The sequence below is a fragment of the Pelobates fuscus genome, chromosome 1, assembly GCF_036172605.1.
Source record: "Pelobates fuscus isolate aPelFus1 chromosome 1, aPelFus1.pri, whole genome shotgun sequence".
NCBI lineage: Eukaryota > Metazoa > Chordata > Amphibia > Anura > Pelobatidae > Pelobates > Pelobates fuscus.
The window spans coordinates 385,593,938-385,738,116 of NC_086317.1; the positions used below are offsets into that span (position 1 = coordinate 385,593,938).

General features: G+C 40.8%; 2 protein-coding genes across 2 annotated transcripts; both read right to left on the reverse strand.

Annotated features, from left to right (window-relative positions):
* Positions 1–23,988: 23,988 nt before the first annotated feature.
* Positions 23,989–102,706, reverse strand: C1QL4 (complement C1q like 4). The gene is made up of 2 exons (XM_063444734.1): positions 101,662–102,706; positions 23,989–25,952 (listed from the first exon to the last, which is right to left on the reverse strand). The coding sequence occupies exons 1-2, from the start codon at positions 102,208–102,210 to the stop codon at positions 25,773–25,775; spliced, it is 729 nt and encodes a 242-aa protein (XP_063300804.1). The 5' UTR covers positions 102,211–102,706; the 3' UTR covers positions 23,989–25,772.
* On the reverse strand, positions 87,286–87,969 carry LOC134600868 (uncharacterized; the record flags this gene model as incomplete). The annotated part of the gene is made up of 1 exon (XM_063445261.1): positions 87,286–87,969. A coding segment is annotated over one exon (684 nt), but the record flags the coding sequence as incomplete, so codon positions are not given.
* Positions 102,707–144,179: the final 41,473 nt, after the last annotated feature.

The window sequence follows — 144,179 nt, forward strand, 5'->3', positions numbered from 1 at the left end:
GTAGTAAAAACCAAAGAAAAGAAAATGTTACTTGCGCTTTTTCCTTAATCCCTATGTATATTTAGACAAATGGAGGTCATTTAGTTGCTCCAATGGCCATTGGAGGGATGCCCGCCTGCCAACGTCAAGGCAGACCCCCCCTAAGCGGGTCCTAACACTGACCCTTCAGCCTGCTTCCTTGAGCTTCTGGCAAAGATATCTCTAATGAGACAGAAAGGGGTATTTTTTATATACACCCCTTTACTTATTAACCCTTCATAGGGAACACATGGGATGGGTAGCAGCATTGTAACCAGGCTGTGTGATACAAAGTAAATACAAATACAAAAAGAGAAGTCCTGCGCTAAAGCAGCAAGGACTACAACACACATCAGCCCCAATATGTAGTAAAAACCATATTGGGGCTGCTTCCTTGCCAGAAGCTCAAGGAAGCAGGCTGAAGGGTCAGTGTTAGGACCCGCTTAGGGGGGGTCTGCCTTGACGTTGGCAGGCGGGCATCCCTCCAATGGCCATTGGAGCAACTAAATGACCTCCATTTGTCTAAATATACATAGGGATTAAGGAAAAAGCGCAAGTAACATTTTCTTTTCTTTGGTTTTTACTACATATTGGGGCTGATGTGTGTTGTAGTCCTTGCTGCTTTAGCGCAGGACTTCTCTTTTTGTATTTGTATTTACTTTGTATCACACAGCCTGGTTACAATGCTGCTACCCATCCCATGTGTTCCCTATTAAGGGTTAATAAGTAAAGGGGTGTATATAAAAAATACCCCTTTCTGTCTCATTAGAGATATCTTTGCCAGAAGCTCAAGGAAGCAGGCTGAAGGGTCAGTGTTAGGACCCGCTTAGGGGGGGTCTGCCTTGACGTTGGCAGGCGGGCATCCCTCCAATGGCCATTGGAGCAACTAAATGACCTCCATTTGTCTAAATATACATAGGGATTAAGGAAAAAGCGCAAGTAACATTTTCTTTTCTTTGGTTTTTACTACATATTGGGGCTGATGTGTGTTGTAGTCCTTGCTGCTTTAGCGCAGGACTTCTCTTTTTGTATTTGTATTTACTTTGTATCACACAGCCTGGTTACAATGCTGCTACCCATCCCATGTGTTCCCTATTAAGGGTTAATAAGTAAAGGGGTGTATATAAAAAATACCCCTTTCTGTCTCATTAGAGATATCTTTGCCAGAAGCTCAAGGAAGCAGGCTGAAGGGTCAGTGTTAGGACCCGCTTAGGGGGGGTCTGCCTTGACGTTGGCAGGCGGGCATCCCTCCAATGGCCATTGGAGCAACTAAATGACCTCCATTTGTCTAAATATACATAGGGATTAAGGAAAAAGCGCAAGTAACATTTTCTTTTCTTTGGTTTTTACTACATATTGGGGCTGATGTGTGTTGTAGTCCTTGCTGCTTTAGCGCAGGACTTCTCTTTTTGTATTTGTATTTACTTTGTATCACACAGCCTGGTTACAATGCTGCTACCCATCCCATGTGTTCCCTATTAAGGGTTAATAAGTAAAGGGGTGTATATAAAAAATACCCCTTTCTGTCTCATTAGAGATATCTTTGCCAGAAGCTCAAGGAAGCAGGCTGAAGGGTCAGTGTTAGGACCCGCTTAGGGGGGGTCTGCCTTGACGTTGGCAGGCGGGCATCCCTCCAATGGCCATTGGAGCAACTAAATGACCTCCATTTGTCTAAATATACATAGGGATTAAGGAAAAAGCGCAAGTAACATTTTCTTTTCTTTAGTTATCATTTACTACTTAAAGCTACAGTGCTTATAATTGTGGACTTCAGTTATCGTTTATTACTTAAAACTACAGTACCTGTAAATTGGAATTAAAGACAATACCTTTTACTTTTTATAATAAATATTCAACTATACGAAATCTGCAGTTGTGTTCCTTCATAACAAATGTTTAGACGTGACACACCCAGACACACACACAACCCCCAGACACACACACAGCACCCAGACACACACAGCACCAAGATGCACCTAGCACCCCCAGACGCACCCAGCACCCAGACGCACACAGCACCCAGACGCACACAGCACCCAGACGCACACACAGCACCCTCAGACACACACACAGCACCCAGACACACACAGCAGCACCCAGACACACACAGCAGCACCCAGACACACACAGCAGCCCCAGACGCACACAGCAGCCCCAGACGCACACAGCAGCCCCAGACAAACACAGCACCCAGACACACACACAGTACCTAGACACACACACAGCACCCAGACACACACACAGCACCCAGACACACACACAGCAGCCCCAGACGCACACAGCACCCCCAGACGCACACAGCACCCAGACGCACACAGCACCCAGAGGCACACAGCACCCAGAGGCGCACAGCACCCCCAGACACACACACAGCGCACCCAGACACACACACAGCACCCTCAGACACACACACAGCACCCTCAGACACACACACAGCACCCTCAGACACACACAGCACACCCTCAGACACACACAGAGCACCCTCAGACACACAGCACCTTTGCTCACACACAGCACACTCCCACACACACATATATGTATATATATAATAACCCTCAGGGAGTTAACAAAGAAAATTAGAAACCTAGCAGATAAAAACACCCTCAGTCACAGCACCCCTCTTACATACACACACACTGCGCCCCTCACACATACAATACGTCCAAATATATATATATACACTACAGCACCCCTCACACTGCACCACTACACACATTACGCTCCAGATACACGCTAGATCCCTTACCCTATATGCACTCTTAATCCTCTACACACACACACACACACACACACACAATCTCCTATACACACTCTGGGTCCTTTACACACTAGAATTCCTACACACACACACACACTGCATTCCTTGTCAGCAAACACATACAACATTCTCTAAACACACCCTCTCTACACACTACGTCACCTATACACACACACACTACAGCCCGTATACACACACTCGCTACATCCCCTATAACACTATGCCTCCTATACACACACTCTCTACAGCCCCTAGCCACACATATTACACCACAAACACAAATGAAATTGACCTATTTACACAATACCACACCACACTCTAAACACACGCAATCCCTCAAGCAGGCTCCAAACACATGCATCATACACTTTCCTGGCCCTTTTGTCCTCTGGTATCCCACTTGTGGAGACACCAGAGACAATTTAAAAGCAAACACAGCGCAAGCATGTTATTAATTTTGCTTGTGCTGCACAGAACAAATTCAGGGCCTTTTTCTAATGGCAGAGCTCTTCAGCGAGGCTCTTCACATTGAACCAACATGCTCACTTTGAGAGGGGGCGTGCTTGTCATTAGTGATGACAAAACACACCCTCTCTGGCCCCGCCCCCTTCTTAGGGGGCCGCTCTGATTGAAAAATGCCCGGGCCTAATTTTTTTCCCAGTCCGGCCCTGCATGGGGACATTGAGAAACTAGAGAACTCTGGGAGACCTAGGGACACTGAGACTCTTGGGGACATTGGGAGACATGGGGACACTGAATGACTTTGAGACATGAGGGTACACTGGGAGACATGGGGCACTGAGACACTGTGATACATAGGGGACACTGGAGACTTGATAACGACCTGGGTACAGGTCAAAACATTGTGGTGTCCAATAAACCTGCTTAAATCTATCAGTGTGTGAGATTTTTTCTTTTATACTAGGGGACACTGAGACACTTGGGGGCACTGGGAGACATTGGAACACTGGGAGACTGGAGGATTCTGAGAGACTAGGGGACATTGAGGACACTGAGGACACAGACACTAAGGACACTGAGACACTAAGAGACATGGGGATACTGAGATACTAGGAACACTGGCTGGGAGACATGGGGACACTGGGAGTGCCCCATATCTCCCTGTGTCTCCATGTCTCTCAGTGTCCCCTAGTGTCTCATTGTCCCCATATCTACCAGTGTCCCCTAGTGTTTGTATCCCCATGTCTCCCAGTGTCCCTTAGAGTCGGTGTCTCCTTGTGTTCCAATGTCACTAGGACACTAGGGGACATTGAGAGACATTGGGACACTGTGACTCTTGGGGACACTGAGACACTGGGTCAGACATGGGGACACTGAGATACATGGGGACACTGAGAGACTAGGGCACTCTTCGAGACTAGGGACACAGACACTAGGGACACTGAGAGACACCAGGCACACTGGGAGACATGGGGACACTGAGAGACACCAGGAACACTGGGAGACACGAGGACACTGAGACACTAGAGACACTGGCTGGGAGACATGGGGACACTGAGAGACTAGGGGCCACTGGGAGACATGGGACCACTGTGTCTCTATTGTCTCAGGGTCCCTATGTCTCCCAGTGTCCCAATGTTTCACCGTCCTCAAGTCTCTCACCGTCCCCATGTCTCGCAGGCTTGAAACTGCTGTCTGGACTCTCTGTGCTGCTCCCCCGCGGATCAGTGAGTAGAGAGAGGCAGGGAGGGAGATGCTGGAACTTCTTATCCCTGCCTCTCTCCACACAAACAGCGACCCCTACTGGCCAGCGCTGGTATTGCAGAATAATCTCTGTTCATCGTCTTGAAATGAATAAGAGATCCAGAGTAACAAGATCTTTGTATACATGAGGGTTCAGTCATTCGTAAAACTCAGGAGCCAGATTCCTTCATCAAACAAATATTTCGTTGTAGGTCTTTCCAACATAATGTACTCTGTAGTTCATAGGTTAACAAACATATGCCTACAGGAAATATACATGGAGGAACTGCAGAATGTTGCAGTAATTATAGGAATGAAGAATTGACTATGAGGTATAATTATCAATCGCCCAAGATTAAATACGACTTGTTTCATATTGATTCACTCTTGTGGGAGAACCTTTCCAGCATTCACACTGAATGTTGCCATACAACATACTGAATCAAGGCAAGGGCGCAAGAGACCTGTTTATTATGGCCATATGTACAGTAACAAACATTCAATTCATTTTTTAAAAAAAAGTTTCAATCATGAACATAAAAGAAAAACATTTAAGAAATATAAGACATAGGTATTTGCATACTGTGGATATTGAAACCTTATAGATATACTTATATTATACAATAGTTTACTGCTGTAATTATGAACCAGATTTGCAAAGCCAGAGTGAAAAAGTAAGAATTATATATATATATTTTTTTTAATCTAGAGGGGAAAAAAGGGGCAGAAAAGTAAATAAGTATGGGGAGTAGAGCATAGAGATGTGTAGCCTGCATGAAAGAATCTGATTGCTGTCAGGTTTGTTGATGTTTTGAAATCAGACATCAGGCTTGGCAATACAGCTACATGAAGATTAAATCAAAGTATATTTGAATCATAATCATAATGTTGTCTCCAGGAACATCTTGGTTTTGCTCCAGCAGACCTTGTTATTAGTCTAGTCATGTTCCCCAGGTATTAAGATATGCTCCGAGCGATTCGTGATAGAGACTATGAGTTCCTTCATTCCACTGATTTTCTCACCATTGACAGTATCGCAAACATTCCAGCAATGAAGGTTGTCCTCTTCCTAACAAGTCTGTCAGGGCCATTATCCCCTTTGAGGTGCTAATCATATGTTCATGTGGTGGGATTTACTGCTTAGATACTGATGGGACCTAGGATCAGGGCCGGATTAACATAGGTGCTGATGGAGTTGCAGCTTCAGGCCCAGGCCCAGGCCCATGGAATAGGCCCATTGAATAGGACCATTGAAGTTTCCCCGAACATAGATAAGTGCACCAGAGCAGGGAATCACTCAAATCTATTTTCGGGGAAATTTCTCCGGACATAGATAAGAGGGGTTCCCTGCTCTGGTGCATTCATCTATGTTCGGGGAAGTTTCCATGAACATAGACGAACGCACCAGAGCAGGGAATCCCTTAAACGGAATCTCCAGTGCCAGGAAAACAATCTGTTTTCCTGGCACTGCAGGTTCCCTCTCCCTCCCACCCCCCAATCCCCGGTTACTGAAGGGGTGAAAACCCCTTCAGTCACTTACCTGAGTCAGCGACGATGTCCCTTGTCGCTGTCTCCTCCGCCGCGCCACTCCTCCTACTAACTCCGTCGGCCGGTGGGCGAGACTGATCCCGCCCACCAGCCGAGGAGACCTAATGCGCATGCGCGCATGCACATTAGCGCTCCCCATAGGAAAGCATTGAAAAAGATTTTCAATGCTTTCCTATGTGGAAATGAGCGACGCTGGAGGTCCTCACACAGCGTGAGGATGTCCAGCGACGCTCTAGCACAGATAATCTGTGCTATAATCCAGGAAGTGACCTCTAGTGGCTGTCTAGTAGACAGCCACTAGAGGTGGAGTTAACCCTGCAATGTAATTATTGCAGTTTATAGAAAACTGCAATAATTACAGTTGCAGGGTTAGGAGTAGTGGGAGTTGGCACCCAGACCACTCTAATGAGCAGAAGTGGTCTGGGTGCCTGGAGTGTCCCTTTAATTCCTCATTTCAATTCGTTCTACGACCTGGTCGTAAGAAGGGAACCCGGTCGGTAAGTGAGGAGTGTCTGTCACCCATTGAAATGAATATGTGATCCCAAATGTAAGTCCTCTTAGAAAAGCATCCACTCATGTTACAGCACCTGTGAATTATAGTTACATTACATCCTCTGTCTGTACTCCCACCTCTAATGCTCGCCTCCAAGATTTCTCCAGGGCTGCACCTCTTCTGTGGAACTCCCTTCCCTTCTCCGTAAGAATTTCACCCAGTCTCCACTCATTCAAAAAATCATTGAAAACTCACTTCTTCAAGAAAGTATATCAATTAAACTGTTAGCAGGTTTTTATCCCCCACCCCTTTGTGACTCCACTCCTGCAACTTTCAAAAATTACCTACTAAGCCCTCAGTGAATACTTTTCTAACAACCTATTTCGTACCCCTACTTTTACCCTTTGTGTCACTATACCCAACTCCCTCCAGAATGTAAGCTTATTGAGCAGAGCCCTCCACCTCTCTGTTCCTGTATGTCCAGTTGTCTGGTTATAATTACATGTCTGTTAGTCCACCCATTGTACAGCGCTACAGAATCTGATGGTGCTATATAAATAACAATAAATAAATAATAATAATACAGGTTATACCTGCATCTCTCTACTCGATGATCCGCGGGGGAGCAGCTACACAGACCAGACAGCAGCTCCCAGCCTGCAGGGACAGCCTACAGCTGTCTCAGTGTCCCCATGTCTCCCAGCCAGTGTCCTTGGTGTCTCAGTGTCCCCATGTCTTCCAGTGTCTCAGTGTCCCTAGTGTCTCAGTGTCCCTAGTGTCTCAGTGTTCTCATGTCTCCCAGTGTCCCTACTGTCTGTGTGCCCATGTGTCTCAGTGTCCCCATGTCTCCCAGTGTCCCTATGTCTCTCAGTGTCTCCATGTCTCTCAGTGTCCCCTAGAGACATGGGGACACTAGGAGACATGGAGACACAGACACTAGGGGACACTGGGCGAAATGGGGATACTGGGCGACATGGGGACACTGGGAGACATGGGGCACTGAGACACTGTGATACATAGGGACACTGTGACAGTGATACTGAGAGAACTAGAGACACTGGGAGCAATCCATCTATACAGCAGAATCAAACTGTAAGTATTTTTTTTGTGATTTCAAAGAATTTTCTCTTACTCCTTGTGATTTACATCATGTGATGTCACATTGTAACCGTGGCTGGTTCCCTTATTTACCACTATAACGTCTTAAAACATAGAACTTAGCAGGGCTAACCATACAGATATCTTATAGTAAATATAATATAATGTTTAAAAGTTATCAGAGAACCTGTAAAGTTACAATTTTATTTTGCCCTGATTTATCTTACATATATATTATTTTTTAATAATTTTATAAATATTAAATATTTGCATTTGCCCGTAACAACACATACATTGGTTATGCAAATTAGTAAGGCCTGTATTTTTTTTCAAGAAAGGTGGCAACCCTAACTACTCTTCACATACTCTTGATTAAGTATTGAAACTTAAGAGGGATATATGGAAACAAAACTTGTGTGGACTAGTTGAAATGAAATTAGTTAAGGTAATGCTGACTTTTGTCTCTCTAACACTGTGACATGTTCCCTTTCTTCTACACTCACTACATCCACCTTTTCTCTGTCTCAGACTGTATACCAGGAGCAGAGGCAGCTCTAGACTTTTTGAGGCCTTAGGCGAAAATCAAATATGAGGCCCCCCGCCCCTCCCCCCCCGCGCGCTAAAAATAAAAAATAAGCAGCCGATATTAAAATTAACTGTATAAATTGCATATTTTAAGGCAAACATTAATAAACCTCATAATCTCACTATTCACAAACTTATTTTTGTTATTAAATTATTCTACAAAATACCTATACACAAACATTGGGTATAGATAAAAGGTTTGTGGCTGACTACTTAGTTATTCTTGTTGATGTCTCCTAAAACTGAAATAAAGTTGTCAACAGTGTATTAAAAGAACACTACAGTATGTGTATTCCTGACCCTATCGTGTTTAACTATTTAGCCTCCACCCTCCCAATGTAGTAAAAACGTACCTAATTTCTAGAGCTGCACAAGTCCGCCAGCGCCGGATCCGCCCAATTGGCTAACATAATCTAAACTGATGATCTCATTCAATCACACTGCTTTCCCATAAGAAAGCATCGGATTGGCTGAGATCTTCAATTTTGATGTCAGCCAAGGAGTCAATACTATACTATAATACTATACTGTAATTATAACATATTATCATAATATTATTGTTAATATTAACATATTAACAATTAATATATTATTAAAGGGACACTCCAGGCACCCAGACCACTTCTGCTCATTAGAGTGGTCTGGGTGCCATCTCCCACTACTCCTAACCCTGCAAGTGTAATTATTGCAGTTTTTTATAAACTGCAATAATTACCTTGCAGGGTTAACTCCACCTCTAGTGGCTGTCTATTAGACAGCCACTAGAGGTCACTTCCTCCTTCATAGCACATATTATCTGTGCTAGACCGTCGCTGGACGTCCTCACGCTGTGTGAGGACCTCCAGCGTCACTCATTTCCTCATAGGAAAGCATTGAAAATCGTTTTCAATGCTTTCCTATGGGGAGCGCTAATGCGCATTAGGTCTCCTCGGCCGATGGGCGAAATCAGTCTCGCCCACCGGCCGACGGAGACACTAGGAGGAGCGGTGCGGAGGAGGAGACAGCGACGAGAGACATCGTCGCTGCCTCAGGTAAGTGACTGAAGGGGTTTTCACCCCTTCAGTAACTGGGTATTGGGGAGTGGGAGGGAGAGGTTACCTCCAGTGCCAGGAAAAATTATTGTTTTCCTGGCACTGGAGTTTTCCTTTAATGATAATAATTCATATAATTATGATAATATATTATAATTATAGCAAATAATATAATTATTATATTATTAATAATATTTAATATTGTTAAGTAATATTGTCATGATATACCACTATTATTCTGTGGAAAGATGGGGGGAGGGTGGGTTCCCTTTTCTTTATTTTCCTTTGCTCTCCTTCCCTTCCCCTTTAATTTATTTTCCATGTGTTCTCTTTCCCTTCCCCTTTAATTTATTTTCAATCTGCTCTCTTTCCCTTCAATTTATTTTCCATGTGCTCTCCTTCCCCTTTAATTTATTTTCTTCTGCTCTCCTTCCCTTCCCCTTTAATTTATTTTCCATGTGCTCTCTTTCCCTTCCCCTTTAATTTATTTTCCATGTGCTCTCCTTCCCCTTTAATTTATTTTCTTCTGCTCTCCTTCCCTTCCCCTTTAATTTATTTTCCATGTGCTCTCTTTCCCTTCCCCTTTAATTTATTTTCCATGTGCTCTCCTTCCGCTTTAATTTATTTTCTTCTGCTCTCTTTCCCTTCCCCTTTCCTTTATTTTCTTTTGCTCTCCTTCCCTTCCCCTTTAATTTATTTTCCATGGGCTCTCTTTGCCTTCCCCTTTAATTTATTTTCAATGTGCTCTCTTTCCCTTTAATTTATTTTAATTTGCTCTCCTTCCCCTTTAATTTATTTTAATTTGCTCTCCTTTCCTTCCCCTTTCCTTTATTTTCTTTTGCTCTCCTTCCCTTCCCCTTTAATTTATTTTCCATGTGCTCTCTTTCCCTTCCCCTTTAATTTATTTTCCATGGGCTCTCTTTCCCTTCCCCTTTAATTTATTTTCAATGTGCTCTCTTTCCCTTTAATTTATTTTAATTTGCTCTCCTTCCCCTTTAATTTATTTTAATTTGCTCTCCTTTCCTTCCCCTTTCCTTTATTTTCTTTTGCTCTCCTTCCCTTCCCCTTTAATTTATTTTAATTTGCTCTCCTTCCCTTCCCCTTTAATTTATTTTCTTTTGCTCTCCTTCCCTTCCCCTTTAATTTATTTAAATTTGCTCTCCTTCCCTTCCCCTTTACTTTATTTTCTTTTGCTCTCCTTCCCTTCCCCTTTAATTTATTTTAATTTGCTCTCCTTCCCTTCCCCTTTACTTTATTTTCTTTTGCTCTCCTTCCCTTCCCCTTTAATTTAATTTGCTCTCCTTCCCTTCCCCTTTACTTTATTTTCTTTTGCTCTCCTTCCCCTCCCCTTTAATTTAACCCCTTAAGACCGCAGCCAAATGTACAAGTTGTGAACGAAACAAAATGTAAACAAAACCTGGCATTTGCGCTATATGTCTGTCCAACCGTAATTCACCTATTTCATATTAAATGCACCCCCCCCTTATTATATATCATTTTATTCAGGGGAAACATGGGCTTTCATTTAATATCAAATATTTAGCTATGAAATATAATTTAATATGAAAAAAATGGGAGAAAATAAGATTTTGTTTTATTTTTTTAGTTCTACATGACATTGTAACTGTCAATGTCATAATACTGTTTGCTTTTACTGCAATAAAATACACATATTTGTATTCAGCAAAGTCTCACGTGTAAAACAGTACCCCCTATGTACAGGTTTTATGGTGTTTTGGGAAGTTACAGGGTCAAATATAGCGTGTTACATTTGAAATTGAAATTCGCCAGATTGGTTACGTTGCCTTTGAGACTGTATAATAGCCCAGGAAATAAATTTACACCCATAATGGCATACCATTTGCAATAGTAGACGACCCAAGGTATTGCAAATGGGGTATGTTCAGTCTTTTTTAGTAACCATTTGGTCACAAACACTGGCCTTCTGCCTGCTAGTAAGAAGGTAAGGAGCCAAGTGGACATGGGAGTGCTAGGGGACAGTCCTTAGAAAGCATGGAGCGAGCGCATCATTAGACGCATTTATGACAAGCTCAGGATACTGTTGGCCAGCATGCATGATTGGCAGGCAGCCTGACATGCATTCATGCCAGGCTAGCCTTCCAATTCTTTGGGCAGAAATACCTCCTTTTTGGGCATGTTTGTCTCTTTCAGGATTTCTGGTTACATGATCAACGTCAGTGGCCCACACTTTTACACCGCCCATTGACTTCCCGCTTCACTAGACACTGCTGTTAGGAGGTATGGATTTACTTGAAAGATGAAAGCATGAATTAGAGAGAGATTAGCATATTTTAAGAAAATCTGAGTTTTCTTATAGCGGCATCCTATGAGTTTCCCTCCGGCAACATCTCCACCAGATACATAACGCTTGAGGGGTATGAGGTAAGATTCTGTATTTAGACCCCTCATAATTGTTAGCACCAGTCCCAATGGGCTCTTCATCTGGCCCTGCCTAGGATGCCCTACCTTCCAAGGGAGACAGATTTGGTAATCGGATACGAAAGACCATTTAGCATTGACAAAGATAGCTCCTGAAGAGCACTGAACAAAACCTCTAAAGGAGACTAAATAAACTGAATTCCAGTTAGCACCCGCGTGCAGTCTAGTCACACCAAAGTAGGCAAGACATCTTCTAAGGTCTTTATTTCCAATTGAGACCATTATTATTTTGTGCCCAAGTTATTGCATTAAATAATGCTGGCTAACTTAGCTGCCCGATAATATTACAGAAATGATGGTAGGCCTGCATCCCTGGACACTTATTGTAGATTGAGCTGAGCGAATCTGGGCCATGTGTAATTTCAAATATAATGAATGAATTAAACAAATCAATTGGAAGTAAAAAAAAAATGGGGTCTTTGTGATGAAGGTTAATTTTTCATACAAGCAAGTTATTTGCAATGATAAAAATAGTGTTATAGTGAAGTATCAAAATCTGACAAAGAACATGAAAAACAGAGACTATAATTTTGCAAGTACTGCATCTTTATAAGTGTTTTCTTAAAGGAACACTGTATGGAATGTCAGGAATACATTATAGTGTTCCAGTTGTAAAATTGCTATTTAGGGTGCCAATCCTTCTTGCCTCCCATTCTAAAAGTTATTTTACTCACTATATTTCCCAGCCATGCCGGTCTCGACGTGGCTGACTCTGTCTCCTTGGCTGAGATAATCAAATCACGCTATTGTGCTTGTATGGCAAAATGCCACACTGCACCATTCAGCAACTCCTGAATTTCTATAGTAGAGCGTGGAGACGTTGAACATCAGGGCTTCACACTGTACAGCACTAACCCATGAAGCACCTCTAGAGGCCGTCTGAGTGACTGCCACTAGAGGTGTTATTATGCATAATGTAAACACTCCTGAGAGGTGTGCTTGAGAGGTGGGCTCAATCCTCTCATGGCCATTGGAGGTAACTAAAAGACCTCCATTTGTTTTAAAAATACATAGGGATAAAGGATAGAGCGCAAGTAACATGTTTTTCTTTGGTTTTTACTATGTATTGGGGCTGATGTGTACTGTAGTCATTGCAGCCGCCCAGTAGTGATGGGAGTTGAGCGCAGGACTTTTCTTTCTGCATTTGTATCCAATTTTTGTATTACTCAGCCTTGTTACAATGCAGCCGCCCATCCCATGTGTTCCCTATTAAGGGTTAATAATGTATAGGGGTGTATATAAAAAATACCCCTTTCTGTCTCATTAGAGATTTTTGCCAGAGGCTCAAGGAAGCAAGGTGAATGGTTAGAGTTAGGACCCACCTAGGGGGGTCTGCCTTGATGTGGCAGGTGGGCTCAATCCTCTCATGGCCATTGGAGGTAACTAAAAGACCTCCATTTGTTTTAAAAATACATAGGGATAAAGGATAGAGCGCAAGTAACATGTTTTTCTTTGGTTTTTACTATGTATTGGGGCTGATGTGTACTGTAGTCATTGCAGCCGCCCAGTAGTGATGGGAGTTGAGCGCAGGACTTTTCTTTCTGCATTTGTATCCAATTTTTGTATTACTCAGCCTTGTTACAATGCAGCCGCCCATCCCATGTGTTCCCTATTAAGGGTTAATAATGTATAGGGGTGTATATAAAAAATACCCCTTTCTGTCTCATTAGAGATTTTTGCCAGAGGCTCAAGGAAGCAAGGTGAATGGTTAGAGTTAGGACCCACCTAGGGGGGTCTGCCTTGATGTGGCAGGTGGGCTCAATCCTCTCATGGCCATTGGAGGTAACTAAAAGACCTCCATTTGTTTTAAAAATACATAGGGATAAAGGATAGAGCGCAAGTAACATGTTTTTCTTTGGTTTTTACTATGTATTGGGGCTGATGTGTACTGTAGTCATTGCAGCCGCCCAGTAGTGATGGGAGTTGAGCGCAGGACTTTTCTTTCTGCATTTGTATCCAATTTTTGTATTACTCAGCCTTGTTACAATGCAGCCGCCCATCCCATGTGTTCCCTATTAAGGGTTAATAATGTATAGGGGTGTATATAAAAAATACCCCTTTCTGTCTCATTAGAGATTTTTGCCAGAGGCTCAAGGAAGCAAGGTGAATGGTTAGAGTTAGGACCCACCTAGGGGGGTCTGCCTTGATGTGGCAGGTGGGCTCAATCCTCTCATGGCCATTGGAGGTAACTAAAAGACCTCCATTTGTTTTAAAAATACATAGGGATAAAGGATAGAGCGCAAGTAACATGTTTTTCTTTGGTTTTTATAATGTAAACACTGCCTTTTCTCTGAAAAAGCAGTGTTTACGTTAAACAGCCTGCCGGGACAAGCTATAAACACCAGAACAACTACATTAAGCTGCCTATATTGATTACATTAAGGTGACTATAGTGTCCCTTTAATCTTAACAAACCCGATTTTGAGCTAAACATGCCATTAACTATCTCAAGTGACGGCTGATGGGAAACTTAATGCATCTTCTTCCAAAATCGCAAGATTAATATCTAATATCTTTACATCTTCCTTTTGTCCTCTCACTTGTGCCTACGATAGTGATGCCAGCTCCTGGCAGGTGAACTTGATGTTCTAAACATGGAAGAACATGGTGACAACAAGGAGTGGAAGGTTCCTATAAGTAAATCTGCATTTCCCTTACTCCTTGGATGCCACAATATAAGCGGACATGCAAAAACCCTGTATACAGTACAGTTTTAAGAAAGCCTTTGTTTTTCTGTTAGCGTCTTATACACACAGTGCAGTTACTTGCATTATGCATGAGTATGTGAGAATCTGGGAATTGGTGATGTATTTTGTGCATATACACTGAAGACGATAATGCACACAGTGAAGTTTATATAATTGCCATTTATTAATTGTGCCTCCTGTTTCTCCAGAACTCCTGGAGCCCATGCAGTTCTTCAGTACTATATATATAGCTTATGCTAGCTATCCTGTACCCCTAGCAGAAGGAGTTAAACATTGAAAAACCTACAGCAAAGTGAACATCCAGCCCTATTAACATGTCTCTCCTGGGGGAACATCGCAGACAATGTCTTTGTTTAGTGGCAGATACTAGAGAGAGAGAGTTACACTGAGCAGCATCCGCACTAATCCTCAAACGCTCTGATCTCAGTCGCTTCGTCCTGTATTGATCCACTGGGCTTTATGGAGGATGCGGCGTGTGGTGAAAATATTACAGATGATTAAAGAGTGCTGACTTGTAAACAATTCAACCCATTCTCTGCTGGAAAACAATGTCTTGTCTTATTGTGGGCTTCATTCTTATACATAGCAGCAAGTTTCCCAGCTTTCTGAAGGATTATTTGGGATTATCTGTGATTATTTGTACTATGCCACCTTGTCACTACATTCTCAAAATCAATGGCAAATAAGAGGGTCAAACCCCCACCATACCTCTTTTATTTGCGCTGTCCCTTAAAATGCCTTTTTATTTCATGTAGAGGACTTTTACATAGCGCAGTTCTAGAGCAAAATGATTGATGTCCTCATAATGCCCATATTAACCCTTCTCTGATTTAAAAAAAAATAATCAAACAAACAACCCCCACACAAAATTAAATGGTAACTCCAAGCATCATGACCACTACATTGATTTGCAGTGGTCATGGTCTGTATGTGCAGCGTTTCATTTAAACCATTCACATGCAGAGTTTGACCCGTTGCTGCTGGAGATGTAACTCAACCTCTTGCAGCATTATTAGCCAGCAAGTTGTTCATAATGTCAGTTCTGTGCAAACTTGGTGTCTGACACCAGCACTCACAGCATGCCAGACAGCCAATGACAGCACAGTCCCCCAGCCCCTCCCTCAGTGAGGCATCCTCTTTCAGTCTGTCCTCTCTGCCCTCCTACCTCCTCCTCTAGCGAGGGTGAGTGACATCAGGCAAGGATAATTGGCTGCAAGGAGAACTTGGACTCTTTTTTTTTTTGTGGTAGAGGGGTTGACCAAAAAGTTATTCTAACCAAACTAGTGTCTTATAAAAACACTTTTTTTTTTATTGGAGTAACCGTTTAAGGTAGTTTATAATTACAGAGCATAAATGTCATAATTTCTCTTGTGATTTCTGTTCTGATGTATGCGATGGTCGTCAGTTATTAATGAGGTTGGACAATAAATGAATGTGTCTTGAAAGCAGAACAGTATCCTACTGACTAAAGGAAATAGTACGTAGCTCCGCCCACTCAGCCCATAAAATAGATGTGTTAATAGAAAAAAAATATTTTTGTATTACAGCAATACTACAATTCAATTATCACTAAGGGAGCACACTGTGTATTTAATGACATATTCAACAGACTATTGCTCTGCTTCCCCCCTCCCCCCCCCAAAAAAAAAAATAATCACAGTTCCTGGAATGTTCTTATGTTTGATGAAATCAGCCTATCCCAGGAGTATTTATTTTGTTCCCCAGTCATTCTAAACCTGTTTGAGATGAGCCAGGTCATTATATCACAAGATATTCATGCATACGTTTCCGGGACTGAGAGCCATTTCGACCCCTGGGCAAAATTAGGTCCTGTGCAATGTTCCCTATAATTTGTCTTAGTTGGCATGCACAGAAATGTTCTCTTGTGCAAATTGTTACCTGGTCAAAAATGTTGTGCGTAGTATGTTTGTGCAAATGTAGACCTGAAATAATTTCTTGATAATTTCGATTCAGTCTCTCTCTCATGTTTAATAACATTACATTATAGTATTACTACACTACGTGATGCCCAATTTCGTCTATCAGACAGTCCACAGAAAGCAACAGAGGGGAACTGTGCAGACAAGGGTACACAACATTGAAAATGTTCAAGAAACATTTTCCAGCATGTTGCTTATATACCTTGCCACAAAGCTTCAGCCCTACCTTCAACACAGTAAATATCAATTTAATGAATACAAAATGGTGATATATATATTAATGCTTCCTAAACACACAGAAGTGCACTCTCAATGTCACAATCTCACTGATTTGAAACATACACTCTCAATGGCAGACACACAATCTCACACTCACCATACACACACTCACTGACAGACACACACACACACTCTCATTGACGGACACGCACACACTGACAGACACATACACACTCTTACTCACCAACAGACACATCAACTGACAGACACACTGACACACACTCTCAATGACAGACACTTAGTCTCACTGTCTCACTGATTTGAAACACTCGCTGACAGACACACACTGAAAGACACACACAATCACTGACATACACACTCTCACTGACGGACATACTCATTTAACAAAAAGAGGAATTCCTAATCTTAACTTTCTTGAAGCAAAGGCTGTCACCCCAGCCCTGCCACTTGGGATTTAACAACTGTTTTTATAATTTATCTTTACTGTTATATACTGAAGATGTCTAATACAGGTGGTCCTTATTTAGCGACCTACCTGTTTTACGATGGCTCGCACTCACGACCAGACGTAAGTGTGAGCCGTCGTGGGGATTCCCTGCTCTGGTGCGCATGTCTATGTTCGGGGGAAACTTTCCCGAACATAGACGAACGCACAAGAGCAGGAAATCCCTCTAATTTATGTTCGGGGAAATTTCCCCGAGCATAGATTAGAGGGATTCCCTGCTCTGGTGCGTTCGTCTATGTTCAGGGAAGTTTCCTCAAACATAGAAAAGCTCACCAAATCTATGAGCAGGGAATCCCTCAAAACTATGTTCGGGGAAATTTCCCCGAACATAGATTAGAGGGGTTCCCTGCTCTGGTGCGTTCGTCTATGTTTGGGGAAGTTTCCCCAGGTCGTAGGAACGGATCCCGGTCGGTAAGTGAGGAGTGTCTGTAACCCATTGAAATGAATATGTGATCCCAAATGTTAGTCCTCTTAGAAAAGCATCCACTCATGTTGCAGCACCTGTAAATTATAGTTACTGATCTGTGAGACCAGAATCATGTTCTCGGTGAACATGGCAAGAGCAGTCTTAAGTCTGGCTAAACTGTCTTTTTACTATAGGCCCCTTAAGTGACCAGATCATGTGAAATTTGGTGTGGCAATAGCCCCTGGGGGTGCTATCTTGGGATTCCATTAGAGTGAGAATTCTCCCATTGAGTAACCCATGCTTGACCATGGAATGATACAGGCACAAGAAACTGCAGGGCTGGCATTTAGGTCTGTAAAACGAAATGTCACAGCAGGATTTAGGCACCAGGGGATTTAGAGACATGATGCCCTTGTTTGTTTGCTCTGTAAACATTGTTGTGAATATAAACCTTGTGCATCTGCCGTTAAAGTGTTTTGGTTGTAACTGGAAGGAAACAGTACTACAGACTATCAGGGTTATTCGCAAATGTGATCATTCAAAATGAAATCAAAGTGAATTTCAAATTGAAGGCCTAAGTAGTCGAACTGGAAGCATAGCTGAGTTATGCTATATTAGCTTTAAAGGAACACTATAATGTTAGGAATACAAGCATGTATTTCTAACATTATAGTGCTGGATAGATATTTAGGTTACCGTCCCCCCTCTCTGTGGCGTAAAAAGGCTTTAACCTCCCTGGCAGTCTGATTATGTCAGTATTTTTTAATGTTAAAGCGGTACATTGTTTTTACAATGTATTGTGTGTATTTTTTTTACGCCAGGGGCTCGTAGGGACAAGGTAAGTGATATTACAGTGTAATCCCGAGCGTGGCTCGGGATTACCGTTTTTGGTACTGAAAATTAACCCTGAGCCACGCTTGGGATTACCGCCAGGGAGGTTAAACTTACCAGTTTCCCAACCTTGTGCCGGTCTTGCCACTGCTGGCTCAGCTTTGATGATCTCAATCAAATGTTTTCCCATAGGAAATGTGTGTGCATGTGTGGTAAAACTTTGCTATGTGCCAAGTAGCTCATATGCAGACCATGGAAATGCTGAATTCAGGTGTCTCCCACTAGAGGTGTTACTAGCCAGCAATGTATTTGTATAATGTTATCATATGCCCTCTGAGGCGATGTTTTTCTAAACTAGACAGATTTAAATTTGTTAACCTTTCTTCATAGCTAAAACGTTCCATTTCTTTTATTAATTTTGTAGCTCGATTCTGCACTTTTGCTAGTGCCATAATATCCTTCTTTAAACAGGTGTCCAAAACTACACAGCATATTTAAGATGTGATCTTACCATAGATTTATAAAAATAATATTTTCATTATGATAATTAACACCGTTTTTACTGGCCAATACCTTACCTTACAAGTGCTGATTGACATTGCATCCTGCTCGTATTTTGTTATCCCTAATTCTCTACTATTTTGGGGGTGCATTCTTTACCCTTAAGTGAATAACTTTGCATTCATCTACATTCAATTTTATCTGCCATTTGAGTGTTCAGTCCCCCAATCTATCTAAATCCCTCTGCAGTGAAGTGATATACTGCTCACATGGTATTACTTTACAGAGTTTTGTCATTTGCAAATACTGAAACATAACTTTCAATGCAGTACCAGAACAGAACCCTGAGAACCGCTTACAACTTTTGTCCAGCTTGAAAAATAATTTTTATCTAGTATATTTTCTTTTAGTTTGAACAATAACCTATTGTGTGGAACCATATTTTGCCTTGGCAAAATCAAAGTAGATCACATCCACTACAACACCCTAATCTATACTTCATACTTTATTGTAGAATACAATTAAGTTAGTTTCACTATGCTGATTTATGCTATCAATGTTCTGTCCAATGAATTCCTGAATATAATCCCTTAATAACCCTTCAAACACTTTCCCGGATATAGATGTTAAGCACACAAGTCTATAATTTCCAGGCAATGATTTAGAACCCTTTTTGAATAGAGGAGCCGTGTCTGCTATCCTCCAAATCCTCCAGTACAATTTCTGAAAGAAAAGAATCCTGAAAGATTAAAAACAGAGGCGCACTTGTTACTACACTTAGGTCCTTAAGTACTCATGGGTGAATACCATTAGGCATTAACCTTCTTAAGTTTCTGCTGCACCCTCTTTGAGTCATCCATCACAGTTTTTCTGCAGGTGTTTTTTTTTTTGCAGCAATCATTTGCATATCTTTTGCCATAGGTCCCTCCTTAATATATAGTGAGAAAAAAAATAGTCACATATGTTTGACCCACAAATTGATATTTTTATAGGCATGTTGTAGCTAACATTTCTTTTTAGTATGCTTTTTTTTGTTTTATTAAGCTTTATGTTTTGCACTTGGTGGGGCAGTGCTATGTATTTGTTGCTGGCTGTCTACTGACTGCCCCCATTCATTTTAATTTTTTTTAAAGATTCTCTATTTATAGGTTTTCGTTTGTTGCAAGTATAGTGAGATACATTGGTACAGAAATACAGAAGTACAGAAGTAACATGTAACAGACGATTATAATATAGTCTGGACCTACCAGGGTATGGGACATTAATTTCTCAAGTTGTTACATTATCCATCAGTAAACTCTACTCAGGGTCTATGGGGCTTTCTCAACTTCCCTCGAGGAGGGGTGTGTCATCATCCATTAGTTAGGGCATCTTCAGGGGCGTTCAGCCTGACCCTGGCCATGGACAACTGGTGGCTATTGGGATCCTGACTTTTGAGTGAGAGGGTTTGTGTTCGTGCTAGTTTTTAGTTTTGTGTTGGTTGCCACGTTAGGAGGTAGTTGAGGAGGTATACTTGAGAGGTGGCTACTCTGGTTTTATCCCTTATCTCGTGTGGGATTGGATGTAGGTACTTACTGATTTTATTGTAAGTTTATTGGTATACTATGATTACTGTTTAGTTATAGACTGTGTTTCTATTTATTATCCCAGAATTCTTCTTCTTTTTCATTTTTTATTCTTCTAAACATTTTATGAAATCTTTTTTGTTTTTAAACTAAGAAGGATGACATTGTTTTTGAGTTTTTTTTAATTTATATATATATATATATGTCTTAAAGATTAAAGAAAATACTTTAGGTTTATTATTATCAAACCATCTTATTCTATGTATATGTTAAATCAACTCGTCCATATACAAATGGCTTTCTTTTATTTTGTCTGATAATTCATGACTTTCTTAAAGACATTACTATATTTGATTGTCATACTGCTAATTTGACACCTGTTATAACAAGTCTGATATCAGTTTATTTTGATTGAAATTATCTGCAACCTCATATCATCAGGCTAGCACCTTTATTAAATGTCGATCTTCGTCCTTACACAGATCTTTAAAGGGTCTTTACATTGCTGTGTTACTTATGGTGGATGCATAATGGTATCAAATCTGTACTCTCCAAGATGTCAGGACAATTCACAAATACATCTATATGTGACATTGAAAGAGTAGATATGGGTTTACTGGAAGAAACCTTCTATGCTATCTAGGCATGGATTTGTACTGACAAGCTACAAATGATCCATGATCCAGTTTAGAAGCCCTTCTCTGAATAGAAACATAGAATGTGATGGCAGATAAGAACCATTTGGCCCAATTTTCTAAATATTTGCATTAGTCCCTGACCTTATCTTAAGTCTAAGATAGCCTTATGCCTATCACACGCATGCTTAAACTCCCTCACTGGGTTAACCTCTATCACTTCAATTGGGAGGCTATTCCATGTGTCCACTACCCTCTGTGTAAAGTAATACTTCCTGAAATAATTTTTAAACCTTTGCACGTCTAATTTAAGACTATGTCCTCTTGTTGTGGTTGTTTTTCCTCTTTTAAATATAGCCTCCTCCTTTACTGTTTTGATTCCCTTTATGTATTTAAATGTTTCTTTAAATTATGGAAAAAGACCATGGACCTAGGACTTGGTTGAGAAGAAAGGTACTGCTGCATCAATGGTTTCCTCTTTTCTACATGACTGACTGGATGACATCTATGCATTTATTCTTCTCGGTATTCGAATGTGTGTGTACTTTCACAATATTTCTAACCCTGATGCAGAGGCGCAAGGCAGGACAGAACACTCCCACTCAGATAAAGATGTAAAATCAGCTAATTGCAGAGATCTGGTTGAACATCTACCGCATCCTTAAGCAAGTAAGTCCTTGCAGGTTACTTTATTTCCCGTTTCGTCTCCATTTGGTTGATAAATATATTTTTTTAGGTGATCAGCACTTCTCGACACAAGCTGAATTAGAAAAATTCAACATAGTCACAGCTTGGCCTGAATTTAGCAATTTAGTTTTGAATTCACCACAATTCACTGTTAAAAACAAAACATTGTTTCTTTGTTTAAATGATTTGATAATAGTGCCTATTTGTATTGTGGTTAGTTTTGTGCAACACTTGCCTATTGTCACAGCACCAGTGAAGTGCGATCACGTGAGTGCGCCCGATCTGCACGGTCATGCTAACTTTAACTCTAGGTAGAGTCTAACCACCAGGAGGATGCCCTTCTTGTTCTGCTTCCATAGAACTCCCAATCCATATTTCATTCAGATGGCTGACGGCTGCTGCGCTACAGGCTATTTAAACCCATTTTAGATTTTCTGCTATGCCCTGTCATGGTTTAACCCCTTAAGGACACATGACATGTGTGACATGTCATGGTTCCCTTTTATTCCAGAAGTTTGGTCCTTAAGGGGTTAAATATATAAGTTATTAGAGAGTGCCTCTATCTTCTATTTCTTTTGGCTATTCTGATCTCGACTTATTTACTTTTTTTATTTCTGGTATCCTTGACCTATTGGCCTGTCTTTTCATACTTGTCTCATTCTGTATTCCTGACCTTGGCTTGTCTCTGACCATTCAATATTTACGTTAAGTCGGGCCAATCTAAGGCCCAGTAATACGTATAAATCGCTAAAGTTTAATTTAACCTAGGATTGAACTGGCAAAGATTTAGTCATATAAAGTTCTTTGTCAGTCACCTACATAAGTTGCCCAATCTGACATCAGCCATATTTTTCAAACACGTTCTGCATGCTGTTAAGATGTTCAATAGCAGTGCTGCTCGGAAGTTTGTAAAATTCACATGCTGCTAGAGGAAACCACTTATTCTTAATATTCCTATTGGATCATGGCCATAGTTAAATAAATTGTCTTTACCAATTCTACATACTGCCACTTAGAATTATCTGGGTAGCTTCCAGTAGAATGTGAAGCATGGAGCAGTCATGATAAACATAAATAAGGAGGCAAGTATATGGCCCAGAGTGCTGAATTGAATACATTACTTACTTCTATTTGCTGTGACTGGAGGCTTAATATATAGGGGAATGTCCATTGTCTGGTAATTATTCAATGGCACAACAATGACTTGGTATTAGTTAACTGTGTAGCACCAAATACAAGAAATCAGCCACCATGTTCTTTTTACCCATAATTCATTTGCCAGAAGCAAATACCACCTGTAAGTAATGTATATTTGACTTGCAATTAATAGTACATTCAAAGCTATTTGATTACAGTATAAAACATTAGGCTTATGTAATAATTTGCTATTTCTCACTCAGTCACATATCCCCGTGAATTTATTGTAATAGTCAAAATACAATCTAGTAAGACAGTGATGCTCTGTATGAATTTGCTACACTATATATATATATATATATATATATATATAGCCGAACAGAGAAATCTTAGCATAATATAAACATAGAATCCATAAGTTAGCACCAGTCGGTTGTGGTGTACTGGAACTGACCAAGCAGGATGCCTGTAATAAAAGTGGGCCCACCTTAGAGGGTGTTATGAATAGAGGGAGTGGTGGGAGGGTTGACTCGCCAGACCAGCAACGGTAAGGTGGGAGTGGATTGGCAGCCCTTTTAAAGGGGAACCAAGCTCCTCCCACAACTACAGGCCAAGCCTTCAAATATATATATATATAAATTATCTCTGACAGAGTTATTCAGTAAGATGTGAATTTTGTCAGAAATTCAATGTGATTTCAAAATCAATAAAAAAAATTAGGCCAAAATAGTTGAGTTGGGAAAAATTCTCAAGCCAACTATGTTTTTAGTTTGTCTGTTTTGCCCCTATGTTTGAAATTCAATTTGAATTCACTTTGAACCTCGACAAATCACACTTAAGTGAATAACCGTGTAATTGTCATACCATTAGGTCAGTACGAAAGATTAAGACTCCAGCTCAAAGTTGAATGCTATACATCTAACCCTCGACCAGTTCAGTCTGAGCACATCTTAGGACCACATGTTAAATTAAACACAGCAGTGAAAATTCTGTATATTATTTGTAAAAGTTTGAACATTATTTCCATCAGCCTGGTCACAGGTGGATCCAGGGATACCAGGCAGGCTGACCATGATGGAGTTGTAATCCAGAAGCAGATGCAGACGTCACTGTTGTCCAAAGAAATCTGTGTCCTGGGAATAAGATGTCCACTGTATTGTAAAATAAGTTCTAAAAAAAGCTAACTAACGCAATATCCAAACGTCATGGCGGAACTGCATTTCTGATATGTGATCAAGCTTTGATACATGGACATGATATTGTGGTCTGAAATCACGTGTATTTTATTAGTAGTTGTACAAAACACTCCAATAGCTAACATTGCACAACAAAGAGACATGGGACAGAGGGATGTTGGCATCAACCCAGTAGCATGCACAGAGCTGGGGCATAGTGTCCAGGGCTAGAGTCCTTGGTGTTGGTGGTGAATGTGTCCCATCCCTCTTTCCATTGCAGAGGGAATGGGGCAGAAGCAGGCCAGTGGCATTCACATTTACACCAGCTTTAACACTGTGTGTCAGAGCTGTGAGCAAAGCATATGCTATGATACAGAGCACGTTCCTCTGACACAAGGGTGAAATGGTATAAACTCACTAATTTGAATTCCAGTGGTCTCCTTCATGCCAAATGAGTGCCAGGAACTCAGAGTGGTATATATATTGTGTTTCGGTCTTTAGACGTAATGGCGCTATGACGGTGATTCAATAAACTTTGGATTTTAGAGAATAAAAATAAGACTAACAAAACCAATGCTAAATTGGCATTGCTGTGACAAAAACTGAAATTGAAAATTTTTCCCAATCAGCTCTGTCTGTCTATATTTTTGGATTGTAATTATATTATTCATTATTTGGAGTTTAGAGAGTAATCCTGCGTGTATTGAAACTATAGTCATTATTACAGTGATGAGAAGAGCGTCAATGGTTATTTTTAATATTCTTTTTGGGTAGATTTGCATTTAACTTGCTGCATCCCTTTCAGGTATTGATTGGAGATGTAACATGACACAGTTACTTTGGCGCATATAATGCTATAGTGAGATGCCTGGGAGAACATCAGTCTTATTGTAAGATGAAGGACACGTGAGAACTGATGTTTAAATAAATCTTGGAGGATTGTAACTGAAACCTGGATTGAGATGACTTGTGATGTGGAATCCATACAAATAAGTAGGTTGGATACACAAGCCATGTATATAATAACCCTGATCACAGAAATAAGACACAAAGTCTCATCTTTATCACTGGTAAAGCAGTAACATACTGTCTTGAAGAATCATGCATCTCCTCCTGAGTCCCATATTTCATTAAACCTATGGTATATCAGGTGGTGTCCACATTTTAGTATACTGGTTATATATGTCCATGTCATATGCTGTTAGTTCATTTTGAGACAGAGCATACACACAGACACAACCATACACACACACGCACACAATAAATTATTACACATATGCATACAGATGGACGACTTTGGATTTAAAAACTCCTGCTATAGCCCCCAACTTCCTATCATCTGCCAAAACACAACATTATGGAACAGAGGTTTGTCCATGGTCTTCCGAAGGAAACAGCTGATCACCAGCAAACACGAGCAGCTTCTGCAGATCAGAATAAACCAAGGAGACTCCCAGTCTTTCACCCCAGTCCAGGAAAGTTCCCTATTAGTTCAGACATGGAAGAAGACCAAGCTCTTTTAACCTCTTGTTTGCTAGATGGGTCATCATTGTGCACACATATTAGACATCTCTAGCATAGAAGGGGTTATTGAAAAGATGTCCTGCGGGTTTCCAGTGAGGAGAGGGTAAAATTGAGCAACACAATCTGTCTTGCAGGCAAGGGGTAACTGGAGCAATGCTCTGCAAGTGTCTGGCGGGGAAAGAGTGTATGAAGTATTTATTTGCAGCTCATTCGAATCCCACTCTCAGTCTGGGTAGATGATGAAACCAGAGAAGGTGCTGTATTTGTTGGTGTTGCCACCATGTACTTTGCCTCCATCCAGTTTCACGTATACTTCGTCCCCTACATCCAGATGCAAGATTACACTGTTGCTGGCATAGTCATAGTTCTGGTCTGCATCCTGAGCGATCGCACTGGCCCGAACCTGAAGAGGAGAAAACAAACAAATACTGTCTCAGTCACTCATTCATATCATATTGTATTATATATCATAGAAAACCATATCATCTCAGAACTGTTCGTGACTGGTGGAAGAGTTCATTGCAATTGAATGGGATTCTGAGATTAAGTATAAATAGGCAGCAACATATATCGTTACACTAAGAACCAATCAATCCATCTATAGTTCAATCTTGTCCAATCTGAGTTCTAATATATAAGCAGATTGGATATATGGTTTATTGCAGTAGATGGGAGTATGCAAAGGTGGAACTCAAGATGCATTGGCCTATACCTGCCATGATGCTAACACTACTGGAGCTCCATATGTGGTCTATCTGAGGGATGTGAGTAACTTAAAGGGACACTATAGTCACCAGAACAACTACAGCTTATCATATTGCATTGTAATTGGCTTAGAACACCACTTCTGATGATGTCAGCCAAGCAGGAAGATCAGAGGCAGAGCCAGCAGCAGACTGGTGTAAAAGTAAGATTTTGCTATATTTAGGGGTGCAAGGGAGCAGAGGGGTTGGATTGTGTTTGTGTTTGTGTTTTTAACACTATACATGCTTGTGTTCCTGACTCTATAGTATTCCTTTAATGATTGTGGTTTCAGTAGATAATATTCTGGAGTAGCTACACAAGTAGTGGAGGTGTTATGGCTGTACTTGATTATACTACAAAGTCAGCCTAAGTAGGACACAAAAATGCTTGAAAACAATATTTGTTTCAGTATTGAACCAGAGGTCACACAGATCAAAGTTGTGGATTCTAAGTATTGTAATATTCTAATTTTGGAACAAATTGGCCTACACATATGCAAAGGGACACTTTAAGCATCACACAACTTTAGCTTAGAGAAGCTGTTTCGGTGTATAGATCATGCCCCTGCATCATCACCACATAAGTATCTACCATTAGGAGTTAAATGATGTTTGTTTATGCAGCCCTAGACACATCTTCCCTGGTTGTGACTTATACAGCCTCCATAAAAAAAATAATTTTTATTTAAAAAAATAATATTTTTCAATCAGATCTTACAGCTTAGTGTGTTTACTTTAGAAGATATTACCTTAGCTCTGTTAATTGAACTTCAATGACACACATGAGGTTTCTGTTGGCTCTACCAGGCAATAAACTGACCAGGAGGTAATACATTCTAAATGAAACATACTGTGCAATAAGGGAAGCTAAAAATGTTTTTTTAAGGAATTGTGTGGGGAGGCAATGTGACTCACAGCAAGGGGAAGTGTGGCTAAGACTACGTAAACAAAGTGATTTAACTCTTCAATTGCAGAGAATTGAGCAGTGAGACTGCTGGGACATGATCTGTTGAACAAAACCACTTCATTAAGCTAAAAATGTTTCTGTGCTGAGAGTGTCCTTTTGACATTGCACCACACGTTCCTGTGATTTTTCATTGTCACAATCTTATTTGTGCGGCTGTATACTGTGCATTAGCACACCATCGACATAGTAGGGAACTGGACTCTTGCTTAGTGTCCTGTTGTAAAGGCTAAATCTTGATGGATATTTTTTACAGTGAGGGGTGACTAAGTTCTGACTGTTGAAGAGTGGGGCATTTATTCTAGTTTAAAATAAAGAGGGCAGTTTCAAAGTACCACACATTAGGCATGACTATGTCTCTAATATTTTGCTTGATTTGTTCTATTTTAATAAATGTGTAGCATTTTCTATGTTTTAACAAGTTCATTTTATGTGTAGTATTTGCTTTATTTTAGTAACTGGAAGTCTTTTTATTATTAATCTGCCTATGTTTTCTTTCAGGATAGATTGGTTAAATCTATCCTGTATTGTTCAGAAGATAGAGCTATAAAAAAAATGCTGTGACCATTCATGTGAAATGCCACACACAGGATCTCTATTATTTGAGGACAAGGGTGCAGGTTAAGAACAAGCTTGACACTGCCTTGATCATTTTAGACTGGGTTAAGAAAAGGCAGAGAAGGTGCAGGTTTGAATCTGCAAAGGTGACACATTCATTTGCTCAACCATTTGATTGGCAGACATGGGGCAAAAACAAAGCTATCCGTAAAAATGTATGCTTGCTTACTCAGTAAGATATTTAACTGTTTTTCTGTGGATCCCTCTCATTTGTTAAAAAGGTAGAAATGAAGCATAGCATCGTTATGTATTAACCCCTTCAGGACGGAGTCAATAGTGCACGTTCTGATCAAAACAAAACGTAAACAAAAACTAGAATTTGCGCTATATGTCTGTTCACCCGTAGTTCCCCTCTTTCAAATTATATGCACCCACACTTATTATATATCATTTTGTTCAGGAGAAACAGGGCTTTAATTTATCATTAACTATTCATATATGGAACATAATTTATTATGAATACAATTTAAAAAAAATGTGAGAAAATAAGATTTTTTTTTAAATTTGCATTTTCGTCTGACATTTTAACTGTAAATGTCATAATACTGTTAGGTTTTACTGCAAAAAAATGCACATATTTGTAATCAGCGATGTGTCACGAGTACTCCCCATTAACAGATTTTATGTTGTTTTGGAAAGTTACAGGGTCAAATATAGAACATTCCATTTTCAAATTGAAATTTTCCAGATTAGTAATGTTACCTTTGAGACGGTGTGGTAGCCCAGGAATGAGAATTACCCCCATAATGGCATAGCATTTGAAAAAGTAGACAAGCCAAGGTATTGAAAGTGGGGTATGTTTAGTATTTTTTAGTAGCCACTTAGTCACAAACACTGGCCAAAGTATATATATATATATATATATATATATATATATATATATATATATATATATATATATATAAATAAATAACAAAATACAGTCAGAATGAAATTACATATGCATATATAATTTATATTAAATTTTGTTTCAATATTTTATTTATTTATTTTATTATTTTATTTATTTATTATTTTAATTATACGTATTTATATATAATATATATATGTACATCTATTATATATATATATATATATATATAATATATATACGTATCATCATTCTAAGTGTATTTTAATATTAATATATATACTTATATTAATATTAAAATACACTTTGTATGACGTTACATATATATAATATGTATATATATTATGTATATAATATATATACATATTATATATATATATATATATATATATATATAAATATATTTAATTTAATTTTACACATGTCTAATTTTTTTTTTTTTTACTTTCCTACCAGCAGGGGGACTGTCTGATATTTCAGACAGTCCCCCTGCTGGCAGATCCATAGCCAGCTATAGGGGGCCATGTGATCGCTCTTTGAGCCTCATTTGCCGGAGGGGGGCTGCCTGGGCTCTCAGGCAGCCCCCCAGAAGAGGATCGCAGCGGAGGTGAGTACACCTTTCCTCCTGGGGGCTTAAGCCGTTACGACGTACCATGCCGCCGCAACGGCTTTAAAGCCCTTTTAATGCGGGACGGCATGGTACGTCGTAACGGCGTTAAGGAGTTAATCTCCCAAAGGAACATGATGTATATAAATATATATCTAAGCTTTGCATTAAAATCACTACTCTTGTACACTTTCTATTTTAGAGAAACTCACCTATAATTTAAGTATTGCTGGTACTCAACAGATCTTCAACATTTTATCCTAAAATCCAATAAACATAGTTATGGTCACTGTTGTAGCGAATGGAGAACTCAAATATACTTTTATTCCCTTTTGTTCAGCTTTTGACCCTCTCGCTACGTGGCCCCTTGTTTGCACCTTCATAATCATGACCAACCCTGGCTGTTTATTCGTTCAAGTGCTTTCCCCGTGGGGCCGCCGTTCGTATAACTGAATGCACATTTTAAAACAATTGGCGGCTATTTTGTCTACCAAACGAGGGCAGCTGCCCATGCAACTTCTAGAACAGTTAGGAGAACGCCGTTCGGGAGGCATAAACTACCGAACAGGGGGAGCATTCGTAAACTAACAGACAGGAAATGGATTCACCAGTGTTCATGTGAGAACCCCCGAAAGATGAGCGGTCGTTGCCTTGTTTTCTCTGGAACTGTTTTGGGGCATTACCTTGTAGCCGACTGGTCAAAACATCATTTGAATGGCGTTCCCGAACCACCGAAGGGATCTGAGTGATATTTTGGCAAAGTGTGCCCTCAGATCCAAGCTATTCGGTGATATGACTTTTGTGTTGTTCTGAAGTTATTAAAATTAACTTTTGGATGTTTTAAAATATTATAGATTTTTCTGTACCTGAGAGATAATTAAGTTATATTTTTTTCTGACGCAATTATATCTCAGGCACAGAGGATCTTGGGAAGAAAAGCCCTGTAATTGTGACTAAGAAACCCTATGCAAGGGACAATGTATAAAAGCCGTGCCTGGCAGGAATAAAACCAGATGTACTCCCAGAATTGTGTGTTGTCCAGTTGCTGGGGAGTAGGTGGGATATCTACTTGGTGTTTTCTTGTTCCTGATTTTACTCTTGGGTGATCCAGAGGAGAGAAAGTCCCTGCTAGGACTAGGGTTCCGCTACAACTGTGGATTCCTTACTTGAAATATCTACTCTGGATGGTTCTGTTCCTTTGGATAACTTCACTCTCGCATTCTTTTTTCCCAACGATTTCCAACAATATAGACTCTGACAAGCATCTAGATCATACACTGCTGTTATTTTATAGGCGATCTGCTTTTCTAAGCAAGACAATAAACTAATACATAGGATCTGATCTGCAGCAAGACTGGCCATAGCCAGATACGTGAAGGGACCAATATCTAACTCAATTATATATTTAAAATATGGTGCATAAATAGCATAGAAAGCATCACTGTTCACACTCCTATTGAAACCATTTTCTATTTCTACACTCTTTCTTCTTCAATTCCATTTGTATTTTTTCCTCCATCAAGGTTAGTCCATTTAACAATGAATTTAAAATTCTAGAGCCTAAAATTAAAGGGACTTTCTAGTCATCATAATCAGATTCCCGGGCACCTGCAGCCTGGCCCCTTCTGGTAGAATGGCTAAAGTAGAGGGGCAGTTGTGATAGGCTGAGAGCAACCAGCGTATGGTCTCAGTCAATTGCTGTCAACAATTGCTGCTCAAACTAATACAAAAACATCAGTCCAACTTGCAGAGAAAGACTGAACTGTGGGTGGCTGGAGAACCCCCGAGCAGAACTCAAAGCACTGTAACCACTTCAATGTGATGAAGTGGTTGTGGAGCTCAGAGTCTTCCTTTAAATCGAATTTAAAATATTCTCAGATCAACATTTATGTCATACAAATGCAGTTCAAAGTATATGACATAATACTGTGGGGTAATGTGTAAAGTACAATTCTGAGTCAAAGATATGAAAGTGGAGCAGTCACCATGGACCAACACTCTTGCCGATTGTTCCACTTTCAGAACTCTGTCCCATAAACAGTCATACGTAAGTCCTTAGTATTGCAATGTTTATAGATATTTGTGTATATGACTGAAAATTCCAATAAGCATGAATTTTAAATATCACAGCTAATCTATAGGATAAATCATTGATAAAAGTCCTTGGTTAAAGGGGGCATAAAACCAGCCAAAATATGCACAAGTTTCATCCGATCTAGCTTTATAACCACAACATGGTCTAATTGCACATTTTTCAGCAATTCCTCTCCCAGACCAAAGTAAATCTCACACCTACATACCAAGCAATGATTTCACTACAACATTGAAGAGAAGTAGTTCTCCGAACTGCAAATTTCAGAGCTGAGGATGTGCAAACCCACAGCACGTAGTTTTTCTTAAACAATGAACCTGGGTATTTGCTTATTTTGAATGAGGTATATTAAAATATGAGCATTCAGATGTCCAGTGTTTAATAAAAAGCGACTCCAAGAGTTTATTATTAATAATTCATAAGAATTCATACATTCAATAAATATGAAGTTAATTAGCATGAAATTGTTTAAAAGCATACTAAGAAAAATATACCAGGTAAAATAAACGAATCGCTAAATAATAAAACGGACAAACTGACAAAGACCTCAATTGGTGAGCCGGTAAAATCAGTTACAATTTAAACCAAATGATAAATACGAAGGACTGAATTTACAATGAGTTATAGCTCCAGTAAAACTGACCATTAACCCTTTCATAGCAAAGACAAAAAGGGAATTGGGGGACACCCGAAACATGCATTTCTCAGAAATGGTGCTGCCGTAGAGACCGAAATTTATACATAGTACAGATTAAGGAACAGCGCACATGTAAGAATACAGTTTTACATTTTTATAAGGCCATTTAAAATGTATCTATCTCAGTATCTTAATCTGTATTATTAACCATTTCATGGCATAAATAAACAAAGACCATGCTGAATGTGAATTAACTAAGAAAATAACATTAAATATTCACTTTATTATTTCATTATTGTGCTTGTTCCTTATTTAATATCACAGAATAAGACCTATTTTGTCTTGATAATCCTGACAGGAAAATATGATGGGATCGTCATTATTGCATTTTTTCCAGTTTTTTTTTTTTTATTATGCAATTTTCCCCACAATTTCATTATGCTTCCAGATTTCAGTTTTATTTATTAGACTGAAGTATATTTGCAGCACTGCTTTTATTTTTTATAATATCCTATATTTTAGCAGTATTCCCACTCAGCTTATAGCTTAATGAATGTTTAAAAATAAAAAACCTATTGTTTAAATACATATATTTCCAATTATAGTTTTGGGAATTATATCTTATCGGTTACCAGTGCTAGTACAAGCAAAATAGATAGAATTAATGTGGAAAAAAAAAAAAAAAAAGGATTAAACGAGGCGTATTTATTGAATAATATTTCTGACAGCTTTTGTAAACACCAGTGAAAATCAATTTATTTTTTTTCGTTGAAGACTCTAGGGGCCGCTCTGTTTCTTCTCTCTTTTTATGTATTTATTGATTTTATTATCGTATAACAAACACAAAGTTAGAGAAAGCATTTTGTGGGCCAGCAAGGAAACAATGTACCGTGGAGCCAGAATAATTGTAAGCATTTATAGAGGAAAGTGCAGAAGAAACGCCGTCAATAAATAGCATTATCCTAAAAATATCCTAAAAATGGCATTATAATTAAGAGGTGCATCGAGAAAGGACAATATTCCACCAAGATAGCTGTACAAGCATGCAGTTAGCATGATAAGCAATGCACGTCACAAAAGCTAAAATAGCATTCATATATTATCCAATCCAAAATGCTGTGGAAGTTCCTTGAAAAATGATGGTTTATTCTGCACAAAATACGATATATACATACTTTACATGAATTCTGAAGACATTGGTTCAGTTAAATATCATAAAAAACGAACATTAACAAAACACAAAACATAAAAATATCCACACACCATAAAATGAATGATACATAATAAAGATGGGGGAATAGAAAAATAAAAAGGTTAAAGGAAAACTGGACGCATTTCGTGTTTACTACAGATGCTCCCTTAGCAGCATAATACAGGTAGCATGTTGTCCTTTCTCGATATGCATTCATGTTGAGAATATACATTGATATGGTTCTTTCACTATGGACGAATGTGAAGTGAATGTGCATTCTCTTCATGCACTTCCATTAAGAATGAATAACATTATACTAGGACAAATGTTCATTCTACTCATAGACTGCAATGCATATGGTCATCATTCTATGGGGACTAATGTACACAGAAACAAAAGTTAAATAAGAGTAAACAGACAGAAGGCAACACACAATAAATAGGCGACCGTAGGAAGTGAGAAAATCTATATATAGGGCTGCCTGTCAGCACCAGCATTCAGAGGATGTAACTGAGCACACAGGGGTTCACTAAAATTTAAGATAAAATAAATTGTTCAGAATCAGCTTTTTTGCCCTAAATTTTGAAACTCAGTCTTTCCCATGAGAGATCCGACTGCACCACCTCAGCGCCAACAGACTCAAATCCAAAGTTCACACTTATTACTAGAGCTATGTGGAGCTATCCATTGTACTGAAAGAGAATATTTAGTACACACTCCCAAACTCATAACACACGCTCTAAAATACCTATTTCTCATATCTCCATCTCTTGATTCCTGAGCAACTACAACCTCAATAGCTGAATTATCTTCCTCCTTTTCATGGGACTGGAGTTTCCTATCATGCATTTCCACTTATTCTGTCATTACATTTAACCTAGAGGTTACCTGGGCCAGCTATGTAGACAATGTATTCACAAAGACAAACACAAATTGTTTTGAGAAAGTTTAAAAGCATTAATGAGATGAAACATCTCTTAAATGGCTACAAAAGGAATGGAAGCAAAGTTCCTGTCACTGGAGTAAGCATTGACATATTTACACTCCCAACCTGTCTATTATTCTTCCAAAACATTGAAAGACCATTACTACTTTAACAAAAAAAAAAAACAATAACAACAAAAAAAAAACAGAATTTTGTAAGAAAAGCTGTTGCGTTGCTCAAACAAACCACTTGTTCATCTGGAAAACCATAAAGACACCCCCAAACCTATAACACACACTTAACAATATAAGCGTCTCAGATCGGCATGTTCCTTTTGTGGCCATCTTATCACAGTTATTATTATTATGAAATTGATGTGGTTGCACCAGCTGTAATACCATCAATGGTGTGTCTAATCCTCCATGAGCATGACAGTGGGTGAAGATTTAATATAGGAGCAGATATGGATCTGTGCTTCCAGCTTCCCACCATTCCCCATCCCTTGAGCTTTGGGATGGGGGAACATAGTGAAACATAGGTGGGAGCTTCTAAACAGCCCTCTTGTGACCCTCGCAAGTAGGTGGCAGCAGGACCAGATTAACATAGTGACTGATGGCCCATTGATTTAAATATATATATATCATTTTATTTTTCTCTTTTTTCTTTTTCACTCTTCACATACTCTTGCTTTATGCAGAGGGAATTAAATATGGAAACCTATGGAAACCTATGGAGGGACGTGTGGACTGGCTAACAATGACATTAGTTAAGGTAAAGTTGATTTTGCACACTTTGCAAATGCTCTTGCTGCTTGGGTCTCTCTAACACTGTGAAATGTCCACTTTCTTCTACACTCACTTACATCCATCTTTTCTCTGTCCCTGACTGTATACCAGTTGCACCTGCCTGCTAGTAAGAATGTAAGGAGAGGAGTGGACAAGTGAGTGCTAGGGGACAGACCCCAAAAAGTTTAGAGTGAGGTAATCATTAGACACATTTGTAGAAACCTCAGGGTGTTGTACACCCCTAACGCGTCAGTCTGCATGATTTACATCTATACTGACATGCATTCACATCAGGCTGACCTTCCAATTCTTTGGACAGACCCGCACCCTTTCTGGGCATGTCAGCCTCATTGGGCAATGTTGGTTACGTGATTCACATAAGTTGGACACCATTTACCCCCTCCCATAACCCCTACTACAGCCATTTTAAACCTCTACAGCCCTTATACTTTACTACATCTCTCATTTCCCACTACAGTCCCTAACCTACCTCTACAGCCCTAACTTAACTCTACAAACACCTAACCCCTCACTAGAGCGCATAACCCTTCACTTCAGGCCTCAATATCCCCCTACTAGCTATAACATTTTGCGTACTGATTGATAGAATTCTAAGAGCCCTGTATTCTTAACAGCATCTGTAAGTTGTAACATCATCAGATAATATCTTGCACAGAGCTGATTGATTTTTCAATACTTTGTTTGTTTTTTGTTTTTTTTTTACCACACGTGGCTTCAAAATCACACATAGCTTTAACATTGTTGGAATTATTTCAGAATCCCAGTTTAATCTTCCAGTTATTCGCTCAATACTTTGTGCTGTAGTAAGTAGCAAAACATTCTGTAAAAGAATGCAAAGGAAGCCAAGTCTGACACCTTCTAACACACAGAAATCCCATCACAGTTAGCGATGCGGCAGCAGAACGTGAAGCAGCAGAGGTGTAAAAATATTGATTTATCTATACACCTGTACAATCTGCACATCTGTTTAGGTGCACATCATATCGATGATATTATTAATAATTGAAACATGTGACTGTCCCAGTATACACAACACGATATATTCTGTAATAACAGTTAAATAATTGACAAAATAAAATAAAGTGATTTTTATTCTTTATTTAACTTTATTTAATCATTTGATCTAGACCACTGATGAATATTTAAATTAATAATGTAGCCCCATGAAGCAAAAGCGCAGCTTAGTGGAAATGGGCCTTGTCAGGGCTAGGAGGAGGGCATAGCAGGAAGCAAGCAGGGATTGGTGGTTTTGAGGGCTAGGGGTTGGGCTATATAATTAGGCAGCCATCTTAGAAAAAAACCACTTTTAACTTGCCTGCCTGGCTGAGTTTGTCCCTCCCTCCCTCCCTGGGTTTTTGTATGGTTGGGTTGTCCCGTTCTGTCAAAGCGGCAGGATAGGGAGCTGAAGGATAGGAAATAGACATCCCATTAAGATGGTTATGGAAATGGTGAATATGGTTCTTGGTAAGTTTGGTAGGTTCCGAGCCCTGTCGGCGGCTCAGAACCTGGTGGGTAGGGGTGTCTGGGTATACCCCTACCATGGGTAATTCAAATATTTGCACTTTAAGTTATGTTCATGTTGGAATACTGTTATATGTTATTTATATGATCTGGGTCATTGCCTTTTATATCTAACTGAAGGATACAGATTTGATGGCGGGGTGTGGGGAAATGACCTTTTTTCTATGGTAATTTATTACTATCTAATAAAAGCTGTGGGCAGTTATGACCCATATAGCCTATTGTACGCGTTTTAATGGGTTAGGAATGTGGGGGTTTTGTCCTGATTCCGCCTGCCCATATGGCGACTATGCACCTGTCATGTCACCACTTTAGCTATAACCATTAATTATATTTTCTCTCCAACCCTTATATCCACATAGATACATATTATGCTTACACTTTTACTAAAGAGCAAGTCGTTTGTAATGGCCTGCAGTCGTCCCCCCCCCCCCCCACCTCCGTCTTAGCTGCGTTGCCAGCATGTCATGTACAAATGAGTAATGTATTGTAGCCATGCTATGAATGTGTTATTCTTAATTCACAATTCATGTAGCATGGCCAAATTATGGCATCCACATTACAATGTACTGAGGGCCAGTATTCCTATAAAAATGAACATAATAATAATAGGATGGCCTGGATTAGACATTTTTATCTCTGAAAAGGTTAAATGTTGATCCAAATAATTATGTAAATAGCAGTACTTTTAGGCTGCAGCAGCTATCAGAATGAATGTTTTAATTATTGCTAGTTTAGAAAAGTAGATATTAACTAGTTACTTTACATCGATGTGTAGGAAAAATATTTCTTAATTAGCAAACTCCAAAAAGCAGTGTTTCTTTATATTTTTTTTTTAAATTATGTGTTTAGCATTACAAGGTTTGTACCCCAGTATATACTATTCCGAAAATTGTTACTTCCACCCAAAAAATAAATGTTGCTGACTGACAGCCCAATTTCAGACTTTGAGAAATTTTCATACAATGTTCTGAGAAGCAGTATCACAGATAATGCTTACTATTTGGATTTAAATTACACACATAAAGTACACACAGTTTATATATATTTTCTTAATTTCATGACTTTTTCTCTTGGAGTATTTTTAGGGGTTCGTGTTCATAATGTCCATGTGTTTTGCATGAAAACTGCATGGATTTTGCTCACAGCGGAAAAGTAACACACACAGCAGATTAACCAGTGCAAGTGTAATGTAAGTGTAGGCAGAGAGCTCATTCTCAATGTCATGCAAGATGATGGTGATTAAGCATTCAGGCTCTCTAGCAGTTATGCATTGATGGGCAACATCATGAAAACGCAAATCTTTTGTTAGTTTATTTGTTTGTTTCTCGGCGCATCCGAGGGGATGTGATAGCTTTATACAAATATATCTGGGGCCAATGCAAACCATTGTCTGGAAATATATTCATAAACAGAACTATACATAGGACACGTATTCACGCATTTAGACTTGAAGGAAAAAAAGTAGATTTAGTCTAAAGCAAAGGTTATTTGTTTGTATTATGAACAATAAGGATGTGGAATTCTTACCTGAAGAAGTGGTTTTATCAGAGTCTGTACAGATGTTTAAACAACAATTGGGTAATTGCTTACTAAAACATAATATCTAGGGATATCATTTTCATTTAGTGGGGTAATAACGTTTTGATCCAAGGAGATATCGAACTGGGATTGTGGTGTCAAGAAGGTATTTTTTTCCTAGTTTGTTGCAAAATTGAAAGCGCTTTAAACTGGTTTTTTTTTTTGCCTTCTTTTGGATCAACAGCAAAAACGAATGTGAGGAAGGCTGAACTTGATGGTTGCCAGTTTCTTTTCAACTATGTAACTATGTAACTTTGTGCTACTGTGAACATTTTGTAGAAGGCTAACATGCAGGTCCTATTTACTTTGGGTTGTAAAAAGTAAGCTATTTCCATGTTTTTTTGGTTTTTTTTGGTGTTAATTCTTTATTTTTGCGGGTGAGAAAGATTACAGAAAGTAAATGGCATACGTGCAATATAACGTAAGGCACAAGCTGTGATGTTGTCAATAATCGACACACTTTTATTTATTTAAATTACACACAGCATACAATTCGGTAAAGCGGGGCTGGTCCACATTGCTATGTGTGGAAGCCTAAACCGGGACAGCCGTCTGAGGCAATCAGAATAGAACAGTTGGTAATAATTGTTTGCATGCTTTTTAAATTGCGTGTGGTCGTTTCGCACTTTAATCCTGAGTTATTTGAATGATCTATCCATGCTGTTGGCTTAGTTACTTCTCAAAATTATTGTGAATGTCAGCCGTCATTTTCATAAGTTGTCAGAGATTCACTTCTGCATGAAAAGAATGGAAGCCTCAAGTCGCAATAGCCTAGCAGCAGTAAAACAACTTGCTTTTTGCAGTAAAATAAAGGAAGCATTCAATGAAGCTGAGCTGGAGGTGCAGGTACATGGAGTCGGTCCGCCATTTTGACAGACATTTTTTAAGATATGTTGGATGACTGGGGCTGATGGATGCTGAAGGTTGTTTGGTATTATTGGGTGTTCACGGTTGCCTAGGATTAATGGGTGTGGATGGATGTCTAGGGCTAATGGATGCTGGTAGATTGCTGGTGCTAATGTTTTGGATGGATAGGATAATGGACTGTGGCTGGATAGCTGGGGTTAATGGGTGTTGTAGGTTGACTGGGATTATTGCTAGATTAAGAGGATGGTAAAGATGGTAAGAGAAATGTACTCAAGAAAAATCCTGGTAACATTTCTCAAGGATTTTGCAAGGTGAGGAACGAACTTAAATCTTTTTTTTCATGCAAAAACACATAGCTAACTTAAAAAAAAAAAAATAAAAAAAAAATAAAGATTTGAAACATGTTCTTGATTGGGTTGTGAATGTCCATAGCATTAGCTACTATACTAAAAAATGAGAAATGTCAAAGCAATAGCCTGGTTAGAAAACTGAATCTAAAAGTCAACAATCCTAGCTAAAAAAAAATGTGAAACAATTAACAGTCTCTTTGATCAAAGGTCGATATTCTCAAAGCCAAGTTGGAAACAAGTCCTGGTTTGTACTTATTGATTTAATAACCCCAAAACATTCCAAGGTGTTGATAATATCTGTGGTGGCGCACTATGACACCAGCGAAAAAATTCTGGATCCAGCAGGCAATACGTATAATACTAAGAAGGTTTTCTAGATGTGACATTTGTGTTATTGCAGTAAAAATGCCATTCAGGCAACAAAGGGATACAATTATTCGAAAAGCACCACAATATTTTGTAGCTTTAAAAAAAATATTTTTTTCTTCAATTAAACTGGAATAAAGATAGCAAAACAAAGTTTAAAAGCGAAGAATAATTTTATTTACAGACAATTGTTGTAGTAGAAATGTCCTAATGTATGGAATCTAGAGTTTCTCTAGTGAGATTAAGTGAAATAAAGAAATAAGGAATGAATAAGATTTGCCTAGAGAATAAATGTTCTTCAGTCACATGGATATGGACAGGAAAATGTATTATCAGTATTTAGAATGTCCATGTTTAATAAAGAGTGTTCATAATGGCAAAAAAAATAGTCCACACCAGTGGTTCCCAAACTTTTTAGGTTCAAGGCGCCTTTAATATTTCAGAATTTTTTCTCTCCCCTCACGCTGCGGCTGCCTCTTCCCATGCTGCCTCCCTGTAGGATGCTGGGAGGAAGTGACAGGCTGTCATTTCCTTCCAGCCGGCCGACATTACAGGGGTCCGGTCGCGGTCTTAAACGACCGCGGCACCTGACCGGACCCCTGTTCAGCAGTAATGTTTCCCCGTTGCTATTATTATATGATCATAGCAGCATCTCTGCGTGCACATCAGTTTGAACACAGTTTGGGAACCGTTGGTCTACAACATAAACCATAATTCTACCCAATGTCAGGATAATTTTAATGACATGAATTTGAATGTTACCCCAGCTGCCTTTAAAATAAAAACTGTGCCTTTTTTTTTTCTTTTTAGAAACAACACTGATTCTACACCTGCTAGTACCTTTAAGAAGACATAGAATCAATTGCTAAATGTATTTGACATAAAAGTACCAGATACTGTGGGCATCCAATGCTGCTCTGTGAGAAGCATTTGATTGGTGGATCACGGAAATTGCCAGACATGCACCATGTGTCCTCATTTCCTATTTGTGAGAAGAATCTGAGTTGACAACTGTATCAGTCTTGAAGACTATGATCCAGAAACGATTCTTTGTTGGTACTAAATTACAGGTGAATTTGAGGGCCATTTTAAGGATTTATAAAAAACAAAAAACAAAAAAAAAAACAAAGTGGGAAATCGTCTAACATAAAGCTTGGGAAAAAACATTATGTTTTTATTTATTTTTTTATTCGTTCATTGTTTTTTTTATAAACTGTTAATTTTTAACTGAGGAGCCTAAAGAGTCTTTAGGACCCTTTTTTGCCCACTAGATGTAACAAACTACACCTCTAATTTTACCATTTTGGCTACTTTGAGTTTTATACCTTTAATAATTGAAGTATAGTTGATGAATTCTCCACATAGTATGATCATATGGGCTTACCAAAGCATCTCATGAGACATATTGATGTTTGATTCCAGTAACGTAATTGCGTAGTGTGCTGGTAAAGTATAGTTGACTAGGGGCTCTGCAACCTATGTTGTTCAGTCAAGTGCCACAACAAGGGTCTTGAATGTGGAAATGCAGGAAAATGGGGTCATGGTCAGTCTGATATATTAGACCAAAATGCATCTCTTTTCTGTAGCAGTTGTCCTGTACCATTCACGGCAGTTCTCCATGGACAGATTTAATTCATGGTGGCCACACTATTTGAAGTATTAGGAGGACATGTTATCTGACACATGATGTAAAATATCAGATTTATGCTCACCTTTACTGTGTTTTAAACTAGTAATAAGATGAGCTGCCCTACATTTAATTTAACAAAGAGTATATTTGTTCTGTGTAAACATTTTGGCCAGATATTGTTTACTTGTCTTGAGATGCAGAAATGTGTCTTCTTTTATGATCCTGTATAAATGAGTGCAACATGTGCAAATAAATCTGTCATTGTTGGTCGGAACAAGATTGATCGTCTTAATTCACAAGGGACTTCATCCCTGACTACATTATCCATAATGCTACATAGCTTCTTGTATGTGAAAATCCATTTTGCTCTTGTTTTATTTGTAGGGCTGTTGTGAATGATTTTTATTCCTTAACTTTCTCGATAAATTTATCTGACGTTTCCTGCTACCTAGTTGGAAGAAGTTGTGTTACTTACAATGCGCTTTACTTGAATACGAGTATAAATGAGGCGTCATGTTCAAAAATACCTACTCTGGAAGTTGTCCACCGACATATATTAGTATATTATTGTATAATCTTTTTAAATTCAAGCGTGCATTGTCAACTAGACATGTGCGTTTGGTTTCAAATGAATTGCGATTTGTCCGCATTTTGAGTGATCAGTGATTCGTCCAAAATTCAAAACTCTTAGACGCTATATGGACAAATCATGAAGAAAAAAAATGGACTAAACCCTTTAATTCGTATCGTGATTTGGAGTAATCCAAAAGATGATTAATGGTAAAAAGATGACTGATAGTTACAGGACAGTCACTAAATGTTTTTTCCCCACAAATCAAGTGCTAAGTGACTAACAGAGGGGGAAAACAGAGGAGCATATATTTTCATATTACATATTCATTCACTTGATCTGTGAACTAAATGTCATGAAGATGTGCCTATCAGTATATTGCAAAATATATACTGAATATTAACTGGTTAATTTATGCTCCATTTTGGTTTGGCCGAATAGTTTTTCCCGAAACAATTGCATGGACTAATTTTGTTAAAACAGAAACACCATATGGACAAAACTTGAGAATAGCCAGAACCAAATTTTCTTTTTTTTAGGATGAATCCATTTGAATGAACCGCTGTGTTCAAAACAGGCCTAAAACAGACCTAATGCATCAAGAAAGTGTATCAGTTGAAGGGAAACTAGAAATAAGTATGACATATTACATATGTATAATTTTTCAACCACCACCAATGAATTAAAGAAATGTTAACATCATGATAAAGTTTCATTGATGATATATTTGTATTTACCATCTTAGACCAGCTTTAGAAATAAATTTATATCCCTAAAATATCAAAAGGCTTAATAAAGACAAAATTTTAAACAGTCCCTTTCATAGTGCCATCTATTTTCTAAAATGTGCATCAGTCAGCCTCTAATCAATATATCAGAACATTGCTGCTCTAAATTACAATGCAATTCCCTACAAGTGATTGCAAACAAAAGGGTATATATTATAGAAACTGTGATTGCCAAGCATTTTATATTGTTAGGCTGCCTCCAATAAGTAATTCTTGGTCTTTAACACAGTGATAAAAATTAGCTTAGATAAGCCTGCATATTAAACAAAATCATTTTAACATTATATAATCCATAGCTGACAGACAAGGATATAATCAGACTGATGATTGTCTTTTACATAAAACCATTCAAACAAATATTTTGGCTTAATCATACAGTTTATGTATTTCAGTCCTAAGCCATTTTAATTAAATTAATTAAAAAACAACACATCATTTAGTGTCCTTTGATGGACTAAGTGATAAAATAATATTATCTCATTAAATTCTATTTTGACACAAATTAGTAATGCATTCTGATATGTGTAGCCAATGTTGTTATTCTTTCCTTTGGAACAGACTGCCTACCTCTGGCAGACTCTCCCCTAGTCTTCAATCCTTTAAGAAGTCCCTCAAAGCCCTTGCTTATGGCCTCCAAGAGTAACTTCTATCTCTCAATCCTTCCTCTTGCTCTCTCCTAAAGGGCCACACTCCACTCTCGCCTCCAGTTCTGCTACTTTCCCACCATGTTTATTTGCTGTCTCCCTCAATACCCTTCCTATTGTAGTCTATGCACCACCTCCTCTAGACTGTAAGCTCATTTGAGCAGGGTCCTCACCTACCTATTGTTCCTGTAACATTTCATTACTGTCTCATTTGTTAAATTCCCCTTTTAATGTAAAGCACTGCGGAATAAGCTGGCGCTATATAAATACTAATAAAAAGAATAATAACATGGAAGTCACAGAACTGAACTTCCTCCATATTGAATGTCTTAGCCAATGCTGACAATACACAAATTAACAGCGCAAGTACATTGATCTCTCTTTGTACTAAACTTGGCTTTTTTGCCTGTGTTATCCATCCCTGGATATACAATGTATCACCTAACACTACTCCAAAGTATTTATAATACGTACAATAATCTGTGCAGTAATAATAATTGTAATGGTGCTGACAGAAAGCCTGTTCAACAATCTTTCCTTGCTTTGAGTATATACCACTGCTCGTGATCTGTGTTACTACCTAACCTAGTGACCCATGTCTGTAGTGACATAATTACTGTTCATGTATAACATGGTTATCTTTGTTTGTTGAACAACGCTTGCATTTTAACGTGAGAATTTATGGTTTCAATTTACAATAACCCTATACTAAGTCCATAAAGCTTCTTATTTGCACCAAATAACCTATAGTGTTCTGTATTGTTCTGTATGGCAATTACACAAAAATAGTGCATAGAAAAATAATGACATCAAAAATATATTATAGCGTACTTTGTATATGGGTATGCATTCTAAATACTTATTTCTGGAGAAAGATTACAGCATTTGAATAAAATAAAACATACAAATAAGAATATGGATTTATCTTTATGTGTGAGCTAAATCGTAATATACAGATATTGCACGTGGGTTTAAATGCTTACAGGAAAACATTGCCACTAGAAGGCAAATAATAAATTGATGAGAATAGCTTTTAGATGATCATGTCACTACATAGGACCTTATGGTGTCTTGCAATATATTTCACCATAACACAGAAGGGTCAAATTATGGGTCTTTAACTGGAGCTACACTGCAAACCTTATAACCTCAAAAAGCAAGTAGAACCAATGATGTCATGTGTGCTGTAATGAATACATAAATTGCAGTTACGGGACACAACGTTTGTGAATGCGACCAGACCCTGGGTATTCTGATGTCCTAAGAATTGCAAGTTCGACCGGATCCAGACGGTCCAGTAACAGTGGGGGTCCATCAGGTAACTCTCACACACTTAATGCCAACCAATGGACATCTCTGATCAGGGACCCAGTATGTAGTCATTTAATAGCACACTAGACCCGACCCCTGTCAAATCATTAGTTCCCCTGCGGCCTCCTGAGAGGAAGTGAGTTCACATAGACTAAGCAGAGGAAGCATAAAGAGGATTAGAAGAGGGACTGAGGAAGCCTGGCACCTCAGACTCTCATCAGTCTTAGCCAGCAGCTACCTTTAGAACTCTGGGAAGTCACCCTCCTGCACCCAAAAGTTAAGGAAACAGAAGGGTGGCTAAAAATATGTAAATTACCAATACATATCTGTTTATTTATACCTGTGTGTATCTGAGTACGGGTGCATACCTCAGATCTTCTAATTTGAATTAGGACTACACTTAGGCCAAACTCTCACCATATGGCTCACCGTTTCTGTATGTTAAAGTTCTAAATCAGAACCGTTCAGCCAATGGATATAAAAAGGACAAAGTGGAATTATTGCCTAGATTTTGCTGTTGTCCTAATTAAAGCTTATTACAGCTTCAGATAGCACAAGTTATTTTGTCAAATAAGTGTGTGAAATGTAACATAGAAACATAGAATGTGACGGCAGATAAGAACCATTCAGCCCATCTAGTCTGCCCAATTTTCTAAATGCTTTCATTAGTCCCTGGCCTTATCTTATAGTTAGGATAGCCTTATGCCTATCCCACACATGCTTAAACTCCTTTACTGTGTTAACCTCTACCACTTCAGCTGGAAGGCTATTCCATGCATCCACTACCCTCTCAGTAAAGTAATACTTCCTGATATTATTTTTAAACCTTTGTCCCTCTAATTTAAGACTATGTCCTCTTGTTGTGGTAGTTTTTCTTCTTTTAAACATAGTCTCCTCCTTTACTGTGTTGATTCCCTTTATGTATTTAAATGTTTCTATCATATCCCCCCTGTAGCCAGTTGATTTGGATGACATTTGAAAAATCAAAGGTGTAATGCTCTCGGGAGAATATTTATTTGGAACGCAACTGCAGATGAAATAATAAATTTAATACCGTCACTTTAAGAAAATATAATTTATTTAAATAAAGGAAATTTACTTTGGCAGTCGTTTACAGCAAATAGGTTTTGAAATAATAATGTATGAATGCTTTGAATCTTGTTTCAGAATTGCAACACAAGAATATAGCTATTATAAAAAATAAGGAAATGCTTAAGCAGCAGCAAACAATAGTGATGTGCATGGGCAAAAAATTCAGTTCGGTTCTGAAATTCGAGTAAGTAGAAAAATGTGTCTGTTTCGGCAATTCGGAACAATGGCATTCGGTTGGGTACTTTGGAAATGCCGAACGTCGTCACTTCAGAACTTCGCAGTAAATTTGTACAAATGTACATTCGGAATGAAACTAATTGCACATGTCTACTTTATATATCCTATACAATAATTGGCTAAGGATGTTTGTCCGATGCAGTCATGTGCAATAGAGACTGTGCGAGACTGCATGGGACAAACATCCCATGCCAGGCGGCAAGAGAGCAAAGTACTTACTGTGCTCTTGCAGCACAGCACCCTCGCATGTCCTTCAGGGCCCGCTGGCAGCCGCGATGTGACGCGTACAGGATATGACGCCATTGCACAAAAGGAATTAGCTTATTTGTCAAGATTCCTGTCATCATTCACAGAATTTTCCCTCCCTCTCTCTCTTCTTTTGCTGCTTTTCAGAAATCCGAATCCCTTCAACACTTCAGCGCTACGGCACTTCCAAACTACCGAACTTCGTCACTTTGGGACTTCGGACATTAGTAAGCATCCGAATGGCATGAAATTCGTACAAATGTACATTCGGAACAAAACGAATCGCACATGTCTAGCAAACAAGTGACTTCAATGAGGAATGCTTAATTAGCAGTAAGTAGAATAGTCCATAAGACTTCAATAAGGTTGCCAAGCAGGTGACTCCTGTAGTACAAAGTATCAGTCTCTTAGTATAATGAAATAACCTGGTAATGAATTATCCTGGTATGTGAAGTGTTTGTAGTTAGTAGGCTCCAATAGAAATAATTGATACCATTGAGTAATTGGCAAATTATATTTCAAAATAGAGATAGCAAGTAGAATCTCAGAGGCAGACTTTGGATAACCCTTATGCTTCCCAGAAACTTGTGGTTAGAACCAATTAGTAAATACAATCATGGGAGAACTTTCCTTAATGAATGATGGGAGTTGAAGTCCTTCCAGTGTAGATTGATTTATGGTTTCTTGAAGTAACTGAAGAGATGCAGGAATCAGAAGTTAAGTTCAGATTCAGTACAAAGGAAATCAAATGAGCAGAGTTCTGCAGCGAAACTGCAACAATGTAAAAACAGAGTGGTAAACCACGCCAAAGAGGTATTAGAAGTAGATAAAATATTATAATAGTATATACATACATACAGGCTATCCAGTGATATGATGATGCATATAACCCTCAAAATAAATAAAATACAGAACAATAATAGTGCAATACATCAATGGTAAAATAACATAAATAGAATGTATAAAAGCCAATTAGAAGACTAACTCACACTTTGGATGTAGGAAGTAAGATGTAGGTGGGGATCATACCACCATACGCTTTTATCACCAGAGCAAGGCATTGCTCTGGAAATTGTAAGTAGGATACCTGCTGTTTTTAATATATTACTATCCTACTGTACATACTATACCATTGTATTCTATTTTTTTTACTCTTTCTACATATACGATTGTGAAGAATTTGACACCGTATTATACCACCACCCTTATATCCCAAGACAGGGATTGTACCGTCCAGGCGCTATACGGCAGAGCTCTTAGTAGCTCTTAGTGTGAGTTAGTCTTCTAATTTACTTTTATACATTCTATTTATGTTATTTTACCATTGACATATTGCACTATTATTGTTCTGTATTTTATTTCTTTTGTGGGTTATATGCATCATCATATTATTGGATATCCTGTATGTATGTATATACTATTATAATATTTTATCTACTTCTAATACCTCTTTGGCACGGTTTACCAATCTGTTTTTACATTTCTGGTCACTATTAGCAGGTATTGGGAATTCCTGCTGGTTCACTGCTGCCCTGCATTCTGTTCTTTTAGTAAGCGCCTGTATCCTATATTTTTCAAAACTGCAACATTGTAGTAAGAAGCGAGAGAACATCAACCACAGGAGATTGACAGAGATTGACTGAGCTCCTGAGATCAGGTGCAGCTTCCTTTAACTCAGGATGGGATGACATCACAAGCATATGGGACCTGATCGCTAAATGCCGATCTGGCTGGAATCAAACGTGGAGGAATTACCAAACAACGTGGGGGAATCCTGACAAAAGAAATCGTCACTCCAATCTACAAATATGGCCCCAGACACTGTCAGCTATCTCTCCGTTACTTAGTCCATCTCGCACACTATGGGTGTCCAGAAAAATGCCTCCAAGGGGTGGCATAGATTAGATTAATGTGCATCCAGGGTTGGATGTAGGTGACAGGTGTCTCTAGGTATAATAATAGTGAGATCACCCACTGATAATCCCCTGCTTACCCTACAAGGTACCAGCTCAAACCATCAGCAATAATTGAATAATTATTGACCAGTCAGATGTCTGCTTGATGGTTTAGTAGTGCTTATTTAATGTGTACTGTATTTCTTAAATAGTGTGTTTGTATTGCTTGAAGCAAACATATTACAGTATTATTCTAAAAAAATGTTTAGTGATACAATTAGTAATTAGCTAATGAAAAGCTAATTTAACAGCAGAAACTCATTAAGCTTTGATGCAAAACTAAACTTAAAATGAAATTATAGAGAGAAATTGGACAGGTGAGACACAAGGTGCAGATAAGGGTGTATATTTATAGCAGGTTAATATCATAACTTAAATTACAAGGTATATGTTAGGTAGAGTGTTGTCACATGATTTTAAGTGTTAAGGTTAGTGGGAGAATTATTAAGACTCTAGAGAGATTAGCTGGGAAGTAGCCTTTGCAAATGACAAGGGAAGGGGGGGATTTGAAGGTCATGGAGTGGCATGTTCCATTATTTCAATACCTCCACCTGCTTAGCTTAGCCTGCTGTGTCTAGTAAGAGCAATGAGAGCAGGTTGTACATGCAGTGTGTGCTAATATGGCTTTCATTTTAAATTAACAATGTACTCTTATTCTCTAAAGATCTGAAATTCATACCTCAAGATAAATCCATTGAGGGCCAGTGAGTCAGCCATTGATTACGTTACAAATGCAGACAAATTACTAGTACTATACAGCTACGGCCTACCTATGGCTTCAATTGGATGTGCTTAAAAAAGTATCTTTTTAGAAAAATTGAGTTTCATGTTTTCTATCTTTTAAGTGTACGGTAATGTCGAGTAGGCTAGCGTTATTATAGAAAATACAAATGGTGGTTTACTCTGCTGAAATATGTATTGATCTGGAATTTCTGCATGCATCCATTGCACTGTGTGTCTTTTAGCACAATTCCATACATCATTGGTGCCTGATCTCCACAAATGCTCCTATGAAAGTGCAAATAGAAGAGTAGTTGAGAAAACAATGACTGGTACGGCACCACAACTTTCACTATATTCACCGCTGCATGGACAGGTTAAGGCGTCTTTAAAGGAACGATCCCACCTCTACATATATTACTCTTCATAGGCAGCCTGTAATAGAATGCGAGAGTCAGCTGATGGTGTCAGCCTATCACTGGCTGCCACGGCAAACCTCCCTGAAGGGTATAGAGGTTGGAGTAAGGAACACAGAAGGCAGAACGGTTGGATGCTGGGGGACATATAAAAACAGTTTATAACCTCAGGCACGCCTTCCCTATAGCATCTTCACTGAGATGAAGTCGGGTAGTAGTGCTCCTTTAATGTATTACATGTGTGGTTGTTTCCTGGAGACCACAGGGACTCAGAGCTCTGTGTTGGTGGGGAGAAATTATCTTCCGTCAACCAACATGAATGGAAATAAAGATAGTGTCATGCCAGTCACCAAGAAACTATGGAACTGACAATAGAAAGAGGGGCTTTGATTAGCGTGCGTGTGGCCAGGAGTCAGCTGATAAGAAGAAAAATTCTAAGAAGAATTAACCATAACTGCACAAGAGAGGCTGGTAAGATTAAAAACACAGTAAGACAGGGGTAGAGCACAGTACCACTAAGAAAAGTCATAGTTAGACTATGAGGAAGTGCCATGAAAGTCTTAAAAGTTTGGTGACTTTATTTCCGGTCGTTACTGTACTATATACAAACACAAAGACAAAGCACCGCGCTTACAGCAGCAGTAGCTTAGTATACAACAGCTCAAAATACATGGTAATAACAGAGAGAACGTTACCTTTTAACAAAATGGAGGCTCTTTAGTAGTGATGTCGCGAACATAACATTTCCGCAAATGTTCGCGAACCGGGCGAACCGCCATAGACTTTAATGGGCAGGCAAATTTTAAAACCCACAGGGACTCTTTCTGGCCACAATAGTGATGGAAAAGTTGTTTCAAGGGGACTAACACCTGGACTGTGGCATGCCGGAGGGGGATCCATGGCAAAACTCCCATGGAAAATTACACAGTTGATGCAGAGTCTGGTTTTAATCCATAAAGGGCATAAATCACCTAACATTCCTAAATCACAATGGATATGGATTGACACCTGACATATGACATATTGACACCTTGACATATGGATTGACACCTGTCCTCAGAGACCCTGATACACACTGACACAGAGCAGAATAGGGACTGTTCCCCCTACATAGGGTCACTTGGCAGATATGGATTGACACCTGTCCTCAGGGACCCTGATACACACTGACACAGAGCAGAATAGGTACTGTTCCCCCTACATAGGGTCACTTGGCAGATATGGATTGACACCTGTCCTCAGGGACCCTGATACACACTGACACAGAGCAGAATAGGGACTGTTCCCCCTACATAGGGTCACTTGGCAGATATGGATTGACACCTGTCCTAAGGGACCCTGATACACACTGACACAGAGCAGAATAGGTACTGTTCCCCCTACATAAGGTCACTTGGCAAATATGGATTGACACCTGTCCTCAGGGACCCTGATACACACTGACACAGAGCAGAATAGGGACTGTTCCCCCTACATAGGGTCACTTGGCAGATATGGATTGACACCTGTCCTCAGGGACTCTGATACACACTGACACAGAGCAGAATAGGGACTGTTCACCCTACATAGGGTCACTTGGCAGATATGGATTGACACCTGTCCTCAGGGACCCTGATACACACTGACACAGAGCAGAATAGGGACTGTTCCTCCTACATAGGGTCACTTGGCAGATATGGATTTACACCTGTCCTCAGGGACCCTGATACACACTGACACAGAGCAGAATAGGGACTGTTCCCCCTACATAGGGTCACTTGGCAGATATGGATTGACACCTGTCCTCAGGGACCCTAATACACACTGACACAGAGCAGAATAGGGACTGTTCCTCCTACATAGGGTCACTTGGCAGATATGGATTGACACCTGTCCTCAGAGACCCTGATACACAGTGACACAAAGCAGAATAGGGACTGTTCCCCCTACATAGGGTCACTTGGCAGATATGAATTGACACCTGTCCTCAGGGACCCTGATACACACTGACACAGAGCAGAATAGGGACTGTTCCTCCTACATAGGGTCACCATTTTTAGCCCAAGGCAGCTCATCTCATCAGGCCTTTTTTAGTTGAATGTATCGCCCACTGTCAGTCCCTTCGGGATCCATCCCTCATTAATCTTAATAAAGGTGAGGTAATCTAGACTTTTTTGACCTAGGCGACTTCTCTTCTCAGTGACAATACCTCCTGCTGCACTGAAGGTCCTTTCTGACAGGACACTTGAAGCGGGGCAAGCCAGAAGTTCTATCGCAAATTGGGATAGCTCAGGCCACAGGTCAAGCCTGCACACCCAGTAGTCAAGGGCTTCATCGCTCCTCAGAGTGTCGATATCTGCAGTTAAGGCGAGGTAGTCTGCTACCTGTCGGTCGAGTCGTTCTCTGAGGGTGGATCCCGAAGGGCTGTGGCGATGCGTAGGACTTAAAAAGCTCCGCACGTCTTTAAAGCGTCCTGTCCTTGCCAGCGTGGTTGTGGGAGGAGGAGGATTACTTTCACCTCTTCCTCTGTTAGATTCACGTTGTGCTCTGACATCACCCTTATACGCTGTGTAAAGCATACTTTTAAATTTATTTTGCAAATGCTGCATCCTTTCCGACTTGTTGTAATTTGGTAACATTTCAGCCACTTTCTGCTTATACCGGGGGTCTAGTAGCGTGGACACCCAGTACAGGTCGTTCTCCTTCAGCCTTTTTATACGAGGGTCCCTCAACAGGCACAACAGCATGAAAGATCCCATTTGCACAAGGTTGGATGCCGAGCTACTCATTTCCCGTTCCTCCTCCTCAGTGATCTCAATGAAGGTATGTTTTTCCCCCCAGCCACGTACAACACCACGGGTACCAGATAGGTGACAACGAGCACCCTGGGATGCCTGTTGTGGTTGGTCTTCCTCCTCCTCCTCAAAGCCACATTCCTCCTCTGACTCCTCTTCCTCACAATCCTCTTCCAGCGTTGCCGCAGGTCCAGCAAGCGATGATGATAAGGCTGTTTCTGGTGGTGATGGTGACCACAACTCTTCCTCTTCACACTCATCTACGGCCTGATCCAGCACTCTTCGCAGGCCACGCTCCAGGAAGAAAACAAATGGTATGATGTCACTGATGGTGCCTTCGGTGTGACTGACTAGGTTTGTCACCTCCTCAAAACGACGCATGAGCCTACAGGCATTGCGCATGAGCGTCCAGTAACGTGTCCAGAGGCTGTCCTAGCACCCCGGTCATACAAATATTCATTAACGGCTTTTTCTTGTTGGAGCAGGCGGTCGAACATCAGGAGTGTTGAATTCCAACGTGTCGGGCTGTCGCAAATCAAGCACCTCACTGGCATGTTGTTTCGTCGCTGGATATCTGCAAAGTGCGCCATGGCCGTGTAGGAACGCCTGAAATGGCCACACACCTTCCTGGCCTGCTTCAGGACGTCCTGTAAGCCTGTGTACTTATGCACAAACCATTGTACGATCAGATTACACACATGTGCCATGCACGGCACATGTGTCAACTTGCCCAACTTCAATGCCGCCAACAAATTTGTTCCGTTGTCACAAACCACTTTGCCGATATCCAGTTGCTGCGGAGTCAGCCACTTTCCCACCTGTGCGTTCAGGGCGGACAGGCAGGGCCGGACTGGGGATACAAAACAGCCCTGGAAAAAAAATCTATGCCAGCCCCATAAGTCATTGCGCCATATATTGTCGCATGTAATATGTAGGGCTATGTCTTGCCACCCTAGATGATTGAGTAATATATATATATATTGCTTTTTCTAATATAAAATATTGGTCCTTTCAGAGTAAAACATTTAATTATACAGTAAGCATACACACATGCAGACACAGACAATCTCACTGACACACACAAGCTCATTAATACACAGCCTCATAGACAAACAATTTCACTAATATACATAAGCTCATTGACATAAAAACACAAGCTCACTCACTAGCAGGCACACACACACATGCAAGCAAGCTCACTCACTAGCAGGCGCACACACACACACAGCGTAATGCAGTGGTTCTGGTGTCTATAGCCTGTCCCTGCAGGATTTTGAATGTAAACACTGACTTTTCAGAGAAAAGGCAGTGTTTACATTGCTTCCTAGTGACACCTCTAGTGACAGACACTCAGACGATCACTAGAGGTGCTTCCTGTGTCAGTGCAGATTGGCTGAGATCATTAAGCTTGCTGATCTCAGTCATAGAGGCAGAGACCAGCACGACGTTGGGAAAAAAAAGGTGAGTAAAACACAATTTTTAAAAACACACACACACACCATGACAGACACACACACCATGACATACACACACACACCATGACAGACACACCATGACGCAGACCATGACACAGACAGACACACACACACACACACACACACCGACACAGACAGACACACACACACACCATGATACAGACACACCGTGACACAGACACACACCATGACACAGACAGACAAACACAGCATGACACAGACAGACACCGACACACACCATGACACAGACAGAGACACACCATGACACAGACAGAGACACAGCATGACACAGACAGACACACACACACCATGACCCAGACAGACACACACACACACACCATGACACAGACACACAGCATGACACACACACCATGACACAGACAGACACACACAGCATGACACACACACACACACACCATGACACACACACACACACCGTGACAGACAGACACACACACACCATGATACAGACACACCATGACACAGACACACACACACACACCATGACCCAGACAGACACACACAGCATGACACAGACAGACACACACACACACCATGACACAGACAGACACACACAGCATGACACACACACCATGACAGACAGACACACACAGCATGACACACACACCATGACAGACAGACACACACAGCATGACACAGACAGACACACACACCATGACACAGACACACACACACTCTCACTGATATACATACTTTTTGGTACCTGGGGCCGGGCAGACTGATAGCTGTGCTGGCAGCCGCATGGAGAGCTTGCATGGCAGCCGCAGGGGAAGCTCTTCTGGTGGCCGCTGGGGGAGCAGGCTGTTCTGTCTCTGCTCCCCCTCCCTCGCGCGCAGCTTAATGAGACCGGGGCCGGAATATGACATCATATTCCGGCCCCGGTCTCTTTCTAGCGCGCGAGGGAGGGGGAGCAGAGACAGAACAGCCTGCTCCCCCAGCGGCCGCCAGAAGAGCATGCCCTGCGGCCGCCATTCATGCTCTTGCTGCGGCCGCAGGTCACCCCGGCCCCAGGTGCCAACGGCCCACCGGGAAATTTCCCGGTATCCCGGTGGGCCAGTCCGGCCCTGCGGACAGGAGTGCTTGTCCGGTGTGACTCTCTGCTTTCAAGCAAGTCAAACCCAAGACGCCGTGACACTGCCGTATCCGGGATGTGGAATAGTACCTGGGGAGCTGGGGGGGTGCCGTTGATGTGGAGCAAGACGCAGCAGCAGAAGAGGACTCAGCCGAGGAGGTTATGGAAGAGGATGGAGTAGGAGGAGTAGAGGAGGTGGCAGCAGGCCTGCCTGCAAGTCGTGGCGGTGTTACCAACTCCTCTGCAGAGCCACGCATTCCATGCTTGGCAGCCGTCAGCAGGTTTACCCAATGCGCAGTGTAGGTTATATACCTGCCCTGACCATGCTTTGCAGACCAGGTATCAGTGGTCAGATGGACCCTTGCCCCAACACTGTGTGCCAGACATGCCATTACCTTTTGCACAATCGAGTACAGGTTGGGGATTGCCTTTTGTGAAAAGAAATTTAGTCCGGGTACCTTCCACTGCGGTGTCCCAATAGCCACAAATTTTTTGAACGCCTCAGACTCCACCAGCTTGTATGGTAAAAGCTGGCGGGCTAATAGTTCAGACAAGCCAGCTGTCAGAAGCTGCTCAAGGGGGTGACTTTCTGACATTGGCTTCTTACGCTCAAACATGTCCTTGACAGACACCTGACTGTGGGCAGATGAGCGGGAACTGCTCAAGGCGAGAGACGGAGTGGCGGATGGTTGAGAGGGGGCAAGGAGGACAGCAGTGGTTGACGTGGCTGAAGATGCTGGACCAGGAGGAGGATGGCGGCACACAAAAAAAATGCCACAGTGCTGAGCTCTGCAATGACGCATTCTGGTGGTGGACCCAGCATGCGTTGATTGGCGTGCTGTCGGGCTGACATCGGGTGCCGATGCATGCTGTCTGACTGTGCCACTAGCTACTTGCGACGACCTCCCCCTGCTTCCAACTCGTCTCCTCCTCCTCTCTGTCTCCCCATAACTTTCGCCCTGTTCTTCTTCTTGCCGAGCGGGCACCCACGTGACATCCATGGACGCATCGTCATCATCAACCGCTTCACTTGTATCTGACAACTCAGCAAAGGAAGCAGCAGCGGGCACAACAGCATCATCATCACACCGTACGTCCATGTGTGTAATGCTGCCTGACTGAGACATATCCCTGTTATCTACATCCTCTGGCAATAATGGTTGCGCATCACTCATTTCTTCAAACGGATGTGTAAATAACTCCTCTGACATACCAAGTGAAGCGGCTGTGGTGCTAATGTTGGTGGTGGCGGCAGGCGGGTGAGTGGTATCTTGAGAGGTGCCCGAAGCTAAGCTGGAGGAGGATGGTGCATCAAGGTTCAGAGCGGAAGCTGTAGAAGATTGGTTGTCCTGTGTTAGCCAGTCAACTATGTCCTCAGAACTTTTCAAGTTCAGGGTACGTGGCCTCTGAAAATTGGGCATTATTCTAGGGCAAAAGGGAATCACAGAACCACGACCACGACGGCCCCTGCGGGGTGACCTGCCTCTGCCTGTCATTTTTTTTTGGATTAGTGGTACTATGCGTGCAAGCTATTGTGAGACCAGATATGAGTGGCAATGTGCACTTGCAGAGGTTGGCAGAGTACACGCTGTAGGCCTGACACCCGCTTGAAGACAACTAACTGCTATTCAATCTATAACAGTGAAAAAAGTTTTTTGGTTTTAAATGCACGCTATTGTGACACCAGATATGAGTGGCAATGTGCACTTGCAGAGGTTGGCAGAGTACACGCTGTAGGCCTGACACCCGCTTGCAGACAAGTAACTGCTCTTCAATCTATAACAGTGAAAAAAGTTTTTTGGTTTTAAATGTACACTATTGTGACACCAGATATGAGTGGCAATGTGCACTTGCAGAGGTTGGCAGAGTACACGCTGTAGGCCTGACACCCGCTTGAAGACAACTAACTGCTATTCAATCTATAACAGTGAAAAAACTTTTTTGGTTTTAAATGCACGCTATTGTGACACCAGATATGAGTGGCAATGTGCACTTGCAGAGGTTGGCAGAGTACACGCTGTAGGCCTGACACACCCGCTTGAAGACAAGTAACTGCTATTCAATCTATAACAGTGAAAAAAGTTTTTTGGTTTTAAATGCACGCTATTGTGACACCAGATATTAGTGGCAATGTGCACTTGCAGAGGTTGGCAGAGTACATGCTGTAGGCCTGACACACCCGCTTGAAGACAAGTAACTGCTATTCAATCTATAACAGTGAAAAAAGTTTTTTGGTTTTAAATGCACGCTTATGTGACACCAGATATGAGTGGCAATGTGCACTTGCAGAGGTTGGCAGAGTACACGCTGTAGGCCTGACACACCCGCTTGAAGACAAGTAACTGCTATTCAATCTATAACAGTGAAAAAAGTGTTTTGGTTTTAAATGCACGCTTATGTGACACCAGATATGAGTGGCAATGTGCACTTGCAGAGGTTGGCAGAGTACACGCTGTAGGCCTGACACCCGCTTGAAGACAACTAACTGCTATTCAATCTATAACAGTGAAAAAAGTTTTTTGGTTTTAAATGCACGCTATTGTGACACCAGATATGAGTGGCACTGTGCACTGGCAGAGGTTGGCAGAGTATACGCTGTTGGCCTGACACACAGACGCTTGCAGACAACTAACTGCTATTCAATCTATTACAGTGAAAACAAGTTTTGGGGCTTTTAAATGCACGCTATTGTGCCACCAGATATGAGTGGCACTGTGCACTGGCAGAGTACACGCTGTTGGCCTGACACACAGACGCTTGCAGGCAACTAACTGCTATTCAATCTATAACAGTGAAAAAACATTTTTTGTTTTTAAATGCACGCTATTGTGACACCAGATATGAGTGGCACTGTGCACTGGCAGAGGTTGGCAGAGTACACGCTGTAGGCCTGACACACAGACGCTTGCAGATAACTAACTGCTATTCAATCTATAACAGTGAAAAAATGTTTTTGTTTTTAAATGCAAGCTATAGTGACACCAGATATGAGTGGTGGCACTGGGCAAGTGGGCACAGTATCCATTGTGAGCCTGACACAGAAGCTGGCAGGCAGGCAGGCAACTGCAATTAGATTACACAAAAAAAAAAAAGCAGACTGATGTTCTAGCCCTAAAAAGGGCTTTTTGGGGTGCTGTCCTTACAGCAGAGATCAGATGAGTCATTCAGGACTGTAGTGGACACTGAATACACTAGCCTAGCTATACATTTACCTATCAAATGAGCAGCAGCTACACTTTCCCTCCTCTATCTAAGAATGCAGCTTCAGAATGAATCTAAAATGGATGCTGTACAGGAGGTGGGAGAGTCTGGAAGGGAGGGGCTGCTGCTGATTGGCTGGAATGTGTCTGCTGACTGTTAGGCACAGGGTCAAAGTTTAGTCAATGATGACGAATAGGGGGCGGATCGAACCGCGCATGTGTTCGCCCACCGTTGCGAACGCGAACACGCTATGTTCGCCAGGAACTATTCGCCGGCGACCAGTTCGGTACATCACTACTCTTTAGTTTTATTCCAATGGCCATTTGAATATAAGCTCACCTTCCATGTCAAGGCAAGCCCCAAAAGGTGAGTCCTACACTAGCCATTAGATGTAGTACATACCTCTCACGCCGTGTCATGATTTAAATAAATCAGCCATTTTGTTTTCACAAACTGTCCAAGGTAACCTGTTATATAGAAACTGGCTTTGTTTTGCACTAAATGAGGCAAGAATCCTGTTAAAATGTTCATTCACTTTTTTTCATAATTGCCCATGCAACAAAAGAAACTTATGGATATGAGGTTTTGTTATGAAAATCTTTGGGTTGTTTGCTTATCCAAAATTAAAAAGATAAACTTTCATAATGGTATATACTAAACCAGTTTTTCTTAAAGGGACACTATAGGCACCAAAACAAGCTTAGCTTAATAAAGCAGTTTTGGTGTATAGACCATGCCTCTGCAGTCTCACTAGTCTGTTCTCTGCTATTTAGGAGTTAAATCACTTTTTTTTATGCAGCCCTAGGCACACCTACCTTCATGTGATTTTCATAGTTGCCAACATTTGAAAAAAATTACTAATGCTAAATACATGCATACATCCACTGATAAACACACAGAGACTGCTGAGTACACACACAGAAACTGCTGAGTACACACACAGACGACTGCTGTGTACACAGACAGACTGCTGAGTACACATATACAGACTGCTGAGTACATACACACACTACACTGAATGCACACACACAAACACACGCACAGAGACTGCTGAATACACACACACACAGACTGCTGAATACACACCGAATGCTGAAAACACACACAGACTGCTGAATGCACACATGCTGCTGAATACAACAAATTTGCAGATAACTTGTGATTGGATGACTCGAGACAAGGTGTAGCAGCAGTTAAAGAAAATTTATGTAAATAAAGCTCCGGGGCCTGACGGTATTCACCCTTGAGTACTTAAGGAGCTAAGTGGGGAAATAAGTGAATCTCTGTATTTAATCTCTCAAAATTCTTTTGTTCCAAGTATTGTACCGGAGGATTGGAGGAAGGCAGATGTTGTTCCTATATTTAAAAAGGGTTCAAAATCCTTGCCTGGAAATTATAGACCTGTGAGCTTAACTTCTGTGACTGGGAAAATATTTGAAGGGCTATTAAGGGATAATCAGGAATTCATTGGGAAGAACTTTGTTATTAGAAATAATCAGCATGGTTTTATGAAACATAGGTCATGTCAAACTAACCTAATTGCATTCTACGAAGAAGTAAGTAGAAGTATAGATCAGGGTGCTGCAGTGGATGTGATGTACTTGGATTTTGCCAAGACATTTGATACGGTTCCTCACAACAGGTTAGTCTTTAAACTAAAAAGAAATTGGTCTACATGAATATTCTTGTTCTTGGGTAGAACATTGGCTTAAGGATAGAGTACGAGTTGTCATCAATGGTAAATTTTCAGGCTGGACAAAAGTGTTAAGTGGTGTGCCTCAGGGTTCTGTTTTGGGACTGCTTCTATTTAACATATTTATAAATGATCTTGAAATATGCATTGAAAGCCATGTTTCAGTGTTTGCAGATGACACAAAACTTTGTAAAGTAATAAAATGTGAGCAGGATATTGCTTTGCTGCAGAGGGATTTAGATATATTGGGGGACTGGGCACTAAAATGGCAGATGAAATTTAATGTAGAGAAATGCAAAGTTATGCACTTTGGGGTCAAGAATGCACAAGCAACTTACACCCTAAATGGTAGAGAATTAGGGATAACCACACACAAGAAGAATTTGGAAATTGTTATAGACAACAAATTAGGCAGCTATATGCAATGCCAACCTGCAGTTGCTAAGGCCATTAAAGTTTTGTCATGTATAAATAGGGGCATAAATTCTCGGGCTGAAAATATAATTTTGCCTCTTTATAAATCGCTGGTAATACCACACCTTGAATATGCTGTGCAATTTTGGGCACTAGAAAAAGTGCAGAAATTAACTACAAAATTGATAAAAAAAAAAAAAAATGGAGCATTTTAGTTACAAAGAAAGGTAAAAAAAAATGTAAATCTCTTTAGTTTGGAAAAACGACACCTCAGAGGGGATATAAAAACATTATGCAAATATATTTGGGGCCAGTACAAACCATTATCTGGAAATTTATTCACAAACAGGGCTTTACATACGACACGAGGTCACGCATTTAGGCAAGAAGAAAGGAGATTTACCTAAGGCAAAGTTTAGGGTTTTTTTTACAGTAAGAGCAATAAGGATATGGAATTCTCTGCCTGAAAAAGTGGTTTTATCAGATTCCATACAGATGTTTAAACAGCATTGGGTAAATACTTATAAAAACATAACATAAAGGGATATAATTTCTAATTAGTGGAGAAATAGCTGCTTGATCCAAGGAGATATCGGACTGCTATTTTGGGGTAAATTATGAATTTTTTCCTAGTTTGTTGCAAAATTGGAAGCCTTTCAGACTGGGTTTTTTGCCTTCTTTTGGATCAACAGCAAAAACATATGTGAGGAAGGTTGAATTGGATGGACACAAGTCTCTTTTCAGCTATGTACGGACCCCTGCGACCTGGTACCAGCTGCCACGTTTTGCAAACCGCCGGGGCCGCATGTTAAGGGGTCCATCGGGTGGCCCATGCTGTCAGGGCCACCTGATGGATATGGATTGTAAGGGGGCCCGGTCTGCGCTGGGTGCTTTAACAGCGCGACCGGGCCCCCTGTGGGGATATTTATGGGATAATAATGTAAACAGAGAGAATTACCCACTATTTTTAATTCTCAGATCCCAAAGTCGTTATCGTTATAAGTGAAATGTAAACCATATAATTAAGTCACAGATTTGTTATAAAAATAGATAATATTTATTTTTATATTCAAATGATAATAATATAAGTAACATGCATGATAATAATCAATGGAAATTCAGTATAACGCAATATGCAATACAAAGTGGCAATATAAGACGTAAGACGTAGTTTAAAATCTACACATTAGGCCTTCAAGACAGGATTTACGATGGGCTTCACAGAGAAGGAATGTGAGAGTTTCAAACTGAGCTGCAGTGTAGAGCAATAAAACTTAGCTAGCAGTTAGAAATAACCCTTTCAATGCTGGCTAGACCTCTTCTAGGGATTTAAGATCTACTCCTATGTAATTTTAAATAAAATAATATTTAACAGTCAGTAACCACTTCCTTGATCCATCCAATGAGAAATCTATATGTTTAATAAGCTGATATTTAATTAATTTGTCTAACAGATATTTTATCTTATTTTAGAGCAAATCCATACAGCTGGATAAAATGATATGCTAACGTGATATTAATCACATAAATACATTAATGGCTATATTAATCCCAGCTGCAGATGGGATGCTATAACCATATATATATTCTTTAGTAATTAAGATTTCTAAATATGAAATCATGATTTATCCAGTCATATATCATGCTATTAATTTTAATTAATTAATGGAAGCCAGTATATTTACCAGTTAAGTAGATATTTTCTCATCAGATGTTCTCAGGTAGCTAAGTGTCAAGGAATGTTTCTCTCTTGCTCTGCATGGAGTGTCTTGATTTTCTTGATTACTCTGATCGCCCGATTCTCCCTCCTCTCTCCAAACTTGAATTCCGAGAGTGTTGTAATGTCCCCCTCCTTCCCTTGTCTTAACTTTTTAAAGGGAAAATTCCTTAGGTGATAGCCAATCACAATGATGTAGGTGTGGTTATTTTCTAGATAACCATTTTTGTATTTGGACTCAAGATGGCAGTCTTGTCCCACTGAACATACCTATCCAGGAAAGAGTTAACTTTTCCTGGTGGCTATTTTGACGTCATTTTCGTTATCTATATGATGGCTATAACTTTAAATATCCTTTCACTTCAAAGGGTCTTTCTCAGTTTTATCCAGACTATGCGTCTCCATTTTCTGCTATAATTTCTAATATGACAGTTTGTGAACTTTATTTCAACTTCCACTATAATGGGACGTTGTTAGGTATAGAAAGTAAAATTTAATTATTTAATCCTCTGTCACCTATGTCTGGGAATAGAATTTATTCTATTCCATTAGCACCTAGACAGTGTCTTATCACTTGGTTTGTTTATATTACACATTCCATTCAGCTCGGGCAAAGCGGTCAGTTTTAGAGAAAGGATAGAAATTCTGTGTCTCTTTGTTAACTTGAAACTAACAAAATGGAGTCTGGTCTGTTCAAATTGACTTCAGAATATACACTTTGTATTTCTATCATAGCACAAAATGTCTGCCGATATCAATACCCTGACACCCCTGTGATTACATCACACAGAGCTGGGAGGAAGTGACTGCACATCACTCCTCCCAGCTAACACACAGACCGTGCGGGAGGAAGCAGGAAGGAGGAGGGAGTCAGAGTGGGAACTCTGACTCCCATCAGGCTGAGCCACCACTGGACCCCAGGGAAAATCAAAAAGGTAGGAAACATTTTGTGTGTGTGTGTGTATGTATGTATGAAATATATATATATATGTAATGAAAATATGGCAAAATAGGGATATATTTAGTGAAATACCTTTCAAAATGGGTTATTAATAATAAACACCAAGATCCAATATTAATAATACAATTAGAGGTTTACAGAGGTTTACAGAAGGACAATTGCAAACTGATGAATTAAATGAAGAATAACTGTTGAAAATATGTTGAAAATATGTAGGATTTGAATGGAAAAAAAGAATGTAAATCAACATGTTGTCTCCTTCCATCTATCTTTTCTTTTAAATGGACGTTAACATCATGCATATCCATGACATTATTTCTGGCGACCACCAGAGGGCAACAATTCAAATTTGAGCCACTGAATTCAATGGAACGCACAGCCATTTTAATGAAGTCACAATGGAACGCACGGAAGTGCGCCGAACTGGAAGTGAAGATGGATAGGAGAATTTGACCGCGAAAAAAGATTGAACGAAACAGAAACAGCTGAGACACCCTTCATACTACAGATAGGAAGCCTAATAAGAAGAGGATTTTGAACCAACGCCCACCACACCACCACCAATGAACTCCCAGCTTGAGCATATTTAAGGGTTTGAGAGGGGAGGGGGAAAATAGGCTTATTTGTACACTTGATGTTTTTGACAGTGTATGTAAATTGTGTGTTTTAACTGAAATTTGATATTTGGTCCCTGAGGAAGTTTCCTAAGGGAGACGAAACGCGTAGGACCAGTAATATCATTTTATGATTTTATTTTTATACTTTAAAGCCAATAAATTTCCTTTTTTTTACCAACCATTGGGAGTGTGTGGACTTCCTAAATTTGGAATTGGCGTGGCAACCAGACAAAAGGAGGAACCCCCCGAACTACAGGGGAGGCAACCTAAGGGCTTGAAAAAAAACATCAATTTGTGAGTGCAACCTTGAAATATGAAATGAATATTTAATCTAACTTTATTACACTATGTTGTATTTTATGCTTATATTCTAGTGATACAAGCTGAATCCCTGGTCGATTTGTAGTTTGCAATGTATGTGTCTCTGTATGTATATGTGTGTGTGTGTCTCTGTATGTATGTTTGTGTGTGTGTATGTCTCTGTATGTATGTATGTGTGTGTGTGTGTCTGTATGTGTGTGTGTGTGTGTGTATCTGTATGTGTGTGTGTGTCTGAGTCTCTGTATGTGTATGTGTGTCTCTGTATGTGTGTGTGTATCTGTATGTATGTGCGTGTCTGTGTCTCTGTATGTGTGTGTGTCTGTGTCTCTGATGTGTGTATGTGTGTGTGTATCTGTATGTATGTGTGTGTCTGTGTCTCTGTATGTGTATGTGTGTCTCTGTATGTGTGTGTCTCTCTGTTTTATGTGTGTCTCTCTATGTCTGTGTGTGTCTGTATGTGTCTGTGTCTCTGTATGTGTGTGTGTATGCGTCTCTGTATGTGTCTGTGTCTCTGTATGTGTGTGTGCCTGTGTCTCTGTATGTATGTATGTGTCTGCATGTGTGTATGTATGTGTCTGTGTGTGTGTGTATGTATGTGTCTGTCGGATGGGTGTCTGTCTGTGTGTATGTGTCTGTATGTATGTGTCAGGGGGGCCCACGGTCAGGGGGGAGAGGGTCAGGGTAGAGAGGGGAGGGCGAGGGGAGGGGGGGCCCACGGATCAGTTTCGCACCGGGCCCCCATGGATTGTGTGTACGCCACTGGCTATGTAACTATGTAACTATGAATACATACAGACTGCTGAATACACACACACAGATTGCTAAATACACACACACTGCTGAACACACTTAGACTGCTGAATACACTTAGACTGCTTTAAAGGTCGGTGCACAGATTTTGCCACCCTAGGCAAATACAAATTTGCCCCCCCATATGCTATGCCCACCATGTGACATCACAATACCCAACCCATATGATCTGCCATATGAGCCAACGCCAGTGCTGCACACGGTGTGTTTACATTAAAAAGCATGCAGGGACAGGCTATAGACACCAGAACCACTACATTAAGCTGTAGTGCTTCTGGTGACTATTGTGTCCATTTAATGTGAAGTAAATTAGAGCTTAGTGCCACTAATAATATACTGGCTTGCCACTAATAATATACTGGATTGCCTACTTACCATCAGTTGAGGACAATAGGATAATGATGGGCTCAGGCTGCAGTCTGCCTCCACTTGTCTGGTGTTAAAACAGGCCCTCTGGTGGCAGTGCTCACAAAAATCAATGAACAGGAAGCAGTTCCCCTTACACAGATCACGGTCTGGGCCCCCAGGGCCTGACCGCAAGTATGCCTACAAGGCCCGCCCATAAGCCTTATGCCTACAAGGCCCACCCATGAGTTCACTCACAGAGAGTGGAGTATATGTATGTAGGAGATGTGTTATGTATTATTGTAGAGGATGTAATGTGTGTGTGTTCTTATGGAATGTAGTGTATAGGGTTACCAGTTTGTGTAAGGTATGTAGTGTGTGTGTGTAAGGGATGCATTGTGTTAATCTGTGTTTGTATGTGCAATGGATGCAAGGTGTGTGTATGTAATATAATGCAGTGTGTGTGTCTGTAATGGGTGCATTGAGTGTGTGTGTCAGGATACACTAATATGCCCAACAAACAGAACTTAAGTCAAGGGATACAGAGATCGGAATTGTCAGTAGGAAAGCCAAGGTCAAAATACACAAGAAACAATACCAGAAACGCGCTCTTGGATAATCAGAATGGAAACCACGACAGGACACAGAGAAATGAAGGGAAAAAATTTAAATAGCCTAAGGTGCTCCTTGATTGACTACAAGGGAGCATGTGACAGTGAACGTGTGTGTGACGTCCAAAGTTAAGCACTTAAGGGTTAAGTAAGAACCTCAAAAGTTCTAACTTGCAGCTGCCAACGTCTCTAAAGGTTACAGACCCGGCAGCTGTGTGCGGGGAGAAGTGCCTGTCAGAGGACAGCAGGCATTGCAGGAGGAGGTAAGTGAAAGGCAACATTCCCATTACCACGTGGGAATGTTGCCACAACGAGATGCGCCCGCAGGGTCCCAGTCTGCTCCCGGGCTGGAGCAGACCCGGCAGGTGCCTTAAGACAGGGTGAGTATTCGGCGGCATTCCCCATGTGACCCATACCGCTCGGCGCTCTCTGGCAGGAGCGGACCCGGCGGGCAGCATGATAGTGTATGTGTGTGTGTGTAAGGGATGCATTGTGTGCTTCTATGTATGTGTGAAAGGGCTGCATTGTGTGTGTGTTTGTGAGGTATGCATTGTGTGACCCACATTGTTTCACAATCTTGCCTTAAACACAACATTTTCTCAGCAGCGATGCACGTTTTAATATGCGTAGACTGATACACCACTGAGTGTCCCCAGGGCCGAGACCAGATTCCAACCTCTGCCTTAGTCTACATGCAGATTTTATTCATATAAAAGGAGGAGGTCTCCCACTAGCGACCCTGCTAGCTATCCTCTCCTTTCCCTGGACTGTAAAGGGTGGGTTGCCTTGGAAACCAAGTGATTGGGACCTTTTTCAGTGTGTGCCCTGCCAGATGGTCAGGTGAGAGTGTGTTCTGCCTGCACTATGTCTAAATGACAGCAGCACCTCTCTATCCTTATTCACACAATGAGCTATCTGTCGGTATTTACCCCACGCTTCCTTTGTTACTTCCATTTAATGGAAAACAAAGACATTTCTCTGCTGTGGAAACCTTAACACATTTTAATTGCACAGTGTCTTCAAAATGCTACCTCTGTGATTAGAATGTGAAATGGGATTTCTGTTGTACTTTTAAAGAAAGCATATGAATTCACACTTTAAGTTCATTAAGCCCTATAAAAAAAAAATTTGGTTTTGCTGCCTGAGTCTCTCTTTTATGTCAGTCTGTATCTGACAACTGGTCTGCAATCTGTTCAATCAATTTATTCAAGATGTACAGCACACTTGTTTAATTCCCCAAAATAAGAGGGTTCAATTTGACAATAGACAGAGAAAGAATAGTGAATAAGGTGTAAAAATATTAATTTATAGAAATGGCAGCAGAAACATGATAAGAGCTGTGTATACGGCTAACCTGAAAAAGAAATGAGTATGAATTAAGGAAATGCCTCCTTTAGCTGAGTAGTTTCAGTCTTGTCTTTTTGGAATAAAATAACTTGGCTGTACTACAATTACGTAATCTTAAAACGTTTGCCCTCTTCTTCTAACATAATATTTTCCCTTTCAGACTTTTTCTAACCCTCCCATACCCGCGCTTTAAATTTCCTCCTTGTTTAATTACCTGCTCCACCTCCCAGATATTTCTGTCCTGGTACTGGAAGTAAGGCATCCTCCCTGGTGAACTCCCGAGTCTGTGCTGGGTAAGTTCCTATGCTCTATCACTTTAGGTATTACCCTTTGCTAATATATGTTACCGAATTAATGAACCACATTAATATGTTTGAGAAATTAAAAAGAATTAATTTAAGGCACACAGTCATAATGCGGTGGGTTACATGTGTGTGTCGTATCGTTTTGCGGAATGCGTCCAATTCAATCTATTGATTTAGACTGGCTACCATCTGTAATACTGACCTCTATCTCCAATATCCCTGAACTTAAAGAAACACTATAGAGTCAGGAGCATAAACATGTATTTCTGACCCTATAGTCTTAAAAACACCATCCAGCCTTCCTGACTCCTTTGCCTCCTAAATATAGTAGAATCTTACCCTTATTTCAGTCTGCTGTTGCTTGCTCTGCACCTGATCTGCCTACTTGGCTGACATCATCAGAAGTGGTGTTCTGAGTCAATGAAACGCTTTCACATAGGATTGGCTGAGAGTGTCAAGGAGACAGATCTGGGGCAGAGACAGCACAAGTCAAACACAGCCATGTCAACATGCAACAGGTGGAGACACTGAATGATAATGCTGCACGTTGTGCAGCACTGACCCAGGAAGCACCTCTAGTAGCCATCTGAGGAGTCGCCACTGAAAGGTATCCCTAGCTGTAATGTAAACACTGCATTTTCTCTGAAAAAGCCTGAAGGGAATGATTATACTCACCAGAACAAATACATTAAACTGTAGTTGCTCTGGTGACTATAGTGCCCCTTTAAACAAGTAATGGTAAAGTCTGGTTGTCTCTAAAACAGAAATTAAATCTTAAAAAATATACATAAAATGTATAGGTTCTTGAGTCCACGGAACAAAGAACATCAAGGTATTTGCTTCTAACAAAATTCGAAAAGAAATATAACAAGCATTCTGCATGGATTAGACTTAGTGCCAGATTCTGGGAAAGTCCCTGCACTCTGTAACAACATGGCCTGAACATCTGCAGTCTCTAGTATCCCTTTACCCCAGGGGCAAGAATTCCCCTAGTAACAGCTCTGGAGATGTCAAAAACTGGGAATACTGAGTATGTAATAAAAACACTCAGCTGGGGTAAAAGACAAATTGACAGATGTATGGATGGATAAACAGGCAGAAAGATAGGCAGAAGAGCACACTGCTAGATGAAAGATAGAGACAGACAGACAGACAGACAGATAGATAGATAGATAGATAGATAGATAGATAGATAGATAGATAGATAGATAGATAATTCTAGATTCACAATTCTCCTTTCATGTCTGGGTATGTCTCTGTCTCAGAGTACAGGCCTCTGTTCCTCACCTTGTCACATCGTTCTGGCAGTAATGTAAAAGATTGGAAGGCAGAATGCCAACACCTAACCCATCTGTGTCTCACCTACTAATAATATTGAGCTGATTTTGTTTGATAAGAAATCTGCCAGCATACCCTAACACACATCCGCAAAAATGACACACACAATCCTGTGCTTAAAGCCAAACATTCCCCTCCAGCAAAGACACATGAGATTATAGAACAGACAGGGTAATACAAATTAAAAGGTTGGCTAAACTATTGCTCATTGAAGGGTAAAGCTGTGAGCCAGCAATGCTAAATGTAAAATGATAGGGATTATAGAAAGGGATCCCAAATACGTTTCCATGTGGTCATAAATAGGATTTTATATAGTGAGATTGTCAAATATAACATAGATAGTGTATACTGGCAGATCATTATTTAATACAGGGGAAGCTCATTTGTAAGGGTCAAGGAGTTTATTCACTAAACCACTGTTTTCAAAGAGATTGAAATGATTTGAATATACTAAATAAATTGGCTATGTTGCTATGACAGGCAATGTCCTATTATGAAGCTATTATTCGCTCAAATGTTACTCTTTGAGTTGAGCTTGTGTCTTGCGCAATCTGATGTACTAAACTCTTTGGGTTTGCATGGTCAGTTGCTGGAGTCGTTTTATTTTGTGAAGTCTTTGGCTAGGAAGTCTTTGCCACTCAATATTCTACTAAAGAGAGATAGTGTATCCTCGAAACTTGATCACAGTTCCATCTTTTACAAATATTAGTTGATTTAGGGATACTTCTAGAAAATGCATATATCAGGGTCGTATTTATAACAATTCGGCTCTGAAGAATGCGTTATTCAAATGTTTCACTAGATAATGGCATGGCGAACATACTCCTAACTCGATAGTAAGAATTCACACATTATCAGTCAATACTAGTGGATGTATTTTATAGCTATTTCACCAGCATGTGAGCATGTACAAATCATTCCTCTTTTGAGGCTGTCTTATGATCTTGCCTAATGTAAGAATGTCTTTGTCTAAGTACAGGTGTGTTGCGGTCACCGGCCCGCCGAGCCTCACGGTCGTGCCCGACCGGCACGACCGCTCCGACTACACGAGCTTACCTGCTCGTCGGCGAGCCGGGAACCGCGCGTGTAGTTCTTCCGGGCATCACGCCCGAATCCAATATGGCGCCGACCACGTGGTCGCGTCTATGGATAGCCCCGCCCCCGAGAATTATACTAACGTGTGCGTGACGTCACGACGTCAACGCACACGTACGTTCTGGGGTCAGAGGTCGCCCTCTGACCAATCATAGCTTAGAGAGGGGTATTTAAACCCCTAATTCACCCTAGTACTTTGCCATGTCGTGGTTTCAGTTTCCTGGTTTCCTGAAAGTGCTAGTTTCGTGTTTCTGATTTCCTGGTATCCTGATCCTTGGCGTTTCCCTGGTTATTCTGATCTCTGGTTTCCCTGACTTGGCTTGTCTTATCGGTATTGAGTATTTTCTGGCTTCCTTGACCTCGGCTTTCCCTTTGACCATTCTCTGTCTCTAGCGTATTAGTCCGGCCATTCTAAGGTACGGTTTACGCTCTGTCCTGTTATTTTTCCTTTTCTGACTTATGTATATGTTTACATAGATTCTGCGTGCTGGACCACATTACTAGTCGTGACATTACGACATGGCCATGGATCCTGCAGAACTATGCAAACATATGATCGCCTGTGAAAATAGGGTGGAGGATATGGACCACAGGTTAGACCAATTTGCCCAGGCATTTCAGATCTTGCTCCAGAGGACTGCCTCTTTAGAGGTCCCTCCTGTACCACCTGTGGTTCCGCCACCTGTAGTGGTTCCCGTACCACATAAACCACCGTCCATAACCTTGTCACCGCCCCCTCGTTATGGAGGTGATTCTAAGGAATTCAGAGGTTTTTTAAACCAAATAGAATACCACTTTGAGGCCTCCCCAGGTTCATTCCCAACAGATAGATCTAAAATAGGCTATCTGATGAACCAATTAACTGGAAAAGCCTTGACTTGGGCTAACCCCTTATGGGAAAGTGGTGACGCAGTAGCCCGTGATTACAGTATCTTTCTTACGACCTTTAAGGCTACATTTGAACCTAAAGGCAGGGAGAAGAACGCTGCCAAAGCCCTTATGAGAATCAAACAAGGCAGTCGTTCGGTAGCCGATTATGCAATAGAGTTCAGGACATTAGCGTCTGAGATTGATTGGACCAATAGCGGTCTGGTGACTGCTTTCTCTGAAGGTTTAGCTGAGAATATACAAGATGAGACTGCAGCTAGAGACCTTCCGGTTAATCTTAACGAGTTTATTGCCTACATGATAGACATTGATAACCGGCTCAGAGAGAGAGAGAAAAACAAACAACGTAACAGACGTTCTAATTCGTCCATAGCTCCTCGTTTCTCTAACCCAGTGGTGAGTAGCCAAACGCCTCTTCCAGAACCTGAACCCATGCAATTGGGTAGTGCTAAACTCACTGAGGCAGAGAGACAACACAGACGTAACGAGGGGTTATGTATGTATTGTGGCAAGAAGGGACATCTAAGATCGTCATGCCCGGTTCGGCCGGAAAACTTGCACACCTAAGGCACGTACGGGGACCGACCTTAGGTGTGATGTATATGTCCCCTAAATTGACTAAGAACCGTTTCCTGGTCAAAGTAACCTTATCTTTCGAGAACACTACTGTTCAGTGTGAGGCTATGATTGACTCTGGGGCAGCGGAGAATTTCCTAGACAAAGAGTTCTCTGCTAAACATCTCCTGCCCTTAAGACATAAAGAGAAACCTATAGCAGTCGAGGCCATTGATGGAAGGCCTCTTACCCAGCCTTTCATCACACACGAAACTCTGCCAATCACTGTTTCAGTGGGTATTCTCCACTCTGAAGAAATTACCTTTCAAATCATATCTTCACCTACAGTTCCGATAATACTCGGTTTCCCTTGGCTCCTGAAACACAATCCACGTTTAGATTGGATTGAAGGAGAGATTGTGAGTTGGGGTGAGAGATGCAAAGGTGTTTGCTTTAAGCAAATCCCACAACCTATTGGCACCATTAATGTTCCTGTTACACCTCCCTTGACCACACAAATTCCTCAGCAGTATATGGATTTGAAAGAGGTATTTAACAAGGTCCAGTCAGAAGGGTTACCTCCTCATAGACCTTATGACTGTACTATAAACTTATTACCAGGGACTATGCCTCCCAAGGGAGGAGTCTATGCCTTGTCCCCCCAGGAAAATCTTTGTTTGGAGGAATATATTAAGGATGCTCTCAGAAAGGGTCATATCCGTAGGTCCTCCTCACCAGCCGGGGCTGGATTCTTCTTTGTCTCTAAAAAAGAAGGAGACCTACGCCCTTGTATTGATTATAGGGGTTTGAATAGGATTACCATAAAAAATGCCTACCCTATTCCCCTTATATCAGAGCTATTCGACAGATTAAAGGGAGCTCGAGTCTTTACCAAGCTCGATCTCCGAAGTGCCTACAATCTAGTCAGAATTAAGGACGGTCACAAATGGAAGACCGCATTTAACACCAGAATGGGACATTACGAATACCTGGTTATGCCGTTTGGATTATGTAACGCTCCAGCGGTATTCCAGGATTTTATCAACGATGTCCTAAGAGAGTACCTTCACATGTTCGTTCTAGTGTATTTGGACGACATTCTCATCTATTCCCCAGACCTAGAGACACATCACGAACATGTGAGAATTGTACTGAAAACCCTGTTACAGAACGGCCTTTACTGTAAACTGGAGAAATGCCAGTTTGACCAAACGGAGATACAATTCCTTGGATACGTTATATCTCCGTCTGGTTTCCAGATGGATCCTCGTAAACTGGAGGCAGTCTTACAGTGGCCATTACCCAAGGGCCTTAAAGCTACTCAACGCTTTATAGGTTTTGCGAATTACTACCGCAAATTCATTAAGGGGTTTTCTTCCGTGATTTCCCCTATAACCAATTTAACAAAAAAAGGAGCAAATTGTATATCTTGGCCCAAAGAAGCAAGAGAGGCATTTGAACGATTAAAATCTTTATTTTCCTCAGCACCTGTCCTGACCCATCCTGATCCATCCAAACCATTTATCCTAGAGGTGGATGCATCAGAGACAGGAGTTGGAGCCATTCTGTCTCAAAGAGAGAGTCCTGATACGCCTTTACATCCCTGTGGATTTTACTCTCGCAAACTCACACCTGCAGAGAGGAATTACGACATAGGGAATAGGGAACTTTTGGCCATTGTACTTGCCCTTAAGGAATGGAGGCATCTCTTGGAAGGTTCCAAAGAGCCACTTTTGATCTTTACTGATCATAAGAATTTGGCTTATATTGGGGACGCTAAGAGACTGTCCTCTCGTCAGGCTAGGTGGTCATTGTTCCTCTCCCGATTCAATTTCGTAATTACATACAGACCTGGTACTAAAAACACCAAGGCAGATGCACTTTCTCGGCAGTTTGAGACAGATGAAGTTCCGGAACAGGTGATATATCCTATTGTACCTCCTGAATGCCTCATTGCCACTACAGTTTCCGAAGTGTCTTCTCCACTCTTCTGTGCCATAATAGCAGATCAAACTCAGGCACCTGTGGGAAAACCTCCGGACAAACTGTATGTGTCACCTCAGTTTCAAAAGAAGGTACTAGATTTGTTCCATGACAGCCTCACAGCGGGCCATCCTGGAGTCCATAAAACTCTCTCTGCCATCTCCAGGAGATTTTGGTGGCCTGCTCTTAGAAACGATGTCAAAGATTATGTTGGGGCATGTCAAATATGTGCTGTTTCTAAAGTTCCTCCCAGGTCACCTCCTGGACTATTACAACCACTGCCCATACCTAGTGCTCCATGGACCCACTTGGCCATGGATTTCATTGTCGATCTACCCAGTTCAAACGGGTTTAATACAGTCCTTATGGTCATTGATAGATTCACGAAGATGGCACATTTCGTCCCACTTAAAAAAATACCATCTGCTCAAGATCTAGTTCAAATATTCTTGAGAGAGATCTTTCGGTTGCACGGTGTACCCGAAAGCATAGTATCTGACAGAGGTACCCAGTTTGTTTCTAGGTTTTGGCGTTCCTTTTGCAAACAATTGGGCATCGAACTCTCCTTTTCGTCAGCATATCACCCTCAAACAAATGGAGCAGCAGAGAGGGCGAATCAGTCTTTAGAAGCCTATTTACGTTGCTTTATAAATGCCAATCAATCTAACTGGTACGAGCTCTTACCCATGGCTGAGTTCGCCAGAAACAACGCCACTCATGAATCTTCTAATCACAGTCCATTCTTTGTTAATCAGGGTTATCACCCCACTGTTTTTCCTTCTGCATTCTCAGACACAGAAATCCCCGCTTTGAACACCCGTTTAGATTCGATTCATGATACTTGGGATTCCGTCCATTCAGCTCTGCAAAAAGCCTCATTACGAGCGAAGGTCCAAGCTGACAAGAAACGGGGCGCTAATCCTGTCTATATTCCAGGTGACAGGGTGTGGCTCTCCACAAGACATATCAAGCTTAAGGTCCCGTCCATGAAATTTGCCCCTCGGTACATTGGTCCCTTTCGAGTTACCCAACGTATTAATCCAGTGACCTATACTTTGGCACTACCGGCTCATATGAGAATAGCGAATTCTTTCCATGTGTCTCTGCTCAAGCCCCTTACTTGCAATCGCTACACAAGGGTATCCACTCCTCCTCCGCCCTTGGTAGTGGGTGATCAAGAGGAATACGAAGTCCGTTCTATCATGGACTCCAAATTATCCAGAGGTGTCTTGTCCTATCTCGTTGACTGGAAGGGTTATGGTCCCGAGGAACGTTGTTGGGTTCCTGCTGACCGGGTCCATGCGCCCCGTCTTATCCGGTCATTTCACAACCGCTTTCCTCTTAAGCCGGGTCCTTCCCGCTCGGTGCGCGGTCTTCGAGTGGGGGGTACTGTTGCGGTCACCGGCCCGCCGAGCCTCACGGTCGTGCCCGACCGGCACGACCGCTCCGACTACACGAGCTTACCTGCTCGTCGGCGAGCCGGGAACCGCGCGTGTAGTTCTTCCGGGCATCACGCCCGAATCCAATATGGCGCCGACCACGTGGTCGCGTCTATGGATAGCCCCGCCCCCGAGAATTATACTAACGTGTGCGTGACGTCACGACGTCAACGCACACGTACGTTCTGGGGTCAGAGGTCGCCCTCTGACCAATCATAGCTTAGAGAGGGGTATTTAAACCCCTAATTCACCCTAGTACTTTGCCATGTCGTGGTTTCAGTTTCCTGGTTTCCTGAAAGTGCTAGTTTCGTGTTTCTGATTTCCTGGTATCCTGATCCTTGGCGTTTCCCTGGTTATTCTGATCTCTGGTTTCCCTCACTTGGCTTGTCTTATCGGTATTGAGTATTTTCTGGCTTCCTTGACCTCGGCTTTCCCTTTGACCATTCTCTGTCTCTAGCGTATTAGTCCGGCCATTCTAAGGTCCGGTTTACGCTCTGTCCTGTTATTTTTCCTTTTCTGACTTATGTATATGTTTACATAGATTCTGCGTGCTGGACCACATTACTAGTCGTGACAAGGTGATGAGACTCAATAAGTCCAGTCATTACACTATGATCAGTGAAATGTGATCTGTATCTATCCAATTCACAGATGTCTTATTATGGGCTATAAAACAACTATTTGATTACTCAGTGCATTCTGTATCTGTGACCATGATAGTATTCACAATACGTGAACACTAAATGATTTTGAAAATGTTTTACTCATGAAGTGTACACAGCTTCCAGACTATGGTGGAACGTACGTAATTCTGTATTAACCAAATTGTGAGAACAAGACAAATTCTGTGTAACAGATTTCCATCAGACGATAAGCACCAGGCTGCACAAAATGAGAAAATCCAGTTCATGTCTTTAAGCCATCTTTAGTTGAAGCTTGCATTTTATATTAAAAAAAAACCCAAACAATTTGTGATGATACATAGTAAAGTTATAATGGTAAAAAAATACTTAAATTAGTATGATGCTTCAACTAATCCACATTAGTAATCTGACACAGCTCTGTCCAGAGTACCCCAGGCTATTCCGTTGAATAATATCCACACCTGTCTTGGTAAAATGGTCTTTCCTGTAGCTAGCATCCAGTTTTCTCATGGGGTGAGGAATTCTTCTTTCATATGGCCAAGCACATGGAACAGGGTCTCTGTAGAGTCAAGACAAACTACTTGATAAGGCATGGCTTTTGCCAAGATTTGTATTCTTCTTGGAAGGTTTTCCAAAACAAGTCCTCTATAGACATAGAGATTGAAAGAGACGTAATAGAAATAATTATTTTTAAAACAAAAAATTGTCTCTAAAATATTTCCACGGTCTCCCTTAAATGAAAGCGGGCTATACATCTACCGGATGTTCCTCTTACGCTTGCCCTTCTCTCTTAGCAGAAACATACAAGCGAGCATTAGCCACTATATATGGGGTTCACGCAAACCACGCGTTTCTCTCACTTCTTCAGTGCCACTCTTCACGAGGTGGTGTGGGTCTCCCCAATGTGCAATTGTACCATAAGGCCTTCCTACTTGAATCAGCAATTAGGATGCATGCACCAAAGGGGGATCTACAATGGGTCGACATGGAGATCTTTAGAGTTCAGGGCAACTCCTTAATAGATGTCCGATAGACGCCTAAGCATCTCAGGCACAAAAACCTACTGCTACTCCCATCCACACTCCTCACAGTTCAACACTGGGACCACTTTAGGGCACGGAGGGAAGAGAGCCAAAAGTTCCTCATGGCTGCCCCAAGTCAGTTATATCACCGTGGTTTACATTCCGCTCTTGGCACCAAAAATGTGTACAATACATAGGAGACATATGGGAATTATTCTGCCTTTTCCCAAACTTCAAAGCAGGTATCACCTACCAAACTCATTTATTTTTCAATATCTTCAACTCAAAAGTATAATGATGTCGCATGTCCAACCTGACCCAGTCCCTAATCCACCAACGTCCCCAGTAGCCAATGCCGTTTAAGTTAGACGCAAGACTTCACCTAAGAAACCCAAGGCCCTCTCGGAATGCTACAGAGCTTTGATGGAGCAGCTGCCGACAGGGATTTCCCTTTTATTAAACATTGATCCCAGGAGCTAGAGTGCAAGATAACCCCCAAACAATGGATCCTGTCACTCATCGCATTGAAGGGTTTTACTAGGTGCTACTCCCATGTGGAAGCACACATAAAATGAATATACTGGTAATACCTCACACCACAGCAGCTGCACAGGTTGTACCCTTCGACTCCTAACCTATGCTGGCGCTGTGAACTAAATGAAGGCAACATGAGGCATATATAGTGGCAATGCCCAGATATAGCCCCTCTGTGGGACACAGTAGCTAGGGTATTGATGCAGATAGGTATCAGCGATTTACCCGTAAATGGCACCACTTGTCTTTTACTGCAGTTCCCCAGAGGAATCTCCAAAGCCTCGAAACAGATTGGTACATTAATCATTATGGCTGCCAGACACCTAATAGCATTGCATTGGAAAAAACGGTTATGCTCCCCCCCCCCCCCTAAATCTCAACTTATAGAGACAATACACTTATTCTATACGCATGAGCATATGGCGGTGGATTCTCCTGCTTAATACACCTTCCTACAGGCGGTGTGGCAACCTTGGCTTGACTACTATTTAAGGGAAAATGGCGCCTCAGGGTCCTCCCCAAAATTCACCAGCGTAGGCTCAGACCTCACAAGGTTTTTTTTAACACAGGGATTACACATGGTTGACTTGATGCCCCTCATCATCTTATAACCGTTACATATTTCTTCTGTACCCCATTCATTATTGCTATGCAGCAAATGCTCGACAGGACCTCAATGGAATAATGCGGACTGTAGAGGATTTGAAATTGTTATGTATAGACCTCGCAGAAAGTTGTACAGTCAACAGCAGATTAACATAAAATTTACCACGCTGCTTGCAAGTGTATGAAAATTGACTCTGTTAAAATTATCAAGAATTTATATACTCATTCCATGTCTTGTCATTAATCATAATGCATTAATCATATTGTAGCAACCCCGGACTCCCCCCCACCCCCTTTCCTTTTTCTTTCCTGTACCCTTGTTTCCCCGCAACTTACAAAAATAAAAAATTGTCAATTTAAAAAAAAAATTATAATAGCGGGCTATTCTTTCAGAATTTATTTTTCAGTTGACACATATTGCATGTTCAGAACTAGGCTTCCAAATTAAACATATTGCAAGTTGAGAAACAGCATTTTTAGTCTGGGGTTCTAGTTAATGTCTTTACTGCCTTAGATAATGGTCAGACATTGATTAAACAAGTTTTTTTTCCCAATAGTTTTGACAAGTTCCAGAGGAAAGAGAGTGACTCTTTACTGGCCATTAATCATATTTTATACAAATATATTCAGGAGGCTCTTATGCAGGAAGTTAATCAGGAAATAACAGATTTAAAGCAAAAAGAGGTATCTCATGTACTAACCATAAGTTTTTATATCTGAAATCTTCCAGGTGAAGAAAACAATGGTGGCTTATATCTGGTTATAAGCCTCTGAACATTCATATTTGGGTTCTATAGTACATCTTGAAGATTTGTATTTAATTGTTACTATTAATAATTTATAACAACATCTTCCACATTTTCTATAGAAAAATGAGAAATTGCGATTAATTTACCTTTGTTTGGACTATCTTCTGCATCTTTGGAGAGTCTAACAGGATGATTCACTAAAATGAGAACTGTAGAAAATTCAAAGTGAATTTAATATTTAAGGCCAAAGTAATCAAATTTGAAGCATCGATGACCTGGAGAATGTTTATCATTTGGCTACTTTGTCCTTTAATTTTAAATTCACTTAGAATTTTCTGACAATTCTCACTTCAGTTAAAGGATCACTATAGGGTCAGGAACACATGTATTCCTGACCCTATAGTGTTAAAACCACCATCTAGCCCCGTGGGCCCCTCATGCCTCCATAAATATAGCAAAATATTACTGTATTCAAGCCTGAAACTGTAGATCTGTATGCTGTTTGCCTTAAAACAAAACAAAAAAACAAGCAATCTGCTGACATCATCAGAACTGTAAGCCTGATCCAATCACAGTGCTTCCCCATAGGATTGGCTGAGACTGACAAAGAGGCAGATCAGGGGCAGAACCAGCATGATTCAAACACAGCCCTGGCCAATCAGCATCTCCTCATAGAGATGAATTGAACCAATGAATCTCTATGAGGAAAGTTCAGTGTCTGCATGCAGAGGGAGGAGATACTGAATGTTTGGATGCATTTTAGGCAGCCATGACCCAGGAAGGATCTCTAACAGCCATCTGAGGAGTGGCCAGTGAAGTTATCACTAGGCTGTAATGTAAACACTGCATTTTCTCTGAAAAGACAGTGTTTACAGCAAAAAGCCTGAAGGTAATGATTCTACTCACCAGAACAAATTCAATAAGCTGTAGTTGTTCTGGTGACTATAGTGTCCCTTTAATAAACCTGGTAGAAGCAGAGTAGAATAAATAACTTGTCAGCATCTTTATGCCTCAGGATTGAAATACTTTAGTAAAACATATTGAATAGTTACATAGTTACATATAGTTACATAGTTACATAGCTGAAAAGAGACTTGAGTCCATCAAATTCATCCTTCCTCACATTAGTTCTTTGCTGTTGATCCAAAAGAAGCAAAAAAAAAAAAAAAAACAGTTTGCAGCACTTCCAATTTTGCAACAGACTAGGAAAAAAATGTCCCTCTTGACCCCACAATGGCGGTCAGATTTATCCTTGGATCAAGAAGCTATTACCCTACAGTTTAAAATTATATCATTGAAGTATGCATCTAGATGCTGTATAAACATCTGTACGGACTCTGATAAAACCACTTCTTCAGGCAGAAAATTATATATCCTTCTTGTTCTTATGGTAAAAAAAACCTTTCCTTTTCCTTAGACTAAATTTTCTTTCTTCCAGTCTAAAGGCACCTCGTGTCCTATGTAAAGTGCTGTTTCTAAATTAAAAAGTCGTATTCTCATCCCGAGAATGAATGCCCTTTTTCATGCATGATAATACCTACTGGCCTTAGCCACTGCTGATTGACATTGCACATTGTTGCATAGTTTGTTGTCTATAACAATTTCCAAGTCCTTCTCGTGTGTTGTTAGCCCTAATTCGATTCCATTAAGTTGCTTGTGCATTCTTTAGTCGCTTGTGCATTCTTTAATAGGCAGTTGAGTTATTCTCTCATCAACTGGAAGAGATCCATTATTACTCCAACTCAGAACACAGAATTCCTAGGAATTTTTAAAGAATTTAGCAGAAACACCATTGAGTTTACTAAACTTTTCATATTTTACAAAAAGATGAATTAGAGATGTTAGTTCACATTGTAGCGACGCTTTCGGCTTTCATACAAGCAATATTTACTGCTCTATTATATTATTAACCTCCTGGGACTTAAAATACCCCATTTACGAAAAGGCCGGAGTTATGCCAAAATAGCTCTTCTGTCTTTGGATGACATGGAAGAACTATTATGGTCAATAAAATACTGCCAAGCTTGGATCAGGAGAGTCTTTTCAGCTCATATCTTGATCTGGTTATACAGTTAGAGGCAAGCTGTTTAGGTCTGGATGCGTAATGCACAGATTTTCTCTTGGAGAAAAATGGTTGTTTGTAGAAACAGACCTGCATATCACTTCTTTGGAATTATTACTTGGGTGTTTTCAGCTGCAAGAAACATATATCATCACAATAACGTTTGGATTTCTGTCTAGATCATGGAACTAAAATCCAGGTATCGTATCTGTCTGGTCTTTTAAACATGGTAACAGATAGGTATTCAAGACACCTTATCGATCACAGCCATGGGATGCTACAAGCAGAAATATTCCTGATTGAACTCTTAGATCAATTACACACAGATCTTTTCATGTCATGATCAAACAATCAGTTACAAAACATTTTTCATATGGAGAGTGGATCCAGTGGTGATATTTTTGAATGACGTAATGAAGGACCTAGTTTGAGGTGGAAAACACAGTTTGAAGCTCTTACCAGTTTTGCAACAAACTAGGAAAAAATCTCAGTCAGATCTCTATGTGGATAAAGAAGCTGCTACCCCACATATTAAAAAACTATATATTCATCCAGTTGCTGTTTAACCCCTTAAGGACACATGACATGTGTGACATGTCATGATTCCCTTTTATTCCAGAAGTTTGGTCCTTAAGGGGTTAAATATGTACATACTGATAAAACCACCTCTACAGGCAGAGAATCTCACATCCTTATTGTTCTTGGTGTACAAAAAACCTTTTCTTTGCCTTAGACTAAATCTCCTTTCTTCCAGTCTAAATCGGTGAGCTCACATCTTATGTACAGTCATGTTTATAGATTTCCAGAGTTTTTAATATTGATCGTCTTGGCACAGGAAAATGTATCTCTGCATTTTATAATAGGCTAAAACAATCTAGTCAGAGGTATAGGCAAAAGCATACCAAATCAAGTGATCTGTCTGTCAATTGAAGTAAGAATAAGACTTATTAAAGATTAACAGAATAAATTGGCAATACTGGCAAAACTACCTTGTGTAGATAGTTTTCTACATAAAACTAAACATCCAGTTATTAGAAAGCTGATGAGAGGGATCAAATTAAAAGACAACCGAAAGAAAAACTTGGCATGTAAATTTAGTGCTACAGTGGTCAGAATATGTCATTTTAAAACTATATTAACACTGATTGTATTGTTGGTAAAACTTACTTTTTTGTGTTCTGTTTCTTTTCTTTTTATTTAGTTCTTCTTTTACAATTCTAAATCAACAAGGTGCAAGCACTAGAGTTAAAGACAGCAGCATGCACCTATAGCCCAATACAGTGCAGCAACCAGCAATAATGTGACCATAAAAACAAAGAATAATAAAAGATAGTGGTGCGCAAAAAATTTAAAATTACAATACTAATCTCTTCTCAAACATAGACTAAAAGATGAATAAGATCAATAAAATTCTAAAATAAAATAACACACACTCCCAAATGCTACTTGCAAACGGAGATTGGTTTTAAAGGGAAACTCCAGTGCCAGGAAAACAATCCGTTTTCCTGGCACTGGAGGTACCCTCTCCCTCCCACCCACCAATCCCTGGTTACTGAAGGGGTGAAAACCCCTTCAGTCACTTACCTGAGGCAGCGGCGATGTCCCTCGTCGCTGTCTCCTCCTCAGCGCCGCTCCTCCTGATTCTGTCGGCCGGTGGGCGAGACTGATCCCGCCCACCGGCCGAGGAGACCTAATGCGCATGCGCGGCAATGCCGCGCATGCGCATTAGCGCTCCCCATAAGAAAGCATTGAAAAAGATTTTCAATTCTTTCCTATGGGGAAATGAGCGACGCTGGAGGTCCTCACACAGCGTGAGGACGTCCAGCGACGCTCTAGTAAAGAAAATCTTTGCTAGAAATCAGGAAGTTCCCTCTAGTGGCTGTCTAGTAGACAGCCACTAGAGGAGGAGTTAACCCTGCAATGTAATTATTGCAGTTTATAAAAAAAAAACTGCAATAATTACAGTTGCAGGGTTAGGAGTAGTGGGAGTTGGCACCCAGACCACTCCAATGGGCAGAAGTGGTCTGGGTGCCTGGAGTGTCCCTTTAAGTGCCACTTCACACTGTTGCGGCCTAAGAGGATCAGGTATGTGGATCTCAAATCTTATTACTCTTATCCACTCCAAACAAGAAGGCCAATCCGGGGTTAAAGTGCAGACTGATCTGTATTTGGCACGTCAGTAGAACTTTAAAAACCACATAGAAGGGAGGCTTTCCAAACAAAGTTAATCAATATTCAGTCTGTATGTGCAGATGCTGCTGTATCTTGTGCTCTCTCCTTCCTACTTCTTTTTCAGAGTGGTGACGTTTCATGCAACACGTTTCGCCCCTTCTTCTGGGGCTTTGTCAATATCATGTCCATCATCTTCAAAAGTCCATAAAAATACAATGTCGCTGCACAGTCTGTCTCCTTAATTGGTGCAACTCTGAATAGTCCAATTTAAAAGATATTACTGGTGGCTTGGTTGACAATATATTCACCGTACAGTAATACAAATATGAATTAATTGTAAAAAGGATACAATATAAAGACACATAAAAATATTGTATATTAACTCTTAACAACTTAGGAAATACACATGCTTTATAGGGGAATAGAGGGAAGAAATTGTATCTCTCTGTTAGAAGCAATAGTTCCTACTCTCCACAACACAATCCATCAACTTAAATAGATATATACAAAAGGCAGAAATAAAAACAATCAGAAACCATATATGTACAAACTATCTATAATAAAACGCAGATCTAAGGGGCAAATTGACTAAACACCAACCGAAGTGTATACAATTGTGATAAGAGCATAAAAAAATAATAATAAAAATATGAATATGCTCTACATAATGGAGCAAGACCAGAAAATTGCTAAAATAAAAATATATTAATATGGGAACGGGGCCTGACCTCCAAGTCAGATAGACGCTATTTTTTAATTTTTCAATATTGCCGAAATACTTTCTATTCACGCTCTCCACACAAAACTGATAGGGACTTACCTAATGTCCAACTTGGTTGGAACAGTTGATAACCATATTGCTCACTGTGCTAGAATTCTCTGCTCAACACAGTGCGGCCTAGTGAGCCCATTAAATAGGAGAGGCAGGCAATCTCATAGCCTGGGGCAACCTGAGCTCCAGTGGAGTTATTCCAGTGTTCCATCCGTCCCCCGTCCCCCCACTTTGAACCGGTAGGGGTTATTACAGTCTACACCTCAGAGGCCCTACCACTACACCATTACTCTATGGAGATGCTGACAGATTAAACACAACAAAATCAGAAAGGCACACTATACAAGGTAAACCACAGAATAAATCATCTGTACATAAATAAATACAATGTCAGGGTGCTCACTCAACAGTCCTATTCCCCATAGAAACTTGGGACAAAGTACATATAATATAGAATGAGAAGCACAATCAATAAGAATAAGTAAATCAGCTTTATTGTATAAACCAAAATCACTTGGTATCTATGAGAATCATCAAAAGCACTGATGAAGATATAATGCTAATAAACTATATACCATAGAAAAAAACATGTACATAGATCAGATTTATATCAATACAAGAAAAATATACCCAAATATACAAGAACATTTTTTTAAATCAATCAGATGTGTTGATACATTAGATATTATCATGCAGATGGCATAAAAAATGGAAACACACGATAACTACAAAATACAAAATACGAAAAAGCATAAACACAAAAGGATTGTGAGAAGAGGGGAATATCCAAATGAATGCCCCCCAACATTGCGGCGGAAAAGCCTTTATGAAGGGATTATGACAGCCTTTATGAAGGGATTATGACAGAATCCAAAATGGTGGATGCCACGTGCCCAACTGACTACTGCAAATAGCAAACTGACACCTTATCTGAACTAGACAGAATATTTGCGGAGTTCTGCAACAAATGGCGGCAATATTCTGCTCAGCATGGGTGGAAAAGTCACTCACCCAGAGATCACCTCTGAAGCGTGAATCAACTGCTCCAGCCGTGGGGCAGGCCGATAAAAGATGGAGGCTACCGGAACACCTTAAGACAGCAGAGACTATGCTTGGCCCACAATTGGATCTTGATCCTTGAGTGCCACATCTAAGGTCTCCCCAGGAAACTGAGAAACCGATGGATACACCAAAGCCTTCACCAGGTCTAACTCACCGCTTCACTTGGATGCCACATCTGCTGTCACCTGGGCTATCTTGTCTGTAGACTATAATGTATCAAAGCGGGACTATGTTCTGCCCCTGCAGGTAATCAGCTGAGCTGGGTTCTAGGACTGGGACTCATGCTGACACTTCGTCACTAATCCTCATGTTCCAAACATGAGTCAATATAGTTAATTTGATTATGTTTTGTTTATGTTTGCTTCACCCACTAAAATGTATGCTCACACGTCTGCTTCTTATTATTCATATGGGCATTTGCACGCATGTAGACCCCCACAGAGGGATCCTGGGTGAATTGTTATGTTCTAGTCAGTTTTGCAATCTAGCTCAATCTAGTTTTTGCTTTATTCTGCATAGCCTATGAATAGTTGAGCTGGAACATATACTAGCCCAGTGGCAGGCAACCTTCAGCACTCCAGATGTTGTGGACTATACCTCCTATAATACTTTTACAGTAAATTATGGCAATGCATCAAGGGAGATGTAATCCACAACATCTGGAGTGCTGAGGTTGTCTACCCCTGTACTAGCTCTGGCTTCTGGGAAAACGTATTTAAAAGATTAAAGGAACACTATAGTCACCTAAATTATTTTAGCTAAATAAAGCAGTTTTAGTGTATAGATCATTCCCCTGCAATTTCACTGCTCAATTCACTGTCATTTAGGAGTTAAATCACTTTGTTTCTGTTTATGCAGCCCTAGCCACACCTCCCCTGGCTATGATTGACAGAGCCTGCATGAAAAATAAACTGGTTTCACTTTCAAACAGATGTAATTTACCTTAAATAATTGTATCTCAATCTCTAAATTGAACTTTAATCACACAGAGGAGGCTCTTGCAGTGTCTAGCAAGCTATTAACATAGCAGGGGATAAGAAAATCTTAATTAAACAGAACTTGCAATAAAGAAAGCCTAAATAGGGCTCTTTTTACAGGAAGTGTTTATGGAAGGCTGTGCAAGTCACATGCAGGGAGGTGTGACTAGGGTTCATAAACAAAGGGATTTAACTCCTAAATGGCAGAGGATTGAGCAGTGAGGCTGCAGGGGCATGTTCTATACACCAAAACTGCTTCATTAAGCTAAAGTTGTTCAGGTGACTATAGTGTCCCTTTAAGCATTGTTCATCTGTTTACCCAAATGTTTGCTATATATACTACTTGTGACATGATACACCAATGTATACCTACTCTTATTGGAATGTATTATTCTATTTGTCTAAATAAAAATTAAATTACAAAAAAAAATAGAATAATATAAAAAATATATTAATATATATATATATATATATATATATATATTTGTGCTCGGAATTTAAATACGTAATGAATAGTAACTGTGAGCAAAGTTGGTTGTGGTGTGCCGAAAAACCAACGTACGAGTGGGCCTGTAAATAAAAGAGGGCCCACCAAGGAGAATGTAATTATAACAGGGTGTAGGTGGGTGGGAACAATCAGCTGAACGGCAGAGGTGAGTAGGGGCTGGGAGTTTAAGTAGGGGACTTACTCCTCCCACAAATTCAGGCCTCCACAAGTTCAGGCCTTTTAACTTGTGCTCGGAATTTAAATACGTAATGAATAGTAACTGTGAGCAAAGTTGGTTGTGGTGTGCCGAAAAACCAACGTACGAGTGGGCCTGTAAATAAAAGAGGGCAAAAGATAAATTTGAGAAATACACACTTTATTGCATTTTGTTTTACAAAACCAAGTTCCTAAAAGCTTGGCGAAGCTCTTTCTCTGGCTGTGGAATATATGCCGTATATATGGAGGATTTCCACCGTCCCAGTCTCTTGATGATATGGACCGGTGTGTTAGTGCTAGAGGCTGCAGAGGCGGCTCCTATACGGAAGGAGTGCCCAGAGAATGTCGTCGGGTTGTGTCCGAGCTTAGCTAACAAAATTCTGATATGAACCATCAATTTAGCGGTGGTTAACGGGTGCCCTTGTAGTGTTAAGAGCGGAGAGTCCTGTGGGTGATCGTGCAGAGATGACCGTAGGTGATCTAATACTTTTACCGGACACCAGGCATTATCAGTAGGGAAGAGAGGAATTATAGTAGGATGTAGTGATTGGTTGGTTTTAGTTGTAGGGATCGAAAGTTGGTAGTGATCCTCTATCTTAGTGAGGTGTGATATTTTAAGACTTAGCTTTATATCTCCTTGGCAAATTACGGTGAACTCTCTAGGTCTGAGAAAACCGTAGAAAGCGAGATATATAGCAGATTTAATCACCGTATTAGTGCCGATGTCGAATGGGGCTGTGTCAAGGAGATTGCTAAGTGACCTGAAGATAGGCCCATCTATAGGTAATCTAATGGTAGAGAGTGGAGGTGAAACCTTAGTTATACCTTTCAAAACCTTTTTGATGGGATATGAAGAAAGGAAAGGAGTGTTGTTAGGGAAAAGGGTGAGGCTGTGGTGCTGGACCCCCGTGAGATAGAGTTTAATGGTGTTGTGGGATAGTTTTAGGTGTAGGTGGCAAAAGGAGGCAAAAGCCACCATGGTTTGAATAGAGAAGTCACCTTGTAGACCGAACTCTGCAGTGAATTTATTAAATATATTAAGTGCCCTATTGTAAGTGATAGCCGTGTTTGGTGATAATGCTTGGTGAGTGAGTGCTCTAGCGTGGTTCAAGAGTGTGCTTAATCCAGGATTAGCTCGTGGAACCGTGGTGTCCTGGATGGTTGTAGGTGAGCCGTTGGGAGTGCCTGAGAAAATGCCTGAAATTGAGAACGAGAAAGAGCGTCAGCGGCCGTGTTGTGAATCCCCGGGATGTGAAAACAAACTAAGTGAAACTGGCCGGATGCTGCCAACCAGGTCAGCTTGCGAATCAGCCGCATGATGGTTAGGGAAGATGATCGCCCTTTGTTCACGATTTCGCAAGCTGCCGAGTTATCAGAGTAGCATTTGACTGCCTTGCCAGACCAGAGATGACCCCAGGTGTGTGCGGCCGCCACAATGGGATAGATTTCAAATAAAGCTGAGGTCTCTCTGAATCCTGGCAAGGCATCCGTCTCAGTGGGCCAATGGCCCCTGAACCAGTGGTTCCCGAAAATGGCTGCAAAACCGGTATTGGCTGCTGCGTCTGTGTGGATGATGGGTGAAGAGGTGGAGAGAGGGGGAATAAACATGGAGATTCCATTCCAGTCTTTCAAAAACTTCCCCCACATAGCTAGGTCAGCCTTGGCGTGGGGGTCCAAAGAAACTGTGCCAGAGTCCGGAACTCCGTGCATCAGGCAAAGAAGTCTGGATATGAAAGATCTTCCCTGCGGAATGATGCGCATGGCAAAGTTCAGGGATCCGAGAAGGGACTGAAGTTCCTTCCTAGTGCAAACATCATTCCGCAGGAACAAGTCTATTTCCCCTCTCAAACGTGTCAGTTTGTCGTGAGGGAGGCTAGCTTTGAGGTTAATCGAGTCCAGTTCTATCCCCAGAAAGGTCAATTTGGTAGTGGGGCCTATAGTTTTGGCTGGGGACAAAGGGACTCCAAGTGTGGCAAATAGTGCAGTAGTGCTTTTGATTGATGTGGGTGATGTTGACCCTGGCTCTATAAGTAAAAAGTCGTCGAGGTAGTGGATAACGGAGTGACACCTGGTGATGTTCAGGAGCAGCCAGCACAACGACTCTGCGAAAATGTCGAACAGTTTGGGGCTGCTACGAGAACCGAAAGTGAGTCGTGTAGAGAAGTAGTATAGATCACGCCATTTAATACCGTGTAAGTGCCAGAGTGAGGGGTGCATGGGTAGTAATTTAAAAGCGTTAGTAATGTCCGTTTTGCTAAGCCAGGGTCGGTTACCAGATGAAATTATGGAATGTATGGCGTCGTCGATGGTTACGTATTGAAGTGAAAATTCGTCTGCTGGAATGAGTGCGTTTATGCTAGGAACAAAAGAGGAGTGCGGTGCCGATAAATCAATAATTAAACGTTTTTTATTAGAATATTTGTGAGTAGCGATGCCAATGGGGTTAGTGCGCCAGGAGGAAAATGGTGAAGAGGTGAAGGGGCCTATCATAAACCCGTTGGTGATTTCTGAGGCAATGAGGGAGTCTGTGGAGACTGGGTCTAAACGTGCAGACTGTAGATTAGGGCATTCTAATGTACCTGGGGGAATGGCAACTATACCCGTGAGAAACCCTTTAGTGAACCCTGTGGTGAGATAATCTACCAGATGCCTGCTAGGGTGAGACCTTAGATAAAAAACCAGGTTGTCGATGTTTATGTCGGTTAGTCATTTGTTTGGTGACAACCTGGCTGGACACATGGTCTTAGTATGTGCCCTGAAACATATGGAGCAGATGTGCAATAATCTACAGGCGCTGAAACTGCAGGAGCCTGCGTTAAAGTTATTGCACACCTGCGCCTTCCCTAGAAAGGAGATGGGCCTACCTAGCTTATCCCGAAGACCACCTGATGACTTGCTGTAGGGGGTGAAAGTAGAGTCAGGTGTGAAAGAGTGAGAGGTGGGTGTGGAGGTGGTGGGATCTGCTTCGACTGGACATAAGTCCGCCATGTGGGATGTCGAGTTGCATATGGCACAAGCCGGGGGCCTGAGTCCAGCGAAGTGGCGACAGAACAATTCAGTGTCCATCTGACCCCAGTTCATTTTGATATTGAACTGTTTTAGATGGGTCGCCGCCTTCGCTGACACTGACTTGTGGTAGTCATAGAACGAGGAGCCCCCGTACTTGATGCCTAGATCCACCACCTTGTGCAGATAAAGGTCTAACTCCTCTCTCCTGTGGGGGTACACTGTGCAAATAACATCTCTATATATCCCGAAGGCTATCACAAACTGTGGGATTGATATTTTTTTATTAAGCCTGGGATCCCTCGTCTTGAGTACCACAGAAATGTCGCCATAGTTGAAGGCCTTGTTCTCAAGAACATCCTGGGAGGCTATGAGCAGAGACACCAGACACACGTCCTTCCCGTCTAAGATATCTTTCTTGATAGAGTCAGGGACGGAGTGTGCTGGTGACTCAAATGGTGTAATGGTTGTGCCTGGTGCTAGGGGGGGGGGGGGGTATGGGAGGGCATGTAGGTATGATGGGTACAGCCGTGATAGGAGCTGGGATTATCGTGATAGGGGCTGGGACTATCGTGATAGGAGCTGGGACTACCGCAGTAGTACCTGGGGAGGAGATGGCGCTCTCCACCTTGGATAGTCTGTTATTGAGGGCCTGAAGATTGGCCAAGATCTCTGCCAGGGTATCCTGGTTGGACGTGCTGTAACTTGGTGGTAGTCCTTGAGAGCTAGTGCCTGGCCTAGGCTCGGGGGCTTGGTGGGTCAGTAGCCTATAAAGTTCAGCCTTTCTGGCTGTGGCCGGGAAGGGGATTCCCCTGAGCCTAAGTTCGGCCATAATTTTGGGAATAGTCCATGCTCTCAAGGACGTGGGGGTTGAAAGGGTGAGAGAATCGCTTGGAGACTCGGGTCTGGTTGGCGTGAATGGTATATCTTCAGTCAGTTCTTCGGTTGGCATGGGTTCTTGGGACATTCTAAAAAGGAAATGATTATGCGAAGATACATTAGTGAGGGAGTACGGAAGTTTGGGGTGTGTGGGGGGTGAGGTAAATGGAAGAACTGGACTGTAATGCTAGATGCCGAAGCGAAGAGTTTAACTGTTGAATGTTTTGGTAGGTGAGGCCCTGCTAATGCCAAGTGGCGGTGAGAGGCTCTACCTATGATTTGGCTTATGACGTGATTGCCACAGACGTGGTGGCGGGGTGTTGGCCTCTCGGTGACAGTAAAGAAAGATCAAAACGTGTGGCCGTGACGGGTGAGGCCCTGACTAGAGCCCTATAGTAGGGCATGCGAGGCTTCTAACTATGATTTGGGCGTGGGGCCGTGTTGAGGTGCGGCGGGGATGGATGGCCTCGCAGGATAGGATTAGGACTAATAGGGTGAGCTTAAGGCGTAAGGCCTAGACCCTGTAGCCAGTTCGATTGTATACTAAGGGTATAATGCGTGGCCTGGAGTGGTGTGTGGATATCAACCTTAACTGGACGCAAATGGTTTCTGGAACCTTTTAGGCAGATTAAGTGTAGTGAGTCTTGTCGTCTAGCTGTCCTCGTTGAAGAATCCTGGGAATTTAAGAAAGATGTTGATGTATTTATACGTATCGTGGTGGCGTATGATTTTTTTTCTTTTTGATAGGGGCGGCATGCGTGATCCTGCGTTGAGGGATCTGGAATGTTTATGGAGTTTGATTGGGATGATTTTTTCTATTTTTTGAGAAGGCTGAATGAGGCCTAGGGTTGGAAAATGGACGTATTTGGGAAGGGCGTAAGTACCTGAAGGTATGGCTGAGGACCGGATCAGGATTTGGTGTATGACCCAGAGCCTGGAGGCCGTATGACCGTATGTCTGGATAGAAAAAATAAAGTAACGAGATTAACGTATCGTGGGCGTAAGCTTCTGAAAAAGCAGAAAGGAGATGATGAGACTACGTGAGGTCTTGTATGAAGATTTGTAAGTAGAAATTAGAGGACTATACCTTGGTAGGACATACAGAAATTTCGTATGGACGTAGTAGGTTACCAGTGTAGACCGGTGGAAGCCTAGGTTAAATTCAGGAGCTTAAGGATTGACTGAACAAAATATACATAGTTAACAACAGGTGCAATGGTATGTAATGAATTTTGTATTTTAATTTTATATATTCAAATGAATTTTACTTAGACCGTGAAGAGTGATGAAGAGTGATAAAATACCGTACCTGTTCCTGTAAAGAAAAAGGCCTTGAAACTATCAACTTTAGCTCAGAAAGTGAGAAACCGAAGTATTCTGTAAAGTCAAAAACATGTGGCGGCGTGATTATATGAGAAATGCTTTAGCACATGTGTTTTAATGTTCCGGGTGTATTTACTGTTTAGACAAAGTATTTATTAGTATATGTGTCGTTTTACAGAAAATTTAGGGTAGCGAGCCGTATATTTTATAATAGTAGTGGGAGTATTAAGGTTAGTAAAATGCATATTGCTGTCTAACATTGATAGAAAATCGAAAAGGCTGGTATTAAAATGAGTAAAATATATAACACTAAACAGACGAGTAGGTATTAAATAGTAACCTGATGTAGATTTATTTAAAATAGACCTAAATGCATACAGTAGCCTATTTAAATAAGATCTAATCGCATATGTGTAGGAGCGTCGTGTTTGTACTTAACATAAATGACATAAGGTGGTCCTGGGTGACCGCATGTAAAGAGGGGTATACCAGTAAAATTATTGTGTACATGGAATCATAAGCTAAGTCGTGAATAACGTATGAATATGTAAACGATATGTAAACGATATGTAAACGATATGTAAACGATAAGTAAACGATATGTAAACGATATGTAAACGATGAGAAAAAGTACCGGTGCGAGTGTAGATTAGTTTAAACGAGCATGTAATAGTGTGATTAAGTTTAAAGGGAGCCTACCCCCACGTTTTTAGGCCCGAACGGCGGGAAAATAGCGGAACGCTATTTCCTTCGCCTAACTCACGAGTACGTGCCGGTGTTGAGACCGGAAGCCGGGTACCTCGACCGGAAAACGGCTTGGAGGCTCCGAACGGACGGAGGGCTTGTTCTGAACGTCTGTCTGCTGGAAACACGAGAAAAATTCTGGCGGGAACCGGAAGTGCTGGTTGCTATGGGGACCAAACAATCAGCTGAACGGCAGAGGTGAGTAGGGGCTGGGAGTTTAAGTAGGGGACTTACTCCTCCCACAAATTCAGGCCTCCACAAGTTCAGGCCTTTTAACATATAAAACAATCTAATATAAAAAAATGTAAATATACAAAACAAAACGATTAAAAAAAGCTTATAAATTGCAGAGTTAAAGATCTGTTTAAGCCAGTTAGTGTCAGTGTTTCCAAATAACAAATCCACCCCATTTTGTTTAGATTTTTTTTTTATAAAATCTTCTACTCTCCAATTTTTTTTTTAAGATTTACATTTTTTTTTAAATATTCTTAATTAATTTATGTATAATTAAGCACAGAGAACAAAGACATTTCCAAGCATCATGCATAAAATTAATGTGTTCAAACGTTTTACACTTTTATGATACCACAAAAAGTAAATAAATTATCGAGTAATAGAACATATTCATGAACCAAAGACCACTGTAATCCAGAGCTCCATGTAATGAAAATAATATTTTAAAAAAATAAGAATTGTGTATGAATGAAATGAAAGACCCCTACTTCAAGAGGATAGAAGGTACCTTCTGTATTGCCTCTAGAGGCATATGTGTCTCAGGGCTCCCAAACTTAGGGCTATTATGGACTGGAGCAGTAAGTTTACCCATCAACTTATTTATGCCATATATATGAATAACAAAATAGTTATACTAGATGAAATCACTTTGAGCAGAAGGAAATGTAAATGCCATTTCAAGGTTACTGACTAGGCTCGATCATTATCTATCATTTTTTCTATATTAAACCTAGTCACCATGTGTATAACTCTGGATTATATTATTATACTGGTAATCTCATTTTGTGTATGTAAGCTTTAAACGAGTATAATATGAGCATGGAGTCTAAAATAAAGTGAGATTTTTCTAACATACTTTGTGACATAGTAAAGAACACTATAGGGTCAAGAATATAAACTTTTACTATTACTGACCATATAGTGTTAAAAACACTTTTTAGACCCCTGGCTCTCCCTTGCCCCACTAAAATATTTCCAGTGCCTCGTGGGTCTGCCAACGCTGGCCCCGCCACCAATCTGCCTCCTTGGCTGAGATCATCAGAATTGACAAGCTCAGCCAATCCAAAGCTTTCCCATATCATATTATCCCCTCCGAATGCAGTCCCTTTTGTAGTATCTTCCCTGTTTTTCTCTTTTAGTGTGATATATTATTATAAAAAAGTTTACACTTTTCAGAAATATTAAGGATCTTGTTTAAGAGGAACGTTAAGTTTGTATTTGTTATTTTTTTTTATATTCTGTTTCTTTGGAGGATGAAGTTCCAGAAAGAGTAGGAATGTTTTACGGCTCACACTGTTGTAGACTGTCATAATCTGTGACCGTTTAACCCCTTAAGGATAGAGGCAATTGTCCACCTTCTTAAGGGTTTTTCTTTAAATGCACCCATACAAATTATACATATGTATAGATATGAAGTTCTTTTAATATTCTATATGTATACCTAACACAACATTAATGGGATTATTCTCTAGTGCCCACTGAATAGAAAGTCTGGACATTGTTAATGCTATTTAACAATCTGGATTTTTTACATCAGGGCCCCGAACAGGCCTGAATGTAACCAAATGTCAACAGACAGCTTAGATCTGCACTGAATGCTGCAAAGGACCTGGGGTTTTCAAATCTGGGCCCCGTTTTCCCGAACTACAGTTAAATAACCCTTGGTGGCCAGAACATGCTAGCCAGCCACCACATTGTAAAAGTAAAGTAAATAAAATAAATAAAAAAGTCCCATGGAATATATAAACCCCAGTTTAACAGTGATCTGTCCAACCCACTATTATTTAAATGTAACCCCTTAAGGACCAAACTTCTGGAATAAAAGGAAATCATGACATGTCACACATGTCATGTGTCCTTAAGGGGTTAAAGTCCCCTAAATGATGCCCAGGGGAAGTGACATGGATCCCTCCCACCCCCCTTTTATTTCACAGGCCCCATTGCCATGTAATGGGGCATTTTTAGCAAAAGGCTGATACCGGAGAAACTGACGGAAGCGAAGCACAGAGAGATGGACACAGGTTTCTTCAGGAAGGAAGAGATTCTTTATTGGATCACCGATCGGGACTCAGAGGGACTAACGTCACCAAAATACCACAAGTTCTGAGCCCCGGACAATAGTGCAGGCTCCTTATATAGGCACATAACTCCTCCCATATTAAGCTCCACCCGCACATTCTCTTGACCAATCAATACAAATAAGAATTAACTTCCTGCTTGACCGCATGGCTTGTCCAGCACAATGGAGGAGGGGGAATACTACATCCTGTATTCTTGCACATGCTCCGTACACTACTGATCGTATCTTGCCTCGTGCAACCAACTGATCGATACGTCAGCATATGCACGTACACATGCCACGTGGTAATCTCGGCCTACTAAATTTATTTTTTTACCGAGATTCCACCACAAGGCTAGGTTTAGACATTAAGTAAATATTCCACCACTACCCACATGGCAGCTGGGGGCATAGGAAGGCGTTAAACTCCCTCATTGTACTACAGGGGTCTTATTGGCCTCCACAGGCTTTTTATTTATTTATTTTTTAACTGGTTGCCACATAATTTACCCTCACAATGGCAAAGGTTATTTAACTCTTTGTCTGCTGGCTGCTAGCGCTGCAATTAGGCAAACAGTACTTAAAATTAATGTTTGCTTGCATAAAAGCAAGAGAATTATAATTTGAGAACATGCATTCGGTCTCAAATTTTATTAAACCGGTGCTTTATGAATCTTCAGAAACCTATACTTTGTACAGGCTTTAATTGCAAAAGCAACAATTTTAATTTGAACACCAGACTGACCGAATTCCAACCAGATTTGGCTTTAGTAAATATGAGAATTTTCAATGCAGCTGGAATTTAGCCATTTTTGCCAGATTCATCTGGTGTTTACTAAATAATTCCATATATATGATTTGCATATTATAATTTTTACACATCAAGTGCAACTAATGCAAAATAAATCATAATAGATTCACATATCAGTCTTAATTGTAAACTTATTTAATTGAGTAAATTCCTAATATTTTTAGGATCTAAATAATTTTTTCTTACCCAAATCAAGTGCTGATCTTCCTGAGCGCTGGGTCGGCGCTCCGCCTTCTCTGACGTAACCTGACAGGGTGGCGGGGGGGCTAATGCGCATGTGTGGAGCACGCTGCGAATGCATTAGGCCCTTCCCATAGGAAAGCATTTAGTTAATTATCAAGTGAATCAACAAAAATCTATTGTATTTGCTCACTGGCAGCACAAAGAGCCAGTGGCCAGAGGGTTAAAATTTAGAAAAAAAAATGATATAGGTTTATAACATGCATTTTCTAACTTAAAAAAAATTATTGGGGTATAATGAAGACCATTCTCCTTATGAGTTTGTCATCTAAAAGGTGCTATAATCAATTTTTTTTTAAATCTTCTAACTTTCATTGGAATTGACCACTATGTGCCTGCAAATGTGGTTCAACTGAATTGTGTAAATTTAGTATAATTGAATTTGTAGGCAGATTAATGGCCAATTCTGTTGAACTTGAGCATTCGGTTATGTATTTTCATCATTTGGTTCCAGATTCCAGTTTGGTTTCATTCTGATTATTATCATTCAGTCTAATTTGAAAGCTTCATTGCATGAAACATGTCTGGATTTTGGAATCCAAATGTCCCCAGATGGTACCGGATCATTTCTGCTAATCAAAGAGAAAGGTATTTGGAATTAGTAAATAATCTTGATTGTGTCAAGTCTCACTAGTTTTTTCCAACCATTTTTAATTGGCACCTCTAACCCCCCCCCCCCCCCCCCCCCCCCTACATGCAGCACCAAAATGCGGAAGTTTTATCCTTTAAATGGGAATATTTGTATGGAAGCTGGCTGCTTATGGCTTGCGAAAACACCCTGTAAGTACTGGGTTTAAGAAGATTCTGCAGTAAATCTTTACAGACAATTTTAGCTCAGCTGAATCACTATTGAGTAACTGGATTTGCACAGGTTTCCTATGGCAATTCAGCGCTGCAGACAGGGTTAATGGCAATTCAGCCACCCAGAATCCTCCTACTGCAGTGATTGCAGTCTCTCGTGGCCCAGTGTGAGCTCACACCATACACATAATTGGATAGACAATTTCTTTATTAAAACATTACAAACTGAGGGTGAGTCTATTGAGCTCAGGATACCTCCTTTTTTGTAAACTACGTGATGTTTTCGTAGACTCTTCCCATAACCTTTTTGCATCATAACCACAACAAATACCTGTAGTCATTATGGTGCGTGGATGGTTACTTTAAGCATTCCACCTGCTTTATACTACTATTGCCATGATGTACAAGCACAGAAGACACATCCTAGTCTGAGGCATGCCAAAGGCTGTTCAATTCATGGGAATTTTTTCATAAAAATATCATCTCCAGTCCTTGTCAATGGATGCTGTTTATTTAATGTTGCCCGTGCTGGTATCATTGTATTGCAGGTTACATGTATTTTTTCCCTCGAGGTTATCTTGTATTAACATTAAATTGGTAGAATTGGTAGAAGTGATATATATGTGTTGACCCATACACAATGACTATTGTTTTTGTTGCATGAATGGGGGTGGCACTTACTGCTAATGGTAAATGGGCCAAGCCCTTATTCTATCTTGATATGATGTAAGCAATTATTCATTAATCTGCGTTAGAAGCATGTATTTTCAGGTAGAAACAGTTGAAGAAGTATTTTGTATTATTATATTCCCTGCGGTTTATTAATATAGCTAGTGCTCAATATATATCACATATTTCTTATTAAGATGTAAAACTTGCTCTTTGCGCATATTATAGATATAGATAAAGCATCTCTATTGTAAAATAAGGTGACAAATCTGTTTATTCAGGCATATTATCACACATGCAAACTTCAAGGCGAAAACGTCCGCAAACAGGCCTATTCTTTACTAGTTTAGCATTTTTAATCCCATAAAATAGCAATGATATTTTATGATATACTTTTATTATGGGCCTTGAAGACCCTAGCAAAAAATGGTTTGTCCTGATAGTGTAATATTCTAGCTTTATACAGCTTAGCTACTGTTAATTAACCGGGACATTCCATTTTGATATAAAATCTTTAAAGGCTAATTTATTATGACATAATTGTTCCATCAATGTCCCTTAAGGGGTTACAATCTTAATTAATTAGGTGATTTAAAAAAAAAAAAATCTAAAAACGAAACAGTCTCTAAAATGTAGAGCAATATGTGATCATGTATTAATTTTATAGAAAACAGAGTATGTAAATGTTAATTTACTGACTAAACCATCAAACTTTAATCAGAAATATTTGATGATGACGCCGACTACTCAGACACCTTTGCCTGTTGTCCGATTTACGTGGTTATTCATTAATCTCAGAATTTTACAAAATTAAGCAAATCAAGCCAAGCTTTGAATTAAGCTGAGTTGGAGAATTGCCTAAATTTTGCCTTTCGAATTTAATTCTCTACAATACTGAGTTTAACAAACAACCCTTTTAGAGAATGTTTCCAATTTAACTATTTTAGCCTACAAAATGCAATGCCCTTGGCAATACTACACACTTTCCGGCCTTAGTGAATACAATTGTATTTGATCTATTGACACCAGGCCGCCCAGTTCCTGTCCTCGATTGCCACCAACTCCCAGGCCAAGCACACTGAGAAATATGGCTTAATGAAACATGTATCAGATCTAATTGGTTAATTACATGTTAATTAAAGAAATGATAAAATACTGGCAGATAGGTGGCCCTTGAGAACAGATTTGGACAGCGCTGTATTGACATATAATTACTGGGTGATTCAAAGCAGAATTCAATAACCTGTGATCTTTGCTTGGAAAGGTATTTAATTAACCTCTTCCCTTAATGATGGCCCTGTGGGGACTAGTCTTCTTTCACCACGGATGGAGCGAGCGTATATGATATATCTCAATTCAATGGAACTTCCCTCTAACCCACAAAAAAATATTCACAGGCTGTTAAGGCTCCATCTATTTTCTTTGTTCTTGTCTCGCATTTACTGCTACTATCTTCTGTCCCTTTGTTTCTATGCAAAAATAAAAAAAAAATGAATATGTGAATAAATTAAACAGATGTTTCTGTTTCAATACTCCTTTACGTCTTTACAATTTAAAAAAGTGGTGGATTTTTTTTGATCACTGACATTTGGATTCTCAAGTTACAAGATAATTATTTGGGTACACCAGGCAAGTTAGCAAGCCTTTCATTAACCCTAACAGTGACGGAGTATTAAGTATCCGAAAACAAAGCAATAACAGAACAGTAGCCCTTGCATATCTCAAACAACAATCATATGGTCCCATACTTAAATGTATTATTTCCGGTTATTTTTATTTTTATTTTTTTTGATTGTTGAAGATTGAAAAACGGTCTTTCTATTAAAGTGGCGCAATCACGTGAAAGCCAAATGTTACAATTATTAATTGATTTTTCTTACTGATTCCACATGCTATTAGATAGATAGATAGATAGATTAGATAGATAGATAGATAGATAGATAGATAGATAGATAGACTTTATTTTATACTTGGATAAAAGACATTTACAAAACAGTTAACATGTTCATTCTTTGTATGGGATTATTTCAGTATCAATGGCTGCATACAGTAGTTGGTCCAGTAAAATTCATCAATGTGATCTCTGTTTTATCAGAGGAAGGCGTAGAGAGACTAGCAAGGCAATCCAAGTGGATTGTCCTTCTTTTGTCACTGTTGGCGCTTCTGTGTCTTGATAAATGATCCCCTGGCTTGCGCTCTCAATTCCTCTACCTGCAGAGATGACCTCTCAGACAGCAGCAGAACTTAACCCCTTACACACTTATTCACATCCATCTAGAATTCTTGCTACACTAGACTAGCCAAAAAGTAATAACCAATTCCTCAGGATTTTGTACACTTCTTGGGATTTTGATTGTTAATTCAGACTAGGTGGGAATTTCATTCAAAGTACATCAAAACCACAGTGGAAAATTAACCGTTTACTACGAGAGAGAGAGGGAGAGGGAGAGAGAGAGAGAGAGAGAGATAAAGAAAATTGTGTAATGTTTTAAATGTTTTGGAAGAGAGGGGGAAAGAAATTGAATTCTGCTAATATTAATTACCACGGAATCCCTAACATTGAGAAACTTCAGTCTACTGGGAATGAGAATGAAAAGTCCGAGACTGTTAGAGAACAGACAGCTTTAGATCATTGTCTGTCTCCTACTATAAAATATTCACCACCTAAAACTGAGACAAACATCTCTCTTTCATTGGTGTTGATGCTTAATCTGCTACAAACGATGCCATTAAAGTCATACACATTGAGCAGCTGCCTAGCGTTCCATCTCCCCCCTGAGTTCGCCAGGGCTGGGATATATTAACAGAAAGTCGCAGGAGTCCTGCGCCGGTTCTTTTCTAGAACTGGTGAAAAGGATGGAACCCTGCGAGACATGTGTCAGGAGAGAGGGCAGCACAGGTGTATGTATGTTAATGGGAAACTTCGAATAAATAAAAAGGCAGCGTAATGAGCATCAGGGGAGCAGAGAGCAGCTGGGACCCCCTCCCACCCCCCACTATAACGCTCTTACTCCAACATCGAGCGAAGATAAGAGGAATTAGCTGCTCTCAGTGAACAGTATAGCAAGCTTTGCGATTATACAAACTAATACAACGTATTATACAAAGGCTAATTAACTGTGAGAAATGATAATTACACATGAAGCTTTATTTAATACTGTATAGAGTCTATCAGAATTAATACTGGACTGGGCGAATCTGTAAGGGTTTATTTAACAAGAAGGGGATACAACATATGATGTAGGCTGATAGAGAGACAGACAGACAGATATAATTATTTCACCCTAGTTTTGTCAGTGTTTCTTTTCTCAGTTTTTGAAAATACCCAGGGTGTCACTGAGGACAGAATGTGACCCAGATCTCAGCTGAGAGTCCGATCCAGACACAACTACTCCTTTATTCGTTAGAGCCAATCCCCTGTTTGTTCTCAGTGCATTGTGCAGGCATAGGTTGCATCGCATGTCGTTTCCCCTCCCGTAGTTTTAATCCGTGTGGTCCAGGTAGAACATGACTTGTATTTATACAGTTAATTCGAATTCCGTATTTCCAGTTGTTGTTCGGTACAATTAATTATTTTCTAACGAATCCAGCTCAGTGGGTCAAATAAATGTGAGCGAAATCAACTATTTTTGAAAAGCAGATATTAATAATAATCACAATGAAGAGGTCGCTCACGGATTTCCCAGGAGTTTAGCTTTATAATTCTCAGATTTATAGAAATTTGGGAAATTGGAATTAAATGTGGATTTCAGTAATAAATGAAATACATTGTATAAACGCTGTGTGGGCAGAAGGATTTCATTCAAACTGCAACAATATCATTCTTTCTATTAGATTTTTACCTTTATTTGCATTATTTTGAGAACATTTGAGAGGACAAGGACTATGTCTGCATAATTTGCAAATCTATACAGTATATTAACCCATATAATAACTATATATAGTTATCACACACACACACACACACTATAACGAGTTAAATAGATATTTAAATTGTACAAGATAGTAAATATTTGCTATCCACTCCTCATTTTACACGAAACATGCTAATTAAAACAGAGAGGCAGGGGTCTCTGGTATGATTAGGTGGAGAGCATTCAGCCAGTTAGAGAACCAAATTAACCTGAATGAATGATATGCAGTGATAGGTAGGGTACCAGGTTATCGGAATAGTAAGTGGTGTGCAGCCAGCCAGGGACTGGGACCAATGCTGCTCCAACGTACTATTAACTCCTAATCAGTAAAGTACAGCCAGACAGGTAGAGTACACTGACACTGTAATTAATACAAAGTGTGGAAGCAAGTAGAACACACTGATACTGTAACTAATACGAGCTATGCAGCCAGCCAGGTAGAGTATTCTGTCAGTGAAACTAATAATTGTGCAGTTAGAGTACACTGACACTATAATAAAAAATTGTGTAGACAGTTTAAACTGACACTGTAAATAATAATAATTGTGCAGTCACAGTAAACTGACAATATAACTAATAATAATTGTGCAGACAGATTACACTGACACTGTAACTAATAATAATTGTGCAGACAGAGTACACTGACAATATAACTAATAATAATTGTGCAGTCAGAGTACATTGACACTTACTATTAATAATTGTGCGGAGTACATTGACACTGTAACTAATAATAATTGTGCAGTCAGAGCACACTGACACTGTAACTAATAATAATTGTGCAGTCAGAGCACACTGACACTGTAACTAATAATAATTGTGCAGAGTAGACTGACACTGTAACTAATAACAATTGTGCAGCCAAGTGGAGTACAGACACTGTAACTAATACTAATAGTGTTGTTAGGTAAAGTACACTGACAGTATAAAGTAATAAGTACTGAGCATCCCATATACCTAGGTGTGATGACGTAAATGCCTGCTGAGGGGAGTCTGTTTTGGGAACACCTTATTCCCCACCTGTTGGTAATTCCCTTCATGCTGAGTCTGGATGTCCTGTCAATGCCACCTGCTGCTCTGCCTAACCCACAACAGTTCACCGATCATTCTATAGACACCCCTTTGGTCGGAGTTAAGACCTGGCATGACATGATAGGCAATGTATAGATTTTGTTATAACTTTGATCAAACGAGGCTTGGAATAAGTGATGGTATGTGGGTATGGGGGTATGGGGGTGGTTCAAGGGGAGGGGGTTAATCAATAAACACTCAATGATCATGGACATTAGATATTATTACACATTATTATGGGGATACATGGCTGTCTGTAGATAGGGTAGCAATTAAATGTTTAAGGTTTCTTTTTAAGGGGGGAGGGGGGAGGTACGTTTGGGGTGCAGCATGTATGTTGTACTTACCTGTGAGTTCTTCATCAGGTCTGCCCACATGCTGGTCCCGTCCCCACCTCTCATCAGCACGTGGTAGGCGAAGAAGTAGATCCCCGGCAGGGGACAGGTGAATTTGCCCGTGGAGGGCTCATAGTAGTTCCCCACATTGGTCACAACATCATCAAAGCGTAACACCTCGTAGCCCTCGTGTGGCTTCCTCAGCCCGGCATAGAAGGCGATCTTAGGGCTGTAGTAGGATGACACGTATCCCCCAGGACCAGGACCCGGGGGTCCCGGTGGCCCCGGTCTGCCTGGTTCTCCAGGGGGTCCTCTAGGTCCTTGTGGCCCAGGAGGTCCAGGAAGACCCCTTATTCCGGACTTGCCCTTCCTGCCCTGGTCCCCCTTACCTCCCTGCAGGTGAGGAGGGGGTGATATCAGAGCCAGTTCCTGGCTGGCCTCCTGGGTCTGGGGGGTGTAAGGGTCACAGACCATCTTACAGCTCCCCAGCATCTCATAGTGGGTGCTGGTTTTGGAACTATTCACCAGCAGAGGGATGGCTATCAGCAAGATGAGTACCATAGCCACCCCTATGGCCGCACCAATGACCCTCTTCCTGCGGCTCAGCCTGGACGCTGCCAGGGCTAGGAAGTCTTCTTCACTTTTGGAAGTAATGGTGAAAACTTCTTGAGGACCAACAAAGAATAAGAAACCAGCTCACAAGTGTCCCACTCCAATGGCAAAGGGCTAAGAGCAGCTCCCAGTGCAGTGCTCACACAGTCACACCTGTTGGCCCACTTAACATGTAGTTAGAGTCCTGCAAGGCTGACCCCCCCAATCCCAAAGTGTCCTCTGCCTGTGGGTAGGATGGAGAGAAGGGAAGGCTCTTTGTCCTGAGTGATTCCTCTTTCTTCTATAGCCTTTATTGCAGATGTATGGCTCCAGGGCTGCTTCCCTCATCCCAGCTCACATGGACATGATCCTTGTTGCACCTCCTAGCTCCTCTGAAACGTTTCTCAGATGCAAACGATAAGGGAGGTCTGGGGAGGCAAAGATGTGTGAACTGTCTTTAAGAAAATCAGAGCGACCTCTGGTGCCATGAGGAGGAGGAGAAGCTGAGAAGTGAGCTGCCTGCAGGCAGCGTGTCTGATCCCATCCCATCTCCTGCAAACCCTCTCTCTCCTAATTTACATGAGAAGAATCAGATTGGCAAAGACAGGGTACCTTTCAGGGCAAAAAAGGAGGAGGGGCTGCTTGTATCATCACAATACAATATTCACATTGAAAGGCAGTGTTTGCAAAGAACTTGTTACATGTTCAACCAATTATCTGAGACCATATTCTGTAACAGGTATTTCCTGTGTAAAACCCATATCTATCTATCTATCTATCTATCTATCTATCTAGTTATTCATCCACCCATCCGTCCCTGATCCTAGAGTCACAAACGCTTGGGTGCAGATTTTTTTGGCACCCAAGTGGTTGTGGCCATCCTTCTAATGTCTCACCTTTACACATGTTGAGTACAGACTTGCATGTATCTATGGCAACAACTCCACCTCTCAATTAGAGACTATAGTTGGGGACTGGGGCAGTTGTGGGGATTAAGTGCTGTAGTGGGGAGTTAGGGGCGCTAGTGGTGGGTAGGAGCTAAAGTGGGGTTAAAAGATGCAGTGGGGGGATTAGGAGCAGTAGCTGGGGGTTTAGAAGCAGTAGTGGTGGGTTAGGGAGTGTAGTCAAGGTTAGGGAGTGTAGTGTGGGATACTGGTGGTAGTTGTGGGTTAGGGAGTGTAGTTGGGGGTTAGTGAGTGTACTGGGGTGTTTGGGACTGTAGTGGTGGGTCAGGGAATGTAGTGAATGTCGAAGTGTAGTGGGGATAGTGAGTGTGGTGGTGGGTTAGGGAGTGTAGTGAGGGTTAGTGAGTGTAGTGGGGGGATAGGGAGTGTAGTGGGGGGTTGTGAGTGTAGTGGGGGTTAGTGAGTGTAGTGGTGGGTTAGGGAGTGTAGTTGGGGGTTTGGGAGTGTAGTGGGGGTTTGGGAGTGTAGTGGGGGTTAGTGAGTGTAGTGGTGGGTTAGGGAGTGTAGTGGGGTTAGTGAGTGTAGTGGGGGCTTGGTGAGTGTAGTGTGGGGTTAGTGAGTGTAGTGGTGGGTTAGGGAATGTAGTGGTGGGTCAGGGAGTGTAGTCGGGGTTAGTGAGTGTAGTGGGGGTTTGGGAGTGTAGTGGGGGCTTGGTGAGTGTAGTGTGGGGTTAGTGAGTGTAGTGGTGGGTTAGGGAATGTAGTGGTGGGTCAGGGAGTGTAGTCGGGGTTAGTGAGTGTAGTGGGGGTTTGGGAGTGTAGTGGGGGGATTAGGTGGTGTAGTGACAGGTTAGAGGCTGTAGTAAAGGGTTAGGTAGTCTAGTGGGGTAGATAAGGGGCTGTTTCTCCCCCTTATTCGGAGGCTTAACTTTGGCCAGGGAAGGGGGAATCCTGATCTGATAGTCCGGTGGGAAATGCAGCTTGTCAGAGCGCTCGCTATGACTGGAGCTTGTCTGAGCGCTCGCTATGACTGGAGCTTGTCTGGCACACAGCACAACCAGGAACACTGTTGAGGCTGGGCTGAGCCTCTTCCAAGCAAGCTCAAGCCAAAGGTAAGTCTCAAGGAGAGGGGAAGAAACTGCATTTTTTTTTTAAATTAAATCCCGTTATCTACCCCACTAAACAACCCAATCCCCTGCAACTATACTCCACAACCCCCACTACACTTCATAACCCCCACTACATCCCCTAACCCCCTACTACAAATGCCTCTAACACCCCACTACACCCCATAACCTCCCACTAATACTGCCTCTAATACCACACTACACCCCATAACCTCCCACTAATACTGCCTCTAACACCACACTACACCCCATAACTGCCTCTAACACCACACTACACTCCATAACCCCCACTACTACTGCCTCTAACACCACACTACACCCCATAACCCCCCACTACTAATGCCTCTAACACCACACTACACCCCATAACGCCCCACTACTACTGCCTCTAACACCCCACTACACCCCCTAACCCCACTTCAGCTCCTATCCCCCTACTACTCCTAACTGACACTACATCTTCCAACTCACCACTGCAGCCCCTAACCCTCCACTACAGACTTTATAACCGACTACAGCTACTATTTCCCAAACTACAGCCCTTATACACCGCTACAGCCTCTATCCCAAACTACAGCTTCTACTAGACTTAGACAAGTGTAGTCATTGTCATAGTAACATGCATGTCTGGAATGGACATTAGTACAGAGGAGAGGTTAGTAAGATGACCAGGCCCACCTGGGGCAGCAAAGGAAAATTCTGCACCCAGGCCTGTCTGTGGACCTAGGATGGGCCCTGGGTTGCTGTAAACCAGTATATCATGCATGTTCACTATGATGTGTGAGAATGTATTTTATATGCTAGGTATGTATCATCCCAATGCAATTAAGTACTTTCCCTGTGTCTCCCCTCTTTCTCCCCCCTCTTTCTCTGTAGAGATTGATTAAGAGCTGACAAATCCAGCAGGAATCACCTAGGGGTGCAGCAAAAGATCATAAACCCTATCTCATTCCAACCCAATCAGCAATTAATCAATTAAAAAGCCTGCTCTGGACAGATGTGTCTTTCAGGTTTTCATGCAGTAGGTGAGAGGTCCTTCATTCTGCCACTTCTAGAAAGCTCATATCTGTGTGTTTGTTCCACACGTCAGTCCCACTAGTACCTCTGCCTGACGCAAACAACTAAATCCTGTTTTTATTATCTCCCTGAATTGGGCATGCTGTGCATAGACAGATCTAGTGTGTTAGCCTTTGTTTCTGCTAGATAACAGGGTCCCTGGAAAGCAGGAGAAGGTTGGCACATTGGTTCATGTAATATTAACCCTTTAGCTGCCAGTGCGTCCAGAAAAGAATTGCTGGCTCCTACAGCATACTAAGTTAAAAGTTTAAATATCTATGGCTATGTGAAGCTTAGGGCTTTTTTTTCTTTCTTACTTTCTTTTTCTTTTGTTATTAATGTGTATACAATAAAACCATACATCACCTTTCAGGTCTTCAAGATACCTTTCACGAGGGAGCTGGGCACCATCCTAAGTCATAGTTAGGTGTGCTAGAGTGAATGATGGAATGTATTAACTAAGCAGTGTTTTCAGTGAGCTGGTAAATTACTGGAAACATTTAAAGAGACACTCCAGGCACCAAAACAACTTCATCTCTTAACCAATCAGCGGCTACCCTGCCTGCATTTTGTGCTTCCTGAAAGTGAAATTTCAGAAGCCGGATGCCGCCTGTGGGGGAGTGGAAAACGCTGTTGGAGGCAACATTGGGGTTAACCCCTTGAGAAGAGTGCATTCTGGGGCTTCCTGGCACCTTAACAACTTCATTTAGATGAAGTTGTTTTGATGCCTGGAGTGTTCCTTTGAGCTAAGGTGGGGGAGGGGAATTCTACAATTCAGAAAAGCTGGGATTTGTTATGAACCTCTCTTACTTTGGTCTAAAGTTAGCAAGTGGATAGTCAACTTCACAGCATCTACATTTTTAATGAATGAACCCAAGACACTGACATTCAAATCTATGTCCATGTCAGGGCATCGTACAATAATTGCACTGTTTGGTGATGTCTACATAAAAGTGAATGAAGCCTACATAGAAGCATGGATAACAAGTCTGGCTTAGGTTGAAAATTGTATTTGATCTATACTTTTCCAAAATTCTTATCACTTTAAAGAGCAGTAGACATTTTCACGAACACAAAGTAAGGTATTACATTTTGCAATACCTATGGTTCTGTAAATATGGATTTTAAAGTAGAATGCTGTTGCAATGTCTCTCCTGCTCAATTTAGGGGTTCTGTTTCTTGCCATCTGAAAAAAATATCCCTTATTTGAAGCCTGTGACTTTGCAGTTGAACTTCAGATAACTTACAATAAGAGAGGAACATTAAGTAGTCAGTAGGAGAGATTTATCAAAATGTTCTGTTCTAAAAATTGTTGTGAAGTACTAACAGTGCCAATCACCGTGGAACCAGCAGGCACATTCCACTGGTGATCCCACCTCTTTTAAATTTTCGCACCCCTTTTTAGAATCGAACACTATGATAAATCTCCCATTGTGTTAATATACTTGGCAGAAACTGCCAGCTGAGAACTAGATACAGGGCTCATTTGAAGTGGCTGTAAAGCAGGCATAGAGTATCAGTTTTCTTAAACGTTATTTGTATTTATAAAGCACCAAGAAATCCCCCCTAGCTGCGCCATGGGTGCACAGAATATGAAACAAGTGCAAGAAAAAAGTTTAGCGTAGCAACGTAAGAGCAAACAAAGAGCCTTCCCTAAACAACCTTACAGTCTACGGAGATGTCAGGGAGAAACATTGTTCTGGTACAGGATACTTCAGCCCAACTTTGTATAACTTTGTATAAGTACCTGGCACTGGGTAAGAGATAGTGAGACACCATAGTCAGGAGAAGTCATTTCTGGAGGCAAAAAATCCCCAACTTATTTTAAGGGATAGTTTCTGGGGAGGATCTAACTCCTTCAGTGAAGACAAAGTGTATTCTTCTGTGTGAAATAGGCTAATGGTATTCTTTATAGTGAACACTGCCTTCCTAATGACTGACAGCTAAGACAACAGTATGATGTACAGAGTTGTTAAAATGGACAGTCATGGAGATTGGAATGTGTTTAGAGAGATGTGCTTCAGACATTGGAAGAGTAAAATAGTATTTTTGATACTTTAGTTGATACACGTTTAGCAATAATTATTTGAAATATTGATCAAAAAAGATAAATAAATGGAGCTTTGCCATGATGTGACCATACTTGTTTTATACAATGTCAAGGTAGCCATCTGATATTTTCATGGTAGCCATCAAATATGTTTAGTGTTATAGTGTTGTTGAAATCCTCAGCACGTGCAATGGCAGGGTCAAAATGTATAGTGTTCAGACAGGGACTACTGAACAATGCTAATAATAAGCTCTCTGTAGGAAAAACAAAAATCAAAATATCTGCATTTACTAATAAAAATAAATAAATTATGTTAATGGGAAATCCAGGTGCCATAAAAACTAATCATTCCATACAGGCCATCTGGCAAACATTTAAAGGGACATTTTAGGAACCACAATCACTTCAGTAACTGTAGTGGTTATAGTTCCAGGAGTCCACAGGCACCACCTGCAGGTAATTTGTCAAACTGATTAGGAACCGTTTGACTCTTACATTGCTGTGTTGGGTGCCCTTGTTCTACTTGTCTGAGTTGGTCTGATAAAAATTAGATGTATACTTCCATATTATCATACCCATTCATGCCAGGTTTAAACTGTATTCATTGGCTGAACCTACACTGCAGTTATTATGGTGCTTACCGTAGAATGCCCCTTTAACCCCTTAAGGACCAAACTTCTGGAATAAAAGGTCACACATGTCATGTGTCCTTAAGGGGTTAAAGTCTGATAAACGGATAAGACATATAGACGGCAAATGTCTAAATATTAATACCCTGGAAAAGCTCACAGATATTCACTAAACTGTGAACTGTTTCTATATAACAGTTTCTATAATTATGTCTGAATCCCTTTTTATTTTTTCCAGAGTGTTCTAGCTTTCATAAAATACATAAGGAAACGTAAGGACTATTTTCCTTATATAAAGCAGTCAAGTTCACAAAAATTGACAATGAGTGAAGCTTAAAGGGACACTCCACTGTCAAAAAACAATATAAATAAAAATCACTGTTTAACCCCTTAAGGACCGAGCCAAATGTACACGTTGTGATCAAAACAAAATGTAAACAAAACCCAGAATTTGACTATATGTCTGTTCAACCGTAATTCACATATTTCGTATTAGGTGCACACACCCTTATTATATATCATTTTGTTCGCAAGAAACAGGGCTTTCATGTCACATCAAATATTTGTATATTAAACATAATTTAATATGAATAAAATATTTTAAAAGTTGAGAAATTAAGAAATGTTATTTTTTTAGTTCTGCATGGCATTTTAACTGTGAATGTCACAATGTTAGCTGTTACTGCAATAAAGTACACATATTTGTATTCAGCAATGTCTCACGAGTAAAACAGTGCTCCCAAAGTACAGGTTTTATGGTGTTTTGGAAAGTTACAGGGTCAACTGTTGCACATTCCATTTTTCAGTTTATACACATTGAAATTTGCCAGACTGGTTATGTTGCCTTTGAGAGCGTATGGTAGCCCAGGAATGAAAATTACTCCCATGATGGCATACCATTTTAAAAGTAGACACCCCAAGGTATTACAAATGGGGTATGTCCAGTCTTTTTTAGTAGCCACTTAGTCACAAGCACTGGCCAAAGTTGGCATTCATATTTGTTGTGTGTGACAAATGCAAAAAACTAAATTGAATGCAAATTTTGGTTTAATTTTGGCTAGTGTTTGTTACTAAGTAGCTACTAAAAAAGACTGGACATATCCCATTTGCAATATTTTGGGTTGTCTACTTTTGCAAATGGTATGCCATCATGGGGGTAATTCTCATTCCTTGGCTACCAAACGGTCTCAAAGGCAACATAACCAATCTGGCAAATATCAATGTGAAAAAAAGGAAATTCAAGCCTTATATTTGACTCACTAACTTTTGAAAACACCATAAAACCTGTATATGAGGGGTACTGTTATACTCAGTAGACTTCGCTTAACACAAATATTAGAGTTTAAAAATAGTAAAATGTATCACAACAATTATACACTTTTATTCATGATGTATGTATATGTGTATATAAAAGTACTTAGATCGTATATATTTATATATATATATATATATATATACATATATATATATATATATATATATATATATATATATATATATATTATTTATATATATATATATATGATCTAAGTATTTTTTATTTAATTAAAAAACTGTTAAATAACTTTTACTAACTTTAAAAAACTTTTTTACAGGCATGAGGGGGACTGCCTGATAGTTAGCCCAGCTATGCAGAGGACCCTGCGATCACATGGTCAGGGGGGCTGGATCAAACAGAGCGGGTCTGCCTGAGCTCCCAGGCAGACCTCAGGATCGTGACCGTGTGTGTGGGATCGGCAGGGACCCGGGAAGTGCCCTAGACGGCGGAGACATTCTGTCCTTAAAGGGTTAATAGATATGCCCTAAATGAAAACTTGCATGTAATAATATATGCATTTTTTTTCATTACAGGTTATATCTAAAAACATGTTCTTTTTGTACATTTTTCTTTATTGTAGATAACCTCTTTTGGTGTTTGCATATTTTATATTGAGGACTAGAAGGAGTCCTTTATCTACATACTACCAGTGTACAGGGGTAACTTGTTTTTTCTTCTATTCCCCCCCGCCCGTGTGCTTTTTCCACTTTGTATAGTTTTCTCTGTTACATATTCTTTGCATGATATCAGGGCCGGACTGGGAGAAAAATTCGGCCCGGGCATTTTTTATCACAGCGGCCCACTAAGAAGGGGGCGGGGCAGAGGAGGTGTGTTTTGTCATCACCAATGACAAACACGCCCCCTCTCAAAGTGAGCATGTTGGTTCAATGCTCTTCCAGGGCAGACCATGCGCAGAGCTCTGCTGAAGAGCTCTAGCATGAGAAAAAAGCCCTGTATTTGTTCTGCACAGCGCACGCAAATTTAATAACATGCTTGCACTGTGTTTCCTTGCAATTTGTCTCTGGTGTCTCTATAAATGGATACCAGGAGACAAAAGGGCCAGGAAAGAGTATTGTGCATGTGTTTGGAGCCTGCTTGTGGGATTGCGTGTGTGTAGAGTGAGCTGATTGTGGTGTGGTATTGTGTAATAAGGTTGGTTTTAGTCATGTTGTGTTTGTGGTGTAATGTGATGCATATGTGGCTAGGGGCTGTAGAGAATGTGTGTGTATAGGGGATATAGCAAGTGTGTGCATACAGGCTATAGTGTGTGTGTGTGTGTGTGTATAGGTGATGTAGTGTTTGTAGAAAGTATGTGTTTAGGGGTTTAGTATGTGTTTGCTTACAAGGAATCTAGTGTGTGTATAGGGGATCCAGAGTGTGTGTGTTAAGAGTGTAGTGTGTGTATGTGTGTATGTATATATATATATATATATATATATATATATATATACCGTATATATATATATATATATATATATATATATATATAGTCTAGTGTGTGTTTGAAGGACCCAGAATGTGTATAGGAGATCTAGTGAGTGTGTATTTATAACGGATTCAGAATGTATATAGGGATCTAGTGTGTGTATATGATCCAGAGTTGGGTAAGGGATCTAGTGTGTGTCTGGAATGTAATGTGTTTGGGGTGCAGTATGTGTGTGAGGGGTGCTGTGTGCGTATGTATGTATGCATATATATATATAGAGAGAGATATAGATAGATATATTTGGAAGTAGTGTGTATGTAAGGGGTGCAGTATGTGTGTGTGATGGATGCTGTGTGTGAGGGGTGCGGTGTGTGTGAGGGTGCTGTGTGATGTGTGTGAGAGTGCTGTGTGTGATGGGTGTGAGAGTGCTGTGTATGATGTGTGTGAGAGTGCTGTGTATGATGTGTGAGAGTGCTGTGTGTGACAGTGCGGTGTGTGAGAGTGCGGTGTGTGATGTGTGTGAGAGTGCTGTGTGTGATGGGTGTGAGAGTGCTGTGTATGATGTGTGTGAGAGTGCTGTGTATGATGTGTGAGAGTGCTGTGTGTGACAGTGCGGTGTGTGAGAGTGCTGTGTATGAGAGTGCGGTGTGTGAGAGTGCTGTGTATGAGAGTGCTGTGTGTGATGGGTGTGAGAGTGCTGTGTATGATGTGTGAGAGTGCTGAGTGTGATGGGTGTGAGAGTGCTGTGTATGATGTGTGTGAGAGTGCTGAGTGTGATGTGTGTGAGAGTGCTGTGTATGATGTGTGAGAGTGCTGTGTGCGACAGTGCGGTGTGTGAGAGTGCTGTGTATGATGTGTGTGAGAGTGCTGAGTGTGATGGGTGTGACAGTGCTGAGTTTGATGGGTGTGAGTGCTGTGTATGATGTGTGTGAGAGTGCTGAGCATAGGCGTGCGCACGGGGTGTGCCGGGTGTGCCTGGGCACACCCTAATCCCCGCGGCACGCCTATGGATTGAGTCCTGCAGGAACGGAGTTCCTGCACTTTTTTTGTGCATGAACGCCGTTCCTGCAGGCACTCAGCGCCCCCCTTCCTCCCCCCATGCCCCCCCTGTCATGGATGGGAGGGGGGGGCAAGAGGTTATGGACTGTCCCCCGGTCGGCTCTCTCAATATCAGCCGCGGCGAGGGAGCTGTGAGCTCTCTGCTCCCTCTCGCCGCGCGCTGTTTGCTGATGCTGGGAGCCGGAATATGACGTCATATTCCGGCTCCCAGCTACAGCAGACAGCCCGCGCGGCGAGAGGGAGCAGAGAGCTCACAGCTCCCTCGCCGCGGCTGATATTGAGAGAGCCGCCCGACCCACTGGACCCCAGGGACAAGTCCACGCCAGCACTCCAGGTAGGGAGGCTGGGTGGACATTTTTTTAATTAAAAAAATAATAATTTGTGTGTGTGTGAGTGTGACTGTGTGTGTGTGTCTGTGACTGTGTGTGTGTGTGTCTGTGTGTGTGTCTGTCTGTTTGTGTGTGTGTGTGTGTCTGTTTGTGTGTGTGTGTCTTTGACTGTGTATGTGTGTGTGTCTGTGAATGTATGAGTGTGTCTGTGAATGTGTGTGTCTATGAATGTATGAGTGTGTGTGTGTCTGTGAGTGTATGTGTGTGTGTTTGAGTATGCGTGTCAGTGTGAGCACCCTCACACACACAGCACCCAAACAGCACCCACACACATACAGTACACATACAGCACCCTCACACACACAGTACACTAACCGCACCCTCACAAACACACACAGCTCCTTTACAAACACACAACACCCTCACACACAGCACACTAACAACACCCTCGCAAACACACACACACAAACAGCACCCTCAGAAATACATGACACCCACACACATCACACAAACAGCACCCTCACACACACAGCACCATCACACACACATCACACAAACAGCACCCTCACACACACAGCACCCTCACACAGCACACTAACAGGACCCTAACACACACACACACACACACAAACACCCTCACACACAAACAGCACCCTCACACACACACACACACAAACACCCTCACCCACATAGCACACTACCAGCACCCTCACACATACACACACAGCAGCACCCTTACACACACCACCCTCACACAGCACACTAACAGCACACACACACACACACACACACAGCAGTGTATGTATATATGTGTGTGTGTGTGTATTATTTTTTCTATGTATATATATATATATATATATATATATATATATATATGTATACATATACATATACATATACATATGGCGTGTGTTTGTGCTTTAGGGTGCACACCCTAATGCAATAGGCTGGACACGCCTATGGTGCTGAGTGTGATGTGTGTGAGAGTGCTGTGTATGATGTGTGTGAGAGTGCTGTGTATGATGTGTGTGAGAGTGCTGAGTGTGATGTGTGTGACAGTGCTGTGTGTGCTGTGTGTGACAGTGCTGAGTGTGATGGGTGTGAGAATGCTGCTGTGTATAAATGTTAGAATGGATTGTGTGTGTGTGTGTGTGGGGGGGGGTAAATAAACAAATAAAATAACTGGCATTATGTCCCCCCCTCCCTTCTTACCTTTTAGCCTGGGAGGAAGGGACTGGCATGGTAGTATCTGGGAGGGGGGACCGACACTCTTTCATCCCTGGTGGCCCAGTGGTGAGTGAACTCTAGCCTGCAGGCTATAGTTCACTCTCGCGAGATCCGGTCGTTGCCATGGCCATTTGCCCGGTGTGCCCGATGGCCAGTCCGGGCCTGCATGATATCTATAAACAGCCTGCAAATCTTCCCCTTCTAACTCCGCCCAGGCTTTCAGTTGCTGTCCAATCACAGACTTCAAAATGCAGCTCAATGAGAAGTCTTTGCAAGGCAGGTGCTCTTGGCAATTGCTGCCTCTTGAGTTTAGTTCCACTGAGCTAGCTAAACCTGTAATCAGGTTAATTTTAATAGTGCCAATTTCTATTGAAATCTGCACATTTTGTAAAATTAAAAAATAGGACACATTCTTCTCACATAAAGCTTTTCAGAAAGTGCTTTAGGGGTCCGGAGTGTTTCTTTTTAAGCTAGGGTCTGTTAGTTGCAGAACAAATTTACCCACATCAGTAAAAAGAATCCCACAGAATGAACAGAGGAGAACAAATCGGCTGCCAAATTTGCTAAAAATAGGTATAAAAGATTTGATTTTCAGAGCAAAGAGATATATGTTTAGACCACAAATAGTCTTCATGCAGAAAGGGTAACATTTGAAAAGATTTTGGGTTAAATGCTACAACCAGTTATAAGATAGTAGACTTGGTTTCAGCCAGACCACTTCACAGTCTGAGAATTAATTTTTTTTTGGGATGGTAGAATTTCAGCCACGTGTCGGTTTGGCTCGCCCAAATATTGTTACCAATAAGGAACTTGTGGAAAACTAATCAGATGAGTAAAATGTGTGCAAAAAGAGGCTGTTCAGTGTTCTGCAAAATACATACATAATAGAAATATCAAAACGCCATTCATTTGATATAATTCGGACTTTTTTTTTTTATATACCTATAAATACACAATTCAGAAGAGTGAGTGCATCCCTTTCTTCATTTTGCTTATATATTACTACAGGTGAATTGTTCCTACAATTTCCATATTTTATAATTACATAGTTACATAGTTACATAGTTAGATAGCTGAAAAGAGACTTGCGTCCATCAAGTTCAGCCTTCCTCACACCTGTTTTTTGCTGTTGATCCAAAAGAAAAAAAAAAAAAAACACCCAGTTTGAAGCACAATTTTGCAACAAGCTAGGACAAAAAATTCCTTCTTGACCCCAGAATGGCAGTCAGATTTATCCTTGAATCAAGCAGTTATTACCCTACATTGAAAGATTATATCCTTGAATATTCTGTCTTTGCAAGTATGCATCTAGTAGCTGTTTGAACATCTGTATGGACTCTGATAAAACCACTTCTTCAGGCAGAGAATTCCACATCCTGATTGTTCTTACAGTAAAAAAACCTTTCCTTTGCCTTAGACGAAATCTTCTTTCTTCCAGTCTAAACGCATGGCCTCGTGTGTGCTGTGTGTGACAGTGCTGAGTGTGATGGGTGTGAGAATGCTGCTGTGTATAAATGTTAGAATGGATTGTGTGTGTGTGTGTGTGGGGGGGGGTAAATAAACAAATAAAATAACTGGCATTATGTCCCCCCCTCCCTTCTTACCTTTTAGCCTGGGAGGAAGGGACTGGCATGGTAGTATCTGGGAGGGGGGACCGACACTCTTTCATCCCTGGTGGCCCAGTGGTGAGTGAACTCTAGCCTGCAGGCTATAGTTCACTCTCGCGAGATCCGGTCGTTGCCATGGCCATTTGCCCGGTGTGCCCGATGGCCAGTCCGGGCCTGCATGATATCTATAAACAGCCTGCAAATCTTCCCCTTCTAACTCCGCCCAGGCTTTCAGTTGCTGTCCAATCACAGACTTCAAAATGCAGCTCAATGAGAAGTCTTTGCAAGGCAGGTGCTCTTGGCAATTGCTGCCTCTTGAGTTTAGTTCCACTGAGCTAGCTAAACCTGTAATCAGGTTAATTTTAATAGTGCCAATTTCTATTGAAATCTGCACATTTTGTAAAATTAAAAAATAGGACACATTCTTCTCACATAAAGCTTTTCAGAAAGTGCTTTAGGGGTCCGGAGTGTTTCTTTTTAAGCTAGGGTCTGTTAGTTGCAGAACAAATTTACCCACATCAGTAAAAAGAATCCCACAGAATGAACAGAGGAGAACAAATCGGCTGCCAAATTTGCTAAAAATAGGTATAAAAGATTTGATTTTCAGAGCAAAGAGATATATGTTTAGACCACAAATAGTCTTCATGCAGAAAGGGTAACATTTGAAAAGATTTTGGGTTAAATGCTACAACCAGTTATAAGATAGTAGACTTGGTTTCAGCCAGACCACTTCACAGTCTGAGAATTAATTTTTTTTTGGGATGGTAGAATTTCAGCCACGTGTCGGTTTGGCTCGCCCAAATATTGTTACCAATAAGGAACTTGTGGAAAACTAATCAGATGAGTAAAATGTGTGCAAAAAGAGGCTGTTCAGTGTTCTGCAAAATACATACATAATAGAAATATCAAAACGCCATTCATTTGATATAATTCGGACTTTTTTTTTTTATATACCTATAAATACACAATTCAGAAGAGTGAGTGCATCCCTTTCTTCATTTTGCTTATATATTACTACAGGTGAATTGTTCCTACAATTTCCATATTTTATAATTACATAGTTACATAGTTACATAGTTAGATAGCTGAAAAGAGACTTGCGTCCATCAAGTTCAGCCTTCCTCACACCTGTTTTTTGCTGTTGATCCAAAAGAAAAAAAAAAAAAAACACCCAGTTTGAAGCACAATTTTGCAACAAGCTAGGACAAAAAATTCCTTCTTGACCCCAGAATGGCAGTCAGATTTATCCTTGAATCAAGCAGTTATTACCCTACATTGAAAGATTATATCCTTGAATATTCTGTCTTTGCAAGTATGCATCTAGTAGCTGTTTGAACATCTGTATGGACTCTGATAAAACCACTTCTTCAGGCAGAGAATTCCACATCCTGATTGTTCTTACAGTAAAAAAACCTTTCCTTTGCCTTAGACGAAATCTTCTTTCTTCCAGTCTAAACGCATGGCCTCGTGTCCTATGTAAAGTCCGGTTTGTGAATAGATTTCCACACAATGGTTTGTATTGGCCCCGAATATATTTGTATAATGTTATCATATCCCCTCTCAGGCGACGTTTTTCTAAACTAAATAGGTTTAAATTTGTTAACCTTTCTTCATAGCTGATATGTTCCATTCCTTTTATTAATTTTGTAGCCCGCCTCTGCACTTTTTCTAGTGCCATGATATCCTTCTTTAGAACAGGTGCCCAAAATTGCACAGCATATTCAATATGTGGTCTTACCAGTGATTTATAGAGAGGCAAAATTATATTCTCGTCCCGAGAATGAATGCCCTTTTTCATGCATGACAATACCTTACTGGCCTTGGCCACTGCTGATTGACATTGCACATTGTTGCATAGTTTGTTGTCTATAACAATTCCCAAGTCCTTTTCGTGTGTTGTTATCCCTAATTCGCTTCCATTAAGGGTATACGTTGCTTGTGTATTCTTTACGCCGAAGTGCATAACTTTGCATTTTTCAACATTAAATTTCATCTGCCATTTGAGTGCCCAGTCCTCCAGTCTATCTAAATCCTTCTGCAGCAAAGTAATATCTTGCTCACATTGTATTATTTTACAAAGTTTTGTGTCATCTGCAAACACTGAAACATGACTTTCAATGCTGTCTTCAAGATCATTTATAAAAATGTTAAATAGAAGGGGTCCCAGAACAGACCCCTGAGGGACACCACTTGCCACCTCTGTCCAGCTTGAAAATTTACCATTAACGACAACTCTTTGTATTCTGTTTTTAAGCCAATGTTCTACCCAAGAACAAGCATTTTCATCGAGACCGATTTCCTTGAGTTTGAACACTAATCTTTTGTGTGGAACTGTATCAAATGCCTTGGCAAAATCCAAATAGATCACATCCACTGCAACACCCTGATCTATACTTCTACTTACTTCTTCGTAGAACGCAATCAAGTTAGTTTGACATGACCTGTGCTTCATAAAACCGTGCTGATTTTTGCTGATAACCATATTCTTCTCAAGGAATTCTTGAATATTATCCCTTAATAACCTTTCAAATATTTTACCAGCCACAGAAGTTAAGCTCACAGGTCTATAATTTCCAGGCAAGGATTTTGAACCCTTTTTGAATATAGGAACCACATCTGCCTTCCTCCAATCCTCCGGAACACTTCCTGAAAGAAAAGAATCTTGAAAGATTAAAAACAGAGGTTCACTTATTTCTACACTTAGTTCCTTAAGTACATTTACATAATAATGTAAACACTAAGCATATATTGCAGTACGCTAAAAGGGGTATGTTTGTGCCATTTGAATTACAGACCAAGCGAGATAAAGTAAGTAATAGAAGGAAAAAGGGGAGCAGTAATGCCTCAGTTGGCGATATCTCAGTTGATCTGTGAATAAAATCAACATTTAGTAGCTGTCCCCTAACAAACAATCATCTTTTTCCCCCCCACCAATCATCACTTTTTTTTTTTTTTGTACATTTGCTTTTCTTTTGTGAGATTCCTTTGGTGAATTTTGGCTTGGAGTTCGGGAACTCGTACAATCGCCTAATCAAATTCGGACGAATTACAGTCCTTAATCTCCAAATCTGTTAGGTAATCCCTAAAATCCCTAAAAATATTCCAGTATAATTCAATGGGGAAAATGATTCCATTATCCAAGATAAGATCATCTTCTGTTAATTGTGCAAGATTTTAAAAAAATGACTTATTCATTATAATAAATGTGTGCAGATCTATTTATCTTTATAAAGGATAAAAGCTAGAGCAAATAACACATACCAAAACTACGTGTAGCCTCCAGAGCTCTCCTTAGACTGGATTTTACACTTCAGCATTTGGACAGCAGCCGGAGGTGTGATTCGAGTCTCCTTGCAGATAGCAGTACTTTCTGCCAAGCTGAAATACAGATAGGAAGAACTTATGATACAGATCATGGCAAAATGAAATGCCTATACTAATTTTATTAATCAAACAGCATGTATTAAGTATTATTTTTACAAACTGGAGTATTAGTTACCAATTTACTGGGATATTGCACCGTTGATGCAATTATATAAAAATAACATCATATATCATCACTAGTTGATGAATGTGTTTTAATTCTTATCTATATTGTACTACAAAATGATATTGTTTTATACACATTTTGTAACTATGCTATAATTATGGGATCAGTAGAAATACATTTATTTACTTAAGTACTTCCTCATATCAGGCTAAGGGGACTTTGATTTGAAACACTGGCACAGTGTGCTTATAGCAAGGTCCTAAACTAATGAGCAAATGCTGAGTGAAAAACAGATGCCCGATCCAACAAAACTAAAGCTTTTCAATGAGACAGTTGTCTCAAAGAGATGCATGTATCTTTACTAAACCCAATTAGTAAAAGTAAAACTGAGGGGAATTCTAACGGAATCTCTAGGTTTATTTGACCCCAAAATGGGGTACATTGGCATTGTGGCAGGCTTATGCAATGTATGATCATATACTATAACTAAACCCACAAACTTATGTTTTAAAAAAACATTAGATTCTATGAGCTTTGAAAATCTTTTTTGGGGAATAAGTGAGTGTACTGGATCTTGTATGGTTTGTGTGTATATATGTATATATACTCGAAAACATAAGGAGTTTGGAAGAAATATTGTACAGCCCAGATTAACTCTACCAATGACTTTTAACACAGCAACCCCAAAAATGTTGTGAAGATATCGGAATATTGTGTCCATTGATACAACTTTACCTTCAATTTTTCAGCAACCTCCTATGCCCTGCTACAAAAGGAACAGGAACCTTGAAGACCTATTGGTCTGTACATGCCAGAGTATGAAAGTTCCAAATCCTGGAAAGTATCAGATGTCTAGGTTGGGTGACATGTGATCACACGATTCTTGTGCACTTGGCCTCTTGCACTTTAATTATGTGGCATTTCTTACCTTCGCAGAGCCACGCGGACCTTCTCCTGCTGCGCGGTCCGACCGCTCACCTCCCTCGATCCATGCAGACCTCCTCCTGCCGCACGGTCTGACCGAACTACGCAGCCGCACAGCAGGGCGTCTATATATAGATGTGGACATGACCTTAAGTGACCACGTCATCATTGCGATCCTCATCTGTCTTGGATTGCAGTGATGACGTGTACCTATCAGAATATAGGTAAGCCTATTTAAGGCTTGTTTTAGCCCTCATTCATTGCTCTATCGTGGTTTCTGTTAGATCCTCATTTAGTGCTCCTAGAGATTCCCTTGTGATTTCCTGTGTTTGACCTCGGCTTCGTATTTGACTCGTGATTTCTGGTGTCCTGACCTCGGCTTCGTATTTGACTCGTGATTTCTGGTATCCTGACCCAGCTTTCTCTTCACTCTGACTATTCATGTTCTTCCTGTCCTTTATTTATCTTGACCCTGTTTCTTTTTATGTTATATGTTAAGTTCGGCCATTCTAAGGCTCGGTAATACGTCTTTCGTATCCACCTTTTGTGGGTTTCCTCTTTCCTGCGTGTTAGGGTACGACTCCCGTGACAAATTATTACACGAGTCAGATTGTCAGCTGTGTCAAAAAGAATGGCAATGTATATTCGGCACTGATTATATATTTGGAGCACCGCGTTACAGGTGCAAGTATGTTTTAGGAATAATATCTTTCTCCCTCTTAAATTTTATGTACATCTTTCTTTTGTAAGCACGTGTTCTGTGCTCCCTTGGTCTCTTTCTGTAGGGTCCATTCATCAAGCTCAGTAAGGATAACACAAGCTATTTGGCAGTACTGTATGTGCCATTAACTTAAATGGGAGGTACAGCTAGAACAGGCTTGTTATCCTTAACAGAGAGTCATTAATCACACACTGTTTGTTCTTTCCTTCTTTTTTCTCTCTGTTTATCACTCAGCCCATTCTTTTTGCATGGGTGTCTTTTTATTATTAAAATCAAGTCAAATCAAGCTTTATTGACATGACAGGACATTTTCCATCTTCTCCAAAACAAATACAGACAAAGAGATGTAACATGCATTAAAAAATGATGGGAAACCGGGAGAAATCACAGCAGTAAATTATTAGGCGTACAGCAGTTCTTAGTCAAGATTGAAGGACTCCGGTACAAATAAATGACAAAGTCCTGGATAGAGAAAATATGGGGCATAGTCCATCAGTGGAATGTAGGACAGATCACTTTCCACTTTACAGACAAATTAATTTGTATGCTATATTGAAAGAGTGCATCATTTACGATAAATGAATATGATAATACCATTCTCATAGTTTTAAGTGTGTCAAGTTAACTTTACCATTAGTGGCTGTTGTCCTTGAAGAAAACTGCCCTGGCGCAATCAATCACTTTTTAATTTTAGTGTCCACAAGCTTTAAAGGAACAGGTATAAAAGCTCCTGATCACCACATCAATGAACTATACATGATAGTGGTCAATATCATTGGGTAAAGTGGGCAGCAGGGAAGGGGAGGAACTAAGGGTGAAAAAAACCTATAGATTAGTGGTATCGGATGTGGGTCTCTAAACACTAGCTACATATATACTTATACATGGTTATATATTGTTCCTAAAAGATTTGACATAAAACTGGGGGACTGCACCAAGACACTGCTAGCAGCATAACCATTACCATAACTAAAGCTAGTTGTGTTGGTTAAGTGTCTTTAACCCATTTAACAAATTACTTTGATAATAAATCATAGTTTTTACCCCAGATTCCCCTTGTTCAACAGTAGTATTTTTTTAATATGTGTATATATAAATACTCATCAGCCTCAACATTAAAACAACCTTCCTAATATCGTGTATGTCTCCCTCGTGCTGCCGAAGCAGCTCTGTTGCTTCGAGTCTCTCCCATATTTAATAGTCAACATCCCTGCGTTTTGTTGTCCTTGCCACACCAAACCAATGTCTATGTCTGTCTTTGTCTCAGCTAATAGAAATTGGCAGCCAGGTTTGTAAACAGAGCAGGCTCCTCAATGCACAATGATGACTTTACGGTGGCTCTTGTTTACTTTACATAATTAGAAAACCATAAATATTAATTACATGTAATCAGGTAAAAGGACAGGTGCCCAGTGTCCCAGTGGGAGGCAGTGTGTAATGTGCTGACGTGCAGAAATGAATTCTCTTCCTCATTTCTGTCTTATTCCAGTTTTAATACACATGCAGTGGCAGGGAGAGCTAGCACCTTTACGTTACACGCACTCTGTCAGCTTACATGCTGCCTCGATGGTAATGAGAGGTTTTGGAGCACACAGCACTGCAGTGGATTTGTATATTGGTAGCATAGTTCGTCTAATTAGCTGCATTTAAGGTGCACCCTTAGTCTTAGCACCAGAAGAATAAGGATTGCTGCATGGTATAACTAATAGGCAGTAAACTATATGTAACAAGCACCCCATTTATTGGATTGGACCATGGGGATAATGAGTGCATCCTAAGGTGAATTTCCTCCTACACCATCCCATTAAGCTATAGGGGAACACAAATGATTGTAAAGAAATGTAATCCATGGCATACAATTTCTTGGAGTCACATTGGTGTTGGAGTGTGGCAGAACTAGCCTGGATACTCCTGTTTTTTTATCCTGTCCACTGTGACTGTCTGCTACCAGCTGGGGCAGTACATGAATCAAATGCTTGTCGGATGACTTGCACATCAAAGTTTCTGTTCTCAAGACACGTTCATAGATACATCCTCTGCGTTGTAGTTCTTGCATGATGCTACATGGTATGCTTCAATGGGTAGACCTGGACATACTGCATTGTACTTGCCTTGCCTGCTGACTCTTGCGATAATGATGGACAGTCCTTGCTTACACCAACATTGATAAAACCCTTAAATGATTGGGACTGGTACCAAGTCTGTACTCCGACACCTCAGACACCTGGTCCTTACATTCACGACCATAGCACCTACTATGCCATGCATTCCTGCTAGATCCTTGCCATCACACCAAGCAAGACACCTTCTCACACACAGAGCAAGAGATGACTGAACTAACTGACACATCTGATGTGAAAGGGATTGAATTATGACTGTAACTTTGCTATACCTCTTTAAGCCCACAATCCTACCCATTCTATAATATTATACGGCCTTGCGTATTTTATGTTACATTTATGACATGTTCAGTCACTGAATGCCACCCAGATTTGGACAAAACTGACTTTGCTAATGCAAACAATTCAACTTCCACAATAGCAATATGTTCAGCAAAAGATCAGGTCATGAGTACCAAAAGGACCCTCAGTTTGTGTTAAACTTCTCTTAACGCAGAACTGGGGGATGGAGCCAGGAGCAAGCTGGTACTATAACCACTAAAGAGGTAGAGTTAATGTAAGTAATGCAGATCAGCACATCATTTTTTATGTAAAAACTAGATTAATACCTATCTATACTCAGGTGCTTTGATGCTTTTATGCCATTGTTGAGCTTAACACACACTTCACACAGAGATCTCTGAAGAAGGATGTACAGTCTAATGCATACAGAATCACACAGGCACATTAAGACAATCTTATACAAACTGACACAGACTAAAACACCACTTTCCATATTCCATCCCTCCTTTGATTTATCTCAACTCATGTACCATAAATTATCCAATGGTATTTTATATTTTGTCAGCTTTCACCCCTGTTGCATTATCTCCCCACATTTACCATATATCTCTAACTTCCTATACTTCGTGTATGATTTGCCATATTTCATTTCACATGACATAGTTTAACAAAATCTCATTCTTTGTGGAGCAAATAAAATATCTATATAACATTGCTGTACTGATATCTTCCAAAGCTTTATGCAAAACAGACTATGAGTCCTTTTGACTTTAGGTTATGTGAGAAAGAGTTCAGAGAAGGGCTACTAAACTGGTTCATGGGTTGCAGGATAAAACTTACCAGGAAAGGATAAAGGATCTTAACATGTATAGCTTGGAGGAAAGACGAGACAGGGGGGATATGATAGAAACATTTAAATACATAAAGGGAATAAACACCGTAAAGGAGGAGACTATATTTAAAAGAAGAAAAACTACCACAACAAGAGGACATAGTCTTAAATTAGAGGGGCAAAGGTTTATAAATAATATCAGGAATGATTACTTTACTGAGAGGGTAGTGGATGCATGGAATAGCCTTCCAGCTGAAGTGGTAGAGATTAACACAGTAAAGGAGTTTAAGCATGTGTGAGATACAGGGCCGGATTAAGAGCCCAGTGGGCCTGGAGCTGACAATTATGATGGGCCTAATTACAGAATCTTATCGACCCAAAACACTAAAACAGTCATACCTCCCAAGCATCATGTATCTGATGGAGATGGTGCTGGAGGGAAACTCAAAGGATGCAGCTATAAGAAAACACATACTCTATGCTAATCTCCCTCTAATTTATGCGTTCATCTTATAAGTAAATCCATACCCCCTAACAGCAGTGTCCAGTGAAGCAGGAAATCAATGGGCGCGGTAAAAGGGTGTGTTACTGGCGTGAATCACGTGACCAGACCTGCCAAAAGGGGTGAACATGCCCAGAAAGGGGGCATATTTGTCCAAAGAATTGGAAGGTCAGCCTGGCATGAATGCATGTCAGGCTGCCCGCCAATCCTGCAGGCTGTCCAACTAAGGGCATACTATGCAGGCAGCACCCTGAGCTGACATAAATGTGTCTAATGATGCGCTCACTCCATGCTTTCTAAGGACTGTACCCTAGCACTCGCTGGTCCACTAGTCTCCTTACCTTCTTACTAGCAGGCAGAAGTTCCTGGTATATAGTCTGAGACAGAGAAAAGGTGAGTGTAGAATAAAGGGGACATGCCACCGTGTTAGAGAGACCAACGTCTGCATTACCTAAACTAATTTTATTGTCAGCCAGTCCACACAAGTTTTGTTCCCATACATCCCTCTCAAGCTTCCAAACATAAAGGGACACCATAGTCACCAGAACAACTACAGCTTATTGTATTTGTTCTGGTAAGTAGAATCATTCCATTCAAGCTTTTTGCAGTAAACACTATCTTTTCAGAGAAAATATTTCCACTGGCCGCTCCTTAGATGACTGCTAGAGGTGCTTCCTGGGGCAGTACTGCCTAGTGTGCAGCACTGCCATTCAGTGTCTGCACCCTCTGCATGCAGACACTTAACTTTCCTCATAGAGATGCATTGATCCAATTTATCTTTTTGAGGAGATGCTGATTGGCCAGGGCTATGTTGGACTTGTGCTAGCTCTGCCCCTGATCTGCCTAGTTGACAGCCTCAGCCAATCCTATGGGGAAGTATTGTAATTTGCTCAGACCCCCACTTCTGATGATGTCAGCAGACAGTCTGTTCACAGGCAGAGCCAGCAGCTGCAGACTTGAATACAAGTAATATTTTATTATATTTAGGGAGGCAAGAAGAGGCCAGGATGGTGGTTTTAACATAATAGGGTCAGCAATACATGATTGTGTTCCTGACCCTATAGTGCTCCTTTAAGCCAGAGTATGTGAAGAGTAGTTAAGGTTGCCACCTTTCTTGGAAAATATACCAGCCTTAATCATTTGTATAATTAATTAGTTAAGCGTGACATCACATGATGTAAATCACAAGGAGTGACATCAGAGAAAATTCTGTAAAATCACCAACAAACTACTCACAGTTTGATTCTGCTGTATAGATGGATTGCTCCCAGTGTCTCCCTGTCTCTCAGTGTCTCAGTCTCGCAAGTCACCCAGTGTCTCAGTGTCCCTATGTATCACAGTGTCAGTGTCCCCATTTCGCCCAGTCCCCTAGTTTCCCAGTGTCTGTGTCCCCATTTCTCCCAATGTCTCAGTGTGTCCCCATGTCACTAGGATACTGGGGACACAGTGAGACCCGGGGACACTGAGAGACCCAGGGACACTAGAGACATGGGGACGGGGACACTAGAGACATGGGGACACTGAGAGAACCGAGGAAACTGGGAGACATGGGGACACTGGCTGACAGGGGGACACAGAGACATTTAGGGAAACTGGGAGAAATGGGGACACTGAGACACTAGGGACACAGACACTGGTAGACATGGGGACACTGAAACATTTGGGGACACTAAGACACTAGGCACACAGAGACATGGGGACACTGGCTGGGAGACAGACACTTGGGGACACTGGGAGACATGGGGACAGTTGGGACATAGACATGGGGACACTGGGACATATAGGGACACTGGGAGACATGGGGACACTAGGCACACTGAGACACTAGGAACACAGACACTGGGAGACATGGGGACACTGAAACATTTGGGGACACTAAGACACTAGGCACACAGAGACATGGGGACACTGGCTGGGAGACAGACACTTGGGGACACTGGGAGACATGGGGACAGTTGGGACATAGACATGGGGACACTGGGACATATAGGGACACTGAAACATTTGGGGACACTAAGACACTAGGGACACAGAGACATGGGAACACAGACACTGGGAGACTAGGGGACACTGGGAGACTAGGGAACACTAGGGAGACTGGCTGGGAGACAGGCACTTGGGGACACTGGGAGACATGGGGACAGTTGGGACATAGACATGGGGACACTGGGACATATAGGAACATTGGGAGACATGGGGACACTAGGCACACTGAGACACTAGGAACACAGACACTGGGAGACATGGGGACACTGAAACATTTGGGGACACTAAGACACTAGGGACACAGAGACATGGGAACCCAGACACTGGGAGACTAGGGGACACTGGCGGGGAGACAGAAACTTGGGGACAGTTGTGGACATAGACATGAGGACACTGGGACATATAGGGACACATGGGGTCACTAGGTACACTGAGAGACATGGGACACAGACACTGGGAGACTTGGGGACACACACTAGGGACACTGGCTGGAGGACATGGGGACACTGGGAGACATGGGGACATAGTGTCTCCGTGTCCAAATGTCTCAGTGTCTCCCAATGTCCCTATGTCTTACAGCATCCCCATGTGTCTCAGCATCCCCATGTGTCTCAGCATCCCCATGTGTCCCTGTGTCCCCTAGTGTCTCAGTGTCCCCATCTTTTCCAGTGTCCTCAAGTGTCTGTGTTCCCAGGTCTCCCAGTGTCTGTGTCCTAGTGTCTCAGTGTCCTCTTGTGTCTGTGTCACCATGTGTCCCCTAGTGTCCCCATATGTCCCCTAGTGTCTCAGTGTCCCCAAGTGTCTCAGTGTTCCCAGGTCTGCCAGTGTCTGTGTCCCCTAGTGTGTGTCCCCGTGTCCCCTAGTGTCTCAGTGTCCCCACATGTCCCCTAGTGTCTCAGTGTCCCCTTGTGCCTTTCCCCCCATCCCTCACTTACCTGAGCTGTAGAGCTGCTGTCTGGACTCTGTGCTGTGTTGCTGCTCCCCCACGGATCAATGAGTAGTAGAGAGAGGCAGGGATATGCTGTAACTTCCTATCCCTGCCTCTCTCCACACACAGTGACCCCTACTGGCCGGTGCTGGTATTGCAGAGTAATCTATTTATTTTCTCATTTACTCTGAGAAAAATCCATGCATTTGTATTGCTGGTATTACTGCAATACCGGCACAGCCAGGCAACCTCAAATACAGGCTGTGCCAGTAAAATACTAGTCAGGTGGCAAACCTAAGAGTTTTTTTTTTTTTTTTTTTAAATGGGCCTATTCCATGGGCCTGGGCCTGGAGCTGCAGCTCCATCAGCCCCTATGTTAATCCGGCCCTGGTGGGATAGGCATAAGGCTATCCTAACTATAAGATAAGGCCAGGGACTAATGAAAGTATTTAGAAAATTGGGCAGACTAGATGGGCCGAATGGTTCTTATCTGCCGTCACATTCTATGTTTCTATGTGCCAATTTTACTCACTGCAGTTTTATAATGGTGGATTCAGTGAAACTAATGCTATTCTAAGAGACACAGATGCTCTTGCTTCTGCAATGGTAGAACATGCAACGTGCCACTACAAAGGGTGAATATGAGCCAGAACTATCTACTCCTTTAATTAGCATGGACCTCATAAAATTTTAAATTCAGGTTACTCTCCCTCTGGGGCATCTTTGCCCCCCGATCCATGTGGTCACCTAGAGGTAATAGAGACAACTGACGTTAATCTATTAGGATTGTAATGTAGGCAGATTTATGGAGGCTTTATGTTCCAGATCAATACAATTCTGCAAAACAAAGTGATGTTTCTACTCCAATTGTTCATATCTATTGAGCCAGTGACAGTTACAAAGCATTCATCTCTCTCATTCCCAGTCCTCCCATTCCAGAATTGCTATCTAGAGGGAAGCTGGAAAAGGATGTGGTGCAAAGCTTAACCCTAACACTGCTTGAACCACTGACCAAATGATTAGCCTGTCATACGTAAGCCTTGCAACACTTCTTCATTGAAATTGTTTGGAAGCAATATTGTGTATGTAACCTTTTCTTACATACTGGGGCTGTGGCGGTACCAGCCTTGCCACTGGGCATTGGAGAAGACTGATTGCCAGCCTCCTGCCATGTGACTATGGCCCCTGGGATGTATTGCCTGCTCTCCTGTACTGCTGAGGATTGCTACCCCTTAGGTGGATTTGGCTATGGAGCTTGTGTAGTGCCCTCTGTTGGTAGCAACAGTAATATGCACTACCTGAATAGCAAGACTGGTAATTTGCATATTCGGGTAGATTTGCATATCGCTAATTCTGCATGCAGGAGAGACATTTGTGTTAATTATGGTCTTCCCCACCTATTTATAAATATGTAATTCTGTTATAATAAGTCACTGAATGTTGCCTGCTATGATTTGACTGTTTGTAATTTTATTGAGTTTTCACAGCAATGTTAATGTAATGACCAAATGGGCTAGTCCCAAGTAAAATAAAGATTGTGTCAGTTCTACTTCACCCTCAATTTGGAGTCCTGTCTCTTATTGGGGGAATCTGCTACAAGGGATTGCTATGCTCTGCATATTCCCTTGCTATAATCACTCCTAAGCTCTTTTAAGAGCTCGTTCCTGCTTCGCTCTGGAAGGAAGAGAGGTTCGTCCTGCGGTGGTTGTGGTGTCGGCTAGAGTGCTTGAAGTCCTCAGGAGCGCTAGGAGCATCCTTTAACGGAGGTACCCAGTCGGGGTGCCAGGCGATCCGTTACATTGGTGGCAGCGGTGGGATGGCTTCCTAGCCTTGGGAAAACCAGCACTAATTCAGAGATGGAAGGCCGTGCAGTATCTCCCTTTGATGCCAGGCTCCAGCAGCGACTACAGGATGTGATGCGCAGTATGGAGTATCCTATCCCAGAGGAAAAAGAGACAGAGTGGAGGGTGGCGCTTCGTACCGATCTCTGGAAGGAGGACATCGACGAAATTCGACCCTTCCGGTTCGAGGAAATCATGACCACTAACCAGCGCCAAGCAGAACAACTAGAGCTGCGGATGCCATTATTGGGAAACCAGCCCTCAGAGGAATGGGTAAGCGAACTGGAGACGCTAGTTGAGACTGAGGTGTGGCTGGATGATTCCTATCGGGCCCTGCGGTGGCATGCTTACCACCTCTACCCATGGCTGATCGAGTACAAGTGTATTGAGGGGGAAGACTACGATGGCCCTGGTTTGTTGTGGGATACTATTGAAACTAGTCTCTGGTTCGGAGACACCGACATTGCTCGCTTCTGGTCCATCCGAGCTGAGCGGGCAGACAACTGGGACCTTACGGAGATCGATGCCATTCAGCCAGATCTATCTTTTCTTGCCAACCGGGAGTGGGAACTAGAACAGGATTATGTTTGCCTATTCCAATGTATAACGCCGCCTGTCTCTGACATGATGGGGCTTATTGACTGTATGCCACCGGAAGCATTGAGTTTAGTTCCTCCTCCCCAGCAACCAAGCCTGTTATCAGGGGACCTTGGTACTGTACCACATATGTCCCAACCAGCACCAGAGATGGAAGATCTTATTGACTTGTCCTGGGAAGACACCCAGCTGGCAGGTGGAGATGGGACCGAGGTCTCTCTACCGGCCCTACAGGGATGCTGGGCAGTCGGCCCAGATCCCCAGCGGCAGTATGTATCCCAGGGAGCTGAAGGTGCCGTCCTTCCTCCCCAGCGGCAGTGTGTGTCCTTAGGAGAGGAGACAGTTGGTCCCTCTTCCCAGCAGTCCAGTGAGTCTCAGGGAGCCGAAGGTGCAGTCCTTCCTCCCAAGCGGCAGTGTGTGTTACAGGGAGCTGAAGGTGTCGTCCTTCCTCCCCAGCGGCAGTGTGTGTCCTTAGGAGAGGAGACAGTTGGTCCCTCTCCCCAGCAGTCCAGTGAGTCTCAGGGAGCCGAAGGTGCAGTCCTTTCTCCCCAGCGGCAGTGTGTGTTACAGGGAGCTGAAGGTGTCGTCCTTCCTCCCCAGCAGCAGTGTGTGTCATTAGGAGAGGAGACAGTTGGTCTCTCTCCCCAGCGGCTGAAAGTATGTATGGGAGAGGAGCTTGTTACCCCCTTTCCCCAGCAGCTGAAAGTATGTATGGGAGAGGAGCTTGTTACCCCCTCTCCCCAGCGGCAGCTTAACCCACCAAGGGGATACAGTAAGCTCCACAACAGTGCAGATGGGACCGTGGTCTCTGCACATGCACCACTAGGGGTAGGGACAGTCGGTCCTGTCCACCAGCAGCAGGGCTGTTTAGCCAAAGGGGAGACAGTCGGTCTCCCCCTCCAGCAGCAGGGCTGTGTGTCCAAAGGGGAGACAGTCAGTCTCCCCCTCCAGCAGCAGGACTATGTAACCAAAGGGGAGACAGTCGGTCTCCCCCTCCAGCAGCAGCCCCAGATCCCGAGAGAGGAGCCTACCAATTCTTCTTTTCAGCATGGCTCCAACCAGGCTACTCCCGTGGTAGCGCTGGCACTCAGCAACCCACCAAGGCAGCCTATCAGTACTCCACACAGCCTTGTTGAGGCACCTGGACATGGACGAGCTAATCTTTTACCCAGGTGTAGTAACCATGTATTGTGGGTAGGCTGTATTACTGTTTGTGCTTCGTGGGTGGGTTGCTGGACTAACCAGGGCACTGACCGGCAGGAGGTCAGATACCCTGATAGTCTGTTTGGAAAAGGGGAGAAATGTGGCGGTACCAGCCTTGCCACTGGGCATTGGAGAAGACTGATTGCCAGCCTCCTGCCATGTGACTATGGCCCCTGGGATGTATTGCCTGCTCTCCTGTACTGCTGAGGATTGCTACCCCTTAGGTGGATTTGGCTATGGAGCTTGTGTAGTGCCCTCTGTTGGTAGCAACAGTAATATGCACTACCTGAATAGCAAGACTGGTAATTTGCATATTCGGGTAGATTTGCATATCGCTAATTCTGCATGCAGGAGAGACATTTGTGTTAATTATGGTCTTCCCCACCTATTTATAAATATGTAATTCTGTTATAATAAGTCACTGAATGTTGCCTGCTATGATTTGACTGTTTGTAATTTTATTGAGTTTTCACAGCAATGTTAATGTAATGACCAAATGGGCTAGTCCCAAGTAAAATAAAGATTGTGTCAGTTCTACTTCACCCTCAATTTGGAGTCCTGTCTCTTATTGGGGGAATCTGCTACAAGGGATTGCTATGCTCTGCATATTCCCTTGCTATAATCACTCCTAAGCTCTTTTAAGAGCTCGTTCCTGCTTCGCTCTGGAAGGAAGAGAGGTTCGTCCTGCGGTGGTTGTGGTGTCGGCTAGAGTGCTTGAAGTCCTCAGGAGCGCTAGGAGCATCCTTTAACGGAGGTACCCAGTCGGGGTGCCAGGCGATCCGTTACAGGGGCATTATACTGTAAATGTGTAGTAATAAAATCCCTTATTGGGTCATTCTTTAACACACACATCTGATCACGCAGAAGTAACCTAATGAGTCAATTTTTGGACTAATGTTTCAGGTTTCTTTTATACACAGGTGGAAACCTTGAAAATGTGTTTTTCAATAATTGTTACTATAACACACAAACAATAGAGATGAAAACAGCTAATGTATCAGCCAGTAACAAGGCACAATGAGTAAGATAGAGGAAGATAATTGATATAGGTGTGGGGTAGAGGAGGAGAATTGATATGGGCTCTGCATGGTAATCTGTCACAAACTCAGCAAATTCATTGAACAATTTAATTGTTCTAACCAGACAGTAAAATAATAAAAAAAGGAAACGCTAAGACTGCATTGAGTCAAATGAAGACTGCAGGCCTCTGTATACATTTTACTGATTACAACTCCAAATTTTGAATTTTTACACCGCATGAGGGAGCAGTGAGGTACTGGAAGAGAAAGAACATCAGCTCTCCCTCACGGCCACCTGCTTCCTCTCTAACCACTGGTATATTTCAGCAGAGTAGGCACCTGTCGTCCAGGTAAGCATGTGCCTACTCTGCCTTAGTGAATAAGAGACCACTTTGGGGGCACCCTAAGGGAGTCAGCCAGCCACCTTCTGTGACCCCTGTAGTTCCGCAATTGGCTTGCTCTTCTTATTGCCCCCCGCCATTCTTGCACCTGGTCGTGATGCACCATGTGCACCTCCCAGGATCGACCCTAAATACAATATTAGCTTGGCCTGGTTTGACTTGCATGAATAAAATTGTTACATTGTCTGCAAAGAAAAGCCTTGCTCCAAACCTATTCAAGGAGAAATGAGAAACCGTGACAGGAAATATGGTCAGCTGTCCATGTCCCATAATGCCTTGCTTTGATTTGTTTGTTTTCCTTATATAAATCCTTATATAAATCAGTCATTCTCCTGCACATGCAATTTAATCATTAGTGGAATTTCATTCACTGGAAAAAAATTACCACAAAGCAGTATCTTGTACAAAGAGCTAAATTCAGAAATATATTTTCTTAACAGTAAACACTAAGAACTTCAGAGAATGACAGTGTGGAAGCAACCTGCCGTATATCATTGGCAAAAACACTAAAAACTTCCTTAACTTCTGAAACCTCATTGCAAGCCAAGTCATTTGTCCCTATCTGGACAAGTACATCCAATTCCCCTTCCTGCTTTGCTCGCTTAACAATATTACAAATACAAACAAAAAATAAAATATAAAATAAAAAAGGGCTGCACCACAATAAATAGTGAATAAATAAGCAATGTCCAATTCCAATAGTGGAAGCAAATATAAAAGAAAGTCCAACCAAAGTTTTCTCACTGTCGTCTTAGAGTGTTGAATGCAGGAACAAGGTCTTTAGGTGTAATTATGGTTCCAATAGTATGGAGGATAAAAGAGAAGAACAACCAATAGTGCAATATGTATAGCTCAAATAAAATGAAATTGGAGTAATGGTAAAGAACTCACATTTATAAGAGCTTATATCCAGCTCTAGGGTAAAGCGCGTACAGCGGTATAATCCCCGCTTATGGGATATGTGATGAGTACCTCTTCGTCAGTGGTGTCCAATACTCAGAAAAGAGAAGATAAAAGAGGCAACCAATAGTGCTCTCTGTTTAACTATCTCAATGGAAATTAATTAAAATCGGAGTTACAATGAAGAGCAGACCGACTGCTCTTTGATGTCAGCGTTGGTGGAATGATCCCCACCTAGGATTTCTTGGGCTGCAGGGAACTTCCAGGGGTTATAAAACCAGAATAATAAAACATGGGATAAAAAGCAGAATAATAAAAGGCCAGGATAAAGTAAAAAATGTGTATACGAAAAAAGGATAATTGGCACAAACAAATGACCAAAACACTTTTAATTCAAGAATACACAATATAAAATTTCCATAACGCGTTTCGTCTACAGACTTTATCAAATGGAATAACAAATACGTCTCCTGTCTCTGTGAGCAGTAGCTCCGGGAAGACATCTCACAAGACCACCATTGTCCATCTCCACACCTCTTATGATGGAATCCCCCAACAACAACTGCTTTCTATTAGGCCTCACCATAGTCTCCAAGCTTGTCTCCACAACACCACTACACTTGGTGCCTGAGCCTGTCTCCACAACACCACTGCCCTCAGTGCCTGAGCCTGTCTCCACAACACCACTACCCGCAGTGCCTGAGGCTGTTATTATTGCTTTAATTATAATTGGGTAACATGTGACTTTTGGGGACCCTCCTCAAAGGGACAGGAAACATATGTAAAATAAATATCTCTGGTAGAAGAGGGAGTAAGAAAGAGGTGGTAGAACTGATCAACGTGGGAGATGTCATGTGGAAAGTTTCAATGGTAATAGCTAAAATGAAAACAGTAGAGGAGCTTGCGTTGAGCTTTCTTGATTTATTGTTGTGTGTGTTTGTACAATATTCAACATATTTAAAGGGACACTCCTAGTATGATGACCATTACAGCTTATTGCAAGGTTTATGGTGCAAAGAGGCCATGTGTCCATTCTCTTATTTCCCGGTTGTTTCCCAGAAAAATAGGGGTCTCGCCAGTACTAAAAGCATACTCCATTCTGCTGCTGACATGATGGAGAGAACATATCACAGGGAGAGGCACTGAAGGAATTAACAACTTATATTTTACAGCCTTACGTCTTCTTTATTATTAAACTTCCCCAGTTTTGCCATAAAGTTTATGAATACAGTATACATTGATCCAAAAGTAAACACTTTGATTCTCCACCAGTATATCATATTTTCAATATCTCAGGTCCTAGAGGGATACGCCATGCATCATCCTTGTTGGTACCTCAGCAGATAACAGGGTAAGGTCAATAATTCAGCAACTCTCTCAATTATATTAAACAAAATTAACCCTTTACCATTTAGACAACATTCCGAAGGTCCTTGTCTATCTGTTCTATCCTTGCATACCGTTTGAGATCCTGGTTGATGGAGGAGGGGTAAACTGACAGTTTGATATGCCAAGAGGCTGACACCAGGATGCTCTCAGAATATCATTTATCATTTATACAGCAGGATAGCCATTTAGAGGAAATAAAGGAGGGCAGAATATGACGAGATTAGGGATAGAATATTAGTAGAATAATAGAACATCCTAGTGTTAGGGGGTTAGAATGAGGTGGAACACAATGATGTCAGGAATATGGGGTATTTTGTAAAATGATTATTGCGAGATTAGGTTTCAAATCAAGGTTAGCACTGAGGTCTGGTTAGCATTTAGAGATCAGTAAATACCACATGGGTAGGGATATATTGTGAATACTGATATGGGGAGCTGGATATGAATATACATAAGATAGACCGGTGTTTGTAAATAGGGATCAAGAACATTTATCTATATAAAGGACTAAAAGTCTTAAGATATGGTCAGTTTATAATAGCAATGTTAACTCTGTATATGCCAGCAATGGTCGCTTTTCTATTGCTTACTTTTTGAATATCAAAAAAAGATTAAATCTTTTTGCATGTTTAAAAAGACACACTCACCACTGCAGTCACGCACAAAAAAGCTCAGTCACTGCAGCCACAAACAGTATTAGACAGCAGACACACAGCAGCAGGCAAGCACCGTGCAAACCTGTACTGCATGACACATACAGAACACAAGCTCAGTTATATTCAGTATTTCGAACCTAATGTGCACCTTCTTTGGAAAATAAAGTTTGCAAAATTTGAATGCACATTAGATATTTTCTGACGAATTCACACAGGCGAATTAAAACTGGTAAATTGAAACAGGCGAATTCACCCAGATGAATTCATACAGACAAATTTTGTTCCTAAAGGGGGCTTAAGAAAGAATAGATTTAACATGTAACACTAAAATTGAAATACCATCAGTGTTACTATTGTATATGGCAATAAATATTTTTATTGTAGAACAATGTTGTATAGTAGTATCTTCTTGTATGAATGCACATTACATTCGCCAGCAAAAACATGTTACAGCTTCCAGGTTTCAAAACTTGAGGTGTGTATTAGATTCTCAGTCGCATTAGATTTGAGTTAATACGGGTATATAAATCACTCCAATATTATGCACACACTATCATGGCTTAATTTACATATGTAGCTTAATCTACATAAGCTCCACAAAATTGTCTGACTCCAAGGAAAAATTTTAAAAGTATTAAAACCTAAAAGTGTACTTTGTGTGTTTTATTTCCCCAGTTTTACAATTCTCTACTTTAACATGCATACAAAAATTTTTGGTAATTTTCTGAGGCTCGTTGAACACTGAACTGCCCTCTTAAAGCTTTCTTTTATATCATATCTTGCTACGTCTTTTTCCTTTAACACATAAGTATGTAGTGTTTCCTTATAATATCTAACAATCAAATCACTAATATAGAAAGCTCAGCTATATACATATATATTATCTATTAGTTTATTAGTCTGATCTATTGTCTTAGGTTAGCCACAGTTACACATCAATTTTAAATAAAATATATTTTCCTCTAATGAATAGATCTAGATACATATTGCACTTCTGTTTTCTTCCTAGAATATTGGCATTGTCTGCTTCTTGTAGTTAATTCAAAATTACATATACTTACATAGTTACATAGCTTAAAAGAGACTTGCGTCCATCAAGTTGAGCCTTCCTCACATATGCTTTTGCTGTTGATCCAAAAGAAGACAAAAAACCCAGTATGAAGCGCTTCCAATTTTGCAACAAACTAGGAAAAAATTCCTTCTTGACCTCGAAATAGCATTCGGATGTCTCCTTGGATCAAGCAGCTATTACCCCACTAATTTGAAATTATATCCCTGTATGTTATGTTTTTGCAAGTATTTATCCAATTGCAGTTTAAACATCTGTATGGACTCTGACAAAACCACCTCTTAAGAATTCCATATCCTTATTGCTCTTACTGTAAAAAAATCTTTTCTTTGCCTTAGATGAAATCTCCTTTCTTCAAGCCTAAATGTGTGACCTCGTGTCCTATGTATAGCCCTGTTTATGAATAGATTTCCAGATAATGGTTTGTACTGGCCCCGAATATATTTGTATAATGTTATCATATCCCCTCTCAGGCGCCGTTTTTCCAAACTAAAGAGATTCAAATTTTTTAACCTTTCTTCATAACTAAAATGCTCCATTCTTTTTTATCAATTTTGTAGCTCGTCTCTGCACTTTTTCTAGTGCCATGATATCTTTCTTTAGAACAGGTGCCCAAAATTGCACAGCATATTCAAGGTGTGGTCTTACCAGCGATTTATAAAGAGGCAAAATTATATTTTCAACACGAGAATTTATGCCCCTAATTATTCTGGTATTTTTGTTTGACCCACAGTTGTTAGGTATTGGGTGTTCTTCTGGTTATGTGCATGTTGACTAACTTGTGTATCTCCATATAATTCCTTAGAAACCGGTTCTCGTGTTTTGTTTGGATGTCTAAGATTTTAGACATCTCAGTATATTTCAACTTTTTACATTGTATGTTGCCATTTGCAACAGTTTTTGTTTTCCTCTTCCATGCTAGGCTACTGGAGCAGTGCTAGTCAAAGTATCAGTCAAATCTAGCATAGCCAAATATGTATCCTATTTGCCTTGCTTTTTCCTTCAAGTTTCTATATGTTATGTTTTCTCTGCAGACTCTGGATTCCCATTGAAGTTGAAATATGAAATTGAATATTTTTGGATAATCATTGCAAATTATTTAATATTTTTGGATAAACATTTACATTTTAAAAAATATAAAAAATATCAAAACGTTATTATATGCAAAAATATATTAATATAGAAAAATAAAAAAAAAATAAAAAAATATTACATTATTTGAAAACTTCATCCAAAATGATCAAATCATTTTAAAAGTTTATCCAAACATATTACATCGAGATCAGTGTGATGTTGGAAATACCATCCCTTGTAAAATGGGCTTTTATTTTTAAGTTTTGTATCTTAATTTAAATAGTTTATGTTCCAGAAGAAAAAAATATTTGTTTGCGCATTTCCCTTCAAGTTGGGTACATAATCTATGCACTTTATGTAACTTCTTACCGTGCTCAGAGAGGCACTATCTTTTTAAATAGACCCACCTCTTCCATCAGGCATTCAGTCTGCTCATCTGACCATCAGAAACTGCTAACTTTTGTATCTTTATGTTTGTATATTTGTAAAGTACTTTGAGTCTCACAGGGAGAAAAGCTGCAAATTATTATTATATGTATTCTGAATTGGCACAAAATGTGTCTGGCTTCTTGAGAACGCAAAGATACAGAGAGAAATTAATTTAGTTTTTTTCTACGATTGTGGATTTTCAGAACCAAGGGATCACTCTGTTACTCCTGGGCACAGAATGGGTTCACTCATTAAAGGGACACTCCACTGCCCAAACAAAAAAAAAAATACATAAATAAAAATATTAATTTATAAAAGTGCCAATTTCTATTGAAATCTGTACTTTTTGTAAAATGAAAAAAAGAGAGCACACTCTTTAAACATACAGCATTAAAGCAGGTTAAAGTGCTTTAGGTGTCCGGGGAGTCCCTTTAACATACTGAATGAGGCGGCCCCTGATAAAAAAACCATTAAGAACGTCCTTACATTCAGCTCATTTTTCCAGAACCTTGTGTTTTCTCTCCTCCATCACCTACCAATCTTGCCAACCAAGACCTGATTTTTTCCTTTCTCCAAGTCCCTTTATCTCCAGGCATGCATAATAGGTGTGACATGAAAAGAGCTGTATTGAATCCTTTAGGACACTAATTTCCTCGTTGATGAGGTTAATTTTCCATATGGACAAGGACACTTTTTTTTCACCCCTTTCACATTCCACTTTTGCCTTTACAGACCTGAATCTCTTTCCTCGCAACAATATGACTTGACCCCAAGATGTTCATGGTAGACTCTTGTGACCCCTTACTACCCCTTACTACTGTTTCAAAATGTAATCCCCTGTGTCTCTAAGTACCCAACTGACAAAATTTTTATTTCTTCCGGTGTAGGGGGATAGAGTCATTTAAAAAATTTTTTTGCCTTGATGACATCTTTATATCCTACCATTTAGCCCAAAACGTGTTCATCTAACTAAATATTACACTTGATATTACAATCTGACCCGGACTCTGTAATGGTTCTGTGTTCTTTATGTAATATCTGTTAAACCTTTTAAACATGAATAAAATACTTTTAGAAAACGTACTTTGGAATAAAAAAAAACTCTACATCATTGGATTATATATCTTACTTTGAAATCCACTAATACACAGTGCTAATTTTGTTGAGTAACAATTTTAGTCAAATTTTAGTCAACTAAAATGTTTGAGATTTAGTTGACTAAAACTAGACTAAAACTAAAACAATTCAGATGACGAAAATACAACTAAAACTAAACTGGCTTTTTAGTCAAAATACTATGACTAAAACTAAATTAAAATTTGCTGCCAAAATGAACACTGTTAATAAATAGGGGGTTGATATTACATTGTAAATTGCGTGGTTGCTGAGAAAGTGTTGGTCCCACTTTCAGTTCACTTGATACGTTGCACTATCAGCATCGCATGGCACAATCTCGAGCAGACAAATATTGTGTTGTATGTTCAACATAATTTGTAGACAAGACAAGAGGAGTGTATCCATGTACGTTGGACATGCACAGATGCCTGAGTGTTACTGAGAAAGTGAAGAATAATTGTCACACTGCAGGCAGGAGAATAAAAGCAGTTTAGGATTGGGTACATTGAGCGAAGTTGTTGAGCTGGTGATCCCTGCAGCAGATCTGTCATCCTGTTAGCAGATTCTCATGTGCAGGGAGCATTGGGCTGCGGGAGGAGAGAATGTCCCCTGGGGCAAAGGGAAAGACAAAATCCTCCATTGGAAGTGTAAGCAAAACAAGCTCTGAAAGGGAAGCATTTCACTGCTGGCAACATGAAAATTGACTTGAGTGCTAGCGAAGCGTGCAAAGGGCTGGAGAGTACAGGGCTTTGTTAGCATAATCAGAGGAGACCAGGAGGGGCCGAGATACTGAGATGATCGTTACCGCAATAGACAGAAATGATCAAACACAATGCATGTACCTGTTGGACAGGTACAATAGCCACATACACAGTTATACTACATACACTTGTAGCCAAGCACCCTTCTCATTACAATTATTTATTGATGTAACACTAACCTATATATTGGCATCATATAAACACTAGTACATGTATAAAGCATTGCACAATGTAGCAAAAGCAAGGGAAGAAGAAACCTTGCAATGTTAATCATAAGGACGTTAGTGGTCCTGGGTGCCCATGCCACTTTACATGTGTCAAGGATGGTGGAACAGGCGCATCATATTCATCATGTTCATCAGGCATTTGGACAATGCCCACAATAAATAAACAGTAGCAGTGCTATGAGGTGTTTTGCAGAGTTTATTAGATTGTACTATGTATTACAGCTGTAGAACTGATCAAAGAGCTGATTATACAATTAAAGGATGGGTCGACAAGTTTATGTTATTTATATTATTTGGGCCTGTGTCAGAATATAGACATTGCAATACGCAATTTTATAGAGTGCACCAGTCAAAATGTAAGAGATATAACTTAAAATATTCAGTATTATGGGGACATTTTGAAAAAAAAGGTCTGTCCTAAAGGTCTGTATTAGCTCAGGTTGATCCTGTAACCTCATTTGAGCAGGGTCCTCCTCACACATCCTTCTTGCACACCTACATTTTCACCATTCATTTGTATTTACGTTTACCTTTTTGTATGATGCTGTTGACTGTGTTGTATTTTATAAATTAACTTTGTTAGCAATTTAACACTTTAACGAGTGCCAACATCTGCAATCTGAAATGTATGTTTTGTACGGTATCAGTGAATATTTGAACATTAGAAACTTGGATGGGAACTCCCACAGGCAAGAGACAATGGCTAAACCTAGGATCTGACGCATGGGGTAAGATCTACCTCAACTCTATATGTGATTTTAGAGGCCACAATGGACCAAAATAAGGGTATATTCTCATTATCATCGCAACCATGACCCATTACACTCATTCTATAAAAAAGGCAGTTCCAATGTTGGATGGTGTGCTAGGGATTTTGGCAACTTTTTTTTTTTTTTTTTTTGAAGATCCTACAGTTTAAAGAATATTACACATGTGGAACAGGGTACCTTAGTTAGCTTTTAGGATTTTTCGGGAATGTAACCCATTTATCTGCTAAAGACATATTTGGGTAAATGCAGGGGCTCACCTTTTTTGACCGTGTATGTCTCCAATGGTCATTAAAAGGACTTGATTACTAGCTTATATAATGTTATTTTTGATAAAGTGGTAAAGCTGGGGGGGAAGCGGGATGGGAGAATTTCAAATATGTATACCAACAGGAGACAGATCTGGAGGAAGTTTAGTAGGAAGGCAGCTGGGAAGTAATCTGGGAATCTGAAAGAGTCAGCGTTGTCTTTTGCCTAGGCACACTTGGTGGACTAGACAGAGCATGCTCATGTGTTGATTGGTAGACTGCCACCAGGAAAAGCCAGTAACAAAAATATTTGGGATACCTTGAACTTACATGAAGGGTGCCCGGTCCTAGGTTTTGCCAACAAAGTACAAAATTAATATGTACGATAAAGAAAAAGGTCCATCATTCCTCCTTAGTCTATTGTATCCAACACACAATAGAATTTTGACAGAGACAAAACACAATCAAGCTATAGGAGAGCTAGTGACAAAATGCACATAAATAGTGAATCAAAGTTCATGTGACGGGGAGAGGATATTTTCTTACCCCTTAAATACTTTCAGAGTGTTCCTATAAACACCCTGGACAAGGTCTAATTTCTACAAAAACAGTTGCACTAATTTAGTAGAAATGCTGTGAATAATTATTTATCTTTTTTATCTCTATTTTAAAAATGTTTTGCTACCACCTTATTTTGTGTTACCTATTTAAACAGGGCATCGGAAGAAAGACCTTTCTGTCCTACAAAAACAATATATATAATATGTGTGGAAGTGCTGCATATAAAGCCCTGTAGAGACACAGAGTGGACCTATAACTGTGTGTCCTCAGATACAGACTCCCAACATTGCCTGGGTCCTAGGCACCTGTTTAATGTTGCCTCAAAGGGACACTCCACTGGCCAAATACAATCATAAATCACTATTTAGTAAATATACCCCGATGATTACATGCGTTTTATATTATAGTTATATCCAAAAACAGCTTGCAAAACCTTCAGTTGTCTTGTCTGCTGCCATTGCAAGCACTCCCCTTCTAACCCCATCTAGACTTTCTGTGGCTGTCCAACCACAGAGCTCCCAATGCAGCTCAATGAGAAGTCTTTTCAAGGAAGGTGCTCTGGAAAATTGCTGCCTCTTGAGTTTAGAACAGGGGTTCCCAACCCAATCTTCAAGTACCCCCTACCAGTCCAGGATTTAGTGATTACACTGTTCTGTCTAAAGTGTTTTTTTTCTTCTTCTTTTTCTAAAAACACCTTAAACACAACTGAGTAATACCTGGACTGTTAGGGGGTACTTGAGGACTGCGTTGGGAACCACTGCTTTAGAACAAGTACCAAGTCCTGTTAACTGGTTGACACCCAGATGAGTGTAACAAGGTTAGTTTGTAAAAATGCCAAATTCTATTGAAATCTGAATTTTGTAAAATGAAAAAAAGCTGACACACTCTACACACATAAAGCAGTTTAGCAAGCTGAAATGCTTTTGGGTAATTTGGCCCTGCCTGTGTGTCTGGTAACATTTAACAGTCAAGCAAAAAGTCCATAGGGAGTGCTTCCACTCTGAGGCTAACTCCAGATAGCTCTCTCTATGGATACATCCAGTTGATTTCCCATGATCCTTTCACACAAAAATAGAAAAAAGACTGTAAAACCAGACATGTGATCACTCTGGCCACAAGCATTGCACATTGGGCGGCAATCTCACAGAGCAGTGTCTGTAACTTGGGAAAGCTGCAATAGAAAGGGGGCTTTTCTTAGGGGACCTAAATTAGGGCTCACACATTACATTCAATGGGTTATTAAAGGGACACTGTGTGAACCATAACTGGCGCATCTCAGTGATGTAGTTATATTATCTGGTGACCCCTGGAGCTGTCCTTCCATTTAGCATTAAATACTTTTTAAAATTATGTTATGCTAAACAGAAGCTACATTAGAAAGTCTATGATTGGACAGTCACAGAATGTCTGAGAGAGTTAGAAGGGGATGGCTTGCAAAGGCAGCAAACAAGAGAACTAAAGGTTTTGCAAGCTGTTTTTAGATATAATTCTAATGAAAAATGCATAATTAAATACATGCAGCAGCCCATCCCCGCTGTGCTGCGTGGGCAAATGAGGACGCTTTAGCTATTGGCTATGAGTATCAGCTGACTGTTTTCAGCCTATCACAGTGCCGATGCAGTTATTATTCGGTATGGCTATAAGGAAGTGTGTAATCTCTACCTTAGCTTCATCTCTACTGTAGGAGGAGCAATGGGAAGCCAGGGACTCTTTTTGAGTATTTAGTGTTAAGTACTGAATGGTTTAATACTGAGTCAAGGGACAGGGCCAGTGGACTCAATGAGATAAACTTGTTATAGTGTCAACAGTGTCCCTTTGGAATAGTTAAAATACACAGTAACAGCCATTAACCCTTAAAGGGGCAGGGATGGGATGGTGAAATACAGTGTGTGTTGTATAACATAGGAGTTGTTTGCTTTCATCTAGGCCATCATCATCTCATGTTCATATAAATCATATGTGTTTTGTCATTTTTGTTTGAATACTATAATAATAATAATCTAAATGGACCATAGAAGAATTGCAGTCTACAATGAAAATAGTATCATATTATCCTACAGCATCCATCTCATGGATATATAACATTCTCCCATTCTAGAATTATTGTGTTGTGTCTAAAATAAAATCACATTTAATAACATCAGCTCCATAAAGCCCTGTGCTGATAGGCAGAGATGCAAATATTTGTATATAAATGTCGCCTTTGTACATGTTTCGCCATATTAGCACACACTCCTGCAGACATGAATACAGCTCTGCATGAGAATCGTCATGCACATGTACACACATGCAAACCATAAAAAAAGGCCTGTGGGTAGGAGAAAGCAGGCTCCAGGCTGTGTCATATTCAGTGCATCTTTCCTGCATCTCAGATTCACGCACTGTATCCTCCAGCCACAGTGTGTGCAAACAATATCAATTAACGCTCTGATCATAATTGGTGATAATCTCTGTGTAACCATACTGGATCCAGCTCTAATTACACAAGACACTGCTGTGCTTCTCTGCCAGCCCACAGGCCTGGGGCTGCTCCCCCCTAATGTAAACACTGTTAGTTTTGGGGAGGTTCCTATTTATTAGAGCTGTCCCTAGGAGCGCAGCGGTCTCTGAGCTGTCAGTATGAAGAACTTTACATTCTTATCACGCCACTTAAATTGGGCTCAGCAGAAAGCAATTTAAAGAGTGTCAGGGTAGGGGCTGTTCCATCCCCCCTCTCCCCACTAAGGGCGTCTGAACCATTGCCTGATAAACGAGCCCCAGCCCACCATAGCCAGGGCGATGACAAACACAGGAGGCCAGTAAGGCTACTTAACCACTTCAAGAGGAAATGCAGTGAAAATCAATGGCATGTATAGGTTTCCAGTATTTCTATAGACATATAAAATTCATTATTCTATGGGCACCATTTTTGCTGTTTGAAATGTTGTTTGGAAGACAACAGATAGCTTTTGATAGTAAAAATTAAAGGGACACTATAGGCAAGAGAACACCTGCTTTATAAATCAGTTTTGGTGTGCAGATCATGCCCCTGCAGACTCACTGCTCGGTTATCTGCCATTTAGGAGTAAATCACTATGTTTACGCAGTCCTAGTCACACCTCCCTGCATGTGATTTGCACAACCTTCCTAAACACTTCCTGTAAAGAGAGATTTAATGTTTACAC

Bases quoted from the DNA above. Each gene is read 5' to 3' on its own strand.
- C1QL4 (XM_063444734.1), bottom strand. From the start codon at position 102,210: ATGGTACTCATCTTGCTGATAGCCATCCCTCTGCTGGTGAATAGTTCC. The intron at 25,953-101,661 runs GTAAGTACAACA...TCTCCTCTTCAG, and splicing joins ACCTGATGAAGAACTCACAG to GTTCGGGCCAGTGCGATCGC.